At 40.2% G+C, this 144,179-nt stretch overlaps 1 protein-coding gene across 1 annotated transcript; it reads left to right on the top strand.

Annotated features, from left to right (window-relative positions):
- Nucleotides 1-9,406: 9,406 nt before the first annotated feature.
- LOC109029690 (T-box transcription factor TBX20) lies at nt 9,407-112,515 on the top strand. Its single transcript, XM_019040271.2, has 6 exons — nt 9,407-10,653; nt 16,732-17,176; nt 65,688-65,961; nt 82,489-82,647; nt 82,981-83,057; nt 108,552-112,515. Exons 1-6 carry the CDS (start codon nt 10,500-10,502, stop codon nt 109,081-109,083), a joined length of 1,641 nt encoding a protein of 546 aa, XP_018895816.1. The 5' UTR covers nt 9,407-10,499; the 3' UTR covers nt 109,084-112,515.
- Nucleotides 112,516-144,179: the final 31,664 nt, after the last annotated feature.

Raw genomic sequence — 144,179 nt, forward strand, 5'->3', positions numbered from 1 at the left:
TTTTGGCTGATATTAGTAGGAAAAGGCGGAATCTGATCGTCGTTTTCCGCGCAAAAGAACGTTACTCTATTTTAAGGCTGCCAATTTAATCAAATAATTTGATTTTGTACAAGAACACTATCCCCCAATTTATGTACAAAATTTTGCCAGTAATTCGAAAGAAAATCAATGCAATTTCCAGGTATAAATGCCTAAGTTCTGCCCAGTAAAAGTATAATTTGTGAGTGAAAATTTTGCAGCGTCGAAATGTGGTAACGTTTTTTCGACTAAGTAGCGACGTAATGTATAACACGATCACTGTGCTCTTTTTTTGTTCTGCCACAAAGAAATAGGTACTATAAGAGCCAATATGGGTCCTGTTCTATAAAATCCATGAGAGTGGATTGCAAAGGCAAGTTACTTGACTAAAACTAATCCGTCACTTAATTTTAATTACGGTTTGACTTGTCAAAACTGATTGTCGTGACTCAGTATTGTGAAAGGTATGTTCGAATGTGTAAACCTTAGTTCAAAATTGTTTGAAAATACTTTGACTTGTTTTACCCATACATTCTGAGTCTGAGCAAAAACCGTTCGGAAACCGTTGTCTTCAAGTCACACGATAGTCATTGATGTTTTCTTTTTCCAAAACAGAAATACGCATACTTAGGTGGGCAAAACTCAGGTCAAATTTATTTACTGTAAAATTTACCAGTGAATTGCGTTTGCAGTTATCATCGAGATTGGTCGAGACTAATGCTGTTCCGAACATTGTAACACTCTGTCTTATTAATAAGTTAAGAACATTTTGCTCTGAATGAGATTTTTTCGGTGGCGAGGCATAAACGATGGATTTTCTAAATCTCTTCATTTGAATCTGTGGTAAAAAATCGATTATTAAGGTGTTCGTCACGAACACCCTGTTTATCGATCATTCTCTATAATGGCAGATCAATCTATATATCGGCAAAGCAAACCACGCCTTTGGTATTTCTCCTCTGTAATAAGTATCTCTGTTCCACAAACATAGCATGTATATTGCTATGGCGTTTCGTCAATATCACCGTTTCTTCTCTGGAAGGTGCTTTATATCCACTCTCGTCCATCATAAAAACCGTTTACTTCCTCTCGCCCGTTCTTACGATGTTATCTTTACGAAACCTTGGTAGAGATTCCTTTTAAACAATCAAAAACGCAAAACAGCATAATGGTCCGTAAAAATGAGAGTCAAAGAAAGATGACACCTCGTGTCAAGTCGTCCTCCAACCTAAGGGTGTATCTCAATTTTCACTTGAACCGTGGGCTCCGTATAACTCTGTGCTTTCCGGGGCCCATCCGGAAATCAAGATACACCCTTATGTCAAAGTGAATGACAATGGGCGTCAGCATCTGCTCGACCGTAAGTGATACGTCAGAGGCAGGGAGATGCTCCGTCAAAAATCGGTTAATAGTTACCTTGGTTCGCTAAGCCGGGACGAGACCAGTGGCGTGGCGTGCTTTGCGATATATCAATTGATCTGTCATTTAAACTCATGGAGAAGGATCGATAGACGGGGTGTTCGCAACGAACACCTTAATAATCGATTCTTTACCATTGATTCAAATGGGGAAATGTCGAGAATCGATCATTCGCGCCTCGCCGCGGGACGAGACCTCTAGAGGAGCCAGAAGGAGCTCATCTTTGACCGATGATTAATCACTTTCCAGGTTGCTGAAAGGTGCTATCACTGGACCACCGGCCAGCCAAACCGACGCAACGACTGGCCGCACCGAATTGTGCTGGAGAAGAAAGCCGGCCGTCGTGACGGTACGTAATGACAACAGCGGAGGCAAAAATACCACGCCACGGATCTCAAATGCGGTTTTAAAAATCTTCACTAGTTTTCCTTTTTTTTCAAACGAAAAACTGCTCGACTTATTTACTCGAATTTTTGCAAAATATTTTATAAAAAATGAAGCAAACTCTTGAACTATGTTGCTTTGTGAAATAAAACACCCTTACAATTAGTTTAACTCGCATATTTTTCCTATTTCGTAGAATACACTTTTCCCGATGAACGTGCACCATAATAAAAAAACAATACACAATTTGAGAGCCGTTTTCTTAAAAGATGATACTTGAACTGAAGATCCTCTTAAGTACCTCCTCAATTTGAACAATTTTGAACCTACATAAAGGCCTTCTTCGGTTGACAATCAAAAATAGTGGCTCAGTGTCTCAGTCTCTATCACAGTTTTTCATCTGGAGCGGGTAGCGATCCATCTAAAATTCCGACTCGTGATGGGTGGTTAGAGGTAGCGATACCCGATACGCGACTGGATGATCCGGGTGGAAGGGGGAGGTTAATGAGCCGAGGAGGCTTCGCAGGGGGTTGGAGGGTGTGAAGAAAAATAATAAGAAGATCGAGATGCAAGCCCGGGAGTAACACGGTAGAAAAAAATGGTCTCCATGGTGGCGCACCTGGTTCTGGTGGGCCTTGATTTATGGTGCGAATGCGAGACCTGAATACACGCAACTCGCGGTGTCAACCAGTGGCGTGGCGTGATTGCGATACATCGATTATTATGCCATTTAAACCTATGGTAAAGACTCGATTATTAAGGTGTTCGCTGCGAACACCCTATCTATCGATTCTTTTCCGTAGGTTTAAATGGCATAACAATCGATAGATCGTAATTCACGCCACGCCACTGGTGTCAACATGAGGCCAACGCTATCCACCCGGGCCTTTACCTTTACCTTAAGGTCTCGTTTTTTCCCCCTCATACGTGCGACACGTTAGTTTTAAGGTTTACACTGTGCGCGTCGCTTTGTTTTCCTCGTAAACTCCCGCAAACAACCAAAGATACGACCAGTGGCGTGGCGTGGTTTGCGATATATCGATTGATCTGCCATTCATCCCTATGGGAAAGGATCGATAAACAGGGTGTTCTTAATAATCGATTCTTTGCCACAGCTTCGAATGGGGAAATATCGATGCGATCATTCACGACTCGCCATCGGAGATACCGAATATGAATTGCCAATTTAGTCTCCAACCCTTCCGTGCCCTGGAAGTCCTCAGACTTGCTTTTATCCTTTTATATCCATTCACTTACTTTTCACCCATCTCCTCGCCGAGTGTCAATAAATTCCCGTGTTTATTTTGAGAGACCCTGCGGCGATTATTGTCACTCACGCATCGCTACGACGGGACGTTGCCTCGATCTGAATTCATTTCCTTACTCGAACGGGTCGAGAGGATTCGATCTATTTCATCACGCCCTGATGGTGCATTTTTAAATCAGTGTGCTCAAAATTTTAATTTTATTTTAAAATTTTAGTTTCGTTGCATTCGCCTTGTTTTTGTGTCCTCTTAAAAGTTTTTCTTCTTTATTTGGGCTATAAAATAAGACATCTTGTCGAGTCCTAGACAAAGGAACATAACTTATTTTCAAAGTTGCAAGCCTTCCATCAATTGTTTTTTTACGTTGAAGCTGTTGGGTATTTTTAACTGCAAATTTTAATGCTTTTTCTTCTGAAATCAAAGCAAAAATCAGCGAAATTACAACGGAAATTGCGTAATTATATATTGGGAAAAGAATGCATTTTTTAATGAATGGTGTGACCTCGGAATGGAATTATGTTCCTTTGTTTGGAAAACAACGATGTGTCTCAGCCATTTATTGAATTCGTCAAAACCTTAAATAATGCTACGTTGGTTCCTGAAGTAATGTACTTATTCACTTCTGGTTGATCTTAGATTCAATCCCCAACAGCAGAAGTTGATCACAGAGTAGGCATAACTGTAAAGTAAGTATGAGTGCATGTTTTAGCCACAAAATTTAACCCAAAATTCTCATGCATGTATGAGAAAACCTAGAAAATGTAATTTATACGTGCCTCAATCCTTCATACCTGCGGGCAATTCTTCTTATGTGCGCAGACACATGAAGTTACAATGTGGAATGCAAAATGCAATTGAAAAATGTCTCTTATATACTGAACGAAATTTTTAAAGTCAGTATCAACGAGAACACTATTTTTTAAAGAGGAGTAGGGTTAAAAGTGTACTGAAACATCTTTAAATTGACAAAGCTCCGCTTTTTTGACGCAAAAAGGCTAAAAGAAATTGCCAGTAAAAATAAATACCTACTCAAATACTAGTTCGCGCATTGAGTCCATCAGCTTCAGAGGCATTTTCGGGCTATTAATCAACCTTTTCACTGGTTCCTGTTTCTTTCAGCAGTCCTAGGATTAATGACAAAAACTTGAGGCACGCAGCGGATCCCATTGTAGCAGGGGCCAACTGGGTCGCGCCCGATTTCCATTGAACCCTTTTTCATCCCTCTCAACTTCCACCCCTCGTATTTCCTAGGTACCTTCATCCCTGTATTTCTATTGCAGTTTATCGTATTTACATTGGGCTTTAATGTTCTCAAATCTCCTTTTGCCCAATTACGGATATGAAAAGAGGGCTTTGAGGTTAAACACTCATATACTTCCGTTCAATTTGGCTTACTGGTCCGCTACATGTACTTCTACAAAATGGACGGCAGTTAGAATTAGAGCGGTGATAATGATTACGGTCATTCGAGGTCACCCTCTCACACGATGCAAAGTCAACCGTGTTGAAATCTACGTTATTACGTGAGAAGGTAGTGGATTTTAAGTCACCTTCCCTTGAAACTCACAATGAAAATTGGATTTTGACACCACTAATTTGACTTCCGGGTGGACAGATTACCGATCCGTCCAAATGAAGAGCACTGAGGTTTACTTGAATTTATAAGAGAGTCTGACGATGCGCACATCTTCACTCTCACGAATGCGTTTAGCAAGGGGCGGTCATATACAACTATTCCAGCTTCTGCACATGCGTTTCGCATACCCATAAATTTGAAGGCGAAAAAAGTCGACTATAATGGATAGGTTTTAAGAAATGAAGATTTGGCAAACGGAAACTCATGTATCGGATGGTGAAATATCAGTCTCCCGTGGTTGATTCAGTAAGTATCTTGGCTTTGACGCACATTCATTAATATGAGACAGAATGAACATTTTCAATGTAAGAGTAGTAGGAGTTTTTAAGACACCTTTTTTATGATAGGAAATTTGAAAGGTCGTAAACGATGGTACGTGGTTTTGCACTTCGGCCATTTACATACCTCCTAGGAAATTCAGTGGCCAGTACCAGAAGTCCGGTACAAATCACTAGATTTCTTGAAAATTTGCCATAAGTATGGTGAACACAACCCGAAGTTCACTATTGGCCACTAGATTTCCTGTAGTACATCCGTCTACTAACCACTAGGTACTCAGTTTTCTCATTCGTGTGGTAGCGCTAGTAAAGCTTCACAGGCTCACTGCCCGGATGGTATGCAAAAAGTTATCCTCATAAAATTTGGAAGCCCGACAGTCTTCAATTTCAACATGTATATTGAGCGAACTCTAAAATTTCTATAGAACGAGAAACGGAAGGGAAAGATGAGTGGAGACGAAAGGGGTAGAGGGGAATAATTTACAAACATCCGGCGACACCATGAAAGAGACATTGAAAAGTGGGCATAAATAAGTGGCTAAAAAGTTGCGGTGGGCTCGTATTACCGCGGGCCAACTCACACCGATATGAAAATGTCCGCTCACCTGGGAAAACGAGGCACGAGCACTGTTGCCGGACCGCAGGACAAAAGAGCGGGAAAGAGTGTATTCCGACGTGAGAATCCGAACGAATTCCGACGGATCTGGTAACCGCGGGACTTGAGGAGGTGCCAGTTTAAGTTATGGATTCCATGGTGTGGACATGTCCAATTCGGCTCGCCCGGTTGACAAGACTGCCGTGCTGAGGAAGAACGCCGTACGAGCCATTCGGCGTTGACAAATTTCCCTCGACAAAGCTCGAATTTCCTGGAAAATTTATGAATATTTCTCCTCCGATTTTTCCACGAAACTTGTTCATAATTCGATCTAAAAAGTCTGAAAATGTCAAGACTAAAAATTCACGATTTTTTTTTAAAAAATTAACATTTTCTGAGAGGAAATTTGGCAACACTGGAATGCTTTTACGACGTTTATACGCAGCACGGCAGAAGATGTGGGCTCGCCAGCCGCGAGACCCGGAGTCCCACCTCGCGTGTAGGTTTCGACTCCCATAAATTCATCGAATTATGAGGGTCTCTTTATTATATCCATTCTCAGGTGTTAAACAGCGTAAAATATTTCCAACGCCAGATTATTATATTAAAAAGGTTAGCACGCGATTGCCGAAGAGAAGCAGATTCGTCGTGGAGACTCGGAAAAGGGGGAAGAGGAAGCCATCAAAAGAGCAAATTGCCATCTCGTGCACACTCTTAACTGCACCTAAGCATGTGCGACCCCTAATCTGACGTATTTAAACTATATCCGTTCTGACATGGGCCTTGAAATCCGTAAGAATACGTGCGAGACAGGACTCATGTCATAATGGGCATGGTCCCTTTTGATTTAAACATGTCCAATTCTTGGCTTGGTTTGTCGTTTCCTGGACGAAAGAACGTAACTATATCTCGACATGAAAAATTTCCTCTCATAAACTGTATTTTTGTGAGGGAACTATCAGGCATTTTAAGTTGAAAATTCATCTGATTTTTCTTCTGATCGCACGCTCATATCAGCAAAATTTTGAACAGAAATTTCTTAATAATACTCTCGCAAAAAAATTGGATTTTTAAAGTTGATTTTGCAACCGTGGAATGCGGTTGCGTTGTTTTCTCTCGGAAACGACGAGTTTTGACTACCTAAACAGAGTTAAATGCCAGAACTCCATAAATTTTGATGCGGAGCTCTTGAAGGAGCGGAGGTAATGGCTACGGATCTCGTGAAGGTGTATGTACCTTTTGTCTTTGTGCTTCCTTTGTTTTTCAGCGTTGGAAGGTGCAATGTCAAATCATTTGCATGAACCCCCGTTAACTCGTTAAAATTAACCCGCAAGGTGTGCTTTCCGAATTGAAAAAATCGTCTTTTGATAGCACACCTGATACCACAAAAAATGAGCTTTTTTGTGGTTTTTCCATACACGCAAGGCACAGCCCATAAAATAGGAAGAACCGTTTGACTTATACATGTAAAATAACACGAATAAGAACATGTTAATTCTCGAGCTGTCACTCAAACCCACTTCCAGAAAAAAATAATAATGTGAAATATGAAATAAGCGAATGAAATTCTGTTTTTTTTTTTGAATAAACATCTCTACTTATGTAAAGCAATGTTTAGGCCAAGCAAAGATTGGACCGAAATAATAATGAACAAAGAAAGATGAACGTGAGGAGGATCTCTTAGTCGCGGTATTTTATGTTCATCGAAAGGACATCCACGAAACATCTGAATCATTCAACTAAAACTACTTTAACCCAATGACCCTACATGTATACTTTAGACCCTTACTCATTATCATACCCTCGCTGTGCTTTTACTGAAAGAATGGCGTAGCTACAAGACAAACATTTGAAAAGAGGGGAGAAAGTTTCAAAATCTGCGTGAAGTTCTTTGAAATTTTAAAAAAAGGAGGAATAATAAATACGCATACAGATAGAAGATTTCTCAATTTATTATTACCATGAAATTATAGCTACTCTTAATGGTCGAATTTTCTTAACATACCAACATGCGGCTTCCTCCGGCAAATGAATTGATAATGTTGTGTCACACTCCCAAACAACTTACGTGAGATTCTAATAGACTTTTCCGCGCAAGCAAACTTCAATATACTACACTAAAAAAAAAAAAAAAAACACATTGGATCTAGAGTCCAGACTCTTAAAAACATCGACAAGAAAAAATACTCTTGATTCAATCAGATTTAAGCTTAAATCAAGGACCAAGCCTCTTAATTTGAGCGGATTTCCTTTTGATTTAAGCTTAAATCTGCTTGAATCAAGAAAGCTTTTTCTTGTCAATGTTTTCAAGAGTCTAGACTCTAGATCCAATGTATTTCTTTTTCCAGTGTATGCAATGACGTAAAGTGTGCTTGTTTAAATTTTTCCCCAAAGAAGCCCTCAATAATTGGCTCTGAGGAGGAAAATAAAAGTATTAGTTAATTTATTTTAAATTGTATAACGTCAAAACTTATTTGAATAATCTTAGAATTTTCAAACTATGATGCAGCACCTTTCATGCATCAGGTGCTAATGGAGACGTGATGAAATGAAAGTCTCCATTCTGCAGAGCGAGCTCGTGAGTGCAGCCCAAAATCATTCAGGTATGTGAGTGATCGACTAGGCAACTATTCGTGTTCTGGAGTAGCATGTGAGTATCACGGAAAATTGAAGGCGAATTATCGTCCTTTGCGTGGGCCACGGAAAATCAGCATTGGCGATTTGGTGCTCTGTCTGCGCATCTGATAACTCATTTTGGCAAGATTGCTCTGTATTCTAGGATCGTTTTCTTTTCCGGATCCAGAAAATTATTAACCTGAGGGGTCCGCCTCCGCCCCCTTGCCGCTACGCGGTTCGACCCTTAAAGGCTTCAAGTATGTCACAAACAAATTTGTCTAAAAAAAAAAAAAGGCTCATTAAGAGTGGTTTTAATCTGCCTAAGGCTGCAAAAATAATGGGAATTACTAATAAGGAAATCTCTAGAAGAAACTTAGAAGAAAAAAAATTGAGAGGGATGGGGGGGTTAAAAACCTGTAAGATGATGAGACGAGGGCTGTCAGGTCTCATCTCAGTTATGTTATTCTTAGCACTGTGCTGGGCAATTGGAGAGGGAAAAAATAGATAATCCAACTATTACAAAAGGTTTTCTGCCGTGTGGTTAGTGACAATAAGGGAGGCATTCATGACTTTTAAGCTTTTACTTGCCTTTTTTATGCTTAAAATTGCCGCACTATGAAATGCTTTTCATTTTTTTTTAAGCGAGCCTTTTTCTCCGCTCTTAAAAACTGAGTTTGACTTCCATGCTTCTTTGTGGTAAAATAAGGTTCCTTATAATAATTTGTGCTTATCAATATGAGCCTTTTTGCAAATGAGTCCAGTCTACCGCCGATTATTAGTTCTCTTCAGCCAAAACATTCCGTCGTTTTCAAGAGTCATTAACTTTCTTCCTCTGGACCTCTCTAAACGCGGGTATTACGTTGAAAGATATTTATCAATACATTTACTCGAAAGATTTTAGTATAGTTTATCTTCAAAATAAATGTCAGTAAATCATTTGTGTTTAAAATGACGTATAAACTGATCTCATTTAAATTTTTTCATCGTTTTGGAAGAATATTGGTTGTGCTGCTGCACCAAGAACACATCATAATTTTCGTTTTTCTCACCTAGATTTATCCGGCGTAGGTACTTGTTAGCATACATACCAGATATTCTCCAAAACTGTTGCATCATAATCAATTGTTAGTAACTTTCAATGGAAACTTAAAAATACAGTGAAAAAAAATAAAAAGACAAAAACTCAATAAAAATCTTTATCGTGGAAATTGTTTTATTTTGTTACATTATATGAAGATGTAAAATATAATCTAAAATAAAATGAAATGGATACATATTCCTGAGAGTAATTAACGCATCAAAACACTCCAGCTTTTCACCCAAAGAAAGAGAGCTCTTCCTTAATTTTACCCCCATAAAATCGTCCGGGAGACCTTGATGAAAAATTAAAACTCATTCATTTCGGCGAGGGAACCCGGAGGAGAAGAAGATCAAATTTACACGCCGAGGAGCGAAGGGCAAGGCACATGCCACGGCTCGAGTGGGCTCGGAAAACGAACAAGATAAAAGTTGAGGTTAGGTCGTAAAAGCCGGTATGATAGAGAAAATCCTAACAGTTTCACGGTAGTTAAAAGTAATAAGAAAAGTAATTAGATTAATACAAAGACGCGCCGTTAAAGGTAAACCCGTAAAGGGATTAATAGTGTTGCAAAGGAGGTTAAAGAAAGATGGGGATAATACGCGGAAAGGGGCGGCAGGGAGGCGGGCGGGCGGGGGGGCTTGTCACCGCCTGTTTTATAAAGTTCACAATACATTCTCCGCCTTGTTTGAAATAATTACAAGGGGGAGAGCCGAGAAAAATAAGACGAGGAACGGAGAAAAAAGTAAGGAGGGACAAGAAGGAGTAACAGTATTTTTTCCCTTCACGAATGTGGAGACAGGGCTCCGGCCCCCTCTTCGCGGCGGCACTGGCCCCGCCCCGCGGGGGGCGGGGCTTATTTTCGATGCACTGCGCTCTCCCCGTCGATCCAGGCAGTGTGAAAACTGTTTAGTTTGTCGTTGGGTACTATTCCTACGTGTTTCGCACCTCCAGGAATGCGACTGATTTCAATCGATTTTTGAGTGCAGTTTTATTCCCGATTATGTTCCGCCGATCGCGTATGTCGTCCTTTCGGTTATTCGGTTCGCGTTGTTGTTGCCAGAATTGAATCGGGTATGGCTCTCGTGTGTTGCGCGACCCATGTCTCGCGATAGGATCGCCTGCCGTGGCCTACTTGCGACTTGAGTTTCGGTTTTTGGATTGTTTTGTTTTGTTTTTGACTCCGAATTCCCGTTAGTGATTCGAGGTTATGTTACTGGGGACGATGCACGAAGATGGCCTGCAGCTCACCGCCAAATCCCGCGCCACTGATTTCTCGATCGCTGCCATCATGGCGCGATCGGATCAGGAGAAACAGCTGACCAAAGGCGCCGTCAATGTGATCAAACAGCAAGCGTTAATAGGTAAGTTTTGGATTCTTAATATTTCATGCACACCAATTTGAAAACATGATCTCATATTGGCCATGAAGCTGATGTATTCTTATGCTATGACCCTCAACTTTACTTTCTAAGACGTATCTCTATCCAACCAAGCTTTTCCAGAAGGCATACGATAACCAAGATCATAGTTTCCTCACACTACTCTGGGGAACAATTGTATTATAGTGTTTTTTCTATGTGCGCTTCTATTTCGAGTTTTCTTCTGGATTGTTTTGCATATATCTTATATCTTATATTTCATGCTCGTCACGCAAACCAATTTGAAAACATGATATCATACTGGCCATGAAGCTTTTGTATTCTTATGATAAGACCCTTTAGCTATACTTTCTAAGACGATTCTAAGATTCTCTTTCCAACCAAGCTTTTCCAGAAGGCATACGACAACCAAGATCATAGTTTCCTCTGGGGAACATATTTATTTTAGAAATATTTCGTGTTTTCTTCTCGAATGTTTTTCATGTATCTTATATCTTCTGAGGCGTGATTGCAAGACGGACTTGTAGACGTGAACGTTTTCCCTTTACTCCCCTTTTGAGGGTGAAAATCGCATTTTTCCTTTTCGTGTTTTTGGAAATTGCAAAACTTTCTTGAAACCTATGTGCGCTCCCCCTTTGGAGTCGCGAAGAACTTGTGAACCTATACTGATCGAGTACGTCCCACACTGAGAACCAGATGAGGTTCGTTAAAATGACAATATTTTAATTAATACATGAATAAATATCATACCCACCGCGAATTGGTAGCCCTTATCGCTGCTTGAAAGAAAGGAAATAAGAAACCAAACCTTGGAATCTAACCAATTTAATATAGATTTGACTTGGGTTTCCGAATTTACGCTTACAAGTGTCCCTACAATTCCAATTGACTCCAAATTGATAGCCTTTGTCACTAATTGAAGGAGAGAAAAACTGAAATAAACTTAATTGCTCCATTAAAGGCTCTTCAAAATAATTTAATACAGATTTGGCCTGAGTTTCTAGCTTTGCGCTTACAAGTTTCCCTCCCATTCTCAAATAAATAGCAATGACTCAATTTGGAGTTTGTATCCTTTGAAAAAGACATATTTCAAATCTCATTCTGAAGACCACCTTGAAATGAAATTTGGTGGCGAAACTTACGGTTTACGTGGATTTTCACGTTTTCTACTTTCCAATCCATGCAGATGTTCCATCAATTGAATCAAATCAATTATTTTACTGCTTGGTTTTCCCTCACTGTTTCGTTACACAATATTGAATCATAAAACTACTTGAATATCGACTCATTAACTTAAAAGGTACACGACAATTACATATCTCTTTAACTCTTGCGGTCATTCAGATGTCTGTCAAATATTTATTTATATTAGTAGGAGTAATATTTGTATGCAACATTTCAAGCATTTAAAGCGTGTAATGCCTTCATTACATTCGTAGTTACAAATGAAAATATTTAATGTAATTTGTTGTGACTAAACAATTGATTTCATTCTTTCAATCAATTTTTTTGCTTATATTTGGCACTGGGTGCATTTTTACAAAGTAATTCTACTGCGTATGGATTTCCCGCCCAGTAAAACAAAAATATGTTGACTGATGCTTTTAGTCTCACTCATTTTTCTAAAATAATGTCGTCTGTGTGAAGAAAAAGCACAAAGCATACGCCTACATATTCTTAATTTCTTGTTTTTGAGAATGACCTTTCAAAATTCGTTGTATTAAACAAATTCAAAGGGTTATGCCGTTGCAAAAAGAAGAATAATGAAACTGGTTCGAAGGAAACCATTTCATTCGTGGCCGCTTTAATACTTATTGTAAAATTGAAGTAGAGAAATATGCACGGATCGTAAACTAAAATAATTGGAGTTTCTGTTACAATGCATGTTTCTCTATATAAAACAAAAACTTCACGGATACATGAATAGAAACTGCAAAGATTATGCTTCATCTAGAAAGTGAACTTCTGCTGCTCTTAAGATAATACTTAATTATCTTTGTTGCGCATTTGAAATTTAACAATATTATTTTGAATATGAAAAGATTTTGAAACGAGACTCTTTACACACAAAAATCGTCATGTGGATCCGACCAGTTGAAGAAGCATGACTTGGGTCGTTGAGGATTCAAGTTTTAACATTGAAATAGATTTTGTTGCATTTTCCGGCCACTTATTACATTTCAGTGACATGAAAATGTTGGAGGAGGGGGTTGGTCCCAAAGATGAACATTTTAGATCATTGCAGTTAAAAATTGTAAGAAAAAAGAATTACCTGCGTATCGACGAATTTTCATGAAACTTATAGTACATCGCGGCACCCCGTTTGTCTTACCTAGGGAAATGTATTCGATGTAAATTTTAGCCTAAATTATAATTTAAGTGTCTTGATTGATGATTTCTTCTGATCGGTCCAAAATTTTTCAAGCAATTGTTCTAATTAGATAATTGGAGATATCAGAACTTCCAATTGTTACTTTTCAATTCAAAAGATGTTTCCTTATTTCCATGAAAGTGTGAGCATAAAGTCACATGAACTTGTGTTACACAAGTACAAGTATCCTCCCTTGACACATCCGTACATGCATTTTTACCTCCGTTATCACTTTACACTAGCGTTGGCCGCCAAAAATTCTTGAAATGAAAGGCAATAATTATGAACTGTGGTGAAAGTTTCGGCAACCGCATGCTATTAATTATGAGTGTTTTTTCTTTCTAAGAGAGTCTGAATCTAGAGGGCGGAATAGCTAAAAAATGTATGTGAGCTGAAGTTCAAAATTTATGTCAGAGTGCAGAGAAAAAATTATGCCGTCGACACGAAGGTTTTTCAATTATTGATCACTGATGTATTCTTGAGATTGAAAAGTAAAGAAGTAAAGAATCACAAAGAGTTTGGATAAATGCACTATATGAATTGCTGGAGTAACTTAAGAAACGCTAACTTATCGGACGTTTCTTGGAGTCGCTGGTGAGAGAGATGGTAAAAAGACTTTGATTTTAGGCTTGAACCTTCTTTTATAGGCATGATTATGCACGAGATCATTCGATTGATATTAGGCTTTTTATTAGTGGAGGTTGTGTAACCAGTGTTTGTATTAAATTTTCCAGCCAATTCATGCTTTCTTGGTTAAGCGCAGCTTTATTTTCGAGAATCTCTGTTAAGGAGAAGGAAATCGTTCAACCGTCTCTTATCTTTCCGATCAAGTAATAAACATTATTCTGATTAACAGGAGGATAAGGAGTAACTGAGACGCAAAGAGTTGAAAAAAGGCTGACTCTATTACTGAAAGATTTAAGTATGATCTGGGTGGAACATGATTGTTTTAGAATTTGTTTAAAAATGGGGATTGAATTCAATGGAAGAGTCCTGACTAGCGTTAATCGTTCTTAAATTTAATGAAAACTGTAAAATCGTTGTAACCTACGTAGCAGAACTAAAAATAAATGAATTCACCGCACTGAGGTTGATTTTAAAGTAACTTTGAATCTCATGTCGACAAATTTTCCTGTTCTGTTTTTTCCTTCTTTTAAAAACATGAAAATTAAAGTTTCGACGGGGAGTTAGTATTCTAAGGTGTCGATACTGTCATGAAATTTTAAGGACCCTCCTTTTTAAGGAAAAAATTTCTTGTATGATAGAAAAATACCGTGCGTCTTTTCGAAGCTTCGTCATTTACATCCAATTAAATCATACTTTAAAATTTAATTAGCAAATCGGAATTTCCTTCACATATTTTTGATTTTTAGAACGGCACTAACGAATGCTTGAACGTCCTATATTAACTCTCAAAGACTTTTTATTTGCATTTTTTACACATTTTCAGCATGGCTAATTTGGTTAATTTTCTAAAGATTACACAAAATAGTGATATTGGTCACAGGTTTAATTTAAAACCAAAGAAAAACTTACAATAAGACTCTAAAATAAGATATGTGATACGTAAGCCCTCGAAAGTTTGTTATTTTTATGACAATTCCTTTCTCTTTTTTTGCATATATTTTTTTCTTGCGACTGATTTGGACTTACTAGAAATTTTAAACTTATCGTTCATTGGATTATTAAAGAGAAAAATTGAGTGAGATTGACCAGTTGTATGTTTTTAAAAAGTCGCGCGAGTGGTTATTAAGAAATAAAACTTAGACTTGGAAATTATCTTAATAGTCTTCGCAGTGCGGTTTCGCTGTCATTTATGAAACTTGGCGGGATGGGCAATGGAGGATTTTACACGACAAGTCACACTCCGATGCACAGCGAAATAACAAGAGCTTATACCTTGGATGGTAACTTAAGCGAACCCGCATGAAATAAAATATATAATCTTAAACGGTGTACTTAGTTCTGTAACCGAGGATACATTTTTCTAAGACATTATTTAATTAAAAGAAATTCACAATCTTAAGACACCAGCTAAAAGAAGTCTCTTCGTACATCAATCATCGAGAAAAGAGAGAGATATTGTTTAAGAAAATTCAAGCAAGGGGGAAAAAATCTACTGAGCTCTATTCAAGCATGCTCAACTTTTACCCGTATCGATGACCATTAAATTCTTCATGAGAAAGTGTGGAGGTTGATCCACAGCTTAAATTTACTCAAATTTTGTCTTGGGGCTACCTCTAATGACTAACCGTAGAGTTTGCAATGAAACCGTTCATTTCTCGTTAATTTCCTGAGGAACGTTATGATGTTGTATACTTTTGGCCAAACAACGCTATCCGTAATACTCAAGTGTAGGCGCTTTGAAAAAAAAAAAGAAAAAAAAAATTTGTATCGCCTATAAGCGCTCGACGGTTGCCGATCGAATTTTTCACATTTTAGACATAGATGTGGCATTCAGATGACAATGAGTCTGTAAAACTCCACATCTAAAAAATGAAGCTATTTTATCATTTGGATCCAATTAATTACGTCAAAATAAAGTGATTTTGTGACTGTGTAATACTTGCGTTATGCAACGTATTGATGTACCTTCATTTGATGGTTCAAGCAGTGAATCCATCGTTCGGTTATACCAACCGAAAGTTCAGTTTGACAAACCGAATAGGTGAGATGATATGGAGCACCGAACGTTCGGTTCACGTGACCGAACTTTCTTTTTCAGCGTGTGTACTAAACACTAAAATATTTTGGTTCAGATAACCAAAATACTTTGTCATGGGACCCAAATGACGGTCAGCTGAGCCATAATTCGGTTTCTGAGACTGAAAACGTCGGTTACCTGCTTCAAAAAACAGTGGCGTCAAGTACAAACCGAACTTTTTTCCTCCGCATACATAGCACTCTAAACATTGTCTATTCTACTGTGCCAATAAGGAAAAACGCCGTATGAGCGTTCTAATGTTGCCAAATTTCCTCACTAAAAATATATTTATTTCGGAAAAAAGTTACCAATATTTTTCATTGAAATTTTCAGAAAGTTTCGAACAAATGAACTGCAATTTGTAGTTAGGAACTACAATTTCTGGCTCATGTTAAAAACAGCGTGTTTACCATTAGGTTACACATGCAAGCAGGTGCTTTATTAGACGAGCCTGAAATTGTAGTTCCTAATTGCAAAATGTTGTCCAAATAACTATCAAAAACTATGTAAATGATTAAAAAACCACGCTACAAGCTAAAATAAATAAGGAATTGCAAAATGTTGTCCAAATAACTATCAAAAACTAAGTAATTGATTAAAAACCCGCGCTACAAGCTAAAATAAATAAGTAATATTTCAAACTACATGTAGATGAGAAATAATATGAAACTTACAAAAACTAACGTATTTACTTTGGCTTGTAGCTCGATTTTTAATCGATTTCTATGTTCTACACAGTTTAACCAGCCAAATTTGGCGTTAAAATGTAAGTAGCAAAATTTTCCGAAAAATTGGAAGGAAATGATTCATAAATTTTCCCGAAAATTCGTAAATTTCCAAAGGAGATTTGGCAACGCCCGCAGGCTCATGCGACGTTTTATCACGGCAGTATTCGTGTGCGGGCCGGGGTAACGGAACCACACCGAGGATTATCCCGTCCCGGAATGCGTTTTTATTTACGTTGCGTCTTTGGTTCTGATTCCAGATCGGCTGTCGCTGCACCAACCGACGTCGGGGCCCGGAGTGCGCGGGCGGGGCGCGGGTGGGCGGAGCGGGAGCGAGGAGAAGAGCCTGTCGTCGGGCGGCGAGGACGAGGACGAGGAGAATTTGGAGGTGGACGTGGAGGAGTGCTCCGACTCGGAGTCCGGGGCGCCGGGGCCGCGGGGGAGTGGGCGGGCGGGGGCGGGGGCCCAGCGGAAGAGCCGCGACTCGGACGACGCCGATGCGGACGCCGACGCCGACGCTGACGTGGACGCCGAGGCGGAGGCGGAGGGCACCGACGAGGAGAAGGACGCCCCGACCAAAGTCAAGATGAAGACCCGCTGCAACTGCCAGGAGCTCCTCGTCGCCGAGTGCCACCTCGAGAGCAAGGAGCTCTGGGACAAGTTCCACGACCTCGGCACCGAGATGATCATCACCAAAACTGGAAGGTAAGCACCTAACCTATTGCTACGGGAGAGGGAATCTACGAGCTCACTTTTATAGACAAAGCGAAGAAGATGCTTGATTGGGTTCCTCCTGGGAGGGGATGAAGGCATCGCCCGGTAAAAGAGGGGCGACAGGGGGTTTCAGAAGAAATGAGGGTGTGCCAACTCCTTCAAAGGCTTTGGGAGGATACGGGACTTTGGCGGCTAGGTGTTGCAGAGCGCCAGAGAGCGCTATAAAAGCGGCTTTATATGCAATTATAGATAAAGCTATGGACATAAGAGACAGAGGGAAAATGAAGCAATTCTACTGGTTGAAATGTGTGGTTGGACTGGACAAAGGATTTTATTTTTATTTTTATTTTCATTTTAATACATGAGAACCGCAAGACTATGGTATACGTCAAGCTACAGAAAGGATGAAAAGGAAAATTTCACGTTTCAGCTAAGCACTAAATATAGGAGTTGAATGATCTGTTTCTGATTGGCTCACATCTAAAGTTATGAAAACATACGGAACGGCAGTCATGAAAGTTTGATGCAAAAAATAGTATTCACCCCTTTTTCCACAAAGGCACCTGTGGTTTTGCCCTTGAAATTCCAACCGAAACGAGAAAGGATTGAAAAAAGGAATGCCCCGACGACGCAACGAAAACCTGAATAATTGCGGTGACGGCGTGACTTCACCTCTTCGGATCCGCGACCATCAAACGTGGGCCACGGATTACAGAATCAGGATCCACACGCGGTATTATCCACAAACAACGCATGACGACTCTAGATTTCACTCCCAAAGTGACCGTTGAAATTATAATTTCATGGTTACACCTATTGTGTAATGGGCCTTTTGTTGGCCCGTATTTGTTTTAACCCCGCATCCCTCGAGGTCCCACCCTGTTGCCAAATTTCCCGCGGGCTCTCTCCCGGTTCAACCCGTCGAAATCCCTCGGATATTCGGCACGATTCGACAACGGAGCGCGGGCACACGAAAGGGAGGAGAAACTTTTCTCTTTCTTCCCGCGCGGTGTGTGCCAGACCTCATGACTTTTGACGTGTCGTCTCACAACAAAGGAGGGTTTTCTCTTTCTCCCCCGTTCTCGACGAATTAGGAGAAAGAAGAAAAAAATTGACACAAGTCTGCAATACCTGGGCTCGGCCGGGCGGAGGGCAGCATGTGGTCTTAAAAAGGCCCCTTTACAAAAGATTAAGTGGTTTTTGTCGATTGTAACACGATCCGTGTCAAAGAGAAGACCTTTCGAAGGAAGGACCACCGTCAAAGAAACCAGGGCTCCTAGCCGGTGCGCGGAACTGCGGGCTCTCGCCTTGAAGGCCTCGCTGATTGCATTGTCAATTACATCAACAGTGACTTTGACGCCGGCAGTGCGTCAATCACTTGCGCTGTATGTTACAGTTCCGAGTATAACTCTTTCTCAAGATCGATTTTACCCTTTACACTTGGTTAGTATTCATATTTATTCAAATTAAGAGGATTGAAAGTTGGAAAAAACTCGAGCATACTACGTCGCTTCCCGGACGAAGAAACGTAACTCCATTCCAATGTTACAAAATTGACTAATAAAATAAAATTATTTACATTATTGAGTATGTGCGCAATATTTTCTCAAAATTTCTATGATTTTGACACGAGATCAGAAGAAAAATCAGGGAAATTTTAGTTCTTTTGCGATGAAATCGACAAATTATTTACCCTAATTTTTAATAAGTAAATCATTCTTAACGTTTACATAGATGGTAAATGGTTTGAAAGTACTTCATTACTCTTCATTTTAATGCTACAAATATGCTATCGTAGTGTAGGGTAAATAAATGTTACACCCTAAGGAGAAGTGATTTCAAGGGCTAAAATAAAACATGCATAAACCTTTTGAGCTCTAATTGAAGAATAAAGGAAAAAGAGAAATGTGGATTTTTAAATGGCGTTCATAAGCAAAAATTACCGCAGTTAAATTATAATATTAACTATCAAAAATACTTCAAGACAGCATCATATGTTGAAGCTTCGTCACAAGTTCTACTAGTAAGGTATTAATTTTAAAGATTATACGTTTTCCGCTTAGTAAGATTGAAAATTCAAAGTTTTCAGTAACATAACGAGGAATTTTCTTTTCTATCAAATTATTTTTTACTTTAGCAGGGGCAAAAAAAATGTCCTAACGTATCACCTGAACTGTGGTCATGGTCTGCGGTATGGGACAAAACCAACTCACGGAATCGCGTTTTTTCTCCCAATTTAGAACCCGTTATTTTCGGGTCAAACGCCGGAAAAAAAGAACAAGACGACCACGAGAGAACAACAGTGAATAGCAACCTAACGGATACACCTCAGCTCATTATGAGGTGTCCAAGGGGTGAGCGAAAAAAGTCTTGACCTCGTCATTTTCCGCGTTGGAGGATTTTCGAGGATCCCGTAATTCCCGATTCCTCCACTCGGGCGAGCCCTTTATCCCGGCCGAGTGAGATCTCAGCCTCATCGCGCGGAGGGCGACGATCCACTATCTTTCGTCGAAATCGGAGTCGCCGCTTAACGCGTGTTGCGTCTATTGTTGGGGGATTCGGTGTTTTTATTCGATTATCGTTATTTTATAACCCTTTCGGGTCGTAAATGGCCGCTGTCGCAAGCGCTGCGCCGAATCTTGAGAAATCCGCACGGCGCGATCTCGGAACGGGCTGCAGTTCCCTGGAAGGCTAATCATCGCCCGCTATCGCTTTCATAATTCCACCGTCTCAAAGCCAACCCGATGTCATCGAGTGAAGGCTGAAGGTGCATCCAACCGTCTTGCCGTCTTCGCCCTCTGCGGATTAAGTGGACGTATTTGTGCTAAAAGGAACTATGTTGCGCGTTAAGCCTATGCACGTAGGTTCTTTTAGCATAAATACGCCCGAGTCGTGTCCTTCGGCCTTTCACAATCAGGACCTGCACTGCCGTGTATTCATAGAGCGTTCCGAATAGGTTTAAGGAGCGAAAAAATAAACAAATAGTAATATACAAGGACTCAGGTGAAGTTTGAGTTCTACTCAGTCTCCCAGTAAATTCTCGAGTGGGTCTATTAGAAACTGTCTATTTAGAACTTTTTTTTTTATTCTCACATGATTGCACATCACAGTCCATTTGCAGTTTTCTTCCTCACTAGAAAAAAAAAAAAAACACATTGGATCTAGAGTCCAGACTCTTAAAAACATCGACAAGAAGAAATACTCTTGATTCAACCGGATTTTTGCTTAAATCAAGTACCAAGCCTCTTCATTTAAGCGGATTTCGTTTTGATTCAAGCAAAAATCCGATTGAATCAAGAGTATTTTTTCTTGTCAATGTTTTCAAGAGTCTGGACTATGGATCCAATGTGTTTTTTTCCAGTGCTCTGCATCAATGTAGCCTACCTAGCATTTAAATTAAATTAAATAGAGCGGTAGCAATTAAAAAGAGGGCGTAGCAGTATTTGAAAAGCGTCAATATCAAGAATTTTCCTCTTCATTCGATATTATTAGCATCCTTCAATGTAAATAAAGTCCATTCGTCGTCAGACAACAGTTGCAACGGCAATATTTCTTCCACTTCTATTAACCCACCTCTCTATAGAAGTTTGCTGTCTGTGCGTATATATATTTTATCATGAAAAAAATAAATAAATAAACAAATCTTTTTCCACTCGCAGACGAATTGTGAAGGGAGGTATTGGTATTTTTTAATCAGCCCATGCGGCAAATCCATCGGAATGGCATTCGAAATTACTGCCAAATGTTGCTCGGTGACAGTGTTCACAGCGGCGCAATAATACTAAGTCGGTGAACATTGTTGCTCGAGGGCATTTTCGCAAAAATTCACCACTAATCCGTGAACTAACTTAACGATCGGGCAATCCTTTGGTATTCCGATTGTTTCGCTGTCGCCTCTCTGCCCTTAATTCATGTTGTCTTTCATTACTCTCGCCTAAGAGCTAGATCGTTGAATCAATCACTCCATGTACAATGTTGTTGTTTTTTTTCGGTCCATCGATCTTTAAGTTGGAGCCTATTCTATCCACACTCAATACACAGTGGAAAAAGAGTTGACTTGATTTAAGCACCAATATTCTTGAATTTGCCGACAAGAAGAAGCAATGCTTGAATCAAAAATAAAGTCGCTCATAGTAAACAGAGGCTTTCTTTAGGTGGATCCCCAGCTTTTGCACAATGCATTCTGGGTACGATCGATATATTCCCAATTGTAATCTTTAGGTGAGTTATTTTGGAGAACTCTAAATTTCAGCCTGCAGCTAATAATCATTGATGAATGTTCGCACCGAAAATCACCCTCCAAAATCTTAAAACAAAATCAAAAGTATACCGTTTCCAATTAACCAGCGATACTGATACATTGAAATTGGTTGCAAAGTTGAAACAGTGCTTGTGACTTTATGCAAGATTTTGGAGGATGATTTTCGGCAGGAACATTATTCATTGATTTATCTACAGGCTTAAATTTAGATTTTCTCAAAATAATTCACCTATTGTTTTAAATTTGAGATAACTCAATCTTACCCGAAGTGCATTGCGCAAAAGCTGAAGATCCACCCTAATTTGGTCCTTGGCGTAGGAGAAAATCTTTTTTCTAGTACAGGCCAACATCACTCACACGATCGTGTGACCCAAAATTTTCGGCTTCCCTTTTAAGTGTTATGACGTTTTCGGATGGGGTCATCGGTATCATCGACGTGTGAGTATGAGTTCAACTCTTCAATTTGTATCGAAGCCGAATTCAATCTCACCGCGCCATGATCGAACTCCGAGCAGGGCGCACCCACGAAAATTGCAGGGTCTATAAATTCTGGTCCACAGCTCTGATGATTTCTAATTCGTCTGTTTATCGATTCCAGTTTTTCCGCTCCTTTCCCTTTGTACCGCTTCCCGTCGGCGATAATTTGACGTAATAAGCGGTTGGAAAGAGCTAGCGATCGGGTCAAACAGAACCGCTACGAGCCGCGCGCTGTACTACGATTCATGAAACTGAGACTAGTGTGAAGACGCCTTGCATCACGCCAGAAAAGCTGCCCGCATTGCCGGTTCTATGACAGCTCCTATCAGATGGATAAAAGTTGAAAGAGGGCACTTCATTACGGGTTTCAAGTGGCGCAAGTTGAAGATCGCGTTCTCCATCGTAACGCTAAAAAAATTGCTCGTTATGTTTAATTTGCTTGAAAGGAAACAAAACTTTAATATATTCTTGTTGTTCTCTGTGAATATTTTTTAAAAAAGTAGACAAAATTTACAGAAAATTACAATACAAACTGTCGGCTAATTTTCTTCAAAAAAGAGAAAAAAATTTGCCTCGAGTTGGCGCATAAGCAGATCCATACGCTCAAAACAGGGGGGCAAAAGGGGAGTCCAGGGGGCCTACTCCAGAAAATTGTAGTATTTTTAAAGTATCCAATATGCAGTTTTAGTCAGTTTCTTTATGAGTAATCACCAAATATAAGCTTCCTTCCTTCTTTCTTTCCTGCATCCCTTCCTTCCTTCTTTCTTTCTTACCTTTTTCTTCTTCCTTTTTTCGGGCGAACGGGTAGGAGCATACGCCCCTAAGTCACCCACCCTCTGCCTATGAGTTGGCGCTTTTTTACCTAAAGCGTTAGGGCTCAGCTCTACGTTGTTTTTCCGCATCCCTCCACCACTTCTTGGATGAATGGATCTGGATGCCCTTTCGACACCTTCCTCCAGTAAATAAGTCCTTGTCCCTGGTGATATTCTCTTACAATTCTTATGATTTTTCTCATGATATCAATTCTTCTTCGCAAAACTGACAACGACGGACGCACCCGATAGGATTCCTGAAACAATAACGGCGTCGGCCGGGGAAGAATTTTGATGCAGGTTAATGGGAGCTCTTGATGACGCATGATTACAGAGCCAGAGCGCGGGAATAATTATGAACGCTTCGCACCAAGCTCGAGATCGCTCGTGCAAAGAAGACCCGAGTCGCTAGAGTTCGAAGCGATTGGTTGGAGGCTGCGGCTCGCCACTTGGCTTCCAAGATCGCCTCTCTATTACTCTGTCAACACCTCCGACCCGTCGTTGGCGATCCGCTGCAAGTGCGCTCTCCGAATTCTTGGCACCCCGTGTCAACTAGGCCGTGAAAAAATACCCAGGAGAGAGCGCCAATTGGACGTATTTCTGCCGAACGGAACTATGTGCACTAAGAAATGAGCCCTACACCCTTAAAAATATGCACTGGAAAAACAAAACACATCAATCAAGAGTCCTTTTTCTCGTCAATGATTTCAAAAGTCTGGATTCTAGATCCAATGTGTTTTTTTTTTTCCAGTGTGTGCATAACAGAGCTCATGTCATAAGCACATAGTTCCGTTTGATAGAAATACGTCCAATTGAGAGAGGGCCCCTTCAGTGATGCAGTTAAATCTCGCCAACACTGAAAAGGAGACGCTTGATTCAAGCATAATGATTCTTGAATTTGCCGCTAAGAATTTTTTTTTATCTTGATTTAAGCTGGATTTTCTTTGATTCAAGAAAAATAATGGTTGGGTAAGCGAGAAAGTAGTTTATACGAAGCAGCACAATTCTTAATTTAAGAAAAAATATTTCTTGGCGGCAAATTTAAGATTCTTTTTTCAGTGAAATTGAATAGTCTGGGAATTCGAGATAATTGACAAAATGGACATTTCGGGTCAACTGTTTTGACTTTTATCACGAAACTTGAAAAATTCTGTGTTAATTATCTGTGCAAGATGACATTTTAAGACATGATTTGCTCTCACAAAATAGTATAACTGATAATATTAAAATTGATTAAAATCTAGCAATAAACGCATGAGAATCGAACGTTAAGTTTGCATATGAAATTCCGATAGGCCACTAAACTAACTGCCCGGACAGGCGGAGCGTATTACCGGGAGCTGAAGGCGTTTCAAGCTGCGGTCGTGCTCTATCAGTAAAACCTTCACTTTGTCGATGTGAATTTATGAAATTTGACGAATTAACGCGCATAAAGCTATAGCGTATCATGAAGAGACTAACAGACAGTGGTAAGAAGAACTCCCTGCTTTCAAAGATGAGAGACAATTTTTCTCCAATGTCCACGATGCGTATATGTCACCACGGAAGATCATGCGATTTTAACCTCAATCCCTCCGGCTTAAAAAGTACTTATAACCGCGAAGTTTGATTTCTCACAGGTCAGCGATTGAGCCTTTACGAGGGGCTTGTTTTACGACGAATTTTGCGTCATTTACAATGGAATTTCGTAAAAAATATGATGGCTTTCCAGGTTTAACACCTTAATCCACACCCAAGTTCCCTGAGATTTCAATATTGAGACCGTAGCAGCGCTCAAGCGCTGACCCATGCAAAATGACCTCGCTGGCTGGCGAGTCGTTAATTCTATGACAGTGGCGGGTGTGTGAAAGAGCCATCCAGAGTTGTTGCGACATCGCAGTCGGCAGCTGCAGAAAACCCGTAAAAGATTTACTGAGACATATGCGTTTTGCTAATGTCATATCATTAAATGGTGGCTTTCATTGGTTTTACTCTATGATACTTTCATAAGTTACAGAGTCAATTTTCTTTTCTCTCTCTCTTCATCAGCAATTTACGCCTAACTTAACAATCAGTGTCAACAGTCATCGCACATTTCTGAGCTTCTTTCCCTTGAAAAAAAAGTGTCATCAACAAGATCTTTCTGTTCTATTACATTTTTTTAATGCACCTATTTCAAACTTTCCCTGAGCGACTGTATACTTTTTGAAGACACGAAAAAAGAGTTGGGAGCTAAATCCCATCTTGGACATTTCCAATCAATTGTGGTAGTACCTCAGTAAATTAGGATACTAACTCAAATGTTGACATACTGTACCCCAACTTAAGTTGCGTTACTACTGAAGTTAATTGGAAATGTCATTATCATCCTACAAATTGAAGTAGTGCCACAATTTTAAGGGAAAAACTTTTACACTTTTTTTTCACGGGAGGGAAGCTCAGAAGGATAGCGGATAACTGTTAAGGCTCAGTTTAGGTAGGCGTAAATTTTGCACCTTTACCAAATGCTATCGGTGATTTCTGGTTCATTTCTACAGGGAAAAACGTTTTTTAGCTCCAAATTAAGTTGTCAATGGCCATTTGGACTACCTTGTGCGAAAAGGAACCACTATTTCTGACTTACTTTAGAAACAAAAAATGTGCTGGTTTATTTCCCCACGAAGATAAGCGCCTTTATGGATAAGTAACAAGGTTTTTTCTTCATTTCAATTTCTTCAATTTTTTTTCTTCATTTTTTATGGATAAGCTAGAAATATTGGTTCCCTATTGTAAAATGAAGTCCAATTACACCATGCTAACGAAAAATAAGTAATTTAAATTACACAAATGCGCGACGCAAAATGATCTGAGGGCAGCTTGAGCAATGTGACCGGGACACAGAGAAGGAAACCAATTGCAAAGGTTACTCTCATACGAAGTTGCGATACGGAGCCGAAAGTATTTTAGGAGGGGCGCTCGGTTTGATTGACAGAGGCTGACCTGGACGTCCCGCGGTGACTTGCGCGACTGCGCGTATCAATATAATAAGTCAAAAATTGGGGATGATAAGAATAAAGGCCCGGCAGTCATCGGGCACGGCCTTTAGAGGACTTTGTAGGCGTGAGGAGGGGTGTTTTCCGAGGTGGGGCCCGCGATCGGTGTCCGAAACATGACACCCAGTCTGTTAACGAGGGCCTTGTTGTCACTCGACCGAGCGGAACTATTATCAACATATGACACTGTTTTCGCCCGTTTTTGCGCAACCCCGGTTAGTCGTGACGCCACGCTACGATGATAGCTCTAGTTTTGATTCCGATTCAGACCTTGTTGCCACCTATGGTTAGTTCTTGAATTTGGATCCAGTTTGATACTAAAGTTATACACTTTAACATAGAAATAATAAGGGATTTGGCCTCCGTGAGAGAAAAAATAGGCGATTGCAAGAGAACTTCAGCGACCGATTTCACATATTTTGTCACAGACCACAACTTCAATTTCAACCATCTGAATACTTAGAAACAAACTATTTATAACCTAAAAGCAAAAACTTCCTTAAGTTACTTAAGTTATGTCAAGTTAAGTCCCGTAAGACAATCAGAATTGGACCCTCGAATTATCGTATTCTCACGGGAAAAATTTGCTCTCGCACGAAGGATTCAAGTCAGTCTTCAAGAAAAAACGGTTTTGAGTGATTTTAAGCGCACCAACATGTTGTATTTTCTAACCAAAAACTTAAAGCCCACGATTTATTTGTCTTATTCTCTGACTGGGTGGCAGGGGTTTTCAATTTCGTCTTTCCTCTCTTCAGGTCATATTTTAAAAAGTAGAGGTCGACTAAACATTATTGCAAACTCGAACACTCATAATCACCATATTTGACAACAACGTCAAAGACCGCACCAGGGAGTTTGTTTGTACATGACAACTGGTTCACACCTCTGCTATTCTACTGCAGCAAACAATGCGATTCTCCATCGTGTTTGTCACAAACAACGACACATTCAAATTGGCGTACCGTCGCGGTTTGGTTTTGGTCGAGGCTCATCTCTGATTGTTAGTACTACCATCACCTGAGCGTCTTTCTTTGGTGTCCTTTCTCTCTGCAGCATCGTATTCACCTTCGATCTTTTTGATGCATTTTTCGTCAGGTCATAAAATTGGTTCCATTAGTTTTAAATTATGTTTCTATATTTTTGTTATAGCAAGTAAAATTATGGAGAGTAATGCGCTGGTAAAAATGAAAAAGTACCTAATCATGCACTGGAAAAAAACACTAGATCTAAAGTCCAGACTCTTGAAAACATTGCCAAGGAAAAGGACTCTTGATTCAATCAGATTTAAGCTTAAATCAAAAGGAAATCCGCTCAAATTAAGAAGCTTGGTTCTTGATTTAAGCTTAAATCTGATTGAATCAAGAGTATTTTTTTTGTCGATGTTTTTAAGAGTCTGGACTCTAGATCCAATGTGTTTTTTTTTTCCAGTGTGGCTGGACTTTTATCGGACCTAGCATGATCTGATCGATTCTTTTGTTTTGGAATCAATCACGACCCGATCAATGTCCAAGGAACCCTAAACCCATTTTAACCAAGGTATTATTCAAATTAGTTGGTTTAGCTTCTGAAAAGAGCATTTAAATTTTTAACAAACGTGCTTGCATCAATCCAAGCACTTGCAGTTTTAGAGGACATACCTGGGTAAAAACTAGGGGTTCCCCGCTAAGACACCTAGCGCGAGGGGGGACTGGAGCCAATTTGTATGCAGGAGTCAAAAGACTATAACTCACATAAAATTTAATAGGGACACGTGTTTAGTTCATTCTGTGTACCCGAACTCGTGCGCCAACTCTTCGAAAAACTCGATGGTTTTCCTTGCGATGATACGGAAATCCTGGAGACTTTTTCAACCGGTTGGCTGACTTTGGCAACCGGTCCCGAAGCTTTGACACCGTTGGTGGTTGCAAGTGGCAAGTAGCCTTCATCAGCAATAATGCATGTCCCTCCAGAGTCCAAGATGCTGCGCTGAGCACACTGCACTCGCCCGACTTCATTTCTAATTCATTTTTCAACAACCTAACTGCTCCTACCATCCTACCTCACAATATCATTAACCCTGGTCCGACTAACTGGGGTCTCTTAGGCTTAGAGAAGAAGAGGGAAGAGAAGGAGAAGAAGAAGGAGAAGATTATGAAGAAGAAGAAAAAGAGGAAAGAGGAGGAAAAGAAAAAGGTTAAGAGGACGAAGGAAGGAAAAAAGAGGAAGAGGGCGAATAAAAAGAAAGTATTTTTCGTCTATCTCTCTCTTTTTCTTCCTCACTAGAAAGAAAAATTACTTGTTTTAGCAGATGTGTTCTTGAATTTGCCATCAAGAGAGGTCCTACTAAATAAAGAAGGAAAATGTGTACATCGAGAAGAATATACACTAACATACTGGCTAAACAGACGCTAACATCAATTGAAGGCCTGCTTGACTCAAGGGATGGTATTCTTGATTCAAGAGGAAATCTTCTTGATGGCCAATGCAAAAATATTTCTGCTTGAATCGAGTCTCTTTTCATTTTGGTGATTTTTCATTTACTGCTTTTTCCTCTTCCTCTTTTTTCTCTTTTTCCCTCTTTTTCCCTCTTTTTCCCTCTTTTCCCCTCTCTTCCCCATCGTTTCTCTTCTCATTCTTCTTCCTCTACCTCCTATTGGTACTTTTTTATGGTTCCAGGGACTATACGCTTAGGGCTTGCACGCAACGTAGTCCCTGTAAGCGTATAAACGCACATTTGTCTTCCTACATCTCTTTCCTCTTCTAGTTCCTCTCTTTCCTTTTCCTCCTTTCTTCCTGCTTTTATCTCTCTTCGTCTACTCATTTCCTTTCTTCCACTTCTTAATGCGTTTTTACCTGAAATATCTTAAAATTCGTAAGCTCCCGTCTTCTCTCCTCTCTTTTCGCCCTTTCTCTCTCTTTCGCACGTGCGCGCGCAATGTTTCAATTTTACCTCCACTGGATTTCCACCTTCCTCGCTCCCTCGAATTTATGACCGGTGAGTGGCCTTCCTCCGCGGTGCGAAGAGTTTTCGAGGTGAGAACTGTGGGGCTTCCTAAATCACTGCTTTTACGGTGAATTTTAATTTGCTGTATTTATTATGTTGTTTGCGTTACCTGTCCAGTCAACTGGGTGTTTATGTTCGCGCTGTAAGGATGAAATGAATGGTCTTCCCTCCTAGACTCGGCTGGGTGCAAAAAAATTTAATTATCCGTGCCTTCAACCGTCGCAGGTGTCCCCGAAAATATTTTTCCAGCGGACTGAATGATAAATCAGTAGATGAAACTAAAATCATAAAAAAATAGGTTCGTCTTCGAATGTATTTTTGCATGGAAATGTTTCGTAAAACTGTTTCAGTTTGAGTGTCCCGAGTTCTTAACTTATGCTAATCGTGATCCTGCGTGCTTAAACTGCATTCTTAGACCCTGAAAAATGTAAAAAAAAAAAAAAATGTATGTAAAGGCAAAACTTTTGCACTCTCACCTGTTGTATTTTTCACTTTCGCATTTCATCAATTTCAGAGAATAATGTCATAATTTTAGTGCTATTTTATACGACAAAGTTAGGCATACGATTCAACAATTTATATAAAGAAAAGATTGAAAACACGCTTTACCATTTTATTAATTGTACGTGCGAAAAAATCTAGAGCAGTGTACGTTACTTGGATTTACTGATGTTTAATCGAGATCAACAGTTAAATTCCCGCGCCAAGGGCAATTTGCAATCATTTTCAAGGAGAATTGGATCGGACATGGCTTAAGAATGCTTCACAAGACGTATTCATCCTGTTCAAATTTCGCGTTCAATTAAATTCTAATTTATATTGAAGCGCGCGACGATTCCCATCTCAATTAGATAATTAATCGAGGTAAGTATTTAAATTCATCGCGGATGTCCATCCATGCTAAACATTCCGAATGCTTCATCATAAACCGGCAGGTGCTACGAAAAAATTGAACTAAACACGGAGCGTTCTCCTCTCTTCCTCTTGTACAGGGTGATCCTAAAGTCCTACACCACCTTTACAGCCCCCAGGGCTCTTGCCCCTTTTTAGGGGCATCCTATCCAAATTTTTGAGGCCCCAAAGTAGTTTCCTTTTCTCCAGGAGCGCATACAAAATGTTAAGTCTCTATCTTAATTCAATCAAAAGTTACAGGGGTGCTCTGTCGTGCTAAGGAAGAACGCCGTATGAACATTCGAGAGTTGCCAAATTTCCTCCGATAAAATGTTTATTTTGGAGAAAAGTCATGAAAATTTTTCCATGAAATTTTCAGATAATGCAGATTATAGTGCAAAAACATTATCTGAAAAATCGGAAGACAAATATTCAAAGTTTACCAGGAAATTCGCGTGTTTTATCTAAGAAAATTTGCCAATTACTGAAGGTTCATACGGCGTTCTTCCTTATAGCACGGCAGAGTAGCTGCGTGGTGCTGGTGGTGCGGGAATACTAGATCACCCCGTATATATTCATTCTATTCTCGTAGAAATACATACGTATCTACAACAAGGGGACTCGACGATAAAAACTCAACGTCACCGTATTAGGGCGTGGTAGAGGGGAGGGAGCTTACTTTTTCAGAGCGGAAAACGACGAAACAACGCCGGAATCGTAGAGAAAATCATTAAGCATGTAAATTTCCATAACAAGCCCTCAAACGAGCACACCCTTCGCGTCAAATTGTTAATGGAGGCCCCTTCTCGTTTTCCCCCGCGGAAAGGGCACCCTCTTTAAGATCAGTTTCGCACTGATAACAAGATAAAACGGCCGGTGACCCATTATCGCGGGCTTATTTCGTCACCCACGAATAAAAAGACGTAAGTATACCCTATGATCGCCCGGTTACTCAACGCTTTTCAGGGCTCAAGGGGAAATTGAGAAGCGTCGTTTTGTGGGCAAAGTGACGGTTTGGCCCAATCATCTGTATAATTCGAACATTCTGTAAACAACGAGGCTTATTAGCGCGGTCTGCGGCGGGGGCCTCGGTAAATAACGCTGCGCCTTGATGACCGATTCGCGTGTGTGCGTCTTTTTCTGTGCCGGTGAAAAATGAGCCTAGCTACGTGTACATTTTCAATATAACTCAAATATTAATTTTCTCTTTCTGTGTGCGCGCCGGCGATGAGAATGGTAATTGCCCGCGTCGCGTTGCGAAAAGTTAGCATCTAGATTTCGCTTCCGGCTGTCCGCCGGTGTGCGGAGCGGATGCACCTATGAAATGAGCGGAAGCGCTCTGGATGCGTAGAATAGATGGTGGTTCCAAGACAGGGTAGGTTTTCTTGAGGCATGTATCTTAATCGTAAAAAAATTAGACCAAAACACTGTACGAAACAGTACAGAAATGTAAACATTTCAATGGGGAAGCATTCAACATACAAGTAAATACATGTAACAATGTCACGGAAAGATTGGTCACTGGAAAAAAAAGTCGCTTAGATTCTAGAGTGCAAACTCTTAATAACGTTGGCAAGAAAAATACTCTTGATTTAATCCGATTTTTCCTTGAGCCTCTTGATTTAGGCGGATTTCTCTTTGATTCAAGCAAAAAGTCCGATTGAATCAAGAGTATATTTCCTTGGAAATGTTTTTAAGAATCTGGACTCTACATCCAAGAGACTTTTTTTCCAGTGTGGTACCCTAACAAGTCGTCACATGAAAGTTCCCATCCAACTTTTCATTCACATCCAACTTTCTAGTTTGATGCGTATGTTGAAATTAACGGTAGCATCAATCGACCACCCTCGGTGTTTACTTAATTTATGTCATCTCTGACAGAAAAATAATCCGTCTTAGTCTGGCATCGGCATTTAAGCCTCCTCCAAACTTTCGTGTAAATTTCGCACGATCAATCAGTGCCGGACGATCGGTCCACTCGGGGCCATTTTAAAACGACGAGTAGCGGACCTTTTGAGGAGTTGATTTTGATTGGCACAAAAGCCACCGAGGATTCTGTGTCAATCAAAACAGACCGAAATTTTTGTAACCGCGGGAGCAGCGAGGCTTCAACAGCCGAGGATTGCAGATCACCCAGGCGCTGTTAGTTCTTGAAACGTTCATTAGCAAGGCCCAGAATCCAGCATGCTCTGAGGAGTGAAGTGGCGAGGCGTGAATGATCGATTATCGATATTACTCCATTTGAAGCTACGGAAAAGAATCGATTATTAAGGTATGGTATACCCTGTCAATCGATCCTTTTCCATAGGTTTAAATGGCACATCAATCGATATATTGCAAAGCATGCCACGCCACTGAAAGAGTGGATACCCGAGAAGTGGAGGCAAACATTAATTTGAGTATGTTTATTGAATTAGACAAATGACAAGGGCTGGCTGGTTGGTTGGCTGGCTGGAGTGTTCTGCAGCATAGGTCAGAAAGAACGTATCTCCGTAAGATTTCGATCGGTTTTACGAGGTTCTTGCAAAGCGTGGTGGTGTTGTGGATCGGATCTCCAACAGAGGCAACCAGGCGGGCCTAACAGGAAACACGTCGAGGATATTAAGAAGAGCTTCTGTCTAAATTTGATGGATCACCTTTAGCCACCATTATGAGTCCGCGCCTGCCACGCCGGCCGCGATCTCCATCCGTTCCTTCGATACTTTTCCACGGCCGCTAATGAAAGCTTGCGACTTATCGAATTTCGATGTATCGTTTGTATCACCGGGGAAATCAACGTAGGATATCGATTTCGCCCTCATCGATTGTATCGAAGGCGGCTCACTGTCCGTCCGTTTCAACCGTCTCGTTTCGCTGTTGATGCTACTTAATATTCCGACCGTTCTCTTTAATTTTCGATTCGAGTGGTCTTTGAATTCGCGAAGTCCCGACGGATAGATGAGTCGGTGTCATTTAAGAAAATTGACATCCCCGCTCTTTTTTTCTTCGTGTGCCTCGAGTGCGAATCATGGAATGATGACCCGTATGTTTAGAGACGCTTACCTGAGAAGGTAGTCTTTACTGTTCGGAAATTAATTGAAGTTTGACTTTGTACACGGAGAAAAAAACTTCATGCGTGGGACCCGAAGTTGAGGTCATATGGATCTCTGAAGTTTTCGGATCACGTATCTAAAAATTTAAGGTCCAGCTGCCGAAGTTCGGGTCAGACATCTGAGGTATACTTCGATATATACCGAAGGGTTCGGGTCACACATCTGAATTACTCCGGTACATACCGAAGTGCCCAGATGTCTGACCCGAACTTTGGCAGCTCGACCGCAAGTTTTCGGATGCGTTATCAGAAGTCTTCAGTGATCCATATGACCTCAACTTCGGGTCCCACGCACGAAGTTTTTTTCTCCGTGTATTCATGAGTAATCGTCTCGTCCAAACAAAACCTGTATTTTTCATTTTTTTTTCTTTCGAATTTTCATTTTATTTTATTTTTTTCAATGTAAAATGATCAAGACTTCAATTTGAGTTTTCTACTGCGCTTATACATATTTGGTCTTGGAGATAATTGATTTAATGAATGACCAACACGAAAGTTATATTGTACCACTTTATAAATTGAGTGTCAACGCGTTATTTTATTCCATATCAAACAGAATATTAGAGCCTGTTTCTAGGGTGTTTCATCATTTTAAACAGAAAAAAAACTAATGAGAAATGAGGAGTTTGGCGAAGCAGAATAGAAGGAATGACATAAATTACGACGGCAGGAGTGTCGAAGAAATTTTCCCTGCTCTTCTCAATGGAGGTTTGAAGGGCGGGCGAGAGAGGATACCCAATCGTCAGGTGTCGTATTTTTTAACAGTAATGCGTGGTGCGGCGATAATTTATTCAGACAACCTTGAAATGGCTTAGTGACTTTTGGTCTGAGATGAATGAAAAATACAAGAAGGAAGGAGAAGGAAAAAGGGAAAGATGAGAGAGAATCACGAGCGCGCGGAATCTTGGAAAGGAATACCTATGTGCTTTTCCCGGTAGCTTCGTTGCCATACCCGTTGCTCTTAGTGAATCAAGTAGTTATTTATGTTGAGGGCGTTAATAAAATGCACCGATGGCTAAAGAATAAACAAGAAATGGCCCAGTCAATAAAGTTGCTGGTACTTAAATGAATAGAATACACGGCTCTTAAAACTGGGATGATGTGCGAAAAGCTGAAAAAATGCAAAAAAAGTGCTGCAAAATGCCTTTTAAATGCTGAAGGCAAAATCGTAAAAATCTGCCAAAAGGCCCGTGATACCGCATTGGGCTCTGCAAATACGTTCTGTAAGTCCTCTGAAAATCTCTGAAACATATTTTACATAATTTATTCATAAATCACGGTGATTTTTACAATGGACCACCAGTCCAAAAACTAAAAAAAATCTTTAGGTAACAAAATGTTTCGCGTTTTAAATAAGTTTTTCACGTACAAAATTTGAGTTCAAAGCCTAATGCCGGGATACCAAGAGATCAACTCGTTGAGCGCCATGCGGCCGAAATCCTTATCTGCTTTTTTTCGGCGCAGTGCTACGAGAATTGAGAATTTGAGGAGGAAATCTAGAGAGTTTACAATGATGATCATGCACTGGAAAAAAGAGTCTCTTGGATCCAAAGTCCAGAATCTTAAAAAAATTGACAAGAAAAAATACTCTTGATTCAAGCGAATTCTTGCTTGAATCAGAAAGAAAACCGACTTAAATTAAGAAATTTGGCTCTCGACTCAAGTGAAAATCTGATTGTGCCGAGAGTATTTTTTCTTGTCAAATTTTTCCAAGAGTCTGGCCTCTGGATCCAAGATACTTTTTTTCCGAGTGCATCTATCGGAGAATCATCTCACGCATACTTTTTTGTTGCGCAAAAATCGTTTTTTCTTGAGGTTGGCAACGCGGCCAAGTGTCTGGCGCGTTGACGTCCGTAAATTTGAAATTTCAAAATTCCGAGGCGATCCTGAGGTCGCACCTCATGGTGCGCGCGCTAATGAATATCGTCACCGGGCGATGAAACCAGCAGCTAAGGCCCACCGCACTCCAACCAGCAGCTAGGCCCACCGCATACCGCAGGCCACTCGCTGCCACGCTGGGCCCTATCCGCATCCTCAGTGGCGATTATTATGATTCTTATTTCTCTTTCATTTAAACGCATTAAAACTAATCGATTCTTGGCGAGACAGCTTGTCTGGTTGGAAATCGATGTTTATATATACTTTCAAACGGGCGGAACACAGTGCTGAAGAGTTGTGAGAATTGCAACTGGGTATCCATTTGCACCCTCAATTCGACAGCGAAACTGCAAAAACGTGATACCTTTTTGATACTCCGCAATTTTCCGCGGTTTAAACCAAAAAATGAATATATCGATCGCTGAAGTGCAAAACCACGAATTTTAATTGTGGTGCCTCAAAATTTCCGCTCCAATTTTATCATTTCGAAGTAAAACAACCCAATTTTATAGCTTGCTGTTCTTGTATAGAATATTATGCTGAAAAAAAAATACAATCGAGAAAGCTCTCGAGAATCACGTTGGCTGGTGTTTCAAAGAAAAAATTTAGTAACACAGGAAGTCTGCAACGTTTTAAACGGACATATGTGGTTTTCCACTTTGGTAATCGATACGGTGAATAGTTGCTGAATTTTTTCGTTTTCGCTTCCAGAGCTCTCAATGCTACCGTATTTTTGTGAGGGAAAAGACACTGGAGTGGAAAACATCCCTGCCCAAGACTTTTACTTTCGACGTCGATTAAATTTCATTTCCGGTTGCATGTTTAAGTTTCAATTAAACCAAAGGAGCAGGCAAAACTCGAACATTAAACAACCATTGAGTGCTCAATTAATGCATTTCGGTTGCTTAAGATAAACCATCGGAGTGTCGGAAAACGGGGGAAGGGGGGAGAGGGGGCATTCTACGAGCGGTGCCGAAAGTAATCGGCGAGCAAACGCGGTTCGCCCGAAACCGAATAAAAAAAAGGGTCAAACAAAATGGGTTACTGCATGTTTTACGAGAAAAGCACCGTCGCACTTACGCGTGTTTCAGCTAGGTGGCCGGACGGGCGGGCGTTTCACGGCGCTCAAGATAGCCCAATTATTTTCTCGTTATCCGACAGGTGTTTTGATGACCACCGCCACGTTTTATTCCCTTTTTTTTATTCCATTACAATTTACAAACACTTGTTCCATGATTGTTGGTGGTCTTTCGCTTGCCCACGGTTTTTTAGTGTAACGCCCTCCCCCCTCGCTTAAGTTTCCTCCTCGCGGTAGGTTTTGCTATTTCGATCGGTCGATGCTAAAACCGATCAAGTCCCTTTTCTGATAAACCTTTAATCGCGAGTGCTCTTACGGGATTCCGGACTCGCGAGGCAGTGGACTTGGTGTTTTTTTAATGTCGTCGTGCTCGGTATTAATCTGTGTTTAAGTTTGCACTAAGTCGTGTTCCTCCCTGGCGGTAACCACCAATTTCGTGTCGGTAATTATCGGGCCTGGTAATTTTAGGTTGGTACCTGACCAACGCGTACTTCCGATTACCATAAATTAGGACCGCTCTCTCGAACCCTATCGATCAGCTCGCGATATGCGGAACTGCGGCCTCTCCCGTTGGTCCTCAGGAGAGAATTCACCCCCTTCGTGATGGTGCATCGATTCGTCCTCATTTAGAATTTTTAGCCGCTGATGATTATTTTTAAAATTTTAATTTTAGTTTTGAAATAATCATTTTTGAAAGTGACAACAAATCGGAAAATATTCATTAATCCCAAGCTGCCTATTCAATGTTTGTTTATTAATGTGATTGTTGCGTTGATTGCTGAGTTGAGATTGACTATAATATCATGTGAATTGCGTCCAGCCGAAAGGAACTAATTGTAAGCCACGTCAGCTATTGTCAAATTTGATTTCTTATACAAGAACGCTTGCCAATTTTAAGGAATTTGCTTCGTGTTAGGCAAAAAAGTCACTGAAATTTGCATCTAAATACTCACAACCATTTTCATGTACAAAAAATAAATTGCCCATTTATATTTGGCAATAGCTGATGTGGCTTAGTTCCTTTCTCCTTAACGCGGGCCATGTTAATGCCTAAAGGCTTAAATACACACGGCGATTAATCGCCGCGAGTGAAAGACGGAAGCCAATGGAGAGCCTAGATTTCGATCCATTGACGTCGATATATCGAAATCAAGGCTCTCCATTGGCTTTCGTCTTTCAATCGCGGCGATTAATCGCCGTGTGTATCTAGGCCTTAAGATTCTGAGGAACGTGGAACAAAGACAGAGGGACGTGGAGAGAAATTGTTATGGAGGCCAAAGCCCACCCAGGGCTGTAGCGCCGTTAGTAAGTAAGTAAGTAAGATGTGGCTTAGTTCCTTTCTCCTTAACGCGGGCCATGTTAATGCCTAAAGGCTTAAATACACACGGCGCGGCGATTAATCGCCGCGAGTGAAAGACGGAAGCCAATGGAGAGCCTAGATTTCGATCCATTGACGTCGATATATCGAAATCAAGGCTCTCCATTGGCTTTCGTCTTTCAATCGCGGCGATTAATCGCCGTGTGTATCTAGGCCTTAAGATTCTGAGGAAACGTTTAGCTGTTGAGAACGCTCTTACGCAAAGTACGCACGAAACTACCCTGTTGTTTTTCAGCATAGAGTCCATTTTAAAGTAACATTCTTCTTAGTGTAGCACCTTATCCCAAAGTTACTTCCCCTGAAAAGCGAAGGGACAGCAGGTACCGACGAAGCTCGGAAGGGGCGCGAGCCATCGAAGCCGGAACAGGGAGAGCGAGAGCAAGAGCAGGGCCGGAAGGGATGAGTCCGGAGCAGCCATTTCCCCAGGTGAGGGGCGCCCCGAAGCCCGAAGCTCCGCGCGAGGAGATCGCGGGGGGGCGGGGCACCGCTCGAAGGGGGTGAGCGGGCATTGATTAACCGGGTGGGTGGTTTCTTTCGCCATTCCCTTCGCGCATGACTTGCATCGTTGTCTCGCTACCGATCCCGGCTGCGCCTCCCCCCACCTCCACCCCCATCGCCCCCACTCCCCACCCCATGCCCCCCGCCCCCCGCCGGGGCCCGCGGATGTCCCACCGAGGTGAACCCGCGAATTTAGCCGCCCGACTTGTTGACGTTTCTTTTATCGGCTTATCGCACCGTGGCGAGGGTTCTCTCCTCTCCCCCCGGCCCCCCGGCCACGCTCCGCGGCTCAGCTTTGGAAGTAATTCCCCATTACTTCCCCGGGGGTCTGAGCAGCTGAAAACGGGGTTTCAGCAGACTGTTTCCCCGTTCGCCGCCGACCTGGGCCCTGATTAATTCGCCATCTCGCGACGGTTATTTGTCACCTACCTTGCTCTTGTGTTTTGCATCCCTTGAATTGATGGCGGACGACGACGAGCACGTATTTCGATGGTGACGTATCGAAATGTCTTTTTGGGGGTTGTTTTTCCGAAGGACAACCGGAGGGATCGAATGTGAATCAGGTTGCGTGCGTTTCATGTTGCCTCATTTTCTCTTGTGTTTTATTTCGTTTCTTGATTTTTCTTGAACAGAGAAACGAATAATTCACCACCTTCGACATTTTTATGAATTTACTCAAGATTACGAAGGATATACCTAGTCAAAATTTTCAAATATTTGTGTTTCTTTGTTTTCTGTTTAAAAATAAACCATCGGAGAAAATTCGGTACCGCCTTGTGTACTTCAGCATTCTGGTTAAGCTCTTCCAACTATCCTGTCATCTAATGCAAGAAGCCAACATTCTATTTTATATTTTTTCAAGTTTTTTATGAAAAAAAAAATCAATGAAATTCCAAGAAATATTGTTCATTACTTTCCCAATCGGTCGAATCGAATCCTTTGCTCTTAAATTGGGGCCTTGTTGACTTTTCTGGTTTCTGAAAACACGGAAACCTACATATATTGATTGCGAGGAAGTAAATTCCCTCCAGTAGGTGAATTCCTCGTACTGGATGACAAGGATATATCTACTCGTGTGAAGAAGCAGAGCAACCTCCACCCGAGGTCGCTGACACCCGATGAATAATGGCGCGAATGTGACACGCAGCGGAAACTATTTTGTCCTCCTATGATTTCAGCGGTTACCGAAAATCGGGATGCTGCTACAGGGGTAGTATCTCACGTACCTGAATGAATGATTTACAGAGTCGGAACTACTCGAGATTGGCGAGGGCATTTGCGGATGAGATGCTGGGTGGTGCGGTCCAATATGTTGCTGTTAATTAGGCCCGGAGGATAATTATCAAGTTAACACACGGGGACACCGTGCGGTAGGTAGGGATGCGCACCCCCGCCTCTGCGAGCCACACACGACGTGACTTCCCTGGTGACAATACTGTCTTAGGATAATTTATTGTCCCTAGCGCACCCACCCTTGCGCTTTCAATTGACTCTTTGATTTATCTCCCGCCCTCTGCATTCTTCCCGGAGACTGAAAGTCTAAATAAATACTCAGCTATGCCTTAAATACCGAAACACCTCACGCTCGGCCTTTTCACTTGAAATCAGGTTACTGTGTTGCTTAACAAGCTTCCCGTCTTTAACAGCGGGTAGTTTATCCCTTCAACTTCCTAGGTAGCTAGTTCCAAGGTCTCGCCTGCATTTAAAACAACTTCTCTGCCCCCTCGCGGCGGTGCCTGACTCCGAGTATAGCCTCTGAACTCCTGTGGTGAGTCTGCCCCGTGTTCCTCTCCATACAGCAGGTGTATGTAACTCGACGTACACAGAAATTCCTAAATGTTTTACATCGAAAAATTAAACTCGCGAATAGGTTTTTCCCTCGTTTGATATTGGATTATATCAACATAAAATGCGTACCTGGATTTCCGGCCAATTTCTATTTCTTAAAGAAAAAACGACCAAAATAACTGCTTGGAATTCTCTTAGAATTTGTCGGAATAAGTGAAGGAACTTCGCAGGACATTTAAAGAGAAACTGTCGATTGAGCAGAAATTTACAATGTCGCAATTCAAAATACGGATTTTCCGACTTTAATATTCGATTGCAAAATGAAGTGACTGAATTATTTGACCACATTATTTTGTTAGATATCTTTTGTTCGCCGTCATAATTAATTCATAGTACAGCCATATTGGTAGTGACACTTACAATTAAATCATTGAGAATTAATTTTATCATCTTATCGGAAAAATTATACTTTAATGGTTAAAATGCTTCTATTTTTGGGTATGGCTACAATTAATCAATAATTCTCACAAAACATCACTAATGTGGTCATTTTAACCGTAGATTTCTCTCAGTATGCGAAAGCATAGAGCGGATATGGAGAGGATGGGACCAGAGACAAATTATTACTCCACAAGTTAGCAAATTACTAGTCAATCCTCATCAGAAAAGAACGGTTCCCTACTCATCAACCGGAACTCTCTCCAATGGCGTGACGTGCTTTGCGATATATCGATCGATCTGCCATATAAACCTTCTAAAAGGATCGATAAACAGGGCGCTCACAGCAAACACCGGAATAATCGATTCTTCACCATAGCTTCAAACGGGAAAATATCGATAATCGATGGCAGTAGTTGCAGATTTTCTGGAGCAAAGGAGCAGTCGCACATCCCTGAGGATGACGCATGTGCGAGCACTCCAGCAGCAGTCCCGATTTCACGCTGATCCAACCGTAGCGCGACAACCACGAACGTTGACAAATCGTGCGTCAAAAGTCACAGTTTATATCGTAATCTGGTTCGATCCGGCAACGTTGGGCGGGAAATCAAACGGCGCGAAACGAGGCGGCTTCGGAGAAATTCAAATCGAGCCCGCGGCGCGGCGGCGCACGACAAAAGCTCGACGTCGACGCCTGCCGACGCCGACGCGACGGACGTCATGAAAATAATTGTAATTGCGATCGGGAATTTATGTCCGAATGATCCGGCTGAAGCCCTTTTATACGGAGAGTTAAGACTTAAAGAATCGGTTTCTGATTGGCTACTGTATTTTAGGCCTCCGCAGTGTCACAAGCCGCGAAAAAAATATTATATTTTTACCGATCACTGGAAAAAAAACACATTGGATCTAGAGTCCAGACTCTTGTAAACATTGATAAGAAAAAATACTCTTGATTCAATCGGATTTTTGCTTGAATCAAAACGAAATTCGCTTAAATTAAGAGGCTTGGTTCTTGATTTAAGCTAGATTCTGATTGAATCAAGAGTACTTTTTCTTGTCGATGTTTATAAGAGTCTGGATTCTAGATCCAACGTGTTTTTTTCCAGTGATGACCAGGATTATAATCTGAAACGGACCGGGAAATTGAGGGTACAGCCAGGAACAAACGGAATGAGAGAGGAATTGAAGCGCTGGGTGCAAAAAGGGCATTTCTTGGTTGCGGATGGCTTAGAACCTTTGCTAACGTTTCATTCATTGTAAGGAAAGCAAATGGATGGAATTCATTTGAACATTTACTGAATTTTCTTTAGGATCCTACAGTGTTGTAAACGAAAAGGAGAAGCCCTCGGCGCGGCGGTCGGCATGTAACACATATTAGCGCCCACATTCCTACAAGACTGCACGAATACTTCATACATTGCATCAAACACAGTGCGGTCACTGTGGTCAGCGTGAAACGGATAGCGCCGACAAGAATGCATGAATACCTCACGCATTGCGCCAAACACAGTGCGTTCAGCAGCGGTCGTCGGCGTGAAACTCATAGCGCCTACAAAACTGTCGGAATACTTCTCGCATTGCTCCAAACACGATGCGGTCTGCGCGGCGGCGAGGAGGCGGAAGTTAAAATCATTAAACCACATTTATGTTTGTTCTTTCATAATTTTTTCGTTCATTTCTTATGAATGGAAGGCCTTGTCCACGCAGAGATAGGTTTACGAAACTGAACGCTCGCGCAAAAATCGGTGAAATTAAACGGAGTTATAAGCTTTCAAAGTTTCAAAATGTTGTCCGTTCTCTCCTATTAACTCGATCCACGGATTTTATGATCCCTTATGAATACATTTTATAGTAATAGTTGGCAACAGTGTGAAAACTGCAAACGCAGTTCATACTCGGTTCTCGCGTCAGTTCGCACCATGCGAACGATTACAGGGAGCGATGCAGTTCCTAACAGTAGCCAGACGGCCGGGCAGCTTTCCTGCGCTTCAAAGTGCAACCGTTGCATGCGCATCACGCTTCTTCCCTCAATAAAATCTTCGGACTTCGCGCGATGGGTGAATCCTAGTTGCCGTATGCAACTATATTCACGCCGCGCCGAGTGCACTCTCACAATCGTCTTAATTTCACATGTGCACACGATTTTATGCATTTTTATGACGTTTTATTTGCCACGTCCAGCGCAGCGGTAGAAACTTTTCAATGTATAACATGATGCTCAGCTAACAATTTTTGAATCATCATAAAAGGTGACAACGTTTCCCACAAGTAAAGAAGTGCTACATACACACCAGTGTAGTCTTAAAAATTGCACTTACGGCTGTCTTGCCTAACAATAACCTAGCATGGAAATGAAAAATACCCTTCTTATGTAATTGAAATAAAATCAATCAAGTTATAATAATCCAAACGATTTCTAGGAGTCTTTCGGACGACTAGTGATAATTTGAGAAAGAACGGAGGCTTTCAATAAAATTTTCCGGTCAGCTGCTTCTGAGCCCGTTTTCTCCAAACTTCATTTTTGCACTTAGTTAGTTAGTTAGTATATTTTAAGACATTCAGCGTCACAGGCTATTAACGTCTCCACAGAGAATGTTGAAAATGGGAGTATATACAAAAATTTAGTTTTTTAATTTAGAGAGGTGAAGAGTTTCTGCTCTCTTCGTCATTACGGCAGTATGTATATGAATATGAAATAATTTTGATTTTCTATGGAGTCGGAGCGGTTCGACAACGGAGGAGCAACTCGGTAGTCACGAGACAGGCGAATGGTGCGTTTAATGGTGTCCTGCATCGATGCTCGCATGAAGCCCACTCACCGGGCCGATTACCCATCACAGATCACTACACAGCTATTCGCTTATCTGTCAATGCAATAAACCGTGTGCACTCCTATCACGCCGTCAAGCGGTCGCCCAGACTGATTATTATGAGATGATCTTTCGCACCGCACCGGGCAGCCACCTCCGGGTCCCACAACCGAACGGTAGTCCTCGCTGTGCTCTATGAAGCGAGCAAATCGTCCACGGTGGAAATGACATGCCTTGCGGATTGACGTTCGCTTAGATTTCCATACGGTGGTCTTTCTTCTGATTCGTTTTTACACTTGCGTGGCCATGACAACTATACCTCTGCAAGTAGCGAGTATAGCAGCATACCAGTGGCGTGGCTATGTTATAAGTCGATTGATCTTCTATTCATACTTATGTATAAGGATCGATGAACAGGATGTTTGCAACGGACCTCTAAATAATCGATTCTTTACCATGGCTTCAAAGTAGGAAAAATCGATAACTGATCATTCGCACCTCGCCACTTCAGCATACCACTCCTCCACTTATTCCATTAGACTGTTTGTCACTTTAACATTACATGGGTGATGTATCATCGTTGTAGATGGATTGTGGATATGCATCTCATTTCGGAAGGACAATTTCTTTAGTTAGATGTGGATCAGTTGGACGAATTTATGCTAAAAGGAACTATATGCTGAAGGTCTACGGGCAATATAGTTCTTTTTAGCATAAATACGTGCAATGATTCGATTGGTCTGCTTCTTCCACACAACGATTAGAATCAACAAAAACGTCCTATCTTTGGACTAAATTCAATGTCCCAGGTCGATCCTTTTGGTTTTCTTACGCAAAATAACTTGATGAAAAATTGATATGTTCAATATGTCAATACTATTTTATTTCCTCGGTTGACTCTAGCGTGTTTTGAGGTTGCTCTCTGCGAGAAGGGTTCGAAAAAACGTCCACTCGAAAACTTGATCTTTAAAAAATGGAGAATTATGTACCTATGCACGGAAAAAAAGTAGAGATGAATAAGGTGGACGCACATCTTCAGCGCCTCGTTTGCTTCCTGGCCACAAGATTTTTTGTTGAGATCGTTAGATCATCATTTCGCCTGACAGTCTACCTATCACAACTCTCTTTATCAGTGTACTCAATGAAAGTAACGTAATGATTTTTTTTCGATGAATAATAAATAACGCGCGCATATATTTTGAGACGACCGACCTCAACCACTTTCATTTCCAACGGCTAGAAATGTCCCTGTGGCCGCAACTATGCGACTGAAGATCCATACAATTTGAAATCCCATAGTTCCGCTGCGCGCGACTCGAGTGTCTATGCTGATCGATGACAGGGGCAGATGGATGGATAGTCGTAGACTTTATGGGAACGTGTGACACGCTGAAAACGAGGGTGGTTTCATCACGTGTTCCCCGGACGCGACCGCACGCTGGAGGTTGTCTGGCCGTAGCCGATAGGAATTGTCCATTAGTTTTTACACCGCTACCGCCAAAGCCCCGGCGGAAAGGCGGGGCCCCAGCGACCGCTTATTACCCCGAGTCCCAGCCTCCCTGGCCGAAACATTGTTTCAAACCTGTAATAACACAATTTTATATGGTTCTAGGCATTCTAATTTGATCGGTGCGAGCGGCCCCTTTGCACGCCGCATATTAACCGTGCTATTCGAATTATAGACCCGATGTATTTGCCTCCGCCTGAACTTGTCGCTTCAATAAAGATCTAGATTTTATAGTCTGAACTTAACACATTTTAATAAAGAAATATAGGTGTAAAAAAGAGGGTTGCGGGGAGCGGGCATGGCCGACGGCGGCCCTCGTCCGAATGGGTGTCGACTCGCTCGATGGTCTCCACCTGATTATTATCGCTGTGTCCGACTATGAAGTGGACTTGTTTATGTTAAAAGGAACTATGTGCATAGGGTTTGCGTGGAACATAGTTCCTTTTAGCATAAACACGCCCAAGTATGAATGCGCTCCTCGTATAATATACCCGGCTTTGAGTAATGCGCTCACTATTTATGGAACGCCCGCGATTGAACCTACTCATTGGCTCTCCTTCATCGATCCCAAATGAGGGGCTTGGAGGACAAGGCGCATAAGTGCAGTTTTTGAAAAAAACTGAGGAATTAATAATCTCAAGTAAAAGTAGTCTTAACGTATATTCTGTGAAAAAATCGCGCCGAAATTCCAATTTTTAAGCATCAAAAAGTCAATTTGAACTTTCTTTTCACCATAAAAATCAATGAAATTTTGAAACTTTTTCTCGAAATTGCAAAAACTGCACTTATGCGTAGCCTTGACCTCCAAGCTTCTCATTTGAGGATGTAACCTTTTGGTTCAGGTGTGTTTGTTGGGAACGTTTACTAGAGCGAATAGAAGAGTTGCTTCCAGTGAAAAGTGGCTTAAAAACCACGATGAGCTCATTAGAAAACTTAGAAATTAGCTAACTTCTCGATTTTCGTGAAAAATGTGGGAATTTTTGAGCTTCTCGCTTCGAACAGCGGGAAGACTTGAAGAAAAGAGAGAGAAAAATAAGAAAAAAAAATTGATGAAATGCGGAAAAATAGAAGGTCAGAGAAAGGTGTGGTAAGAAAGAGAGAGAAGAAATGAGAAAGAAGTGGAATAGGAGTATCATCGTGAAATTGTACGTTTGCTCAAAAGAAACTAAACAAACATCTCTTTACCAAATGGGTAAAGATTGTATCAACTGCATGTCAGTTCCCCTTCAATTTCGGTGTAGGCAACCCGAGCTTCCACGTGGTCGAATAGTGGTATTGTCGCGAAATGGCACGCACACTTGAAACATACTCAAGAAACAGCTTTCCACCTAACCGAAAGAGCTTACATTAACGCCGTACCAGTTCGCCTTCTATTTCTAGGGTAGGCAACACAAGCTCCCACGTGGTCGAATAGTGGTATCATCCCCCGTATAATTGTCATGCGGTCTCTTTGAGTGACTATTTTGTTTTAGATCGATACAATCTCGGTTAGTTCCAGTAAACCACTCGATTAATGGAAATTATAATTTATGACGATGAGACGCGTGATTTCAGTCACAGGTTTTCCTACAGTGATTTAATTTAGCATCGAAAAATTTAAAAAAATAGGATATGTGTGTGGCCAAATTCCTCTAACCATGGTAGAGTTTCGTCGATAAGTTTTATAAATGTTTCGCAACAAACAATTTAGCGCAGCTATTCAAACGCCCCGCTTGGCGGGCTGACATGAACTCACGATGGTCCGTCGATTAGCGCTCTTTGTTCGCCTCCTGAATTCTCAAGCCGTCTTGTCTCAACGGCAATACATCATATTAATCCACAGATTTTTATCAACGCGGACTGGAAAACAACGAGAAATCGGCCGCAAGAACCGTTCCTCAGTGAACTTGATTCCGGGCGCATAATAGTCCTCCCGTTTTAAGTTTTCCGCAAATGTTAACACGCTTCGGCGTAAAAGCGTACACCGGGCGGTGTTGCCACATCTATCCGAGTGCCCGCGAGGCCAGCCTCGCGTTTCCAGACTTCCAGACAACGGTGTAGATAAATAAAAGCGGGTAGTCGCACTAACACCAGTCTTTGGCGCATTCTGAGACAGAGGAAAGTGAATTATGAACTTTACTCATGAAGCACTCATAATTAGCCGGCTCGGAGTGCACTCGAAACTAGGTATCTGGTAATTAATTACGCCGTGGCATGAAAATTAAAAATTCAACTGTTCTCGTTCACCGTGAAGCTTTGTGATTAATCGCTTTTAGTGTGTTTAGCTCACTCAGTGAGGATTTTCCCCCGGTGCTTTCTTATTTTTAGACGGTGAAAAACACTTAGTGACTGCAGTTTTTCTCGCTCTTGATTCCGTACGGCGATTTTGACAAATGAAGCTTACTAACTTGTCGCGCCGTAGAAAATCATCTTACAGATATTTTTAAATACTCTCTGAATGAAATTTCGACTATCGATGAACGTGACATTCCAAATTCTTCGGAATGATTTTCGCACCCATAGGAAATAAAAATGAAACAATTGGACGTATTTATGCTAAAAGGAACTATGTTGCATAAAAGGAAGCATGTGCATTGGTTTTGCATGCAACATAGTTCCTTTCAGCATAAATACGTCCAATTGCCCTCCGTTCTCGACATTTTTGGTTCAAAAAGCTAGGTTTAGTGTTCCTCGACCAATGTTTCAGAAAAATAAGGGGAAAAAAAGATAGTGTTACATAAAGACTATGTAAGGCGAAGAGATGAAGGAAGAAAAGAAGAAAAAAATCTTTAAAAAACTAGCATTCGCCGTTTTAGTGTATTTCATGAGACGAATAATCTTAGTGGACAGAGTAGAAAGTAATAGAAGTAAAATGGGTGGGAAATAGATTCAAAGAAAGAATTTGTAAAGGAGGAGGTGGAGGAGAAATGATCAGAAAAGAAGTAACAGAATAGAAAGAAAAGAAGGGGCCAAAAGAGAAGAGAAGAGCTTTGAATTTAAAAAAAGAGAATGAGAGTCAGAAATAAGAAAAGAAGTAGAAATAGAAGAAATAAAAGTGAAAGAAAGAAGTATAATAAAACGGGGAAAAGGGAGACACAGAAAAGTAGAATGAAGGGACTGCGAGAGGAAGAAGGAGAAGGGGGAGAAATATTAAGAGACAGAGAAAGAGAGAAGTAGAAAAATGGTGAATTTTCCAATTTTACTCCCTCCTCCTGTCCTTACTTGTTTACCCCACAAGAGAAATAGAGATAATAAAAGCGAAAAGAAGGAGAAAGAAAACAGAGGAGAGGGAGATATAGAGAAGTAGAAGGAAGACACCAAGAGGAGGAAGGAGAAATATAGACGGAGAAAATGAAGGAAACGGGTGAATTTTCCAATTTTACCCCCTTCCCCGTCCTCACAGGTTGACCACACGCGCCAGGAAGGGTTCACACGCAAATCCAAGGAGCGGAAGGAATAAGATAGAAGGCAAGTCTGAAAATTCCCGGAGCTTTATGTTGGCGAACACAATCCCCGTGGCTGCGCACCGGGTGAAGACATCACACCGCGCCTGCGCCGTGCATGCGGGGCATTTAACATAATAATAAAAAACTAAAGGCGAGAGGCGCGGGGGAATCTCTTCATTCAACTTTTTTTTTTCTTATTCCTTAATAAAAGATTAAGTTACTATTGATAACTCGAGGCCGGGGCTGGGACCATTAACCGGGCGGAGGAAGACCTCCTGGTCGGAGGTGTTTTATCAAACACCTACCAGCTCCGAGGATGTGGCTGCGCGCGAGGTAAAATATTTGGAAAGCTTGAAAAAGGATGCGGGGAATAAAGAGGAAAGCAACTCTTCTCCGGGCCCTGCCCGTGGAACGAGGTGTCATAAAGGGGATTTACCTGTGTGGCATCCACCGTCCTGCTACCTACCGCAATGTTGCGAAACTTATTCATTTTTTATCGCTCCACGACCCGCCGTCCGTCGAGATTAGAAATGACGTACCTCTAGATTATAGCAACGGATTTATTTACGCGTATTCGTGCTAAAAATAACAGTGCAAGTCAATTACATCAAACAGAACTATGAATTCAGCAAGCAAATCCTATGTAACAAGTTCTTTTTTATATAGTTCCTTTCGTACTTAATCCCTACCAGCATAAATGCGTCACATGGTCTCGCACAAAAATATGGTCTTATAGGGTTCCGAGTGATGCGGATAGTTATGGGCACAAGTTTCGCATAGGCTGAAACTGAATTTTTAGAATTTATTGGGTGAAAGTTCCCCATGAAGAAGAAAATCAAAACCAAACTGAAACGCAATCTCATAAAAAAAATGTATATATTGTTACTTAAATACTTTTCGTACTTTAAAACAACCAAGAGCTAGTTGCAGTCAATGAGGATGAAAGTGCCTGTTGTGGGTGACGTATCCCTATCATGGATATCTCGAATATTCTAGGTGAGAGAAAAAAATCTAACAAAAAATGTATCTTCCAAGTATTAAACACGAAATTCTCGATCTAATTCAATGGAACACTCCCGTTTCAACGTATTTGATTCTAATAAAGAGTTAAAATTAAATCTACTTAAGGATCGTCCAACATGACAACGTTGCTGCTACCTACTGAGCAGTGTATCAACTCCTCGCCTTAACACTGGCTGGATATCAACCTGAGCAACAACGCAAGTTTCTGTCTATTACGGAGCTCCTCTAATGATTTATAATTTATTATTCTTGCTGTGTGTGCGAGAATCGCGCCATGTGTGAGTGCGTGGAGGAATCTTTCATCGCGGGTGTGTGCGCTATCCACTCCTGAGTCGATCGTCTCCGTGTGAGTAGCACAATTTAACTCCTCGTTCCGAATTATCGTCGCTCCTCCGACGGAAAGACGTATCTCCTTTTCCACATGAGCCCTGGAAGTCGTAGAGTCTTATAGACAACAGGGTTCACGTGGAAATTGAGGTGCGACCTTATGGAGGGACGACGTTATGAAGCGACCTCCGTGTGTGTGCTCGAGCCCGGTGGAAAAAGGGAAAAGTCACATAAATAATCGTTAAGTGTATCTTGTTATCTTCTTAGTTCGCTGTTTGGATTAGATTAATTATCGCACGATAAACCGTTTTTTAATCCGCTTCTCACCTTCAGCGTTCGAGCCTATCACAGGTTAGGAGATGAGTCATCTCATTTGAAGAATCACCTATGCGTGCCTCATCGTAGAGCTATTTCACCCCTTTAAGACGACAACGAGTGAAGATGATTGTGTTCTGGATGAGCATGACCAATGAGCCAGTTACGTTGGTTACAGAATCGTGTTTTCATGCTTGATTCTTGTAGATTAGTTGAAAATAATAAGATCCGTCCGAACAGCAACTCTCTGCGTTCACTATTAACCGAGATATCGCGCTTCGAAGAGTTCCAAAGTCTTTTGGCTCTTAAAAAATTTGACAAGAAAAATGATTTTGATTCAATCGGATTTTTACTTGAATGAAAAGGAAATTCTCTTGAACTAGGACGCTTGGTTCTGGTTTAAGCAAAAATCCGGTCGAAGCAAGAGTATGATTTCTTGGCAAATATTTCAAGAATCTGGACTTTTTTCAGTGCATGTTCCCCAAATTCGCCGACCTTAGGTGGTTTTTACTCTCAGAAGGGGCATGAATTTAAACATTATGTTAGTCTACTACACGCAAAAAAAAAAAATAGTCAGTGCTGATGACAGCACCTTCTGTTCACGGGGCTCCTGCACTATATTTGTTATACTTACAGAGCTTTTCTGTTGTGAGAACAGAACTTCGGTCATGAGCACAGAGTACTCAGTCCTCGTAACGTAACCTTCTGTAGCCGCAACGAAGAAAGTGCAGGAGCCCTATATGAACAGAACTATTTTTTTCAGTGTACATAATCATATTCACACTAAAAATGACACAATAGAGCTTATTTTCCTCGTATGAAAATACTCTCCTGCCGGATACAGGTATTCCGAGGACCATTTCACCTCACAAACTTTGTAGGGGTTTCCTTCAAATTTTCCGCGAGCTCCTGCGTCGAAGATCGTAAATTACCGAGCTGCGCCCTCACGAGTCGTAAACGACAAGGAGGATCGTTAAGGAAATGAACGACGTTAACAATACTTTATCAGAAAAAGGATGGACCGGGGAGTATGAATTTTATAAAGTAGACGCGAATATGATCATCAAATTATAACGCTGTGCGGACGAGTCGTAAACCGGAGGGGAGGGGGAGAGGAAGAGGCGAAAAAGGAACATGGAAACAAGAATTGATTTATGGGGCTGGTGACAGTACGGGAGTCCGGGAGTCCAAGTGAACCAGTTCCTAGTTGGAATGAACTTTATCCCGGTGCGAGTGGAGGAGGCCCATTAAGCGACAGGGGAGCTCCCAAGAGCGATCGCTGCTTTAAAAATCCATAAGTCCTCGCCATTCCTATGCTAATCCGCCGAGCTAAGGAAAAACGCCGTATGAACACGCGAGAGTTGCCAAATTTCCCTGGATAAAACATGAATTTATGCCGGCAATTATGGAGTTTTTCCCTTGAAATTTTCAGGTATTTTAGATTTAATCGCGAACAAAATCGTCTGAAAAATTGGAAGGAAAATATTTAAAAATTTCCGAGTAAATCCGTGTTTTAATGACGGGGATTTGGCAACGTCTGAGGGTTTTTATGGCGTTTTTCCTCTGGCAGTGATGCTCCGAGGCAGAGCAAACACGCGGATAAAAACACAGCTCGGAGGATCGGATCCGATTCTTAAGCATGCAATCCTCCTGCTAATGAAGGTGGAAGCCGCATGGGCCGGAGCTGCAGTTTCGTTTCCGAATCAAATTATCATTCCGCTGGGTGTTCAATCCCACTTTCACAGTGTATCAAGTTCCTGCGAGGCGCAAATTGCAATTTGAATATGATTTACAGTTAGCTAATGATCCGGGATGGTTCCACTTGGTCAGCGGGAAAAAATTGCTCCGGTCGGTGTTGATTGTGTCTGGCTCGGGACCAGAATTTGAAGTCGTTCCGACTAGAATCGGACGATCCGAGTGTGGATCAGGTAGCCAACTTCTACTCAATGAAATACCATTTTTTCCGTCTGAAAGGAAAACACCCCTGACGATTTGCATAGACCTGTGTGAAATTCATGTATTTGTTTATTTTTATACTTGTCGAGGGATTATGCACGGTTTTTATGTTCCAGCACTGCCAAAAGAATCAATCAATGGAGATTTTGCAGGTTTCGGGAATATGATCTATTTCGTGATCAAATAGAGATCACTGAGTGAACTGAATGCGAGGATACTCTGGGTTCATAAATTTAACTAATATTGGTGGGAACATAACAAAATGATCTAATGTTCTAAAGTACACCCCAGATAAGACAGGAATATTTAGCCAATATTTAAACAATATTGTTTTGGTATTTATGCAAACATTGGGCCAATATTGGTTAAATATTGAGCCAATGTTAAAATCGTACACCATCTTTCCTTTTGGCATAAATACTGTGCCAATACTTTGGCTGAGAATACTGTGCCAGTACTTCAAAGGGAAAGTATTTGGATATCAATATTGAGACAATACACACCAATATTGAATCAATTTAGGGGTTCGCAGCTAGGGGATGGTGGAAAAGGGTTAATTGTGGAAATAATTTTAGAAACCATGAAAAATAAAAATAAAGAAACCACTGGGATGTTATTGAATCGATTTTGCAGATTAGAAATTTTTCATCCACCTTGGGGATTGAACCCGGGACCTACCTAACACTAACACCACGACCCTACCGATTGAGCTTCACTAGACGATGTATTTTAGCGACTTAAAACCGGTATTTAACGTCGAGTTGGACGGGCAACTAGGATATTTTCCATCTGCCTGGATTTGTCCGTGTATTTATTTTACTTTTTACTTTACTATATTTTTTAAATTTATTTTATCGTTTTACTTTGTTTTATTTCCTTGCTGACTCTATTTTTTTCTTCACTCTATTTTTTTTTTTTTTTCAAGCACTTCATTTTTTTTCTTTAATTATTTACTTCTTATTCCTTTACTTTGTTTTGTTTTACTGTAATTTATTTTAATACTTCATCATAATTTTTTTGACTTCAGTTATTCTTTAAATTCATTCTATTCTTTAACCTCATTTAGTTTTTTTTCCCTTATACTTTATTTTTTTCTTCATCTCAGTTTTTTTACTTCATCTCCTTGCTCCCTCTAATGTTTTACTTCAGTTTAGTCTTTGACTTCATTTTATCATTAATTTGATTTACTTCATTTTATTTCTCTTCTTTTGTCTCTGTTATTCTATTATTTCCACCATTCTATTATTTTATTTATTTTTTTCTCTTTAAATTTTTCATCGACATTCTGAGATGCATTTTGCATTTGATTGCAGTTTGATGTCTTCCTCATAAAGACTATGCAGGTGCGATTGCCATAATCTCACAGCTGCACAGCTACTAAGTGCATGTTCTACAGGAGACCAATAAGCACACGAGATCAAGAATTTCTTCTTCAGTTGAATTTAAATGTTTCATTTGAAATTTGAAAAATAAAAAATAAACAACCAGATGTGAATGAATGATAACATTCTCATTCAATGATAATATTCACAACAGTACATGAACTACAAACGAAACAAAAAAAGAAATAAACTGAGATCACGCGCAAATACATTGAAAATGACCTCAAGGAGGTGGAAATTCAACAATTTCTTGGGAGGCAAAAAAATATATATAATATTATATTATATTAAATTTGACAACAACTGCAATAACCTTTATGAATAATAAGGTTGAAAATAATGGATAATTGTTCAGAAAGAACACATTTGAGCTACGTCTTAAATCTAAGCCTTATTATGTTTAATACTTTTCGTTATGGGCAGGCATTTAGTATGATGACTTATACCGATTAGGATATTGAAAATATTTTAAAAATATTTTGAATAGCAGTATTATTGTTTAAAATATTTTCAAAATATTTTGAAAATACTTACCAATGCATTACTGTCTTTTAAAATGTTTTTAAAATATATAATACATATTTTGAATATAAATATTATATGTACTGATATTTTAAAAATACTCTCACGATATAAATTTTTACAGTATTGAAATACAAATATTTTGAAAATATTTTTATGATGTTTTGGGTAAACATATTATTTTTAAAAATACTAAATGATGATTCTTTAAATATTTTCTAAAAAAATAATTTTGATTATAATATTATCAAAATATTGTCAGTATTGTGTAAATATTGCGACAGTACTGACAATATTTGCCCAATATTGTAAAAATATTATGTCTTATCTGGGACTTGTCTATTTTAGCGCAATTTAATGTCATACAGGAACGAGATTCTCATTTTTTTGAAAATCAACTCTAGCAAGTTAGTAAAACTTGTCTCCCTCCACATAAATCCATTATGAACAGTCAATTCTAGGTAAAGGACTCCCAGAATCGATACTTTCACATGCATTCTATAAGGGCCTTCTAAAACAGCGTTGCCAGTCGCAAGAATCGCCTCTATTTTTGTTCTATCCCAGAGCCCAGAGTGTGTTTTTCACTAGCGAAGTCTAATTTTCGGAATCGGTGCCTCCTCCGGATGTTCGAAATATGTGCGCAAGGGCAACAGATGATCCGCTAAAAATATTGAGTCTTGCGTTTGTTCCCGGCACGAAAGTGACGAAATGAAAAGACGATGATGCTATCGAGGGTATGATTTTGTTATCACCTTACCTGGACCCGTGAGGCCATCCGCCCACAAGAGCGAGGCCCCATGGCACCGATCATTTATCGACGGACCCAGGAGTAGCAGGAGGTGACAACCAATAAATTACAGGTCGTTAAACAAACGTTTTGAAAAATGAAATGGAAAGTCAACAATCTTGTATCAATGAACGAATTCATAGAAGAGCCACCGTAGGGCGTCCCCGGGCTGCGAGCGTCGATGACAATGAAAAAAAAAAACGATATTTACGGACATGGTAAACCAACAGATCGATGGTTATTTCTCGCCTATTTTGGTGGAAACGTAGTTAATATAGGTATTCTCCAGAGGCCTCCTTTCATCCCGGTCGTGTTTTGTGCGTGTGTGAGGGTGTGTGTGTTGGGTCAGTGACGAAATTCCTGAACCAAGCTCGTGATGGTTTAGCGAATAAATGCCACATTTGGGCTGAGTGTGAATTAATTGCCCGTGGTTCACGATCTCCGAAACCGAAAAGGTACTGCGTCCATTTTCCGATGACCCCCAACTTGTGTGTACCCTGATACTTCCCAGGGCTCATTCGAACTCGAACGTTGTTATTTTTTTGTAAATGACCTTTTCACCGGGATGGAGCCTCGAAAGGTGCATTCTTGAGCGATGCAGCAGTGGTCAGCCGCCGGGGTGACGCTCTCTGGGGGTTTTCGAAAGTCCCATTGTCCTGCGGTTTTTATCCACCAGGGTGGTTCCGTTTGGATTTTTGTGAGGTCTTTTTAAGGTGTTTGTGTTTATACGGGCATTTGCGTGTTGTCATAATACTTTCATTGTGCGACCGCTTCCCTCCTGCACGCACGGCTTTGAACCGGCGTGATATATACCCGCCGGAGCGCGGGTTGAAGGCCTTGTAAATTGGATGTTCATAATATTTGGACGTATTTCTGTCGAACGGAGGTACGTGCATCACGACGTGAGCCATGCTTTGCATATATCCTTATGGGTCTCAGGGCTCGTGTCTAAAAGCACATAGTTTCGTTTGGCAGGATTACGGTCATTCGAGGCGCACGGTATGACCGTGGCTAATTTTCCACACTGAACAGCGCGCCGCTGCCGTCGCCTAGCCACCCCTATCAGCAGTCGCATCATCCAGTTCTTTATAACCCCCTTCCTGAATTCGAGCCATTCAGACTTAATCGTATTATCTGCATCTTTTTATCCGCGTCTTTATTTAAATCTCCTTCCTCGGTTCTGTGTCTCTCGTGACCAGCGGCGGTATGTCTCGCTCCCTCTGATCAGCGCTTATTAGCGGATTCCTCACCCTATCTCTCTCCTTCTTTTTTTAGTTTTAAATTTATTTGTCTTTAACGGCGAATCGAATCGAGGCTGCTGCCGGTTTGCGGGGTAAATTAGGTTGCATCCCTATCTACCCCTTTTTGTTCTCTACTCTGACCGTCCGTCGATTTTATGCCCAATTTATCATCGGGAAATGATCCTATCAGTCGTGCTTAACGCTTGGCCGCCGGAGTCAAAACATTTTTAAACAATTTAAAGAGATTAGTTTTTATTACTGGACTTATTTTTTTTAAAAATAGAGGGAGGTTAATACATTTCGAATTTGGCTTTAGGTTCAATGTTTTTTTTTTTTTTTTTTAAACTTGATTACCTAAAGGCTGCCTACGAGAAAGAGCGTAGAAAACTAACTCCAGACTGGGAAGTTGGAAAATCAACTCCTGAACTAAATATTGTAAGAATTATTCCTAACACAGATCCAATCGAGATTAGATTGTACAAACGACGTCATTTGTATTTTTGTCATTTAACTGTTCCTAATTTTAAGCATTTTCATCTTGTTTAGGAGTTGGTTTTCAAACTTTCCGTCAGAAAATTTGTTAAAAATGCTACTTAATGCTTTATTCAAACGTTCTCTGAACGTCTATTCTAGGGGCGATTTGAATGCATGAAGCGATTTTCATGTTTATCTGAACAATTTTCGTGTTTATGGTTAATTTGAATCACTTTGAGTTATTTATTGTTTCGGTCCGATCAATCAAACGGACTTAGTTGATTGACCAAAGTTATGGGTAAATCGACCAGCACCGAAAGATATCTAAAGTATCCTGCTGAAATAACGCACTCTTGTTTCTTTCAATGTCACTCAGGGGTTGTGATTTGCGGATTGCTAGCGCATTGAACTTGCACCAATGCGATACCCGTTCGATCTTTGCGAGGTTGCGCATTTTCATCCCAGAGATTTGGTCAATATAACCCTAAGAGAAACAAATCCGGATATCAATCGTACGCCTAGGTTACTCAGTATTCAGCCTCCCATACTAACACAACATTTCGGTTACTTTCCCTCACTGTGTAGACTCAGGACTGGTGCACCTGAACGCCTCGCAGAGGAGCACTAAAAACAATGAACAAGGCAGAGAACCTTTCTGTGGGTTAACATCTTGGGCTCGTCTTAATTAACGAGTCGACGCTGCATTGGTAGAGAAGAGGTCGACAATTTATCAGAAAGAAACAAATCATTTATTTTCGGGCGAGGGTGAGTTTGGAGGCGCGTGGCCCGTGGGAATCGATTTCGCTGTTTACAAACTGGAAACCTCTGCGCCTAATTAGGCCCCTCGCGCGGTGGGGCGGGGGCGCGACACGGATTTGGGGGTCCTTTCGCGCTGCTCGCGCTCCAACCATAGCGAACGCGCCTTTGCCGAAGGATTCGCCACGGGTTTTGTTGGGGCCCGGTGTCTCACGCGCTTCGGCGAAGCGCGCATAGGTGTTCCGCGCCAAGACAAAGCAAGTGTTGGCAAACACATCTTATTCTGAATTTATGGGCTTATTATTTTCGAGAGCGTTTCAATCGGGCCTTTGTGCGATATTGTGTTGTTGTGACAAGTGAAATCTCACCTCGCGCGCTTAACCCTCGGGTCGTTGCCGGCGTTTGATCGGGATCAGCGCTCCACGGATAAACATCGTATGGCCCTTCAAACGTTGCCAAATTTCCCTTAATACAGCACGAAGTCTCCGGGGCACTCGCGAATAATTTTCTTCCAATTTTTCAGTGAAAATTATTGACGGTTTGATCTGAGGCACCTGAAATTTTCACGGAAGAAGATTCATGCTTATACACAAAATACATATTTTTTAGAGGGAAGATTTGGCAGCGTTGAAGTGTCCATACGGCGTTTCCTCTTAAAATGATAGGATAGTAGGATTAAGTCGCATTTTGTTTATGTTTGGGACCACTGGCAACGTTGGATCGCGTTCTCGTGCCAAGAACCATGCAGTCGAAACTCTTTCAACTGTTTCATTTGAGGACGAGGAAGTGATGGAAGTAGGGTACAACCTAACCTTAGTAAGCTGATTTTATATAGTCTCCTTTAAAATGGATAAAGTTGAAAATTACTGATTTCGAACTTCAAATTCGTTTTGAGTGATGAAAATCAACTGAGCATGGTGTGCCGTTCCTCTAAAACACTATTTTAGTTACGCCTACTATTTTAGATATGCCTACTTTAACTTACATGCAGCGTTTTAGCCTAAATGCTCAAATGAAGAGAAATTCCACCAGATGCCGCAAAGCAAAACTCCAAATCAGAGGCAGGACGTGATGCGCCTTCATTTGAACGAGTAGGCAAAAATATATCCCTGAAGCTGGAATAGTCGCATTCTGCGCCTGTGAGATATCATCTTGCAGGAAAATCATGGAGACAGCTTGATTTCGGAACAAAATTAACCGGTGACTTTTTTGCAAAAGTATTTTCGAGAGACCGAAGAGGAAATTTGGGAAATTCTTTTGCGATGTCGTTGATCAGTCGTTAAAAAAAGAATTTTTGATGGAAGTATATTGCTACCACGATATCGTTGATCAATCATTAAAAAAAGAATTTTCGATGGAAGTATTGAAACAAATATGCTCATTTGTACCAAATAAAGTGTTTGCCATAATATTATCATTGAGGTGGGGAGATCAAAAATTCCCCAATTCCTGAAGATTCCGAGATGAAGAGTGAATTTCTGACATCCTAGACGCAAACCTCGTGATTTCTGATCCATCGGTGAGAAGCACTTCCTTTTTGTGCTCTCGCAAAAGTTTGTAACAGACCCTTGCAAGTTACGAATAAATATGAGAGACAAGTACACTGGTACGTTTCGGGAGGTGTGAAGGTTGCATTGCACGACTCGGCAGATGTGTCTCTCGGCTGAAAGTGGGCGATAAATTGTGGTTGAGCTCCCTGTCGTAAATTCGCGCAAGGCTCCCTTTGAAAAAGTTGGAGGTGGGAGGCGGCCGCGGAGAGAGAAGCGTATTAAGAAACAAATCAGCGCTAATGAAATAAGCCGAGTGTGAAAAAGTGTATGAAAAGCGCGCGGGCAGAGTAACTGACCCAACAGTAGATTTGCTCCGACGTTGTCCTTTCTTGAGCCTTGAGCTCGCGTTTTGCTCCCAACCCTTTGCAGGCGATCATCCTTTTAAACGCTGCTTACCATTACTACTTCCCAGAAAAGCAGTTTATACCGATTTATTCTCATTTATTCTCTCTGAAAAAGGTGATGTCATCAATTTCGTCCGATTTTTAAAAGAAAAATGCAGCCTCTGGTAATGATATCGAGAATTTGCACGCGAACATTTTATTGTTTCATCTGGGAGTGCTTAAAAAGTTGATCTCATGGTAATTTTTTCTAAAATTGATATTTCTAATTTTTTTCTGATATGGGAAATATAAAAATAGATTTATAAGTGAAAAAAGCACCGCCTAATAACGTCATCGCTAGTTTCCACGTAAACTCAAAATTCACCGTTTGCAAATTCAGTGGAATACACTATTTACGCATGTACAGCAGTTAAAGACACGTAGTAATCAAGAAGACACATTGTGCTTACATTTGAAATACTATTTGGGTACACGGGGAAAAAAGAGATAGGGGCTAAGGTCCAACTTGGTCATTTCCAATTAATTGTGGTAGCATCTAAAAAAATTAGGTTACTACAGCCCAAATGATGCGGTACTACCACATTTAATTGGAATTGCCCATATTATCCAAAAAAATGGGGTAGTGCCACCATTTTAGGGATCGCCTTTTGCACTTTTTTTCTATGTATATTTTATCGCATAATTTATTAAAAACATCACGAAAAACTTACTTGAATGTCAGCACCTCAAACGCAATGGATTTATTCAATTTAAATCATGAGTCGAGGTCCAAAATAAGTATCATAACGAAGCGTCTGTCATCACCGGTCAAGTCCATAAATAAAATGTTGACACGATGAAAGGGGCAAAAATTAAAACAGCAAAATCGGCAATCTTGTGATATTTGCAGGGTTGCTATTACTTAGCATTCTCTCCGCTACCAAATAGTTGTACTCTGCACTGCCACAACGCATCAAAACACGTAAAATACCGTGAGTTATCCTCGCAATATCGCGCGATTCTCACCCCAACTTGGCGACGAGGCTTTCAGCTTCTTAAGCCCGCGCCGCACCAGCTCCCAACTGCCGACCACTTCTCCGCCACCTCCTCCTTCTTCTTCCTTCTTCTTTTTTATGACACTTCTAATCTACTTGCGCGGAGGTAAGAGGTCACGGGTGGCTCTATAATTCACAGTATTCAAATTTCCCTATCATTCCCAAGCCCCTCAACCCCTCCCGCCACCGGCAGCCGTCAGGATGTCTTCTCCCACATATTTCTGTCTTCGCAGGTTTGCGGCTGGAATTGCCACGGCCTCAGCGTTGAGGAATTCGAACGTGCTTCATTGTGACTCTTTCGCTGACGATTGGTATATAGCTACCAGTTGGAAACCACCTCTTCGAGATCTGTAACTCACAGGATGTCACATACTCACAGCCTTGCTAGCTAAGCTTTATTTGGTGATGCACCGGTTAACTTGATAGCAGATAACCGAATTCTCTCCATTTAAACCTATGTTAAACAATCGATTCTTAATGGAGCACCTGGCCCCTCCAAGAATCGATACATTTCCATAGGTTTAAATGGAGAACAGCAATGTTGCCAATTTGCTGGATCCGCCGATGCTTGATAGAAGCCTGTGTCTATTGACTGCTGATTTGTGGTCGCTATCAATCGTGTTTCCCCGTTTTTCGCTTGTTAAAACTGATTGACAAGCCTCAAATCGATTGAGAAAAGGACCTATTTCTCTTGTTTTCAGCCAAAATCAGAATAAAATCGCGTCGGCGCACAGTGGATCGAGTCAACTAACGAGATCGGACAAGAAATTTTTGGCTGAAACTGAAAATTTTGATGTTTATTGCAACGCATTTTAGACTCTAAGGGGTGTTTCTGGAAGACATTTTCACGAGGAAACCAATGAAATCACTTTTAAACATCAAAGTTTTGTGTAAACGGAGTTGTATGCGTTAAAGTTTCCAAATTTTGTCCGACCACTCCTATTGACTCGATCCCATGTGCGGCGGCGTAGTTCTACCGTACTTCTTCGCCATCAGGTAAATCGTTGACGATAACTATTAGAGGCCTACTACTGAGACCGTAAACAGATCATATTAAGCATCGGCCTTAACTTGAACATATCGAGTAATAAAATTCCACGATATAAAATCCGTTGATTAAAGAACCATTCACACCAAGAACCCAATTAAACCACTCGACAAAATCGCGATAAAAGTGATAAGCAATTAATATTTGAATCATAAATTTTACTTTCACCCGATTCTTCGACTTAAACGCACTTAAAAATGAAACCTTGGTTAATTTCCTTGCAGAATCGATGAACGTAAAGCGGTTGATACGTATACATACCCAGGACCACTAAAAACTCATGGAAGGAAATTCAAAACATCGTAAGCGCCATAAAAAGCTGCTGATATTGAGAAACTGTTTCGTACTCTTAATGGGAGTCTGGTAGCCTACTAATATCAAATCCCCAGTCTAAAAATGAGACGAATTTTTCGTGGAAATTTTCCGATAAAGTCTATCGTATGAAAGAGTGTACTAGTTTTCTTACAATGAGTAATAATGCGTCCGATCCTAGCAACATCTAATGGCGCTTAGGCCGTTATAAATACCCACTCTTCAGCTAAAGGCACAATCTGTCGTTTTCCAGAATAAATACCATGACTACATTTTGTTTTTTCAAAAGTTTTTCTCGTAATTTTTATGTCTTGTAGTATATGTCGTGTTTTTGTATGCAATTTTGTCTCGTGTCTGGGTGTTTTTATAAAAAAAAAAAAAAAAAAAAAAAAAAAAAAAAAAAAACTTTGATGAAATCCCCTTTTAACAATAACATCAAATTTTCCTTCTGACCGCACCCAAAAATCAGCAAAATTTTAGAAGGGAATAATATAGTTATATCTTCATCCAAAAAGGAATTGTTGGAGTCTATTTTTCAACCTTGAGATTGAAGAATACGTTTCCTTGTCGAGGGAACAACGGGCCGAGAGTACTGTCACACTAAAAAAAAAACGCTGTATGAGCCTTCAGGCATTGCAAACTTTCCTTCCGTAAATCACGAATTTTCGGGAAAACTTGTCGCTTCCAAATTTTCAGATAATTTCGTTCGCAATAGCACTAATAAAAGTTCTTGAAAATTTCAAGGAAAAATGTTCATAGGTTTCCTCAAAAATAAACATTTTGTCGAGAGAGATTTGGTAACTCTCTATGTTCATACGACGTTTTTCCTAAGCGGGGTAGGTCTCGAAGGCAAGCTGGCGGACGTAATAAAACGAGAGTGTAAAATCGGGAAAAGGACTGTTTTACTATAAAAACCACTCGATTCGGGAGCGAAGCGGGATGAAAAAAAGGCTCGAATTTGAATAAATTAATAACGCCGGGAATGGTTAGAATCCGAGATGCGAGTTACAGATAATGATGTTCGGCGGCTCAGCGTTATTAGTCTAAACGAAAAATTAGACAAATTAGTGGATGTCCAATCCAGGCGGTAATTGAAAAAACGTTCCGAGGGTGAACGGTTGAACACCTGTAAAAAAAACCCGGGCTAGGGGGGGAGGGGGTTGTCTGACAAACGGTGGCCGAGCCGATGAACACGAGTCGGTCATAAATTCCTTGTCACTAATTCGATATTATCTGCGTTTGGGGGGAGAAAAAAAAAACGGAACGAACGAGCGGGCGAATGAATCGGTCGAACGGTCGCAACACCTCGTTCGACCGCGCGGGTTTGTGTTCGGGCCGACGCCGGATTACGACACCTCGAAAACAGTAAACAAGCAATTAGTCTTGTCTCAATTTATCGATTAATTGCCCGCGTGCCCGGCTACCGGTTTCCGCGAAAGGGGAAAAAATCCGGCACCGCACAGTAGATCCAGTCAAACATAGAGGTCGGAACTGCAAATTTTGATGTTTATTGCGTCGAATTTTCATTTGTAAGGGGTGCTTTTAGAAGGAAATTTTACGCGCAAATCAATGGAACCACTTTCAAAACTTATAATTTTGTAAAAACGGAGTTACAAGCTTTTAAAATATCCATATTTTGTCCGATATCTCCAATTGGCTCGATCCAATGTGCGCCAAGCGCCACCGCGCTGCTGATGTCTCATTTCGGTCGAGCACGGTTTCCGGACGTTTTAGAAACAGCTTAAATGCAAATGAAGCCTTGTAAGAACAGCGGATGTCACGTTTTTAAGTTTTGTGAAATTGGCTTCAAAGTTTCCAAAGCTATGTGTTTCGTTGTCCGTGCAGCAAATAAGCTTCGTTAAAAAATTTCTCTGTAAAAAAATAAAATGGCGGCGGAAATTGTTAAACGTCGCATATGGCGCTTATGATGCTTTGGCTGGAAGGTGACGATATACTACCAGGACTTACCCATTTTTTTTTTTTTTTTTTTTTTTGGGGGGGGGAGAGGAGGAAGTCCTGACATATACATAGAAAGATAAAAAAAACCCACTTCAATTCATTCTTTATTTGGAGGGTTACTTATTTCAAGAGGTCAAATATTGCCACACGGAAGTTCCGTAAGGGACACCGTCATCGCTATTGCTCCTGTGCAAGATAAGCTTTAGCGTTTCCCCACGCCCTACTCCTGGAAATGAGAATGCCCCTCCACCAACCACCAGCCCCGCGGAGGCCGAGGGAAGTGTCGCCATGGCAACCGTCACCACTTATCGTCGCCTCTCCCGCTTAAGGGCGTATCTCAATTCCCCCTTGAACCCTTTTCTTCGTATAACTTCATGCTCTTTGGGGCTCATGTGGAAGTAGAGATACGCTCTTACGGCTGAGGAGGGACGTTATCGGAAACTGCGGAAAGCTGCTTCATCGTGCTCGATCGTAGCAGACGCCATTTTTTCCCCTGCGAGACGCGACCTGAGCAAGGTGGATACTGTATGCGTATTTTGAGAGGACAATAGGAAAACTGTATGCGGTATTCTGGAAAATTGAGCGCCGTTTTATTGTCGTTCTTTTCAAGTTTGAGGCCCCTTTAGTCTGAAACAATTATTGTCTCATGTGCTTGCAACTGCCCTTAAAATTTTTAGTTATTCGCGTAAAATGTCTAATAAATGTCAACAAAATTTATGAATTTTATGAAAAACAAGTTTATAATCATTATTTTTCATGAAATTTTCCGTCTCAGGCTAAGAGGCAAAAACTTGCTTTTTATTTATCACCGGTATGGGTAAAACGCCCTAGACAACGATTTTAAAAATTGAGACGTCGGTATCACAGCCTAGAGGAGTATTCTGCAAGCAGTTTAAGGCGAATAACTCCGTAACTGCGAAATTAAGGCAGCTTGCAGCTTGTAGTCTAAAAAAATAATTTCTAAAAGAAAAAAGGTTTAAGATTCCAAACTGTCATGTTCAACTTGATGCTGCTACACAAATTCAGTTCAATTTCACTCCCTCTATTGGCTTAAAAGTGATATACAACCCACAGAATCACTGTTCAGGTTATCAGAAAGAGTTTCCCGTGGAATTCAAAAAATCTGATTTTTCGCACCGAACATAATTTTGCATTTTTAGGCTGGAGGTCCCTTTCCTGTGAATATTCACATCTTACTGTTCGTTAATTTCTCATTGTGAGTCACAGTTCTCAGTTATTTATTCGCCAAGTCTCTATACTTGAGTCATGCAGAGAATTTATACACTTATACTCGGTTTAATTTTCAACCGGGCGAATGGGAATGTCATGATGATTGATACTCATCTTCATGCTGGCCATCGCGCTTATCGATGAATCGATGAATCTGCCATTTATTCATATAGAAAAGGATCGATTATCAGGGTGTTTGCAAAGAACACCTTGATAATCGATTCTTAGCCATGGCCTCTGATGGGATCATATCGATTGTCGATTATTCACACTTGGACGCATTTACACCAAAAGAAACTATATCCTTCGTGTCAAGAGCCCTGTCTTGCATTTATTCTTTCGGATCGCATGGCTTATGTTAGAGTGGATGTAGTTCCTTTTGATTTGAATGCGTCCACTGATGTTTGGATCGCAGTTACAAGTGCCGTCATCGCTTCGAACGCGCATAACCGATACGATGAAATGCCTGCAATTAGGCACGCTAATTCTTTAGGCAGAATTTAACAACGTCATTATCATTTAAACGCATCAGCAAACAGTAAAACATTTTACGATCAGCTGGGGCCATCGATGAGTGATGGAGGAAACAGCGACAATGCCCGGTGTGTTTGTGGATGATTCGCAAAACTGCCAAGGATGGAGATGATCGGAGAGCGGGGGACTTGTAGCTAAACAGGTGAAGGAAGCTGAAGTAATTACGCAGGCTGATTGCCGTTAATTATTAAATAAACATTTGAAATATTACCTCGTTGTCATTCACCGGCTGAATTTAGCCTCGCAACAAATGTAACTTCGTTTGGTTCCACGCGCACAAATTGCTTGAGCAACTAGCACTTGCAAATCAAGCTGTGTTCTTTCCCTTAAACACCTTTGCAATTCTGGAATCCTGGCGATTACGGGCAGGCAGTCAAGTCGTTTCTGCGTTTCTTTGGCGGCAATGCGGGAATTTGCCAATGCGCACGTTTCAAACCGAAGAGCACAACATTCACCAACTTCCCTCGCAATAAAACTCCGTTTAATGTTTTAATTTTAGAGGCCTTTCCGATAAACTCTTTCGCAGGTTTCACCGGGGCCTGTCTCCCAACGCTCATAAACTTGAACCGGTAATTAACTTAGCAAGCTTTCCTTTCGCACCAAGAGTTTAAACCTTTCGCCAGTAATGTACATACTACCCGAGAGGAACGATTCTCAAAGTAATTATGAGTAGATTAGGCATAGTAAAGTGAATTGAAATAATTAGACTGATTAAGCGTTTATCTGCGGAGGGGTATATCTCAACTATAATGTGTCACTCAGTTTAAGATAATTAGTTTATTTTCCTTCAAAATTCTAACGACTAATGTACCACCTAAGAGTAATAATTGGTGCTGTTAGGTGCCTATTATCCACACAATGTTGCTGTATTCTAAAAGGATAAAAAACCTAAACAAACCTAAGAAAAAGTTCTAACCATGCTGATTCTAGATTATCAAGCGGTACAAAAAATTGTACTCCGAATTTATCATTTAGTGTATTTTTAAAAGCATTTTCTTGAATATAATGTGAAAATACTACCCATTCAAGTCTGATCATTGTATTGTATTATATTATAAATGTATAATACTTAATAATAATAATAATAAAAAAAATTCTCATTGATTTACAAGGTCGACGTTGGTATCATAGAAACAATTTGAAGGTCTGCATCGAAAATGTTACAGGGGAAAAAAGTAGGTATAAAACTAACCAGCGAAGTATATGGAATGTAATAAAAAGAGTTAAAAATACCAAAAAAAAGGTACAAATAAATACACGAAAGCGTATGAATATGAGGCCAATGATGAGCATGCGAATCTATTTAACACTCAATTTTATGACGGCATCGGTGCGATTTTTCTCTCTGTTATAATTTTATGATTTTATTTCTGTTTCAGACGAATGTTCCCCACTGTGAGAGTATCTTTCGAAGGTCTCCGACCGGACCAGAGGTACGCCATCCTCATGGATATAGTGCCAGTGGACAATAAAAGATACAGGTACGCTTACCATAGATCCTCGTGGCTGGTCGCCGGAAAAGCAGACCCGCCCGCCCCACCTCGGCTGTACCAGCACCCTGATTCACCATTCACCGGTGAGCAGCTTCGAAGACAAGTCATCACATTCGAAAAAGTCAAACTAACCAATAACGAAATGGATAAAAATGGGCAGGTGAGTGAATAATTTAATTGTATTTTAAAATATTGCATATGCATTCGCGATGGAGACCTGGAAATTGAAAAAAAAAACTTAAGACATATTGGAGTGAGAGTCTGAGTGCTGTTTACTACAGAGCCTATTTTACCCCCAGATAATTGAGTGTATATGAAAGTGGCAATTGCCAACTTGAGGCGCGCCTTCAATTTCGCCGCTTAGGCAAAACAACACACTGGAGAGCGCGAATAGTTATCTCAGTATTCGAGAAATAAACTATCATCTCGCTCTGTAAACGTTTTTCTCCCCAATTCTCGCCTTGAAAATGTATTACGAATGAAAATCGGAATCTACTCTTTTCGCGGTATGAACGTCGCTCTGTAAGAGATAAATACACTTTTTACCTCTCCACGACCTTTTCTTCTTCCTAAATTTTTGGATCGATCCAATTTTAGAGCTATTTTGGTCGATTTCGTGATCGATCACAGGACATTTTTATTATCAAATTTTACCTCCTCCTAATAACTTCTGAGATTTGCCTTGAACGATGCTTCGAGTTTTTTCTCAGTTTTTTGAGTTTTACTCTCGGATAGGACCGGTTAGGCCCGCGCGATGCCCAGAATGAGCCGATTAATTTTAAGCTGGTCAGATCGAGTTCTTTTGGTGGATAAACAACACCGGTTTCAACAGCTTTGACGACCATTCTATCTTCCCAAGCAAGAACCACATATCCATGCATGGTTGATATTAGTATTAGGTGGTTTCTTACTTAGATCGACGACCATTCCTCACTCAATTCCGGCTTCTGTCTCTAATCGCAGAGCGGTGACGACTTGTCTCCTCAGAACCCGCCCGAATCTCCACGATTCGTCTTTTATCGCCCCCTCTCCACCTCCGTCGAATTTCTAATCCTCACTAGAAGCTGGCTCAAATTTCGGATACGCATCAATATATTTTAAAACAAAGAGCGCATTTTCGGGGCAGGGCCTCTGGATTCTGTCGAATTCGAACCTCTCGTTTTTACGTGGAACTTGATGGAGGTATGATACCTTTATCTGGGATTAAACCAGTGCTGGAAAGTGCCCAGCCTTAATACTCACCACATTGAGGTCGATATCAATCAAACATCTACTATACTTCCCTTTCAATGCATTATTGTTTTACATAATCGTCATTCCAATCATGAGTGTAATCGATAGAAGTTCAGATGAAACCACTTTTTAGACCACCTAACGGTCTACTGTGCATGTTACTGAATTCAATTTACTCACACAAAATACTTACAATTAATTGACGTCTACCTTAATTTAGCGATATTATACCTTACTCTCCTTCGTGAATAAATCGATCATGAAACCTATTAGTACCAATTTTTAAGACTCGCGCTTCTAGGGCGCATTGCTTTTGAGGCAATTTTCTTAAGCTTTTAACATCGAAAACAAAAACCCAAAATTCCCTCTCTGAAAAATAGTCGACGCCATTTCTACAATCGTAGGTCCAGACTTTAAAATTAACGGATAATTTTAATTTTTTGTTCAGTCCTATAGAGCAAAACAGTTATTGACGGCAAATGCAAGAATAATCATGCTTGCACTAAAAAATAATATGGTAGATTTTTCGATACTCTCACACAGTGATCCAAGTATGGTAATTAATACCAAATTCTATGGCAGCATTTACCATATTATGGTAAGTATCACTAGAGTTCTGGTAAATACTACTATGATACTGGTTATTTTCACTAAATGGTATGCCTGTGTAAAAAATCAAGTAGACATACAGTAGATTTTACCATCCTCTGTTCTAGTGTGAGTCAACTACTTTTCTCTCAGCGCACGTTCCTGATCCACCCCGTTGATTGCTTTTTATACTTTCTACTAATTGAAGTCGCGGTGAAATTTATATACGTTCATCAGAGTAGCTTTGATACTGCCGAGGATACACCTGTAAAAATTCATGGCTAATAAAATAAGGAAACTGCAGGGCACGCGACAAATGATAATCGAAGTACTTTGGGCAGTCGGAACGGATCAAGGACCAGCGCTTGGGCAGATGCGTCATTGCCCCAGCCGGATATCACTAAACGGCCTGCATCAATTCGCTGTTGTCAGTTTGTTTGAGGAATGAACGCGGTTGATGGAAGGGTTGGACTTGAAAGTATTTCGATGAACACCACAGAATAATATTCTGGCTCTGCTCTGGTTGCGATACATTTCTTCATGGACAGTTACAAGTTTCATATGTTGCGCTGGATCACGAACTTTGCATTACTTCTATAATCACGGGCAGCGACTCGCCTTCATTTTTTCGTATAGGCCAAAACTCCTCGTGGAAAGAGAAACGGTCGCGTGTTCTTTGGCTGCTCTGCCGTGGTAAGGTGTAAAGCCGTATGAACATTTGGACGTTGCCAAGTCTGAACTGATAAAAGCCGACTTTTGTACATGATGGATGCATATTTTTCGCTGATTTTTTTTTCCTGAAGGATATCAGTTGCAATTTAAGCTGATGCGTCCAAAACTTTTGGAGAAAAATATTCGTCATTTTTCTCACAAATTAATATTTTTTACGAAAAAATTTGGCGCATTTTAAATGTGCCTACGGCGTTTCTCCTTTCCACGGCAGTATCGGTGACAAATACGTGGTCTTAAAGGCTAATTCTAGATTAAGATGACTGAAAAATGTGTCAAGAAATTTGACCATATTCTTGCGCGGCCTCCAAGGGCGGATTATTTTTCGTTTTTTATTCGTTAATTAAAATGACTCCAAATTAACGATTTCAGATCATTTTAAATTTTGCAAAATCCAGCTCAGTTTTATTCGCATAACATTTTAACCGAGTGCTAGGTCGTATTGAAACATGACAACTTAGGAAATCATTTCGACAGGTTATGGACGCATCGCGTATTAGATCTTCAAGTGGTGACCTTGGGCGGACAAGACCTTGCGAGACCCTCCTCTGGATGGTGTGCTCTTCGGCTTACCCCCTGTGGATCGTAACCTTCATGATCCATGGATAAGATCTCCCACCTGATTCAGCTAATCGGGTTATTTCCGGTTGGAATCATTGAAATTATAATTGAGTAACTCAACATTTTCATGCTCACTCACTCCTGACTCAATTGTAAAAAAAATCGATACACATTCATGCATTTTTGTGATGGTTGCAGCTGGAATGCATCGATCATATGCTGATTGTCTATGGAATGAGAAAAGTGAGGGTCATATTACATTCTTCTTAGCTACTTGCTCAGGGGTTACAGCTGATCTTTGGGAAGTTCGCGGGTGTAGTGGATTACGAAGGGTTTATTGACGTTTCATTATTAATTATCATTTAAGAATTTGGGAAAAGAAGCCTTAGTCCATGGAATTAATCTTCTCAGTATTGCAAAATAGGTCGATCTGGGTTGAGACATCGGCTTTTGAGATGACCGTGCAATTTCTCTCCAAAATTGTGCCAATTTTTTCGTTCAATCTGAAAAAAGTGGTCATCCGATAAAACAGTCATATGCAGTATGGTTTTCTTAGTAAAAAGGTGGTAAAATAGTGCTGGATCCACACCATTTTGCGGAGAAAACAAGAACAAAAATTTCAATCAGAATCAAATATTTTGAGCAATTGAAATGTTTGAACCTTTTTGGCCTTGTTTCCCCTGCAAAATAAAGTGGACCCAGCACTATTTTACCACTTTGTTACGTAGAGTTCGGGCCACATTTCCAAGTGTTTTTTTTCTTGTTTCTTGGTAATATAGCATTTCTTGCTGGTGGAAATTGTGCAACTTTGGAATATAGTTACTTTTTTTCGGTCGGGAAGGAAGGATTGGCACCATTCTTGGTAGTGCGCCCTTATACCTTTTGACGTGACACCTCTACCTTCACGGTTGTATGGTTATCATCTCGAGTAACGCCATACTGCCAGCCTGTAATCCTTACTTAACAAGGAAAAGAAAACTTTGATTAAAACTTAATACCTTTATACCGCGACGATTACTGCTACCAGAAGTTGATATATTGAAAGCAGCTTATCAAAGCAGTGTTCATAAAATCCTGAAAATATTTTCTTTTTCTCTTTCTCCTCTTTCCTCCCGATAGTTTCACGCGGAGGCAAACGAAGAGAGTATACCCAGATGTTTTTAACGCCATGTCAGAACTAATAGATTTTAGTCGCCAGGTATCCAGACACACCAACCATGTTGCCCAGTTGGACAAACATCATATATTCGTTCGAATCTATACGGAGCGGTAAAATGTTTGATTTCATATCGATTGACAACATCTTGAAGCTTGTCAATGAGGTGCGTGGAATTATTTCATTCAAAAGCCCACCGCGCGATTTAAATCCGGTTGGTTACTCAGCGAGAGATTTTGAAATCATTTTAGTCTAACACGACCACGAGCAAACTTAGTTCTGTACTACAGGGTGTTCCCCAAGTTGAAAATCTGACGAATCTTCGCAATTTATTGTATTTTTTTTTTTTTTTTTTTTGGCACGGCATTTACATCAACATTTTCAATCAGTTGTAGACAACTGTGAAAGGGAACTACTGGGTGAATATGTTTTAAACGTTCTTGATCGACTTAACCGAATGAGAATAGAATGGAGAATATAAGTACCTAGTCATTGACTATATCTTCAACATAGCTAAGTGCCCACATTATCGCAAATGCTTAATTCATTCAGATATTCTCTCACTGACAATCCCGGCGTTACACATTTACATGAATAAAATATGTTAACCTCGGGCTTCGTTGGTTTGGAGGTTTTCGCAAATGTTTTTATTTTGCTTCCCTCCTTCCCTCTCCCTACCTTTTTAAGTGTACCTAAATGCTCATCGGACAGTAGCAGTAACTTAAAAAATACTCTTTGTTCCGTTCCTTGAAATTTAATTAGCTCTTCCTAGAAATGAAAGATAAGCTGATATTTTGAAAGTTTCGAGACTTGAAAATTCAACGTGAAAATGAAAAAAAAATGAAATCAGTGATGAAGGATGAAAAAAACGAGAGAAAGAAAAAGATACTCTAAATTCCTAAAAAAGTTGTATTTTTCAATCTTGGTTGTGAATTAATTTCTGAAACACCCGGTGCAGTATTCGCAGCCCATGAATTTGTATGTATGTATACACATTAGCCACCTCACATCAAAACAGGCCTAAGTGATATTCCTTTTGTTATGTTAATCCTGCGAGACATGCTGATTTAATATTGTTGATGTGTTTTATTGAGGATTCTGTGAAAAGTAAAGTGTGAAACCTTTTCTCTCTCTTTCTTCCTCTTTTTCCTTCTCTCTCCGTCCTACTCTTTCTCGTCTACCTGTGATGATTTGAGCCGTGAAACAATCGCCCCCCTGCAAGCTTTCATAATGACTCATATCCTTCGCCAAGACCGCCCAGGTTAGGTATGCACATTTCAGAGTCAAAAATAAACGAGGCAAACGATATATGGAAGAATATTAGCAAATAAACGAATACAAGATTTCAACGGAACATTTCATTATAGTACGAAAGTACCAAGGAGTCACCCTTTATATTTCATTTTTTAACTGAGTACTAAACACCTTATCACCTTAAAACACCTCGTAGATTTCCCTTAGATTATAGGGAATTATTCACGATATTTTGAGTTAGGATGTTGCTCCGTTTATGTCGAATAAATAAAACATGAGAGAAAATTGGACTGCATGTAGCAGAAAGGGACCAAGCCACAACAGCTATTGCTAAATTTAACCTAGCACTTTGGTTTTTTACGAAAGAACATTTGTTCGGACTTTTTTTTTAAAATTTTAAAGCAGCCTACAAACGGTTTCGCCCCTCTTCTTTTCATCCTCTCAAAACTTAACCTCAACGATCAAATCACAATATTCATTCGAACTTCAATAATAGCGCATAATTTTCCCTCGCGAATTAATAACTCTTTCCTGTCTCATAAATACAATTTCCTAACTCGGAATTAAAGGAGGAGGGGTAGGGGGGCGGTGAGCGGCGTAGCACGCGAGCTGACAGCTATATTTTTCAGACAACACTGTAACATTACAAATACTCCCTCACCACTCGGTGTTTATGCTTCCTTAAAACTGGAGGCGAAGAGCTTGGAAGTAAGAAAACGAGTCTATTTTCCTCCGTTTCCTGTCCGTCGCGTTTACGAGTATTTATTTCGCACCGCTCATAATGCTCTCTTCCCTTTTTTTCAACCGTAAAATATTACACTCGTATACCGAGTATTATTCATGAGCACTAATTTCTCTCCCCCCCCCCCCCCCGCGCCCCTCCCCCAATAACCGAATACGAAACCGGAATTCAACTTAAAGAGGGTAACGAGAGAAGCTCATTACCCACTTGCATGTGAACGTATTAATGCTAAAAGGAACTATGCACATAGGAACTGCGTGCGACATAGTTCCTTTCAGCATAAAAAAGTCCATGTGCCAAACCCGAATAGCATGATTGCCCTTGAAATGAATCAATATCTAAAGCCAAAAAAGCGCATTATAAATCGGGACGTTGCAAATCTCCGCTCATGTCTCTTTTTTCAAAAAAAAAAAAAAAATAAATAATAATAATAATAAATTTTACCCATAGTTAATCTTGAAGTATATTGTGGATATTCTTCTCTCCTTCAGATTTATTCCTAATAATTTCAAGGAGATATTGTCGCCGACAATTTTTTGAAAAATTAAACATAACAACATGCCAAACGTTATCCACTCGTAGGGAATTATTGTAAGTTTTGCCTCTCAAAGGAAAGTTTACCACAGAAATATACCCATGATTAACCCTCTATTGTATAGCGTTACGAGTTCGTAGCGACGTATTTTTGTGGTTTTTTAAACATGCTTTTCTCTGTAGCATAATTTTGCAATTTTTTCTGTTTGAATATCTGATTCCCTGAAATTTGAAATTCTGAAGACAAAAACTTGGGGCTCTATTTTTTTTAATGCGAGCTACACTAAGTAGACAGTGTCCCCCGGAATCTGAAATCTAAAATCAATCTATGCCATAGAGGATTAAAGCTAATCAAAAATATGCGATCACGCCATGACTCGGTCGTATTCCGCGGTGCATATTCGCAACATTGGCGATAATGATCGCGCCAATGTGGCACACGCGACAATGTGGTGATGCGCTGTGCGGCGTTAAGCGCGAATCGCGCTAAGCGTTTAATCTCCAGCTTGTCCAGGTGCGAACAAGTTTAGGAGCCCACACGGCGACGGGCTACGGGCGACGACGACGGCCCGCGCTCGGATTTCAGTCCCAACAGACCTACCACCGCGGTGCCGGCCCTGCGCAAACCTCCCTATATTGACTCTATTACTGATGACGTCACCTCCGGGATTCTCCGTTATCGAATCGGGCCCAAACAATAATAGTAACGAAACTGCCCCCGATGTCATCAATAAGAATATGTCGGCTATTGTCGGCCTCCTATGGTGTAGTGGTTGTAGCGCTTGCTCTATGATCGGGAGGTCCCGGGTTCGATTCCCGGCCAGGCGACCCGAGTTTGATGGTCTCAAACAATTGTTGCCTGGGGCTGGTTCAGTAGGGACGGAGGGGGATGGGACTTAAAGCGTAGGATTAGCCCTTGAGGGCTATTTGAAGTAGTAAAAAAAAAAAAAAAAAAAGAATAAATCGATATTGAATGATTTCATGTTACCTAGCAATTAAGGCTTCCTCCTTTTCGATCCGTCTGAATATTCCTCGTATCTTATCCGTTTAAACAATTCCAATCAAAGCTTCAATAAAATCCAGTGAAAAAATATTGGTCATCATTTCAAGGTTCGGAAATGTGGCGAAATGTGGTTTCGCGTTGATCAAAGCAGTGGACAGCATGATAAAGCACATTCATGGAATACAACTTAATCAACTCCTGCGTCGCCGAAATTGCATACCTTACTCGTTGAAGGTGAAAAGACAGAGACGCGTAAGAGACCTGCTACCGGTGAAATCGGGTCGAGTTAAATGGACATTTATATTGTTAACATAAGGAGTGAAGGTCATGGCGTCATTTTCCTCACGAAAGAACACGACCGCATTTCTATGTTGGCAGATTTCCCCTCGCAAAATGCATTTTTATGGAAAGAATCTTGGGCATTTTTAACTGAACTTCACTGATTTTTCTTCCGATCTCATGCAAAGAGAGGAAAATGTTTGACAAACATTGCTCAGGTATACTCTTGTATTAAAGCGACTTGTTTTAGTCAATTTTGCAACATTGGAATGGAGTTAAGTCCCTTTGTCCGGCAAACAACGACAGAGGAAAGGGGGGCACACTGCATGCCCTTCATTCATTTAAACAATCGCTCAACTTAAATAATTTCTACTCTCTTCGTTGCTTCCATTATCGGAACAAAACTTCATGTTCAAAAGTACGAATCGGCGCGAAGCACCCTTCAGGGTTGGGCCGCAGGGTGACTGAGGGGCATGCCCTTATGCGTTACCACCATTAGTTAACTTAGACCTTTCAATTTTCAAGTTAACTCAACCTGATGTCACTTGTAAAAGACCCGTCTCTGAGAGCCAAGTCATTTCGCCTTCAATTGGAGAGGTATGCAATTTGGGCTACGCAGGAGTTGATATAGTTGTATTCCCTGGATGTGTTCGAATTTTCCCGTTCTCCGCTTTGATCGTCGCGGAATCGCCTCTCTCACGGAACTAATGAGCAGTAACGCTCAATGAAAATTTTAAGTACTTAGCTGCTTTATCTTAAATAATTCTAAAAATATTTAAGAGTGTCCGTTTTACTTGAAAAAAAATCGCCCACAAACCTCTATATCACAAGAATTTAGAACCTCGTAATATTTTAAAATTCTATCTATTGCCTAAGCATTCCACACAAAACCTGACTTTAATATTCCCTCTTGCTATAGAACAACAGTGTATAAACGTTGCCAATTTTCGCGAAAAAAAATTACTTTTCAGAAAAGTTATGGATATCTTTTCCTTTTTGTTTCCTTGATTTCTTTTTGCTAAATGCCATCCAAATGCAACTTAGCAAAGTCCGAAGGCTCAAAAGTCGTTCTTCCTTATCACAGTAGTATACTGCCGTGCTAAGGAAAAACGCCGTATGAACATTCGAGAGTTGCCAAATTTCTCCGTATAAAACATGTATTTTTAGGAAAGTTATGCATATTTTTCCGTGAAATTTTCGGATATGTGTATTTAAGTTGCGAACAAAATTATATTAAAAGTGGAAAAATAAATACTCAAAAATTTTTCAGTAAATTCCGTTTTTAGTAAAGGAAATCTGGCAACATCTAAATGCTCATACGGCATTTTTCCTTAGCACGGCAGCACTAACCCGTTGCCATAACCAAGAATGCGGGTGAGATATGACAACGAAGGCCGTTCCCGAGACTTGGACATGAGGTCGCATCGGGTCTGAAGTCGGAGTTGGAGTCAGACTCGGTGTTGGGCATCAGGTTGGCTGTTGTCGGCGAGATAGCTTTCTCACCTCGTGGATCTTCCGCTCGGTGCCCTTTATAATCCCTTTACCCGGGACCCGGGCACCCGACCCCGCGACAGGAATTCACGCCCGACGAAAATCCCTCTTGTCTTTGACGCAGTTTGACGTCATTCCGGCTCAGTGCCTCGCCCGCGCCTTGTCTCAGGTATCGAGTCCCGAAAAAACACACAGCTATTTCCATCCGAGTTTTGGACGGATATCACCTGAACTGCACTCGTCGGGAGACCGCTTCCGGTGACGGCCTACGGTGGGGTGATTCTTGACATTTATAGACAAAGCTCTAGACAATGAAGACTAAAACTATATAGAGGGATCTTATTTGTGGAAGCAGGCGGTTGCAATGGACGAAGGAGGTAGGCAACTGACTAACTAACGGCAACCCACGCGAGAACCTAAAGTTAGTCTGTCATTTTCTCCCTTAGTTAATAGAAACCACCTATTTCAACCGATAGGATCCCTCCTTACTCCTTTTATCTTCTTTGTCTCATTTGTCTATCGCTTTGTCTATAGCTTTGTCTATCAATTTCAACAATCAGCCAGCGTCCTCTGGATTTCTCACTTGGACGGTAGAGTAACGCTCTTGGCGATAGATAGCTCGGTGTCTGAACTTCAAAGCCTCTCACCTCAATGGCAGAATTTGCCTATAGAGGGGCGTTCTTAAAAAATATCGGCTTTGAGCAAAATGCTTTTGATATTTTAAGGAGGACAATCACCGGATTCACTCTATAGTTCGATATTTCGATTTTCTCACAGACTCAAATGAAAGAGGCTGAATTCCTCAGATAAGGTCTGCGAGGTTTTCGATTACCACAAAAATTTACGGCTTCATCGAGCCACTGAACTTCAGCTCGTATCATTATTTTCTATCGAGGAAATTAATAAGGCTGAATCGTCAGACGGTGCCGGCCAAAAATTGATCCGAAACGAGGGTTTAACCAGACGATGGGAGCGAGCTCTATACTTTATGACTATAAAATGTGATTATGACTCTATCGATCCTCCGGTAAATTGAGGACAGTGTTGCCACTCGTTTAATAACATCCGGTAAGCAACGTTGAATTGAGGGAGACATTGACTTTTTCCGGGATGGAAGCGGCAATCTTGATCGGAGGCCACGAGCTCAAGAAGCCAAGGAAATACCTGCCGTTCAACGCACAAAGCGCGATTGCCACAATTATATCATAATGTTCATATCTCCAAATATTTTTGGAGTTCGTGCTTGTAAAGTTTACGTTTTTTTAGTGGGATAGAGGATGCGTTATCTTCATTTTCGGCTTAAAAGTAACTGACAAAAATATATAATGTGTACTCTTTTCTCCATCCATATCTCAAATATTGCAATAAAAATGCATGCTCAGGGGTATAGACCGGCGCGAAGCACCTCAATGGGTTGGGCTGCGTAGCGACTGAGGGGCGTGCCCCGTCACATTGTCTCCACTAATTTTGTTCAACGATGTAACTTTGAATTTACCACGGCCATTTTTTTACTGGTAACAGGTCTCTTTCGGAAAGCGTTGTCATTTCGCCTTCTCTCAGTGAGGCATGCAATTTATGCGACGTAGGAGTTGATTAAGTTGTATTCCGTGAATGTACTGAATTGTGCAGTTTTGGTCATCACGAATTCGTCTCGAACGGAACACTTGAACCCTTAAATGGTCGACATTTCTTTGGTGGAAATGTTAATTACATGACTAAAATAGATGTGAGCTTTGTTGATATGGATTCATCTATTTGTTACGTATTCAATCTACAATATCGTTTCTTCATAGAAAGAAAGGAAATCGCTTTAAGGTTCAGGTTTAAGAAAAAAATATGAATGAATAAATAATGCCTGTAATCCCTATCGGTGTATTGTGGCACTTTGACATCAACATTACCTTTTTTCAAAACTCCCAATTTTCATTAATACCTTAACAAAACTCTGCCCTCTTTGTTTGTTTGTTTTTTTTTTTTAAATCAAAAATTGAAACATCCGATTTAAGTGATTATTAACTTGTTGAACACGGCATTTTGCTTAAAAATACTAAAATGGCGCATGAAAGGTCGTGAGGTTATCGATAAGGATCGTAGATCAACTTTTAAATATCGGTATGCTTCTAAATCTGAAGTCAATAAATGGAGGACCATTTACTTTATTTTCTTTTGTTCTGGAGTATATATATTTTCTGATAATTCGATGTGCTTTTGGACAGTAACAAAACGATGAGAATGCTTGAGCATTTTCACTGCCTAGAAGTGCATTCAAAGACAATCTGGCGACTCGTGCGCTGTACGGAGAGGTGATTATGAAAGCCAGACGACAACACGTCTCCCAAATGTCGCGAGGCGCATCGCCCAAAAGATTAGCCGGGCTTTGAGCCCCCCCCCCCCCCCCCCTCGTGAGGATCCTACCGCCACTGCCACCCTCACAGCCCCCCGCCCCCTCTCACGGCCTCACCCACCCTCGGCCGGCCGTTCGTCCTTAGATTCTATCTGTGTAATGACAACACTCCCTTCTCGCCTCGAACCGTTATCGCGTATCCTCATCTGCGCCACCTTTTCGAAGGTACCCGCATGTACGCCGCTTAATCGCCCCCTCGAATTTTCACACACTCCGACCGGTAAAACAAAATTCGGGGGATTATGAATTAAGGACGGAGGTGAGAAGAAATTATACGAGTTCGATCGGGCGAGGACCCTGTCACCACCAGAGCCACGGTTCCACCGGCAGCCCATGACGCGAAGTTGGTCGTGCGACCAAAAGTAATCATTTCAAAATTGAGCGTTAACATTACTGATATAGCGAGGACCGAGAAAAGAACCCACATCGATAGGCGATAAATAGTAAGGTTTGTGGTAAAGGAAATGTTTAAAATGATCGAATATGGATGTTCGCGCGGGTAACTTTGCGTCGCGCGCTGTCTGTGGAACCGGGGCTTCACGGATTAACCGGAGCCGCGGCCCAAATGAACGCTGCAGGAAAGAGAGCGGATCGTGTTTCAACTAAGGCGGTCACGTATGAGGTGGTTTTTTGGCTCCCCTAAAATTTTGACCGTGCTCGAAGTCGAAGAATGGTTTTACGAATGTATCGTTTGAATGGCAAGTCTACCGTGCTTCAACCATCTACTTTGAGTCCCGAAAGTTGATTGCCTCTTCCGTTTTGAGGCGTTAATTTTCCCGAGCAAAATTAATCACGAAACAGAAAATCTGAAAAGTTCCGCAGTTCAAAATTTATTTTTTCTCTTTTTTGATACTTACTGCTGGTTTTAACGTCACCTGCTTTTTTTTCTACATTGTAATCCTCTGATAAAAACAAAGCCCTTCACATCGCGGCACCTTGATTGAACCCTCACCTCGGTTTCCAGTTCAACTTAAATCATAAAAACAATTAACATTGCGGTACCTGGCTCGAATCAACTCCACCAACCTTTAGAATACAAACCACGAGTTTCTCCTAAGAGCGCATCCAGCGAAAGTACCCAAAAGAGGGCGGCATTTCTATCGGAGAGAAAAGATCTTCGGCTCAAATTCAGAGGCGTAATGGAACTTGCCAATACCTTGAAACGACCAGTCTCGCATGGCAAAAAATCCGGAGTTCAACAGAAATTGGGCAACCTCGCGACTCTTTAGTCTTAAACTCACTATCAGCCGGTCGGAATTAAAATTCGCTGACGCTTTTAATTAAAAGCAAAGAGGGGGAGGGGAGGGGGGGTCGAAGGGGGAAGGACAGCCAACCGAAAGATTAATGAAGTCCCTCAGCCAGGATGGGATGCCGCAGTGGTGAGGCGTGAACGACTGATCATATCGATACTTCCCCATTTGAAGCTATGGTAAAGAATCGATTTTTAAGGTGCTCCTTGCGGACACCCAGATCATCGATCCTTTTCCACAGGTTTAAATGGCAGATCAATCGATACATCGCAAAGCGCGCCACGCCACTGGGATGCCGGCGCATGGAGAGTAAAAGCGCAAAGGCGGGGCTCAAAACAGAGGTGTTAATTAATGGCAATAATAGCAGCTCGAGGAACGCCGACGAAGGCAGGCGATAAACGAACCGTTTTTTGAAAAAAACCTCGTAAGTTACACACGCATCCCCTTGGCGTTTACGCTGTTTTTTAAAAAGTCGTTCGAATGCACACCGAAGTAAAATGGGACAGCGACGCGAGGTGGACGGAGGGGGAGGGGAGCGTCATAATGCAAAAATTAGAGGTTTGTGCCGAGTTATGATGTTTCCGATTATTAAAATACCCGTGAATTTTGATCGGTTCGAGGCACCTTTGCCCATCCGACTCACGCAATCTCCAAACAACGGAAGGCAAAGGTTGATGCAGGTGTCCAAGAGGTAGGCTTCAAAATTGAGGTGGGTTCGAATCGTCGACGAGTTCATTTTTTTTTTTTCGGGGCCCGATCGGACAAGATTTCGCCACTGATAATTTCGTTGGTGTGTTTATTATAGTCTCGTTTGACAGCTGAATCTTCGTGTAAATTCGTGTGATCACCTATTCTTGTAGATCGTTTACTTACTGTGTTTATTTAGCCGAAGAAACTTATTCCCTGAGTTAGCGACTGTGGATCAGTGTGAATGATCGAGTATCGACATTTCTCCATTCGAAGCTATGGTGAAGAATCGATTATTAAGACGTTCTTTGCGAACACCCTGTTTATCGACTCCTTTTCATACATATAAAGGGCAGATCAATCGATAGAGCCAACGACGAACTGGCTCCAAATTTTCAAAAGGGCCAGCACCAAGATTTAGAAGAGGCCCTGAAGGGCTTTACGATTTATTAAAAATGGCTGATTAAGGCCTTCCAATTCGGCCAAAATGTAGGAGGCTATCACCTTTCTACCCTTCCTAGGATGGGTCATTAGGAGCATCAAATTCTAGGTGATATTTGAAATGATACATAACCCACCGCAGTGTAAATAAAGTAATATACATAATATCCTTGCATCATGCTGCATGGCTTATAATTGACTTTGATTGCTGAAATACGGGTTAGTTTACTCCTGACTAAAAAAGGCACACCACTTGAAAACGGGCAGCAGGCCTTTCCCATTCTTGGCGTCACAGGGTCACAATATGTTACCATCTCGCCTGAATCTCAAGCCGCGAAATCAGCCCGGTGGCTACTCTCAGTGGCGAGGTGTGAACGATCGATTATCGATTTCCCCATTTAAAGCTATGGAAAAGAATCGATTATTAAGGCGTTCGTTGCGATCATCCCATTTATCGATCCTTTTCCAAAGATTTAAATGGCAGATCAATCGATATATCGCAAAGCACGCCACACCACTGGCTACTCCAGGTGCCAAACACGCCATTCGTCTTTATGGAAGCTATACATCGGGTCATTATCTCCACTAAACTCGTGTCGAACACGAAATTGTAATATTATAGAGCGAGGTAATGATCAATTCAGGGCAACATCAAAACCATACGAGAATGTTCCGCCGATTCCTCTCCTTTCGTTCCCTAAGGGTGATTTTTTTATCGCAATCCATGAGAGTGAAGTACACGATATTTTTGATCGGAAGTTGTGCGATGTCGCAAAGAGTCCGCCCTCGCCAGAGAGAAAAAGACGATCCTTAAATTAGGTAGAAAGAAACTAAGTCACACGTGTCCTTGCCAAATCTCATCGAACAATACTAGGAGAATGCTGCTGCACTAAGGAAAAACGCCGTATGAACCCTCAGATGCTGCAAAATTTCTTTGGTAAATCACAAAATTGTCTGGTAAATTTTTAAATCTTTCCTTCCAATTTTTCAGAGTATTTTAGTCGTAATTTGATCTAAGGTGTCTGAAAATATCAAGGAAAATTATTCATAACGTATTTTAAAAAATAAATCTTTTCTGAGAGGAAATTTGGCAACGTTCGAATACTTATAAGGCATTAGTCCTTAGTACGGCAGAGCGGTTCTGCGGATTCTTTTGATAACTTTACAGAATTTGCTTCACATCGTGCAAAAAATTCCCTAAAATTTTCAAAATAATCCACACTACCCTTCTCTCGTAAAGAATTAAATCACCGGCTGAAATTTGGCAACGGCGGATGTGACCTGGGTCCTTTCTGCTCAGCGCGGTCCAAATCGGAGTGCCTAATTGCGGAAACGTGTGCGAGCACTCCCCCGCATTCGGAAATATTGCCATCTTTATTTCTTAATTTATTTGAAGAAAAAATAGCCGATCCAACATCGCCGGCGCGAATTCTGATTGGCATCGGATAATTTATGAGCTCTTATCTGATCCATGTCTCACGTTCGGCGCCTTTAATCCACCCCCCTCCCACCGTTTTCCTTTATTATGCAAGAAGACCTGCTTGCGCTCTTTGCGTATTTGTCGAGCCATCTGATCATTGCCGACATTTAATCATCGATTGAGAAAGCTCTCGGTCTTGTAAAAGACAACTAGGGCAGTTCAGCGAAAGGGAATCTAAGTGTTTCGGCAATAAACGGATCCACTCGTTCGGTGATCAGCAAAGTTTGTATGGGGCGCCTTGTAAATGGATTACATTTTGCAATAAGGAACCACTATCTCTGGCTCCTCTGTAAAATCACCTGTCTGCATAGGGAAACTGATGGGATATAAGTTGTTTCGATAATGAGCCAGAAATAGGGGTTCCTTATTGCAAAATGTGGTCCAAACATCCTTTTCCGTTGTTTTCATGGATTATCCTCTTTGAAACAATCACTCAGGAGGCAACTGATCCAGTGGTTCCATCTTGTGATTTAATTCAGTTGTTTCAACAATAAGCAGAAACTAACCACCTTGCGGAGTGCATCAAAGCAAAGGCAATTGTGTTGGATTAAATTCACCTTTTTTCCTACTAAATAAAAAGGAGAATATTCTTTAAGTCTTTCAAATTAATATTTCAACGCTAAAATTATTTTTTATGAGAATAAACAATGAATTTTGCAGAATTTATGAATAAATCTCCTTTTACCCAAAGAAGATGATTTTCTCCCGCTACATATTGCCCAATCGAAGGGTCGCCTGCGTTTTTCGTATTCTATGGCTCTGATACGCATTATTTTTTTACTTCACATTTACTGTCCGCTTTTCTAGTGCCACTTTTACTCATTTAACACGTTTTTTTTTCTTATTTTGTTTCAGATTGTTTTAAATTCAATGCACAGATATCAACCTAGAATACATTTAGTCAAATGGAGGGACCATGGTGGTCCAATTGTCGACCTAGAGGCTGAACAGTTTAGGACGTATATTTTCCCCGAATGTGTTTTCACGGCTGTCACAGCATATCAAAATCAATTAGTAAGTATCAAGTGCAAATAATACTAATATTTCAGGTCCTCTCGACTAACAAAATCGCTAGTGTTTTGAATTTTACTGTTTTTTCATTCACGGTGCATAAGTGCATTTGCGCTGACAATGATTGTAATTGGTATTTTTTTCATGGTTTTGGACGCACCATTACCGATTGAAGCTGCATACTTTTCCTCTTTTTAGATTTATCAAACTCGACATTGAAAAAAAAATCTGTTTTCATCATTTTAATTTTCCCTCCTATGCTTTCACCAAAGACAATTTTGGTTGAGGTAAAGGAATTTTATTCATGTCTTGTGATAACTAATTTTTTTTTTTCAGATAACCAAATTGAAAATTGACAGTAATCCTTTTGCAAAAGGCTTCCGTGATTCTTCAAGGCTGACAGATTTTGACAGGTAAATAATTTCCTCCTCTTCCTTTTTTTCATCTCGAAACGAGAGAAAAAAAACTTGTTTGAGTCAAACACATTCCCTTTCTATTTTTTTAACACGAAGTTTGCATAGTTATTGCATACTTGCATACTTATTGATTTCTTTACGCCACTTTCGTGGTTGCATCCAAGTTCGAAAAGTATTGTTAACTCAAAACAACCGAACACTAGAAAAATGGACATCAGCAGTTTTCGCGCATTCAATTATAAGCGCGCCAAACTTACGAGGCGGCGATACTAAGGGTTCGCAATGCTGCCGTGCTAAGGAAGAACGCCTTATGAGCCTTTAGGCGTCGCCAATTTTTTTTTTTTTTTTTTTTTCAAAATACGGATTTACCGGGAAAATTGTGAATATTTTTCTGCCAATTTTTTAGATAAAATTGTTTGCTTTTTATCTTAACTATCTGAAAATTTCAAGGAAAATTATGCATAATTTTCCTCAAGAGAAAACATTTCATCTTAAGAAATTTGGCAACTCTCGACACAGAAAAAAATAGATGGTGCTAACGACGGAACCTTTTGTTCACAGGGCTCCTGCAGTTTCTTTGTTCCACTTTACAGAATTTTTCTGTTGTGAGAACAGAACTTCGGCCGTGGGAACAGAGTACTCTGTCCTCATAACGGAAGCTTCTGTGACTGTTGCAAAAGAAGTGCAGGAGCCGTGTGAGCAGAACTATTTTTTTCAGTGGAATGTTCATACGGCGTTTTTCCGTAGCATGGCAGAATGCTCCTGACTACTAAGCGTCCAAATCATCTACGAAAAGTTCAGTGTCCACTGAGTACCTGGACTTCTCACGTAAAATAATTACGACGAAGCTCATAAATCAAATCAGGCCGCAGCTCCGTGCTGCTAGTTGTTAACGGCTATCAATTTTAATACACACTAGCAGGTGTTAGGGTGTTGAGAATGGTTCTTGTACGGCGCGATGTTGTCAATTATCGAGTTAAGTCCGGATTCCCGCCGGTAAAATGGAGAACCGAACATTAATAGCTCGGTGAAATTTCTGATCAATTCTTGTGTAATTCATTCTCTCAGCTCCTCCTCTGACTCTCTCATTTAGAATGATTCGAAAATTAAAGGTCGTAAGAAATTATTCGACTGCATCTGTAAATTACCATCAAGTCTATCAATTTTCAACATTTTTCTTTCACCACTAGAGTGATCTCAGTTAGTAGTCCGGAATTAAATTCTCTTTTTTTAAAAATTCCATAAAATTTTAAAAACATCATTCCTCCAAATATATTCAATTTGTGTGAGAAAATATAAACTAAAATTCTTGACAAAATTAGGAAAAAATAGCAAGATGTCCAGACTCTGTCTAAATCGTGCATTAGCTAACAATAAGAAATAGTGCGGAATAATCATGAGTTATAATTTCAATAATATTCCGCACGCGAATAATATATGAATGGTTGAGAACATTCTATAGAACATCAAAACTTTTTGAGTAAATTATAGCATCCTTATTGCTTATTAATTTTTGCTTTTTACGACTGATTTAAAACTGGGATGTTTTTGATACACGATCCATTCACCCTCACGTCAATGAAGACCATACATTTTATGATAGCTATCGGTATATTTTAATGGGTGTAACATAGAACGATATTATGTTAGTGCTTCGGGTTAAGTTCAACAAAATCGACAATTTTTTCAAACGAGACGTCACCTCTAATACAATCTATACAGATTTTGACTTTTTTTAACTCGTCTTTTGAGGATATTTTGATTTGGAGGCTCGGCAACGTGGTTTGGGTTGGGAAACCCGAGGAGCTTCGCGGAGCGGCGAAGGAACTGAGGTTGGTAAGCCTGAAGCCTGGGGGTGTTCGGCCAAGGTGTCGGTAAGAATTATTGCCGCTTTTTCATTAGAGCAAGTGTTGTTTTCATGCAGCAGCTAGTCGTCGCCCATCTGAGTCTAATATCTCTACATCTTAATAATATTGAGTGAGGCCGACCCCCACCCTGGCCCCCCTATTAACAATATTTTGCAGGGTATCCCCTTTGAACCCACCTCGAGTACCGCCGCGCCACTGATTCTCCGCCCTATTGCCAATTCGGCTCCCTCGAAAGCCCGCCGAATTTTTCGAGAATATGTCGCGCCTAAATAATAATATAGTGATTTACAGAGTGACATAAAAGTCTCGCACTACCCCAACCCCAAGGGCTCTAACACCTGAAAAAGGAGTAAAAAGTCGTTTTCATTGACCGAGAAGCACACACGAAATTTCAAGTCCCTATCTCAATTTGTTCACAAGTTACTTGGATGATGGCGGGTGCCAGCAGCGTGGGACTTTTGTATCACCCTGTATATTGAATGATATCTTTACGATTCAAGTGGGATATTTCGAACACTGCTCTTGGTTCATAATCTTGCCTTTGAAAGTTGTCATGATTACATGAGAGTCCGATCGGTGCGAAAAATGTTTAAAATGAAAACATATGAGTTGAAAACCTCCGTGTAGCTTTGTGTGACGTTATAAAGATAATTTTGATTCGAAATTCATATATTTAAATTTACCAGAACTTAATTTTCTGAAAGTGCGAAAAATCTCCTTTCAAGTGACTTTCGATCCGATCTGTTCAAGGTTTATATTGATTTTAAAGTTCAGATGGAATATTGAAGAGTATTGCCTAATTTTCTACAATTTTGCCAAATGAGTGTCTAAGTAAACAGGTATGGAAGGTGCGGACAATTTTGAGAAAATAATTTTCCAAAATCCTATTTCAATTATACATTCAAGAAAAAACTCATCAAGTTCAATATCTTACTCGGTGACCTCTCAAACCAAAGTTACTCAAAAGACAAACTTAGAAAGAAGTTTGAAACCTCGATCTCAAATCTTGCGAAATTACAAAAATAATTGCATCTCTTGGTAATAGTTGATTTGCTTGAAGGTAACAGCAATTAAAGAGGGGAAATATTACAATTAATATGAATATTATCTCAAATTGGCAACACTGATTCCGACGTCATGGACGACCTTCGGCTACAATCGGTGAAAATTAATGGCTACAAAGCCTCACGCGCTTCATAAAATTTACTAGTTTCAATATGGTTTGATAACCATGAATAAAATTCCAATGGTTTCGATAGACTTTACGCGCCCCTTTTCCTGGAGATTTTTAAATTTCCTCAAATGTTTAAAAAGCAGCCATGTGCATGAAATGAAAAGTATAAAGTTCCACCAAATTAAACTGAATAGTTTTCATCGCAATCGGTTATATGTATATTTACGCTAAAGGAGCAACTTCGAGGGTTGCGCTAAAATACACGCAAAAAGAAAGAAAAAATACCCATGATTGAGTCTGTCAGATTTCGTCCAAAAGTTTCGCAGAGAAAGTATTAGTTGCTTTGAGAGTGAGTTGAAAAACAATATTTGCAGAGGGCTCTCAATTTATCTGTAGTTGGCTCTTAAAAAAATATCTACTTTAAGGTAAAGAATCGATTACAAAGGTGTTCGCTGCGAACACTTTGATAATCGATCTTTTTTCATAGGTTTGAGTGGCGTATCAATCGATCTATCGCAAAGTACGCCACGCCATTGGACGTTGTAGTTGGATGGTGCGATGAAAGTACGAGTGATTCATTCATGATTTTTCCACTTGCTTGAGTCTCCGCCTCCGCACTGCTCCGCAGAGGCCTCGGAGGGAAAGTTGGGATTGGGGCGAAACTTTTCGTACTCACAAATTGGGAGCTAAGCTGTTGTTAATGTGATGCTCATTTGGAGATTTTAATGAGAGCGAGAATAACACTGTTTAGCAAATTAGCTCGTTTTCTTAAGTTTAAATAAATGAGTTCATCGTACAGAAGTTCATTTGCTTCGCTCGTCTGTCTGTGACTTGAAGAAACTTTATGTGTGCCCCATTGTCTAATTTAGAATGACTTCAAACGATTGTGGTTTTGCTCGGCATAGTCCTGAAAATGAAATAGAAAGCTTACTTTCATCAAGAAAATCAAATTAAAGGGGGAAAAGGAAAATAAGCATATGTGTGACAAGCAAATTAGGTCTCACCGACAAAAGTTTTTCGTTAAAAATTATGATTTCTATTAGTTATTATTAGCTTTCTCATGGTGCTTGTGGTTATGTGGTCATTTTCACTGAATTTGAAATTTGCCTAGTTTTTCCGAAAATGTTACGTATTCTCTAAAGACGAATCTTTCTATTTATTCGAACCTTAAAAGTTGTTGTAGGTACATTAAAACTACAAAAACCCTCAAAAACATTTTCGGGCAAAAAATCCGGTCGAGGAAATTGACGTGTTACATCTTATTAACCAAAAACATTCCCTTTCACCCCTCCAAGAAGGTTGATAAAACTAAGTAGGTAAGTAACTATGAGATGACAAAAACCTCTCTTAAATTCTCAGGGTCCACCAAGGCCACATATGTCCAAAAACTTACTCTATATGGTTTAAAAAAAAGGAACAAAAAATAATCCCTCAACAATAAGAAAATTTAAAAAAAAAACCGATTTTGTGGTTCACAGATATGTACATAAATCCTTCGAATGAACTTGAAATCAAAAAATCGGTCGAGAAAATTTAAATGAATTTTCTCCTTCAATTATGAGTTCCGCAACAAGCACGACTCGCTTGAAGCTTTCCATACACGAGCCGCAAGAAACTAATTTCTTCTTTCTTACCTACTGAATGTGAGGAGAGCGGGAACATTTACTTTTTCCTTCATTTATACAGGATGCAACAAGCATGACTCTTGCGTTTGCAGAAACCCTATTTCATTAAGGAGATCGCGAGAGCCTTTACCGCGTTCATTTCCAAAAGGGATTACTCCAGAATTTCACATTTTAATAATTTAAACGATTCATCTGTTCTTCTCTTCTCTCCTTCTGTCCATTGACAGAAATACAAAATTTTTCCGACTCACTGACGCGACCGGCTCGATGCTCTCAGTGAAACGGTGCCTTTTTATCCCTGACGCCAGCTTCAGTTTTACCAGTGGACCCATTTTACCACATAGGTACATTTCAGACTCTTTTGATTAACTTCGCTGAATCTAAATCATGGTTGCTTTTACTGTAAGCTTACCATATGATTTGGATGGTGAGGAGGCTAAAAGTTTTCGTTTACTTTCCCTCTTTTTCATTTTCACGAAATGGGTCCCATTTGACAAGAGGAGTTATTTAAAAAAATTGAATTAAGTTTCGATATAAGAAAACTCACACCCATGCTGTGATTTAAGTGTTATTCTGATTTTTTTTTTTTTTTTTTTTTTTTTTTTTTTTTTTTTTTTTTTTTTTTTTTTTATATATATACTTTAGAGGTAATCCACACTTGTTTACGCATCGAGCCGGTCGCGTCAGTGAGTCGGAAAAATTTTGTATTTCTGTCAATGGACAGAAGGAGAGAAGAGAAGAACAGATGAATCGTTTAAATTATTAAAATGTGAAATTCTGGAGTAATCCCTTTTGGAAATGAACGCGGTAAAGGCTCTCGCGATCTCCTTAATGAAATAGGGTTTCTGCAAACGCAAGAGTCATGCTTGTTGCATCCTGTATAAATGAAGGAAAAAGTAAATGTTCCCGCTCTCCTCACATTCAGTAGGTAAGAAAGAAGAAATTAGTTTCTTGCGGCTCGTGTATGGAAAGCTTCAAGCGAGTCGTGCTTGTTGCGGAACTCATAATTGAAGGAGAAAATTCATTTAAATTTTCTCGACCGATTTTTTGATTTCAAGTTCATTCGAAGGATTTATGTACATATCTGTGAACCACAAAATCGGTTTTTTTTTTTAAATTTTCTTATTGTTGAGGGATTATTTTTTGTTCCTTTTTTTTAAACCATATAGAGTAAGTTTTTGGACATATGTGGCCTTGGTGGACCCTGAGAATTTAAGAGAGGTTTTTGTCATCTCATAGTTACTTACCTACTTAGTTTTATCAACCTTCTTGGAGGGGTGAAAGGGAATGTTTTTGGTTAATAAGATGTAACACGTCAATTTCCTCGACCGGATTTTTTGCCCGAAAATGTTTTTGAGGGTTTTTGTAGTTTATATCAGCTCGTTTTTGAATGGAGAAAGGTGTGGCCATAAAATATTAAGTAGGTACTATTGGCTATTTGAAAATCCTGAATGAATGGAAAGTAAACAACATCTGCTAAAGCACTAACACATTCAGCGGAAATTTTAATAGCACCCACTGACTTGTGATCAGTCTGGAAATAGGTAGTTGAAAGTAGTGGGGCTACCTAAGGTAGTCAAATGTATCTGTACCTATTGGAAAGGCTCACAGGAAAAGGGTGACAGGGGAGGGGGAGGGGTTAAATAGCTATAGAGTTGTCATTTACCTGCGTGAGAAAATTAATGGAAAAAGAGTATAACTTATTGTCATAGGCATTACACCGTAAGCTTATTCCAAGTTATAAAATAATTTTGCTCATTTGTTTCAACTACGCACATCATCCCTCTTAAGCGCACCTATGTTAGTATTAATGCTAGCGGCAAGTTTTTCGATACTGAATTTCATCACTCAGCAACCTATCAGATGATTATGGAAATTCATGAGAGCGTTGCCTTATAAATCATAGGTACTCCGTATGGAATGATGAATTATTCATGAAACAACCAGTGAATGAAGTAGTAGAGCACAAATGTTACCAAAATGAGGCTATTTGGTGTGGCATGACTTTAAACTAGCTAGGTATTTTCATGACTTTTGGGATTATTATTCTTTAGAGCATCCAAACATCCAAACTTTGTTCCTACAGACTCTAGGTGCACCATACTCTAAGGAGCATTGTAAAAGAAAAATTGTCGATGATTGCAATGAAATGAGAAATATTTTCATCTCCCCCGAATACTTAATTTCTCTTTGAAAATTTGGCAACAGGCATACTTATCGCATAAGATGATCTTCCTAACTTGAGGGTGCCAGCAGCCTGATTGTTGAAAATTTGTGTTTGAAAGGTAGACACAGATGACATTGGTTAAAAGGTGGAGCGTTATTGATCAACTATGTCTTATCGCAGCTTTATTGTGCCTTTGTCTGGTGGAATGGACAACATACTGTCAGAAACTTAAGAGATGCCATTAGCTTGTCTAGGGTTCCACCCATCAGAGGCACGACAAAACAGCGACAAGACATAGCGCCGACCAATCACGTACTGCCTTTTGACCTATGTCATCTATGTCTACCCGAGAAACACACAATTTCGACAATCAGGCTGCAGGTTCTGACAATGAATACCTATTAAGAGAATTTCTCACTGACCTTATTAAGTATCGGCCATTGCAAAAAAATACCTGCGCATGCAATGAAATAGCTTACCTTTCTCTTGGATTAATTTCGAATAATATCGCTTCACCATAAAATTTGTCAAATCATATACTTGCCCACATAGGTAGTGCCTTAAGTTATTTTAAAAAATGCAAAAGCCACGGAGAAAGTATTTGGTCGTAATACAGGCATTTTAAGGATAAAATATTGAAAAATTTACCTCTTAGTTTCCTTGAGTTTTCAAGGTTCACTGACAGACATCAACCGAAACGGCAATCTCTTGATAAGAGCATTTAGTTAATATATGGAAGGTGATATGCGAGCTTTCCATTTCTTCTTATAAATGATACCAATAATTGATCTAATCACATTCAGCCTTGGACGATTAGCGGTGCAGAAACTAGGTAGGTCAATACTGAACTCCGCACACCTGATATTTTACGTGCACTGTTTCACTGGAGTAATTACATGCTGGGAGCTGAGCTTAGAAAGCACTCGCTAGGTCAAAATGGAATAATACTTCAGTAACACATCTAACAATAAGTATAAATAGCAATAAGTGGGTGCAAACATAACCTTATGACTCGATGTAAACAAACACTCAATATGTGAATGACACAGAGCGTGCACAGAGGCTCCCTCTAGCAAACTGGTCCTCATTTAAAACAGAGAACTGAGATTAAATATCCATTAAAAGGGTGGAGATTATCCCCTTACATAAGCAGCAAGAAAGAGGGGCGGCGATTTAAACAAAGCTTTCCATTCCGATTTAGGTGGGTATATCCTCTCACTTACTGGGGCTGATGCGATCAGGCAAGGCTCATAGACAAAGTAAGGATCATGAAGACATACTTCTGGCTGGATAAAAAGATAATTGTTAATATAATTGTATTCAGCCTTGATTGACACAATCGCACTTATTCCAATGGAACTGGGTAGGAACTGGCACCTACGTATATTACTACTGTAGTCCTCTTAACAGATAAGCAATTTATTCTGTTACGCTTTTGTATGGAGGAAGAATGGACGCACCCATTTCACACGGTAATCGATGCAAGAAAATGAAGCCTTCATTGTGTTTTCATCATCAACTTATGAAATTATGAGAATTATACGAGTACATACCTTTCATTAAAGACCTTGTTACTATTGTTGGGCAAAATGATGTTTCTAACAACTCCTGACGCAAAATCAAAGAGACTCAGAAGAAACCAATTTGAGCAAATGCTCACAGTCTAAGATCTTTGATTGTGTGACATTAAGTTGATCTATGATTGCACTGTTCCATAAAGGGATGAAATTGTGCCTCACATACTAAGGTACGCAAGCCCTGCGTAACAAGAACGGTAGAAGAGATAGGAGGATTCCAAGATAAATAAGGAAACATGTTCTTAATGTCAATAACATACACTTCAGAGAAGCATAATCACTCCAGAGCACATAGGTTGATGGCAAGATATAGAGCGAATAAATTTTGGTCGAAGTTCAGTGACAGTCGCATGTGAAGGCCGAGGCTCATATTCCAGTAATTTTTAGACTTTAGTCACGAGCATGCATTCTGTGATGTAAATGCTGCTTCCTCTTTAGAGTTTGGCACAATTTCGGTGTAATTTCGTTAACGTAATTTACCTGAATTACATCTATCGCTTAGGTCAGGTACTGACATAAACATGACGACATAACCTCACTTAAAAATTTGTCACATATTCGTTCAATAAAATAAAGATACCACTTGAACATTTCAAGAGAAACTAAGGTAATAGTATATCGGGCTCCAGTAGAACACGTGAGACGTAATAATATGAATATGTAAATATAGTAGTTGGCATCTACAAAGAATTAAACTCTTATCCAAATTAGGTATAAATCTATTCACAACTAGTTAGAGGCTGGTTACGACCGACCAGGGGAATTTCGTTCCCGAAGCTGAACTGGCAGAACTGAACGGAATCAACCAATAGCATTGAACCACTAGTGAACCACTACCGGTTTTTCTCTAAATTCAAAAGATACAGCTAAAATTGTGAAAGATATTAGCCGATGCTGAATTATCCGTGCGATGAAGCCCTATTAAATGTGGTAGAAATGAAATCCTCATATCCTCAACCTTGATCCTTTGTAGGTTTCACTGGAATCGGCCAACGTGTAAGCGAGAAATCTGCTGTGAAAGGTGGTCTTGACGGGGAGGTCGGCAGTCAGTTTAGTCGTTTTTACGTAATTTCTCTTCTAAAACATTTGGAATGTTAAAATAAAGTCAAAAGCGGCACACACGGTAACATGGCGATTCTTTAGGTACCCACTTTTATGGGTCTAAGGTTTACCGTTATCGCGGAGTTTGAGTGACTTTCTCAGGACCCTGGATTCTTGAAATTCAAATTTCCCGGCAAAGTAAAAAGTAAAATTTTCCTCGTTTTGGGTCATTAAGTGCTTATAACTTTTTGAAAACTCAATGGATCTTAATGAAACTCTTCCACTTTGTAGTCCTAATTAAGATGCGTCCGTAGACACCAAGATCGTAGGAATCCGTGCCGTCGTTTGGGCTGCAGTCGAATGGCAACCGAATCAATTTTCAAGTTAAGGGAGTTGCCTGTGACTAAGAGTGTCGGCCACCCGTTTGTTATCGGGACTTTAGTAGGACGTCATTTTCCTCGACCGGGGGTGGCTACCGCCACTCTTGACTATACTCCCACGGCTCCTATGGGTAATCTGGAAAGTATACGCGGAAACACCCGAAAATATCCAAAAATACGCTTATGGTTGTGACGTCACATTAAGTTGAGGGATGGGGAATGACAATTGTAGGTAATAATAAATATGCTAGAACTAAAATTTCTTCATAATTAATGTCTTTCTGCGAATGATGTCTCGCTGTTCAAGTGAGACCCGTGTGTTATTTTTGAAAAACTGATACGTTCGCCGTTTACCACAATTTACCTTCAAAATTACCCCAAAATGCGCGTGAAACGCATTCAAATTCAAAATATTTTCTCTTGATACTGCAAACCCCTTTCGGCAACTAAATTTCCAATAGCTCCGAAACCGAAAAAAACAATTACAGAATTTAGACGGCTATCGACACATTATTTCACTGCGTGTAGTGAATATATACGAGAATCATCGTGTAATAAATACAAATTATTGGGTCCGGCCGATTCGGACTAAACTTATTCGCCCTGCCACTCTTCCACCTCGAGTTGCTTGGCGTGTTTTGCGATAAATCGATTACTCTGCCATCTAAATTTATACAGAAGGATCGATAAACAGGGTGTTTGCGACGAACACCTTAATAGTCGATTCTTCACCTGGCTTCTAATGGGGAATTATCGAAAATCGACGATGCCCGCCTTTTCGTTCCATCCTCACGCCTCTTTTTCACCACCCTTCAAAATAGTATCCGCGCGGAGGCCCACACTAGTAATTTGTTTTCAAGAGGCGTGAGTATTGATGCTAATTTGAGCTCGAGAGGTGTAAATTGGACGCTATAAAAAAATGAAGAAGGAGTGTGAGCGTAGGAAACTGACCTCCGGGTGTAAACTTGCATGATATGAAGGACAGCTGGCCGGCACATCAAAACTACAACTTATAATTTTAACAGCTGTATGATCCATAACTGACGCTTTTCACAACAGCACCTCGTGCTGAGCGCTATGTAGCGTGTTATCTGTCTGCGCTTGCGCTTTGGTCGCGCCCTTTGTCTTCACCGATATTTAGGTGGAATCTTTCACATCGGATCGCGATCAATTCGTCGCTTGACTGACAAAAGGGCGTAACTACACATTGAGATGAGCCTCGAAAATCATTGAATTTTATGGAGAACAGGGCTCATTGCAGAATGTAGTTACGCCCTTTTGTCAAGCAGGCGACAGATTTATTGATTTTGGATTCGTTTTATTGTTCACATAAAAACGTAAATCGGAGGTGAAAATCGGAAAATCACTCACCTGGTTTTTGAGCGTTGATTTCTTGTCACGTGTTCTTAAATTGAAGATATACAAATTACGTAGTTTTAATTTTTGGACACCGTCACCAATTTGCTTTTTTTGGAATATAAGAAACATTTTTTTTTTTTTTTTTTTTTTTTTTTTTTTTTTTTTAAATATTTCCATTATGGCATCTCCTTCCTGACCATTTGAGGTTTCGCCTTAAAATTATTTACGTCCAAGATCTTTCCCTCGGGCTCAAATATATAATTACAGCTGCTGCAAGGAGATTACTAAGAACTAGACGCTGCACATAGATCCCCTTCTTTCCATACCTGAAATTGTACAGCAAATAAATCCCCAACAATATATGACCGCTACTCAACATGCGCGCGGTTCTTAATCCATATTCAAATTCTGTCAGCACAAGTATCGCCTTAGCACGGAGACAAGAGGCATTGGGTGTCCTGTCTGAGCTGTGGACGTTTACATTATTTTGATTTTAAGAATTAGATTCTAATGAGCTTGTGCCATAATCATCCATATGAAAATCGATCGGAAAAGACCACCCAGAACTCGGCGTGATGCGCTTGGGATTCACAAGGTCTGACAATTTTGCCGTACTAAGGAAGAACGCCGTATGAACATTCGAGAGTTGCCAAATTTCCTCGAATAAAATGTTTATTTTGGAGGAAACTTGAGAATATTTTTTCTTGAAATACTCAGAAACTTTAGATCAAATTACAAAAAAAATTATCCGAGAAATCGGCAGAAAAATATTCAAAAATTTTCCTATAAATTAGTGATTTTCCCGAGGAAATTTGGCAACGCCTGAAGGCTCATAAGGCGTTTTTCCTTAGCAAGGTAGAATTGCAGTGACGCATTCGCGTTGCTTTTTCTTTTCGTCTCTTTTCCCGTCGTGATTTGTCCCTCCGCCTCACCGCAGGGTCCGCGGTCATATTTTATTCGCGACTGAACGGTCGCGTTCGAAGATGATTGGGCCATGGAATAAGTGTGGCGAGAGAGCGATATTTTGGCTCAAAATCAAGCGCGCGTCCAAGTCACCAGGCAAAGCTTGAATGATCGATCAATCGATATTTATCCATTTGAAGCTATAGTACAGAATCGATCCTCGAGGTGCACCCTGTTCATCGATCCTTCTCCATAGATTTAAATGGCTGATCAATCGTATACCGCAAAGCACGCCGCGCTGGTGGAAGTCACGCTGCTTTAAAAATACGGAGCGCGGCCGGGCCCTCGGTTGTTTCGCAATAATCCGCTTCCCACAGAGTTGTAAAAAATGATGACCGGTCCTCAAGCTTCCATTGCGGTCGCGAGCTCCGAATCGCGCGGGACACGACTGCCGTGATAAGGAAGAATGCCGTATGAGCCTTCAGAAGTTGCCGAATTTCCTTCGATAAAAACCGAATTTACCGGGAAAATTGTAAATATTTTTTTTCCAAAAATTCTCAGACAATTTTGTACGCGATGTAATCTAAAATATCTGAAAATTTCGAGCGGAAATGTGTTTAAATTGCGGGAAAAATACATGTTTTATCAAGGGAAATTTGGCAACTCTCGAATGTTCATACGGCGTTCTTCCCTAATCGGCAGACGAAGTTACTGCACTTATTGATTGCAATGATAAATCTGCTACCACGTTATCATTTGTTTTGACACTTTAGTGACATTTTTTGTGACCGCGCGTGACCGTTTGATCACCCTGTCGTCAGTTAATGGCACGAACTAGCTGGGTCATCATAACCAGCCGGAGACATCTGTCCTTCGAGCTCTCATGACGTAACGCGAGTCAGAGTCAGGGTGATTCTGAGGATGCGACTATTTTAACGCCTAGGAGACGATTTTGCCTACACGTTAAAATGAAGGATAATCGAACTCCATGCCGTGCATCATAAATTAAGAGCAGAGTTACTGACATTTTTTTAAGCTCTCGCGCTATGTAACAATTTCAGCAAAGTAATCACGTGAGGCAAGATTTTGGAGATGAACGCAATCTGTCACCCAATGATAATTGATGAGCATAACCTCTTGACAATTTGGCATATTTCTGCCAAACCGAACTATGTGCATTACGACGTGAGCCCTATTATGCATATATTCTTAAGGGTCCTAGGGCTCATTTCCTCGTGCACCTAGGTTCGTTTGACAAAAATACGTCCAATTTAACACGCCCGTTGATGACTCGTATACATGTTTAGGCGAGTTTTCCTTCTGGCACTTGTCCTCACCGACGGACTTTCCGATAAGTTCATTTTACATTCCGATGTAATCATCAACGGATTTTTTCGATGGCATATACCTTTCCGATTACGTCATTTTTGGACGTCTCCGCTAATGACCAGAAATTTGGTGCATTTAATGACATTTAAAAAAAAAAAATAAACACTGAATCTATTTTTTAAACGTCTATCACTAGTAACGATGATATACGCATTTGAAGTTACCCTACCATATCCGACTTGCTCCTGTGTGCGTTGCACATGGGGTCGAGTCAAGTAGAGAGGCCGGACATGAAATTTTTTACTCAAACTGCAAATTTTGATGTTTATTTCGTCACATTTTAAATTTCAAGGGGTGATTCTCGAAAAACATTTTACGAGGAAACAAATGGAATCACTTTTAGAACCTCAAAGTTCTGTTTAAACGGAGTTATATAAGCTCTTAAAGTTTTCAAATTTTGTCCGACCTCTCCTTTTGACTCCATCCACTGTGCGTCGCTGCAGTGAAATCTGGGAGCCCCATTGAAAGCCGAATAATTTGGCCGCGAAGCCAGGGAGCCCACGCTTTCTCAGAGTGGGGCCGGCCAACGACGTGCGAACGATGCTCTGACGTCAGCGGTGCGGTCGGAGAGAATAGAAGAAAAGCGAGCTGGCGTTGAGTGCCGCGCGTCCGACACCCCGACCGACGACGGCGACGGACGTCCGTTCTCATCGCGACGTCGACGTCGACGTGACGCCCCGAGCCCCGACCCAACCCCCACTTGACGTCAAATCGTGACGGATCTGCTCCGCGTTCCTTGCACGCAACGACAAAATACTTTCAAGACCCGCTGAGCAACGAAAGGCAGTGAGAACTCTGCTGTGCAGAGCAAAAACATCTTTTGAGTATTCGGAGGTTGCCGAATTTCCTTTCATTAAAATCAATTTTTTCGGGAAACCTGTGAATATTTGTTTCAAATTTTAGAAAGTTTCTACCCAATTTAATCCAAAGTAATTGATCGTTTCATAAAAAATATTCATACATACTTTCCCTTAAAAATAAACTTTATGTTGGGAGAACTTTCTTATTATGCAAGTGCTCATTCTTTTTCATGAAATGCATATTTTCTGAGAAACCTAAGCCTTTTTTTTCAGTTTTTGAGATCATTTCTGCGCAATTCAGAAATATCTGACACTTTTCAAGAAAATATGCATAACTTACTCGAAAAATAAACATTTTATCTGCGCGTGGGAATTTCGCACTATGCAAATTTTTATACGACGGTCTTCCTTAACGCGGCACCATGGCATAACTGCTTCGTTATCAAAAAAAGCAGTGAGTATTCCTTTCTTCCTATCTTCCTTTCTTCCTATCTTCCTTTTTTCCTTTCTTTCCTGTCTCCTTTTCTTCCTTTCTTCCTTCAACCCTTTTGTATTTTCACTGATGTAACCTTGATTTCCATGTAAACACACAGAAGTGTAAATTTCCTTGGATGCTAAAGCACCGGTTTTAAATAAACTTATCTAACTACTACTGCTTTCTTTCTTTCTTCTTTTTCTCTTTTTTTCTTTCATTCAGAGGTGTAAATGGCCTTAGATGCTAAAGCACCGCTTTAAAATAAACTTATCTTACTACTACTACTTTCTTTCTTCCTTCCTTCCTTCCTATTCCTTCCTTCCTTCCTTCCTTCTTCCATGTAAATTTTTTACTGTTACTGCCTTCTTTAGAGGAGTAAATGGCCTTAGATGCTAAAGCACCGCTTTAAAATAAAATTATTTTACTACTACTACTACTTCCTTCTTTCTTCCCTCTTTTCAAATGGGATTTAGCACGTTTGCCGGCAGCACTGCGTTGATGACATCACTCATCGGAGAACGATCCCGGGCGATCGGAAGCGAGCGGTCTCGGAGTTGAGTGGAAGACGCGTCGCGGCGTCGGAGGTGCGGGCGGGCGTCGGGACGCGAGGCGTCGGAGATGTCATCGCTCATCGCGGCGTCGCGCGGTTGACGGTAACCGGAGCCGGTCTCGTCCAATCCGGGCGGATGGGCGGAGTTGCCCCTGTCGGGTCGGCGAGTGAGGGCCCGCCATCGGACCGCGCGGAGCCGGCCCCGACTCCATTGCATTGCATCGCGACGAGTCGAGGCCCTCTAACGGTTCGTCTAGCTAATTCACGCGTCCATCTCCTCCATTTACGCAATACATTCTTGTTCTACAATGTCTTGTCACAGGAAAGGAAGTAGGTAACAATGTGCCTTTGCGTTTTTCAAAATCAAATCTTTGCTCTGTGGCAAGATTTTTCAACTTGTAATTGGACAGAGTTCATCAAAACGGAACCAACCCACATTTCTGAAAAAATTGAGTTAGGAATCTGTTTGAGTTCCACCATTCGTATATATTCCCCTGCCAAAAACTCTAAGTCGCGAAAAAAAAGAATTCATTTGTGTGAAGAGGCGTTCAATTTCATTTTCTAAATTGAGCCTTATGGAGAAACAAGACTTCAAACCTCTTTCTATCAGTTTGAACTTTATTATGTAAGTTGGTTCCTTTCTGTTGAACTCGGTCCACTTAGTCTTTTCTATGACTAAATGACGACTGATTTAAAACAATTTTAAATTTTGAAAAATAAGAATCTAAGATCCGAAACTACTTTATGCCATAGAGGGTTAATGCCAGGATATTGAGTAGATATTTTTTTTCATTTTCTTTACAAGAACGTGTGTCCTTATAGGATTTATAAGACTTAATATTCGGACCGCGATTAGTAGAGAGGAACCAAGCCACATCAGCTTTTACCGAAAATGGACAATTTAATTTTTTACAAGAGATGATTTGCGCGGATTTCTTTGAAATTTTGAGAAATTTGCTTTGTACTATGCAGAAAATTCCCTGAAATTTGCACAAAAATCCGCAATTAAAAGTATGATCATTTCAATGCCAAGCCCGAAAAAATCAATTCTATGTATTAACAACGATCTTTTAGTTCACGCTTGAAAGTAAGATAATTCGCGAAAATGTGTACGAACGACCTGAGAATTATAATTTACAAACATTACGTATGCTTGGTAAGAAAAGATCGGCAAGAGATGGTTCTAAAGCCTATCCGAGGTACACAAATATAACTTAAATATTAGCTTTGTCTGAAAACTGATGGAAACAAATTATTCAAGGATTACGTTTGGCAGCGTCGAAAATGATGTTGGCTTGAAATATTTAAAGAATTTTGGCAACGATGGATGTTGGCGCGGCGCCGGCCACGAACCGTGGTCCTAGGTCGCGCTTAAACACCTCCCGATGATAATAGTTTTAAATGCACCGAGCGCCAAAGCAAAATACTTAGCAGTTCTTAGCAGTCGACATTATTTTGAAGAGGCGAGGGAAGTGTTTTATGCCGCGACCAGCTCCCCGAGCAAAGCAGTTGAGCCGTTGTGCCCATAAGAATTATGGACTTATTTATAGCAAAAGGAGCTGTACTCATTGTTATATGAGCCCTATTGAGCATGAAATCTTACGGATCTTAGGGCTCATGTCAAAATGAGTATATAGCTCCTTTTGATTTAAACACGCTCTTATGATCTATTAAAAATAATAGCCGCACCACCTGATTCATTTTCGTGAGAAAAAGGAGTTCTGCCGAACCGTGGCAAAACGCCTTATGAGCATCTGAATGTTGTCAACTTCTTCCTTGGTAAAGATTTATTTTCCAGAAGAGTTATAAATATTTTTCCTTGAACTTTTCAAGCACTTTAGATTAAACTATGGACAAAATCCTCTGAAAAATCTGAAAAGAAATATTGACAGATGTTCCCGTAGATCCGAGATTTGTCACAGGGAATTTGGCGACGTCTGAAGGCGCTTATACGGTGTTCTCCCTTAGCATGGCAGAGTTGCTGTCCGAACACCTTCCATGCGCGCAACCATGTACCCACTCGGTATCTGTGTATATAGGTTGGGACTTAACGTCAAAAGAACATAACTCCGCTGTGCGGTAAGCTATGTAGTCCGTATAGCTCCACGCTTTCCACGACGAACGTCACGATTGAGTTACGCCTTTTTGCCGGCAGAGCGGCGATAATGACATGCCGGGAGGGTCGAATGTGGGATCGCGTTGATACTTCGTTTTCGCGGTTGCCACGTTCGGGCGCCGGATTCCGCGATCGCCCCGCAAGGCACGGATTTAAATCGGCGATTTGGCAACGCGGATTGTCGGCGTCGGCATCCCGCGCTTTAATTAAATTAAAATTACACCTATTAGCGAATCACTTGCTTAACACGGCTCCTCTGAACTTGATACGAAGCGATGATCACTCCGAAACGGTCTACGTACTATCCGCCGCTTGAGCTTTGAACTGATCGCTTGTAATCACCCGCATTAAAAATATCAGGGCTTGATTTTCGAGCGTCCCGGATTCCGTCCATGAAGTGTGAGACGTAGACTCCGAGACGGGAGGCGATGAATACGTTGTTTACTGGTAAATACCATGTACAATATCGATGGCCAAAGTGCTAAACCACGTACCTCTATCGCGGGGTTTCAATATTTCGACTCCTATTTTATTTTTATTGAGAGGAACAAGTCAATTTTTGAGCTTTAGGTGCTGTTCAAGTATTATGTAACGCGCTTGGGGGGGGGGGGTGAGCCAGCGTTACGGTTCGTTACAAGGGGGAGGAGGGAGGGGTCAAGCCTGGCGTTACGTAACAAATCAGAGCCGGGGGAAAAAATACAAAAATCTGCAAAAAATTGAAAATCCCGCCCTTCCATTGTCTTCTTTTTTCATTTCAATATTATGTTTGCAATGAATGACTTATCCAATACTGTCCAAATGCACTTTCCCGGTAAAATTATGCAGCGAAATTCTCGGATTTCAACCCGTCATCAACCCCATCGGATGGTCCGGACCAACCCGAGAAACGTACAGCACAAATCTGCGTCTAAATTTGCATCCTCGGGTCTCGATGTCCTAGCCGCACCGCACCGCACTACCCTCGATGCCCCTTCATTTGAGCCTTCTCGGCCACCCGCTGTACACGCCGGCTCATAGCGATCGCGACTCCGTCCCTGGATGCCCCTTCAAAAGATCCCTCTTGGCCACCGGCCGTACACGCCGGCTCAGAACGAAGAATAATCTCGAGAACATCCCCTTCATTCGAGCGCTCTCGGCCACCCGTCGTACACGCCAGCTCATGGCGACCACGGCTCCGTCTCCGCATGGATGCCCCTTCATTCGAGCCCTCTCGGCCACCCGCCGCACACGCCGGCTCAGGGCGAAGAATTATCTCGAAAATATAAAAAGGCTTAATGGGTCGCCGTGAGAGAGCGGAGCATACAGATAGCAAATTAGCAATTCACCACTACGTCCCGCTCTCGGGTCGCGCGGGGCTCAAGGAGCCCCACCACGGTGATCCCTCGAATTAATGTGTCAGCCTCAATCTGAACTTTACGTTTTCTGGATGAGGGAACTCCGCCCCCCCCCCCCCCCGCGCTCCGGGCTCGCAGTTGAGCTTTTAATTTAAGTTTTATCCTCTCGCTCCTCCGTAATTATTTACAGGGCCCGGCGCGGTTCAGTTCGGCGAGGAAGCACGAGAAAAATAATTTCCGCGTCCTTTCGGAGTCGGGGTCGTCTTTCAGAAGTCGCTTTCGCGGGTCCCGGTCTCGGCGCTTCCGCTTTCCTACGAGTTTTCATTGCTGTTCTGCCGCGCTAAGGAAAATTCGCCGTATGGGCGTTGGAATGTTGCCAAATTTCCTCTAAGGAAATATCTATTTTTGACGAAAGTTAACGACACTTTTCCTTGAAATTTTCAGACTCCTCAGATAAAATTTCGAACAAAATGATCCTAAGAATCGGAGGAGAAATATTCACAAATCCTGATAATTCGTTGCTATTCGAAGGAAATTTGGCAATGCCTGATGGCTCATACGTTGTTCCTACTTAACACGGTAGTATTGTGCTCCTTCTGCACTGATTTCAGAGGAACGCTTCAGTTTTGAACCGTTACGGGCTCCTCGACTGGACTACATTTTGCAATTCGGTAATGAGGATAGGTGTTTTGGGTATATTTCGGAGTAGTCATTATTGGAATATGAATTACATATTTTATTGAAAGAAAACAGAGAACGTGGTCCGACGAGGAGATGTATTGGCGAACTAGCTAATAAGGGGAAGGGGCTGCTATACGCAGGTGCTTATCAACATTGAAATAGGACTCGCAGTATGAGTCGCCATAATGCGACGTTGTCAAGATTATGATTAATTCCAGGGTTCAACACTCCCCCTTAATCTTGACATTTCTCTAATAAAAACGCTTATTATAGTATGGGGAATACATCAAAACCTATGTGTCCTTCTTACGGAAGAACTCTACTCCTCATCGTTACAAAAAGAAACTTAATATTATTACAAGCAAATAAATTTTTAATAGTGTTATGTAAACATAGCAAAGAAAACATAGAATTATGTTGAGATTTCAGAGAGTGTTTGAAAAATACACTGAAAAAAAGAAATAATGAAAAGCATAGTAAATAGAATTATTTCAGAAATTATTTCACAACCCTATCTCTGAGTGATGTGAATTTTAGTTTCGGGAGGGGTTTTGTGAGCATATCGGCAAGTTGTTCGCTCGATGGACAGTATTGAATTTTGAAAAAACCCTCCGAAAATTTCTCATGCACGTAATGGTAACGCACATCTATGTGCTTGGATCGTCTATTGAATTGACCCTTTTTTACAACTCTTATAGTCCCTTGGTTATCTTCTTTCAAGATGCATCGAACTTGTTTGTCCGTTAATTCTTCTATGAAGGATTTTAAAAACAATAGATTTTTCAAAGTATCCGCCAACGCAATATACTCACTCTCTGTGGTTGACGTGGCAACTATTGGTTGCCTTCGGGATGCCCAGCTGACTGGGTTGTCGTTCAAAAGTACCATATATCCCGAGGTGCTTCGCCGGGTGATTAAATCGTCAGCGTAGCTGGCGTCGCAGAATGCTGATAAAGTTAACTCAGATTCGGTTGACCGTTCAAACATGACACCATCCCAGTGGTGCCCCTTAAGTATCTCAGTATTCGTTTTATGATATCAATATCATTTTTCTCAGGCTTCTCCATGTGACGACTTGCGTAGCTGACAGCAAAAGAAATGTCAGGACGCGTCTTATTACTGAGATAAAGCAAACTTCCAACGGCTTGCCTGTATGGGAAATCGTCGGCGGAGTTTCCGGTTCTCTCTATCATCTGACCGGGCTCCATCGGCGTTGAAACAGGTTTACAGTCACTCATGTTAAAGGAATTTATGATTGAGTTCGCATACGCTTCCTGTGACAATTTTAATGTATCGCCCTTGGCCTCGATTTTTATGTTTAAGTAACACGTAGGGTTCTCCTCCAATGTAAGCTTAAATTCTCTCTGCATGGCTTTTACTAAATGATTTTTTTTTTCATCAACATTTTTATACACAACCAGACCATCGTCAACATGAATGGCGAGCCAAAGTGTGCCCTTAGTATTTCTGAAAACGCACCTATCAGATTTCAGCTGTTTTAATCCACATTTCGCAAGAAAGTCAGTCAATCTTTTAAACCATTGTAAAGGCGACTGTTTGAGACCATAAAGTGCTTTCAGAAGTTTGAAAATTTTATTCTTATACTTAGTATAACCTTCGGGTATTTTCATGAAAACATTCTCCTCTAAATTTCCATACAAGAAAGCACATTTTACATCAAATTTCAGTATTTTATAATTGTATTGGAGAGCTAAAGCAAACATGATTTTTATTGAACTTTCGTTCGTTACGGGACTAAAAATTTCTTCATAGTCGAAGTCGTCTTCTTTTTGCTCATTTCCCCGAACGCATAAACGAGCTTTGTATTGACCATTATCTTTAATTCTAAATACCCATCTATTAGACAGTACTTTTGCTCCTTTTGCTTCTTTTTCGTCCACTAATTTGTAGACTTCGTTTTCTGCTAACGAATTTATTTCGTCTTCGATAGCAGTTTTCCATTTGTGACCATCTGGTCCAGTTACTGCGTCGGAAAATGTCAAAAGGATACAACTACTCGGTACTGGATCTCCATAGAATTGAGTTTGTTTTGTAACACGTCCAGCACGCGTTGCGACTTCGTTTTGTTCTTTTTGAAGATTTTCTTCCTCTGTCTCATTTTGAATGTTTTGAAGAGGCTCTCCCTCCGTCTCGTTTGCATTATTTTGATGAATCTCTTCCTCTGTCTCATCTTGATGCATTTCCACCTCATTCTCACTGAGATTCTCGTCTGATTTTTCTGATTCACTCTCCTCTCTTTTAAACAGATCCTCAAATGGATCACACACATTTTCTGCATCCAAAAGTTTATTGTTACTTGGTTTTATAAATGCAACGTCTCTTGATACTATTATTTTTTCGTCTTTTGCGTCCCAAAGTCTATATGCATTACTTGCGTAACCAACTAGAGTATACTTTTGACACCTTTCGTCGAGCTTTTTCAAATGTTTTAAATTTTTGGCGTAAGCCATAGAACCAAATATTTGCAGATACTTAAGATTTGGAGTTTTATCATACCATTTTTCATATGGTGTACAATTTAACCAAGACTTAGGGCTACGGTTTAGAAGGTGTGTTGCAGTGTAAACTGCCTCACCCCATAATTTCTTATCAACATTCCCTTCAAAAATGAGTGCTCTAGCACGTTCCAGGAGCACTCTGTTGGTTCTCTCTGCTGTCGAGTTCAATTGGGGAGTTGCCGGGGGACTATAGTCCAAAATTATTCCCTTTTCTCGGCACCAGTCTTTTAAATCTGCACTCATATATTCTCCACCACGGTCACATCTTATTTTACTTACTTTTAGATTAAATTTTGTCTCAGCTTGTGTTACGTAGTCTCTTAAGTTCTCAAAAAGTTCACTCTTGTACGTCAGCAGAGAGACCATCAGAAATCCTGAAAATCCATCAGTAAAAGTTGCAATATAACGTTTATTGTCCCATGTATCAGGCTCAATAGGGCCACACAAGTCTGTATGTATTATTTCTAATTTCCGTTTTGCTCTTTCTCTTTCCTTTCCGAATCGGGTTCGAGTTAGTTTTGCTCGCAAACAAACATCACAATTATCTTCTTTGTCACACATGCTCAAAATGTCCTTTTCAGTTAAATTAATGCCTTCGGCCATTTTTACCAGTTTTAACATATTGTTTTTACCCAAATGCCCCATTTTTGCGTGCCAATCTAATGCAGGGCTAGTGAGGAAAGCGTTACCTTTCATATCCTCATCTTTAATCTCACTTGGTTCACAAACCTCTGCATTTGCAATAAAGAGACCTGATTCATCCTGAGTACCTTTAAATACAAACTTACCATCTTTTTTAATTGTTACTTCATTTTTATCAAAGAATACCTGACCATCCTGCTGGGTTATTACACTTATGGAAATTAGATTTCTAGACGCTTCAGGGATATAATACACATCACGTAAAATAAATCGATCAAAATGAATCACTCCTATTCCTCTGGCGATCAAAAATTCGCCCTCTTTGGCAACACCAATTTTGTGATTACACTTAACGAATTCTGTGAAATATTCTCTAGAACGACAGATATGTGACGTAGCACCGGAGTCAATGACCCATGTTTTGACGTCACCGTCGTACATATTGTTTGCCATAAGCACAGGTTTACCATTCTTATTTCTCTTATTTTTCTCATCACTTTCATTCTTATCTCTAAAAAAACATTGTGCCTCTAGATGATTAGTCTTCTTACAAATTCCACAAGGAGGATAAGACCCTTTATTTTTGTTATCAGTTTTATCACGCGCACTGCCATTTTTATTTCTACAAAATTTGGCAACATGATTCGGTTTGTTACATAGATTACAGACAATTTTATCCCTACATTCTTTCAAACGGTGCCCTATTCGATTACAATTGTAACATTTCAGCACTTGTGCTCTGAAAGCTAAGCCTTCAGGTTCAGCCTTTTGGCTTTTGTGACGATTTTCCTCAGCCATAAGTCGTGATTTTAAAGTTACCAAAGTTTTACTCTCAGTAGCTGTGGCTTCCCAAGCTGCAGAAAAATAGCTGTAATGACTAGGTAGGGTTGTTATAATTTTAGTTATTAACATTTGCTCAGACACGTTTCCCTTAATAGCATTCAGTCTTGTGTAGAGATTTTCCAGAGTACTCACATGGCTCATGATGGAAGTACCTTTCTGATATTTAGCGTTGAAAAATTCCTCCAGAAGTTGGCATCTTTGTTCGGTGTCATCTCGTTCGTAGAGTTTCAAAAGTACATCCCACATTGCTTTTGCGCTGTCACAGTTCATGAGATGAATCATCACACTTCTCTCCACCGTTTGGACGATCACTTTTTGTGCAAGAGCGTCTCCTTTCTGCCATTCCTTGAGTTGTTTTTGGTCCTTCTTTCCATCTTCTCCATCCGCTGCAGGTTTCACACTTTGTCCCGTCAGTATCTCGTACGCATTCCCAGCTTTCAAAACAATTGTAACTTGGAATTTCCAAAATTGAAAATTGCTGGTATCTTTCAGTTTTTCAATGTCTCTAAGTTCATCGCGCTTGATGTTATCCATTTTTAATTTTTACTTTATTCTTTCAGATTTCACAAAGTTCAGAATGATTTTAATTTTTCTTATCTTTCAAAAGTTCAAAAAGTTCCGAATTGTATAAAATTCAAAGTTATTTTAATTTTCCTGAACTTCTAGTTTCACAAAGTTCAGAATTAACTACTGTCACTTTAGTTATCTTCACAAAATTTTTAAATGTTTTAATTTTAATTTTATTTTTCACACGTTGGGTTTTAATTTTTAATTTTTATTTCATCCCTTCACAAGATGGTTTTAATTTTTTTAAATTTTAGACACAAAGAACGGGGTTTTAGTTTATATTATTCGGTGCACAACATGATGAAAGTAGTTTTTAGTTTCTGCCCTTATCCGAGCATCGAGTCACATTATTCCACAGGAACCACAAAACACATTAATCCATAGGACGACAATACCGCGTCGCGTTCCGCGTAATCCTGGGCCCATAACCTAATGAGGATAGGTGTTTTGGGTATATTTCGGAGTAGTCATTATTGGAATATGAATTACATATTTTATTGAAAGAAAACAGAGAACGTGGTCCGACGAGGAGATGTATTGGCGAACTAGCTAATAAGGGGAAGGGGCTGCTATACGCAGGTGCTTATCAACATTGAAATAGGACTCGCAGTATGAGTCGCCATAATGCGACGTTGTCAAGATTATGATTAATTCCAGGGTTCAACATTCGGAACTACCATCTCTGGCTCAGTTTAGAAACAAAACCGAAGAAAAAGTGAAGTTGCGATTTAACATTCGGGATGTAAAAAAAGTGTGCGAGAACTTACAGTGGCTACCTTAGCAATGCCAAGATATAAAACTAACTGCTGTGGCTGGCTAATCCAGCATTCTATGTTCTCGCACACTTTTTTTACATCCAGAATGTTAAATATCAACTTCACTTTGTTGTGAGTGTATATGTACCATTACCTCCACTATGCACACATAAGTTCCTGATCACAAAATGGAGTTCAACTAAAGTTAGAATGTGGTAATGTACATAACTTGCCTTAGCTGTAAAGAAATGGAATATTTAGGTGTTTCTCTCTTAGGTTTTCGTCATGAGGAGGCACCCTGCACTTCAGTCTCTCTCATTTTTCCTATTTCTAGTGCTTCCTAATCTGATAGAGGTCCTATGACCGAGTCAGCGGGCTGATTATTGAAATTGATAGACAAGGCGATAGACAAAGAAGACATAGAGAGTAGGGAGCTATCGTATTGGTTGAACGAAAGTCTACTATAGACTAAGAGAGAAAATGATGGACAAACTATCAGGTCCCTCGTGGGTTGCCGTTTCTTAGTCTATTATACCTCCTATCTCCTTTGTCCATTGCAACCACCCGCTTATACCAATGGAATCCCTCCATATATCTTTTGTCTTCTTTGTCTATATAGCTTTGTCTATCAATTGCGATAATCGGCGCGGAGGTCGACCTATAGAGATGGTTTGTCGTGTCTTTGCCAACTCCATGTCTAATGATGTTCGTTGCGTTATGTTTCAGGGACCCGATCGACTTGATGCTGATGGAGCAGCACTTCCTTCGATCCCCTCTGCGGCTGTACACGGAGATGGACACGGAGAACAACAACGGGAACATCTTCGGGGGCGCCGGTCTGATGGAGAAGGCCCGCGCCCACCTCCAGCTCTGGGGCCGCGCCGCGCCGCCCTGCTCCCCGGCGGACCTCCACGCCATGCTCCTCCCCTCCGGCCCGGGCGGCGTGCCCACGAGGATACCCCTGCCGGCCCACCTCTGGGCCAGTAGCCCCCCCAGCCCATGGACGCCCACCTCCAACGCCGCCACCTCGCCGCACAGTGGGCTACCTCCGGGACTTCTCGGACCGCCCCTCCCACCCTCCAACCAGCTCACCCCGCCGCCACCCACTACCCCCTCTAGTTCCTCCGGCTCCCCCTCACCCTCCTCCGACCTCAGGCTACCTAGGCCCATGTTCCTCGCCCAGCATAGATATAGTCCTTACCAGATAATGCCCAAGAGGAGTCCGGAGCAGGTCATCGCTGCCGGAACCAGGAATTGAGTTCCCGAGCATTCTTTTCCCCCGCCGACAGCTCAATTCCGCAATTCACATGAAGATGGATTTTCTCGATGGTCCAATTGATCATTCTGTCACGTATAATGACAGATTATAGAATTTCGAAGACCTGTAATTAGTTTAGCACGTGTTTGATGAATATCCTAGCATTATCGAAGAAGAAATTGACGGAAGTACCAATTTTTCACAACTGTACATTTTTCACATAATTTTTTACCGTCAACTTTTATACAATCTCTATTATTTCAGAGCTAAAAACTTTGAAAATAGTCATGACCTGATCAAAAATTTACCGAAAAAAGTTTACATATTTGAAATTTTTCACTCGTCAAACATCAGCTCAACTTTTGAGACCCATTATATTCCCATTCACACACCGTTAGATTTCACATATACTGGGAATTGGGTGTTATTTTTGGCCCTGGATTGAGAAATTGAAGTTTGAGATTCGAGAATTGACGGGAAGTGTGCTATCGCTTTCATCTTGTTACGCGGAAGAAACTTCGTGTTTCGTTTGTCAATTTTAAAACCTCCTCCCCCTCCATAAAAAAAGCTGCTCGGAAAAAACATTACAACCAAAGATAATTATTCCCAAGAATCGCATGTATAATTATTGTTCTTGTTGTAAATAGTCACCACTCTGTCGTGTAGTCTTAAAAACGGATTTGTGTTTCCTGAAATACACAAAACGATGTACATAATACTACGAGACTCGCAGTTTTTGACGTTGTAATTCTAACTTTCAAATCGATGAATTGAATGACTTGCCCTTGTATATACATTAAATGGCTTTTTATGCAGTTACGTTACCTGCCAATCTATGATTTTTCAACTAAACTTTTTGAGATCGTTTGACGTATCAACTCTTTAGAAAGTCTATTTTAAGAGCTCTTTACTTAAGGCTCAACTTATTCGTGTACTTTGACGGGAATTTGAAGTTTTCAGTCAAAAATGAAATTGAAAACCGCATGACTCTCTTTCAAAGATCTTACAGTTAGGATTAAGACCTCTTTTCCCTCATGTAATATAGACTTTAGTATGAAATATAATGTGTAAATATGTACAGAGGATACTTTTTTTTAAACAATCAATTCGAAACTTAAATACCCGTGTAGATGGAAACCAAAGAAGTATAGGCGAATATAATGTTTTAGCTGAATTGAAATGGACATTTGTAAATTCCGTTGGAAGAAGAGTGTGATTTCTAAAATTACTTACAAAAATTGATTAGATCTACTTATAACACTTGAAGTTTAGAAATTGAAATTTGTCACGATTCATCTCAAAATGCACCAAAAGAGAACTTGCCTCAGTATCTCAACATTTTAATAATTCTATAAGTACATCCAAAACTGAAGATTTGCACGGAGGGCAAACTTAAAGTACCAATAAAGGTAGTTAGTTGCTAGTGGTACTTTCTACCCCGCGTGTTTTTTCCAACGTATGAAAATGTTGATTCAGATATTGTCATGCATAGATCTCTTCGAGTGATTATGCTACGTAAGTAACTCGTATAATATTGGTGTCAAGTTTAGTTCAAAAACTCTCGTACTCGATCCAAATTTTTTACTTTGGAGATCGTTTCAACCTAAACTCAAACTTGTCAGGCCACGTCGAACTCGTTGACCTTTTTCTTGCAAGGTTTGGAAATGCAATTGTTCAGTAGAAAATAAAAAAAAAATCAAAGAAAAACAAAAAAAAAAACCAAATATTATTTAAACACCTAATACCAAAATGACTAAAAACGACCAAATTATTGGATACAATCCGTCGGTGAATACTTTATAAAAATGTAAAGTGGAAAACTGAATTTTTCTCCAACAGTTTCTCCTGAGTTTTGCATCAAGCTTTACAAATAACCGAAACATTGAAAAAAATAATGGTAACATCCACTATAGTGTCTACTTGATTTTTCAAAACAGTGATACTATTTAGTGAAAATAACCAAAATAATAGTACCACCAGAACTCTGGTGATACTCACCATAATATGGTAAACGCTATCATAGAGTCTGGTGTTTATTACCATACTCATATCACTGTGTCTGAGTATGGTAAAATCAAATTTTTTACAGTGAAATTATGGCTGCCATTCTTTGAATTGGTTTTTTGGCGTATAACCGTCTACCATAGTTCTGCAAGAAAAGGAAAAAGAGACTTCTACGTGGCCTCATGTGTACAGGCATCAACACCTTGTTAAAATTATTTTATTTCTATTATTATCATTATTGTTGTTGTTGTTGTTTTGTTGTTAACTGCTATTTCTATGTAAAAAGTATGTCTTATAATTTTATTTCAGTAGAGTTATTTGGATCCAGTCAACTCAAATATGTGAAAAAGAAGAAAAAAAATACACAGAGCTAACAAACGGCCAACGAAGGTCAAAAATTATTTCGCGTAGTCCGATTCTTTCCAAAGCCAGTGCGCTTGAAATTGTTTTTCTTACGTTTAAAAAAAGATGAGAGTTTAAGTATTTTTTGGCACATCCAGTTTATTAAATGTCCCAATACAAGAATCTTAAAATTCCTCCGAGAAATCCAGGATCCAAGAAATCCTTTATCTTAATTTAAACATCTGGAATTTTCAATTCTTCAAGATGTGATAAATTCCGGTTAAAATGGAAGTTCATGTAATCTGATACACAATAAAATGAAAATATGCCACAAGTCTTTTTATGATAAGTTAACTAAAAATGTCAGATTCCTGTACTACTTATTAGGAATTTTAATATTTGTTCATATTTTTTTCCGTGTACCCTCTTTTTTCTCAAACAAAGATTTTGTCACTGACTCCAACAACTTACTGGTTCTTAACTGGAAGTTAATCTTAATCATCCAGTGAAAGGTCCAATTCCAAGTTCAAAGATCTTTTCATTGGTGAGAAAATAAATCATAGTTTGCTGGTAATTGTTAAAAACATTTGCTAAACAAGATAGAGGGAAAGTAAAGATCTCATAATATTTGTATCTTTGTTTTTACTATAATCTTAGTGCAATCCTCTTAATGCATTACCGTCGTTGTTTTAAATCATAACAACAACGATGGCATGCATTTTAGTTCGTAAGGTTAATTTTTTTTAAAATTATGTGTGATGTAATTAGAGATTTACATCTTATATCGTTTCCCTCTGGAAGTTACTTTTGAGTTGATTGAAGCTTAATAACAGTAAGAAATGTATTTTTTTATTGTGATTTAGTATAATAATGTCTATGTTATTTTATGTTTTGTTAGTGTTCTTGGAAATTCACGTTGTTAAAATTAGAGGAAAAAGTTATCCTTTTTAAACTTGTGCGAGAACTTAACAATTTTCTTAAGCCTTACTCTGTAAGATTACAAACTTTATATTTTGTTCCTCAATTCAAGAATTTGAAAATGAAAAAGAAGAAGAAAAATAATAATAAAAGTATTGATAAAATTAATTTCAGTTTGTTCATTTTTTCCATCTTTTAATTTCTGACAGAAAAATTCCTTATAATTTGATTATTTAAGCAAAGAAGCAGGAAAAAATTTAAAGTTAGCTGCATTGACATATACTGAACCATATAATTACTCCTGTGTCCCTACATGAATATCACAAAAATTAAATTAAAAAACACAAAATTAAATTTCAGCATGTACCGTTTTCAGACTGTCAAATGGAAGTTCAAAAAAGACCTACTCAGCAATTGAGTTTGTATTGTTGGTCAAAGGAGGGGCTGTGAAGGGCACCAATAACCCTTTTCAAATCATGAAAACGGCAGTAGAATTTCAGTGTTTCAAAATAATTTTGGACTAAATAGAGCTATCTAACGTAGATGGCTCAGCAGCAGATACAAACAGCGACAGAAGTTGGAGTACTTTAATAACTACCGACTTGAGCGAGTATGGTTACATATTTGAGATCCCTGGCATTACCATAAATTCATCGAAATACTCCAATTTTTGTTATATTCTTGATATTTTGATGGGCAGAGTGCAAAACTACGTATCTCCATCGCTTCAAAATTTCCGGTCCTATATTTTATTCTCTCGAGGCAAAACAAGCCTTTAAATTTGTACAGAGTATTCTGCTGATACAGAATATATCAAGGAAGTTTTCAAGAAATTGAAATTGTATCCACTAGCTTTCTATAGGAAAAATGAATTATGACGAGAAATCTGCAACGTTGCAAAAGAAGTTACGTGGCTTCGCACCTTGGCATTGATGTACCTTTAAAATTTCTCTGTAGAACACTCATTCAGAAGCAAACGGAACAATTTTTTGCATTCCTTAAAGTTAAAGTAATTTACTGTATCGCTAAAGAATTGGACCGCATTTAACATGAAGAAGCCAAGTCACATAAGCTAATGCCAAATTTACTTGGGCATTTTAATTTTTTACATGAAAACAGTTGTGCGGATTTGTGTGAAAATTTGTGAAAATAGTGAATTTTTTGCATAGAGTGAAGAAAATTCCTTAAAATTTTCAAAAGAATCCGCACAAATATTCAATTATATAAAATTAAAGTGCCCAGTTAAAGGCAATTGCTAATGTGGCTTGGTTCCTTTCTACTAAGCGCGGTCCAATCGGCGGTAAAATTATTCACTCTCCTCAAGAAGAAACAAAAGCCCTATCAAAGTAAGCTTCTACCCCTTCACTGCTTACTGCCTAGCGGCCTAGCTGTTGCCATCTAGGGGTTCCATTCGTTTCCAAACAGGATCACTCCGAAATGAGATGAAGCACAAGTGCACAACTTAAGCATGTTATTGCACCGCTCATTTAAGTCGAATTAAGCCTACGCTGGACTAGGGTAACTATAGTGATTTACGAGCCAGAGTCAATTCTGATGCATCGCCCGGGAAAGCAACGGGATTTTAATGGGGCGAGCTAATCATCACAGGAAAGACCCTTGGGGGTGCACCGGCACCCGGAACCGGAAACACTTGAGCGGAAAATTGAGACGTGCTCACAAAGGAGCGTAGTGACAACGCGTAAAAGTCACTGCGCCGGCCACATATTACGCGCATTAACAGTGCCGAGGCGTGAATGATCGATTATCGATATTATTCCATTCGACGCTATGGTAAAGAATCGATTATTGCGAACACCATGTTCATCGATTCTTCCCCATAGGTTTGAATATTACGTCGATCGATATATCGCATAACACGGCGCATTGAGACGTCGCGACGGAAGCGATGGGTGGGAAAATGAATGCAATTTTGATTTCGAGCCCTTCGACGGCGCCGCCGCCGCCCTGGGGTGGGATAGCGTCCCGACGCAGGGGAGCGAGCCAAGAGGGACCGGCGCTCGACGCAATTTCACGGCAATCAGTGACGATGTTTATCGCTGTAATCATTTAGACCCTCCTATGATTTCACTTGTCCCTGACCCCCCCCCCCCTCCCGGTCGCGACCCGCTCAAAAGCTCACCCCTAATAAGGCTATCAACTTTGCAGCCTCGCCCCTGTCTTCGTAAATTATCGATGTTTAGCGCGGCTTGATAAAATAACTCAGAAGTGTCTTCAGCGCCTCGCTAAGAGCGGACGATGCTCCGGCTGCAAATTGGACCGCGTTAAGTAGAAAAGAACCAAGCCACATCAGCTATTGCCAAATATAACGGAGCAATATAATTTTTCACAAGAGAGCGTTTGAGGGATTCTTTTGAGCATGTTGAAGAATTTACTTCGTACTTTGCAAAAGAATCACTGAAATTTGCACGAAAATCCGCACAGCCATTATCCTGTACCGCGGACTGCGTTAAGTAGAAAAGAACCAAGCCACATCATTGCCTAATTTAACCGAGCAATATAATTTTCTACAAGAGAGCGTTTGAGGGGATTCCTTTGAGAATTTTGAAGAATTTCTTTCGTACTTTGCAAAAGAATCACTGAAATGTGCACGGAAATTTCTTTGTTAAAATTGGTGAGTGCTTTAGTCTCCTGACAACAGAATTGCGATCTCAAAATTGGAGAAAAATGACAAGCAGCTGAAAAAATGGAACCAATTGATGCGATATATCGCATGCCGTTCTGACACAAAATATGGCGTCCATCGAATCACCTTAAACGCAAAACTTGGAAGAAAGGAAGGTGGAAGAAAGCATGAGTACCGCGGAAGATGACGTCAAAAACCCGAAATTTCAAAGGGCGATATCTCGGTTAATATTGAACGTAGGAAGTTGCTGTTTGGACACATCTTATTATTTTTAGCTAAGCTGAAAGAATTAAGCATTGAAACACAATCCTGTGTCCAGCGCAACTGACCCATTTTCCATTAAGTCGATCGTTGCCGTGTGATGAGTCGTCGTACGCCGTATGGGTTACATGCAAACGGCACCAGATTTACCTTCCCTCAAACTCAAAAAATAACCCCATGACCCTTGGTCCTTGCCTTTATCCTAATCCAGATTTCACGCAGGCTAAGACTAAAACACTCGTGCGGGTCAAGCAGATTAGCTTAATAGAAAAGGTCGCATTAAGCGTGGCCACGTTGTTTGTAAACAATCGGCTTTGTTAGAACAACGAATGCACTAGCAAACAAAAGCATTTTCCTTGCTCTTATTCGTTCTCTCATTCTCACCCACGGCCTCAAAGACTTCAACAGTTTCATGGCCTTTTAAGATAAGCCCGTTGAACAGAAATCTTGATCTGTCTTTTTCTTTCACCCGACCAGCTTTTGTTTTAAACACTGCGTGTTTGATTGTGGTCAGTTTGTGACGATCAATTCTCACCGATTTTCTTACTTATAGGTTGCCAATTCGAGTTTATTATAAGGTTGAATCTAATGCACCTGCTCGATGCACTTCTGGTAGACCTTAAAGAGGGACTGTAAACTTAGATTCAATATGTTCTTGTTTCATTTGACCTATTCTTTAAGAAGAAATGGTTTGCATTTGTATTATCTCTCTCAAAACTGTCTAAAGTGAACCAAAATCATACAAAATTATAGGAATTAAACCCTTTAATGAGGAATCGTTTAAGGAAGGAGGCTTAACAATTTGCAGGCTGAGATCCAAAATTTCTAGGTACGCCATTAGTATTCAAAAGTATCAATGCCAAAACAGGGGCAAGTTAATATTTTAGGTCGAGAAAGTGGCAACACTGCGTTTTTCCTGTCGTCAAGTATTTCTTGTGTTTGATGCTCCGAAGAAAGAAATTCCGCGGCAATTGGTTCTGCAGTTGAGTTACAATGCGTTCTTTCATGAGGCTATTCTCTAAGCGAGTGCGGACATATGTAACCATGAGATAACATCGTGGGAAAAAAGCCCTCGAAAGATTTTTGGCCAATATCTTTGCCGACGTTTTGAGCGACGATCCAAGTAATCACAAAAGTAATGGAAGAAATAGAGAGGAAATATATATCCCCGAAGTAATATTATTGTCAGGATTAAAGCAAATTTATTGTGCATGTGTAAAACATCGCCAAACATCGACATATCAAAAAAAATGGTAAAAACTGTTTTCTATTGAAATTTTTGTCCAAAAACGGACCTAACATGCCAAATAGCACATTATTTTGCAATAAGGAACCACTATCTCTGGCTCTCCCACAAAAGCACATATCTGCATCAGGAAACCAATGGGACGTATGTTGTTTCTAAAATGTGCCAGAAATAGTGGTTCCTTATTGCAAAATGTAATCCATTCAAGCTGGTTCTTCCAATTTTCACCATCAAAATTCCAGTGATCTTGCAGCGTTTTTGGCGGGTAGTTTTACACGACTAAGGAATAGACGGAAAGCGGCGAAACCTTTTTGTATTTTACGAATCCACAGTTTTGCGGTGTCAGCAGGGGAGACCTTGGGGGTACGTTCCCGAGGAAGAATAACACTGCTGCACCAAATTTCCTCCATTAGAACCTTAAAGGAGCCATTCATCAGGACATGTTTATCAATCTCCATCTGGGTGGCCCTCTCTTGAATACGATGGTCCATGGGGGTGCGATCTCAGCTAAAACAGAAGGTTAAACCGAGTTCGCTCATCGCCAATTCTGCCGCGCTGAGACAAAACATCGCATGAGCCTTCGAACGTTGCTGAATTTCTCTAGATCAAAAACCGATTCTACGATAAACTTAAGGATGTTTTTCTGTCAATTTTTCGAAGGATATCGCTCCTAATTTAATCTAAAACATCTGAAAACTACGAAGAAAAATAGTGGAAACCCTCCACAAAAATATACCTTTTATCGAGGGAAATTTGGCAACATTCTGAAGTTCATGTGTCGTTTTTCCTTAGCACGGTGCATTCATCGGGGCTCAGCAGATTGAGTTTGTAGTCCTGAGAGGTCTCTTAGATATCCCGGCTAGATGTTAGATCGTTAAGTTAAAAACCGAACATGTTCATCCTATGATGAGACTAAAAATGTAGGTATTCTTACGGAGTTCATGGCTCATTCAGAAATGGACTTGCGAGGTTTTAGGATGGACTGATTCAGTTGAAATGAAGAATAAAGAGAGGAGTTACCTCCGACTGGACCGCGCCGAGCCTAGAGGTGTAACAGCGACGTAGAGGTGGGATGGGGCCACCCAAATAGGAAACTTTAAACCGTAATTGCTTTCAACACTGACAATTAAGATTAGGTACCTACGATTTTTTCTTCAACATCCGCGCCTTGGATCTGACTATCATCCGGTAACATCATATTATGCTTTTTATCTGAGCTTCCTTTCTCACTTTCCCTTCCTCCCGTCTTTCGTTGCTACCCCTCCTCGTAGGTCGAGTCTTCTCCTGCCGTGGTAAGGAAGAACGCCGTATGAACATTTGAGAGTTGCCGAATTTCCCCGAGTGAAACATGTATTTTTGACGAAGTTCGTGTCTATTTTTCCTCAAAATTTTCAGATATTTTAGATTGAATTGCGAACAGAATAGTCTCAAAAATTTGAAGGAAAATATGTACAACTTTCCCAATAAATTCGCATTTTATCAGAGGAAATCTGGCAACGGCTGGAGGGTCATACGGCGTTTTTCCTTACCATGACAGTCTTTACTCCAGATCTCGATGAGCTTCATTCATCTTTGATAAATTTTCCTGGCGAGAATTTTAAATTGTGCATCCCTTCTCTTTATTCATATTTCGTCACTTTCTGGCCAAAGTATCACAAGTTCCATGCGACGTTCAAAAATTTCCACTGCCATTTTCTTTATTTACAGAGGGATTGTTCAACAAAAATGTCCGGAAAATTGTACTAAATTTTCTTCGCGCTGCCGATAATATTCAGTGGAATTTTCAAACAGATTCATACAGACAATTGTTCGGCGAAAAAATAAAATAGCGGCAGAAATTTTGAAACGTCGTGTGGAGCTTTGTAATACTTTCGCCTAAAGGTGAAGATTTCGCGATCAAGCAAGTTGCACATAGATTTTAGATAACCTAACCCAATGGCTCACCTTTGTAGGTTATTGGATGAAAGTGAGCAGAATGGAACTATAGTTTTTCTGGAAAGAAAGGGGTCTATTTTCTTTAAGTCGAGTTTCTCCTTTATTTCTTATAGAGTAATCATATTTTATGTCAAAATTTTGATGTAAATGAACTGCTGAATAATACGTTATTCACCAAACAAAAGAACGTGACTAATTTTGAAAGTTATTCAAAATTTCACAGTTATTTCTCAATAATAAACTGAAAAAACTGCTAAATAATGTCTGGTAACGAATCTCTTAGATTAGATGCTTTTTACACTCAAATCAATATGTGTTAGCTTATTTTAAAAATCAATCAAATTTATAATGTAATGTTCCTTTTACCATTAGTAACTTAAAATCTTTTGGAACTCTTAAAGTGTCTTAGCTTCCAATTTGACTCTGAATAGTCTCACGACTAACTCAAGGCGTCTCAAAAAGTATTTTGTTTTCAAACAACAGGCGCTATTTTTGTGAAAACGTTTCATCATTTATTCTACGACGGTGTCGATGTATTTTCTACTCATCAGAGAAGAACCTCCTTCCTCCCCCCCCCCCAAAAAAAAAAAATAAAATAAAATAATACCGAGAGTTGTGACGAATCTCATCAGACTTGCGCGAGGCAAGGGCAAGAGAGCAAGAAGCAAACAAATTCCCAGTGTTCATACGAACCAGTAAATATGCATGAGCTGAACACTCCTCAATACGGAATTACCCAGCATGGCGGAAATAATGGCCACTTTACAATGTATCATGACCGTAAATTCACACCAAAAATTTCAGGAGGGAATATAAAACACCTGGCTGAGTTTTCGTCGTGAGACACGCGGTTGGCGAGAACTAAATCAAAGAAATCAAGAAGAGAAGAGGAAGAAGAAGGGGGAAGAAGGGAGGGAACGAGGAGCAAAGAAAAGAACAGAAACGCACGCCCAATCTGCCGCGCTGAGGAAAAACAACATATCAACACTCAAATGTTGCCAAATTTCCTTGCGTAAAAGATTTATTTTTGCGGAAAGTCATAGATACTTATTCTTGAAATTTTCAGATACTTCGTATCAAAATAAGAGTACAATTCTGTGAAAAATTGGAACACAAATATCTACTTGTTTTTCAAAAAATTTGTGTTTTATTGCAGGGAATTTGGCAACATGGGAAGGTTCATACGGCGTTCTTTCTTAGTGCGGCAGCAATGGCGACTCGCGGCGATTATCGCGCGCATTATAAAAACGCAATGACAGAGACCTAAAATCAACAGATCCACGGTTGAAAATCATAATTAGTCGAATAACAATTAACCAGGTCTCGAAACGCGAGGGGAGGGAGGGGCGGGGTCTTTTATTGCAGGAAAACGTAATAAAAATTACATTACACTTGCTTCGCATGCGTACCCGTTCCTTGTTTCGGGCCCCGATGCTCAACTTTTTTAATTACCTGTTCGGTCCTCTCCTAATTTAATCGCGCCACCACCGGTAGCCGGCCGGCCCGCGGCTGCCGAAAATTCGGCCGGGAAAGAGGATGGGAGTCGAAATAAATTATCACTCACGCACATGCTAAATGAGAGAGACACAGGAGTAAAGCGAACGTTGATTAGAGGTTGTTGTTACGAATAAAATCTAACAAGCGGCGAATAATTAGGAGCGCCCGGTTTCTTGAGAACTTGGCCCCCCACAGGCCAGAGGATAGATAAAAAACCGCGAGAGCTCTCTTCGAGGTTTTCAAGATCACCTATCTTTAACGACTTTTTTCCTCTGCCTCAAAAGCTGAAAGTTTTATACACTGAAAAAACGTGAAGTTGATTTAACATTCTGGATGTAATGATGTAAAAAAAAGTGTGCGAAAACTTACAAAATGCTGAATCAACTTCTACAACAGTAATTTTAGCAATGCCAAGATGCAAAACTAACTGTCGTAGCGGGTAATTTGGCATTTTGTGAGTTGTCGCACCCTTTTATACATCCAGAATGTTAAATCAACTTCACTTTTTTTTCGGTGTAGGACACATTTTGCATCTTTTTCGAGTCCAACACTACAATTTTTAATTTAACAAGGATCTCAATTGAAAATTTGAATTATCGTTCGCCTCATTTTTCAGTGGCGTTGTACCTGAACCCAAAAGACTAGAAATACAAGTGATAAGCTTGAATGTGTGAGTATTAAAGAGGAACTTTGTGGTCAACGGGGGTTTTCGTCATAATTTTTAATTTTTTTGGTAGTCAAGCGCGCACGACTTTCAAAATTTCCTGGTGAATCATTTAGAGGAGGGCGAATTTTGCAAGCTCCAAATAAAATGGAAAATGTTGAAAGTGTTTGGCTACACCGTTCATAATTCTGAAGTATAAATGAAATCTTCACTACTTTTAGCAACAAAACTGGTGTTCGTGTGTTGATTATCGCAATATTATTGTTCTGGGTTCTTCACATGTGCTGGTGGTGACTTGCTGATTTTTATGCTTTCATGGACACAATCTATCACTCAAGTATGTGGTAATCTCTTCATCAAGAGTTCCGACTCAAGAACGATAATAAATCGTTGCTGATTGGTTTTCTTTTTTAACTTTTTTCCAACCTTTTCTACGCAAAGAAATGAAACGTTCCTTTGGCTGAACAACGATGATTGATTATTGAACGTAAAAGTCCGCAACGATCTTGATTTTTGTCGATTTTGAGTTCGCAGCAGAAATGGAGTGCCAGAAATGTCATTTACCTGCTTTCAAAATAGTTTAATAAATAAATAAAAAAAAAAAAAATCTGGAAGTCATCTTACACCCTAGAAATTAAAACACATACCTCGTGCCGAGGCGCAACATTAACACAACACGGAAATAGAACAAAGAAAAGGACTTGCGTTGATGACGGCGCAGAGATACAACTATTCGTGCTTGATGGATGTCCGTGTTGCGTCTGTAAAATTGAAGGCGCGATGGCACGAGACGTTAATTATTTGCAGCACGGATTCAGCAGGAAGATTAGAAAACGAAGTCCGATCACGTCCCTCCTTTCTTCGGTTGTGTTCTTCACGTAGCCTTTGAAGCACCACTACAAATTAAACAAACAGAAACGATCACAATATGAAAGCAGAGCAATAGAGAAGGACTGGCGTTGATCACGGCGCAGCGATACAACTATTCGTGCTTGATGGATGTCCGTGTTGCGTCTGCAAAACTAAAGGCGCAATGGCGCGAGGTTTGACCCTGAAAAGCTCCAAAATTGAAGATGTGAGTGGTGAGGTTCTAAGAAAAATAAATTTATATTTTAGAGAAATGTGGTTTCAGCTCTTGCAAAGAGAAGAGGAAATTTTTGACTCGGAAGATAAGGTCCTTTTTCATAAATCTGGTCACATGTTATGTACCCATGAATTGTAAAATATACTCTCCCTTCAGATCTGATATCTTCCAATCCCATCCAAATTTGACTGCTGATTTCATGTATCCAATAGGTGGCATTACAGTGAACTAAAATGCCTCGACCCATCTAATTTCATGCATGCAAGTGGACACCAGAGGCGTGGCATGCTTTGCGATATATCGATTGATCCTGCCATTTAAACCGATTAAAAAGGGTCAATAAACACGGTGCTTGCAACGAACACCTTAATAATCGATTCTTTAGTAAAGCTTCAAGTAGGAAATATCGATAATCGATCATTCACGCCTCGCTACTGGTGGACATCGGCTTTTTGGTTCTCAAAATTAAAAGCTCACCAGCCGATATTTCCTTTAGTTAAACATTTTTTTTTCTGGTTTGGAACAGAACCTTTAAGTTTTCCACATTTTTGATCATCTATATGTTTGAAAAAGAAAATATAAAACCCTACAGAAAAAGCAGCAGAGTAAGCTGTCAGAAGACCATGTATTATTAATATAATACACAATGAAGGAAGGGTTAGTCATTGAAAATGCTATTTAAAAGTCGATTTGTCGATAGCTCAGCAGAGAGGAGAAGAAAAGGAGTTATTTTTAATGCTTGCAGAGTGTGCATTGAACAGAAACTCGAACTTCGATGCACAAAAAACTCGGTGCTCCGCGGAACGCATTGGGCGGCTCTAAATGTCACCGGATATAAAATAATTACCGTATTTTTTACCCGAAAACTATGAAGGTGTTACCTCCATTTAAACGAACGCGCGTCCGAAGCAAAGGAGTTTGATTGTTTTTTAATGATGATTTGAAGTGCGCAGGTCATACAAAAAGAGGTAGATCTGATGATTGGTGGCTGAGATAAACCGTGCCGCTTCCTCCGAGTATATTTTTTTATTAAACCGCAATAAAAACCGACAAAAAGAACAAAAAAAAAGTATGACCTGCTCAGAAATGAAATTTATCTCTTCTTTTTTCTCTCTCAAAAATGCCCTCGCACAGTGTTTCCATTCGGTAAATGCTAACAGGAATTTGATCCTTTACTTTCCTTCCCTAAAACCTAACGTGAATGATGTAGGGTTGGGTGAGAATAATATGGTCACTATAATATACCACCAATAGATCCATTCAACGGTATCTTTAACTGTACAAAAATGCTTCAAACATGTACCTAACCTATTTTACTATCAAGAAAAAAAACAATAAAAATTTGGCCCGAACTGCATTTAACGTGATAAAATAGTCAATTTTACTACTGGGGGAGATTAAGAATGGTAATTTTGTACATGGTGATTTGATTACTTTCACCCAAAACTTGATCCTCGTCGAAAAATTAATTTTGAACATAGCACGCTAAATCAGCTATCAGGATTCATCGAGTATGCTTTTAAAATGTTGCTTCAGCAAAATATTTTTTCGTTGTTCCCTATGAAAATTAATTTGAAAACTCTGCCGACAGATATAAATCAGTATAAATTTCAGCTCTCCGTCCCTGAGACTATGCGTTCTTAGGCCCTGGATTTCATCCATAACCGTCGCACTAATATGCTGCTGTGCTAAGGAGAAACTTCGTATGTACATTCGAGAGTTGCCAAATTTCCTCTAATAAAATGTTTATTTTTCAGGAGAATTATGAACATTTTCTCTTGAAATTTTCAGATGTAACTGATTGCAGATCAAATTCTTTGAAAAAATGGAGGAAAAATATACTCAGATTTCCTTGAAAATTTGTAATTATCAAAGGAAATTTCGCAACATCTGATGAAGGCTCATACGGCGTTCTTTCTCAGCACGGCAGTATGGACCACAGGCCTCGCGAGGAAATGAAGATACGCTCTTACGCTAAGGGAGCGACGAACTATCTTCTTCGACATGATGGTTTTCGGCCATCGTGCGTTGTATTTGTATTGAACCTCCGTACGATTAAAGGTTTTGAAAGATCAATTGGATATAAAACGTACTCGCATCTATAGTCCTGATTTTTGTACCTAATGCTAATCCAAACAGAAATCAGAATCATGCATCAGAATGCATCTCTTTGAGAACATTTTGTCTCGTAATATGTTTTTTAACTTGATTACGGCAATGTTCGGTTTCACACTAAATTGAACCCCGTTTAACACTAAAGTGCTGTCTATGAAAAAACTAGAAATCTATACGTCCTTGTTTGAACCAATCGTGAGGCGGCGAGACGTGAATCACGAAAATGACAAGTTAACTCTTTTCAGATCGCGTTCCAGCTTTCGTGAAAAAGCAAGTGAAATCTCGAACAGTTACGATAAATAAACGCTCGCTGAAGTTCCGAATTTATGAGTCAGGTGGGGCTGTAATTCACTCCGCTTCACGGAGTCACAATTTCGGCCAAACGGAGGCAATGTTGCCGAAACGCGGGCCAAAAATCACAACACACCTCAGAAAAAACATGGTGATAATACGCAAAACGGCAACGTTGGGAGTGGGAGTCGGGCGCTGATTGAGCTCGCACGCCACGCGGGTTGTCGACCGTCAAGGCGCGGCTAGAAACGCACCGAAGATGAAAGGAATTAATTAGCAACGCTAAACTCGGTGAGTTTAACTCACTGCCCTCGAAAGTGGAGGAGGAGGAGGAGTAAAAAAACCCGCGCCGCGATAGAATCGGAATGAAAACGCACGCTAATTATTAAACACATCAACATAACTGAGACAAATTATTCAAGTGCGGCCACTCAACGGCAAGGAACCGGCAGAAACAACGAAAATAATTCTGAATAAATTACAATGAAATTATTCGTCCATTTTATGTTCATTTTTTCGGGGCCCCGACAAATACGACGTTAATACAGCGCTAGAATCGCGTGATGGCTCTGGAAAATGTAGGTGTAATCTGATAATCACTCGGCTCTGCTTGTAAAACAGCGTATCTCCACCGCCGGAGAACGTGGTATTGCGTGGATGACAGGGATCACGCCGGGGTGCAGTTCTGCGGTTTTGTCTGTGGAGCGACGTAATATGTGCATGTAGTCGCGCTTCTCAGTCACCACGGTAAACGCTCGCGTTCAGAACCAACCAACCAGCTCACCGCTCAGCATTTTTTTTTATTTTTATCGTTTTTTTTTTTTTATTCACCTCAGAATATGCTCCATTTTAGTTTCTGGCGGTAAAAATTAACACCCTGAAAACCTCCAAAATCGCCTGAAGAATGGAAATTCAGCACAACTATTAGTTGTCAATGAAAAAAATCTTTAACCTTTGCGGAGGAAAAATTTCCAGCGTAGTGAACTCAAAAATCGAGGATACATTTTAAATGTATTTTACTCCGATAAATAATCAGTAAAATTAACTCAAGCTTTACTCAAAATAATTAGTAACTCAACTTCCTTCGAAAATGTTGTGAAGAAAATTAATGTCCTAGAGGAATAAAATTTAAAATAAACGTAATGATAAATTTCGGGATTTTGAATCCCTTTCACCTCATTACGCTTTTGTGATGTAGATCCCCATTTTTTAACACGTAAAAACAAAATGACATTACGCTCAGCTCAATCTCTCACAGTAGAAAAAAATACAATTTCTAAGCTCTGAAAGCACGTATCCCCATTATGATGGGTGAAAATTTTGGAAAAGGAAAGCAAATCAACACAATAATAAAGAATTTTTGAAGGAAGATAATCGAATATTCAGGAAAAACAGTAAACAATTTTAAGGCACGGTATTAGTTTACTTTTAAAAAACATCGAGTTTAATATTTAACTTATCACCGGGAAAAAGATTGGTAGAATTTACCATTCCTTCACGCTGTATTTCACACAGCGTCAATCCAGAGTCAATTTTGTTAGAAGAAAGGTATAAACGTTACTATATACTGGTATGGGTAATCAATTCAGGGCCGGATTAAGGAGGTGGCCACATGGGCCGCGGCCCATGGCGGCAAATCTAAGGGGCGGCAAAAATTTGCAATTTTTTAAAGTGTAGGTATAAAAAAAATCGGATTTGTAAAAACAAAATTACAAACTAGAAAAGGCGACAAAATCTCTCATTTCCTGAAAGTATAGTAATTTCTAATTTTGTTGTCTCTTAGTGATACAAGAGACAGCACCCTCAATAAGTCGAGTTACGAGAGAAACCAAACACGCAATTTGGCCTAGAACGGCGCGACTTGAGATGAGAAGGAGAGGCCCTCGGCGCGGCGATCGGCATGTAACACATATTAGCGCCTACAAGACTGCACGAATACTTCACGCATTGCATCAAACACAGTGCGGTCATTGCGGTCAGCGTGAAACGGATAGCGCCTACAAGAATGCATGAATACTTCACTCATCGCGCCAAACACAGTGCGGTCAGCGTGAAACGCATAGCGCCTACAAGACTGCGTGAATACTTCACGCGTTGCGTCCAACACGGTACGGTCTGCGCGGCACGGCGGCGGAGGTTAAAATCATTGAACCACATTTATGTTTGTTCTTTCATAATGTTTTCGTTCATTTCTTATGAATGGAAGGCCTTGTCCACACAGAGATAGGTTTACGGAACTTCACTTTCGCGCAAAATTCCGTGAACTTTTGCTAGTAGTGTTGACAGGGCTTTCCCAAAAATGTGTTCAACACGAGTAAACGCGTCTTATGCACCCCTCCCCCGCTGATTCGTTCATTTGATGGTTTTTATCGAGTTTCAAAACGAATGAGAGGGGGCGGCAAAATACAGGCGGCCCATGGGCGGCAAGCAGGTGAATCCGGCCATACTAACCGTTCCTCTGGAAGAATCGACTTTAAATTCACGCTGTATGAAATACAGCGGGAAGGAATGATAAAGTCTACCGATCTTTTTTTCGATGATAAATCAAAAAGAAATTAAAGATCAAGATCATGAGTGCCAATTCACCCAACAAAGTTGATGCTCTTCTTCGATATCTACCTATACCATGTCCCGAACAGAAATTCCGACAAATTTTGTCATATTTCGCAAAATTTCCTAAACAGAAGTGGCGGCTACCTCCCATTATTTCTCCAGTAACTTCATCAGAATACATGTAAAATGGCCTGCACTCTTTATCTTGTGTGTATGTTTGTTTTCTTTTACTTGAGTTCATGGGGTTTTTTTTGCCAGCTTTTCTTCAGAGACCTCTCACTGTGAAATTGTTTATTATGAAACAAAACAGTGTATGACCAACGTTGTTTTCTCAAATGTCTGATGCAATCCGGAACTATTACCTTTTAATTATTCCGCTAATGTATTCTCAATTCGCGAGGTGCATTCCTATACTCTTAGTAGAAATACTTAATAGCAGAATACTTCTGAGGAGGAGAATAATTTATTGCTGAATGTGTCTCGTGTCAGTGAGGGAAGTGAGAGTTGCCCTTTTAATAATTTGACAAAATAATTAGCCGATCTCATCGAGCCATTCTCTTCCATGGGCGAACAGGAAATGACACGCGTAAATATCATCAGTCTTGTGACAGTTATAAGTTTTTTCCTGGGCAGCTGTTCTGCTCATCATAACGGCGCGGAGCGCGCACCTTCCATGAAGTTTCAGTGCTTTAGACTCGTACAAAATTAACTAACAATTAAACTGTTGCACCAACTTATTACATCCAAAAATTAATGTTTTGTCCTCGGTGTTCAACTCATAAGAATATCTAAAGAAGAACAAAATACGAACTAAATTGACTTAGAAAAAACATTGTGGTGAATGGAAAATTAGTTTAGTGCACGTAATTTAGTTCCCTAAAAAATCCCTTTAGTCAAAAAATGCGACTTTCCGGTTGTTTGTTTTGATGGTGCAATAGGAGCGTTCTTTAACCGCATATAGAGTTGAGCACTTTTTGGAACGAAGACATGGACGTGCGAAGGGGGAAGGGTCTAGAGGGGCCGCCCCCCTCCCCCCAGAAATTATGGATGATGGAAGAAAACTTTCGTCAAGGATAAGATAATGAAGAGACAAATTCAAATTCAGCCCCCAAACTTTAAAGTAATGAGTTAAAAACATACTAAACCTAGGAGAGGATTGAATGTTTAAAAAAAAAATAAAAAATGAGTCTAGTGTGAACTTTGCTATATTTGTAAATTTCTCACGTGTATAAGCCTTCAGCTCCCGTAATGAGATCGAGGCGCAAAACTGCGGGAGATTTTTTCATCACCTCAAGCATCAAAAATGGCCTCTTACGCGGAGGAATTTATAATATCAAGATGATTGGGTCATTACACCTTTTTAAGGCCCATTAACTTTTTTCTCGCATTCGCCTCTCGCTATCAAAATAGAAGTGTCCAACACTTTGATCACAAAAGCGAGGTGAGAATAATTGATTGAAAGCAGTTCCTATAATTAAAAAGCCAGTTTACGGCACAGCTTTAGACGGAAAGTACATCGTTAATTTTGGATGTTGCCATAATTCAGTAAATTTATCCTCTTTTCATTGTTTAAAATCTTTGTGACGTGTCATTTCTATTTCTCGGTTAAAAAAAATGTAACTGAAAAAATCAGAGAAGAAAGAGTTAGGAGAGTTATTTCATAGTTTTCCGATTAGGTTTGCTATCTTTGATTATCACCATCTATCCTAGTAAGTATTCCTCATGTTTGATCTTAGGGACTTTCAAAAGAGATTTGATAAATGATTAGTCAATCGATAAAGGTTATAATTTAGAACATTTTTTAAAAAGTCCCAGAACATAACATCACCACGGTGGTGCCAAGGTGAGTGAGGTATTTGCGCACAAGATATAACTATTGAAATGACTTAAAATCTACGTTCCGCGTGAATATCGCAAATTGCGCAATCTCAAATCGACTATCCCTCGTAACGAACTTTCTAAGTTATTTCAAAGTAATTTCCGGTCAAATTATGTCCAAATACCTGACAAACTTCGGGAGGATGAGTCGCTTCGTTAGTAATTTTTGAAAAAAGTGCCCTAACTATTGATATCATCAATTAATTAATAAGGAGGGAATTAAAACATGGGTAAACGAGGCTGCAGCATCTAACTAATTTTTTTAGCCGCGTTCACCCATGTTTTAATTCCCTCCTTATTTTTTCGTATATTCGGGCTATGCTTTTGTGCTTTATCAATTAATTAATCTACTATAAAATATGTTTCCAAAGTGCTTTAAAGCTAGGTATCATTGGCGAAACCAGAAATTTTCTATGGGGTCGCACTACGGTTATTCTCATAGAGGCAGTGTTCGATACTCGACTTTGAGTTTCAGGAGCCATGTGGCGCATCAAGCTCAATTCTTAGGCGCCATTGAAGATTTTTTAGGGGCCTGATTGACTTTTTGCCTATATATCACGGCGCATTTAGTGAAAAGCTAGAGGCAATATGTTTCAGATACAGAATTAGTAACTGTAACTTGAAGGACATTTCGAAAAATCATTAAACAGAAAACTAAGGATTTGTTTGAGGGGGGGGGGCAATTTTTAGGGGTCACGTTGGCGCAGAGCCTTCATTTTTTAGGCGCCATGACCGATTTCTTAGGCGCGTTTGGAGCGTTGGCGCCTGTAGACTGCATAGAGGGTTTCTCAAGTAAAAAATTTCGAAAAATCATTAAGAGGACGTTTTTTAGAGAAAATTTTCGGTCATGAAGGGAGATTCAGAGTTCTCACCCGCGGCTACGCTGGTGAAAAACGTTTGAAAAATGGCGAGTGATAAAAGGGGAATATTTGAAAAATCGGCGTCGCAACGTAGGTCCGTTCGAAGGTGGAGAAGTACTATGATCTCGGGGGGAAATTATCGACTAACATCCGAAGTCTCTTATTTTCACCCTTGCCAAGCGACGACAATCGGTGTAATTTGAATAAGTTGCTGCTGCTGCCGGCTTAATGACGGCCACTTAATTTCGCTGTTTACATCTTGATGATGCCGCCGCCGCCTTTAAAAGCGCCGCCGCGTCGGAGTCACGTAAAGCGTAAATGGCCACGCAGTGCATCGGCGCATCACACGAGTGTGAATCGGCCTCAGACCATATTTTCTCCCCGCTCCTAGAGGATTTTAGCGGGAGTGCATCTGATAAATACGCGTCGATCAGCCGAGGAGAAATTGATGTGCTAGATATCGTCGTTTTAGTCACGAAAGAACGCAACTACATTTCAGTGTTGCCAACAGTGTTCGAAACTGACCTTTGAGTTTTAGGAGTCATGTGGCGCATAAAGCCCGATGTTTAGGCTCCATTGAAGATTTTTTGGGGCAAAATTGACTTTTTGCCTATATATTACGGCGCATGTAGTGAAAAGTTAGACGCAAGATGTTTTCGTAACAGAACTAGTAAGTCGCTGTAACTTGGGGAAGATAAAAGCACTAAGAATGGAATCGTGAAGAATTGAGAAAGAAAGCTTTCACTTGTAGTGTTGAAAATTCTGAGTTTTCTTAATTCAAATAGATTTGCTTTTCTTTCTTTATGTGACTTCCTGTGAAAATCCAGATTTTTAGGGGGCAATTTTTAGGGGCCACGTTGGCCCAGAGCTTTCATTTTTTAGGCGCCACGGCCGATTTTTTAGACGCATTCGGCGCGTTGGCGCCTGTGAGTTTCGGACACTGCTTGCCAAATTAACCTGCACAGATTGCATTTTACCGGGAGGATCTTTGGCGTTTCTAACTGAGAATTTTACCGATTTTTCTTCTGATCTCATACAAAAATCAGGAAAAATTAAGGAGGAAAATTATATGGATATATTATCGTGAAAATTTAAATTGTTTGATTCAATTCTGCAACCTCGGAATGGAGTTAAGTTCCTGCGAGCGGAAAACGACGATATGAAAAGAGGCCGACGAAACCTTCGGAAGGTGTGCGAGAGTAATTCTGTGTAAGACCCGTTGAAAGGGGTATAAAATGTAAGCACGTCTGAGGGGCGTCAAAATTTCTCTCGTTTCTCTCATTGTTAATTTTGGAAAAATGGAAAAATTCACATTCTTCCTTTATTTCTTCTCTTTCTCTTATTTTTTAACCATGCCGTGTTTTTTAGCCCTGAACGGAGCACGTTATATTGATTTTTAAAACATCTCAAAATTGACCTACAAAAAATGTCATGTTTCCACAGGTTGGTCTTAAGAACTTATCAGAACATATACCCCCTGTGCCTTTCAAACCACCCTCTGCTCATTGACCGAAAATCAGGGGTTGGGGGGAGTGCTAAATTAGACATATACGCCAATTTCAACACTCGCAACGGCCTTCACACTGTTCTGTAAGCTCCCTAAGTCTTACAAGGGTCCCTGGTAAAAATTGGCAGTAGAATCTGGGTTCCAAAATACCATAGACCTACAGCCGGCTGTAAGATTTCCAATAGCTTCTATAGCTGGTTGCACAATTTCCTATAGCATTTTATAGCCGATGGCGATTAAGCAACAGCCAGGCGATAAAGTGTATGCTAAACGTTACTAATTACGGATGCTAGGACTTAGTGAGTTTCTGGACTACTGCTCTCTTTTTGGGCCGTAGTATCTTGATTTTTTTTGCGAGAAAAGCTCCGTACTTTTGATGGATGCCTGCCATTCCTAAGATATTAGAGCGCCTTCAGTTTCGTATGATACTGGTGCAATACCTCTGGTGTGAAATAGTTGCTTCAAGCAACGTGGCACACTGCGGCGCGGCAGGCGGGCAGCCAGCGTGAAACGCGAATTGGCGCCTACAAACCTAACAGGGATACTTCACGCGTTGCGCAATGCGTGAAGTATCCCTGTTAGGTTTGCAGGCGCCAGTGCGTCGCCGCTCCGTTTTGTGTTAGGCTCTAATATTTAATCTGTCCGAGTCAGCGTTATTCAACTCATGATTTTGAAATGTTTGCACATCCTGTATGGATTATTCTCATTTTAATTGACGGAAAAAACTATGTATTAAAGGAAAATATAATGTGTGTTTGTAAATATTGAGGTGGTTCCGTATCAAACTTACTGATTTCCAAAGCACACGAATTTCTACACAATTTCTTATAGCCGTTTATAATCGAAGGCGAAAAAGCAACAGCCAGGCGATGAAGTGTAAAGCCCGGCGATAGAAACTATATCCCGGCTGCATAATTTTTTATCGCTTCGTATAGCCCAGCCGTATGATTTTCTCCGCATTCTACAGCCAGCTATATGATTTTCTGTAATCTACTTTAGCCGGCTATAAGAATTCCTATGGTATTTTGAAACGCAGCTCTTGTCGCCAATTTTTACCAGGGGTCTTTTCAAGAGGGGTCCCTTTTAATCCTCATTTGTGAACCTGGAAATTCAATTGACAAGTTAAGGGCTGAAACTTTATAACGATACAAACATCAGGTAAAAGTTTCAGCCTAAGCTCATTAATATGTGTCGCTGACTTTGGTCGGTTGTACTGTCTACTGTAAGTGCTCCCTCTTCCGATGATGGAAAAACAAAACAAACCAAAAAAGAAGAAAAGATAGCAAATAAATAATAAAAACAATTTCCGGTTTTGATGATCTATTCACTGGTAAAAAAAACCTCTTGGTTCAAGAGTGCAGTTTCTTGTCGCCGGATTTAAGAGTCTGGACTCTTGTTTCAATGCAAAATCCGCTTAAAACAAATGTTCAAGACTCTTAAATCCGGCAACACGAAACTGCACTCTTAAGTCAATGCATCGTGGCATTGGTTTAAGAGGTTTTTTTTTCCAGTGTTGGCTCAGGGTCCTTTTGAAACGCCTTCAAACTCTCACGATGACGACAAGAGATCGCGAAGCAAGTCGACGGGAAATCCAGGATTTTTAAAACCACACCGATGAAACGATTCGAACGTGGTAAACGGTCAATTCACTCCATGACAAACATGGGGAGGGGGGGGGGGGTACGAGGGTGGGTTGCGGCAGGGGCCATGCGACTGTGGTCACACCAGTTTTTTATGAGGCGGAACAGTCGCGGCATTCGAAGTGCGCACAGTCGCAGGTGACACACCAACGCCAATCCCGGATAGCCCCAGCATCCACGTTCCCCACCAGTGGCGTGGCGTGAATTGCGATATATCGATTGATATGCCATTTAAACCTATGGAAAATGATCGATAAATAGGGTGTTTGCAGCGAACACCTTGATAATCGATTCTTTGCCATAGGTTTAAATAGCAGAACAATCGATATATCGCAAAGCACCCCACGCCACTGTTCCCCATTTTTTTTATACCTTTTTACGGAATCGCCCTCGTTAAAGGCGCCAGCGGAGAGGCGTGCCTTGCGATATATCGATTGATACGTCATTTAAACCTATGGGAAATGATCGATATACAGGGTAGCCCTTAGTAATCGATTCATTACCATAGCTTCGAATGGGGAAATGTCGATAATCGAACGTTCACGCCTCGCCACTGAAAGGCGCCTAAGGTAACGCCCGCGTGAACTGGTCACACTCTTGATAAAGCTAATTAGAGGCCGCTCTCAAAGCAAATTCCTTATTTTTTTCAGTTTTTTCTTCAGCTCCGACATCCCGGTCGGTACGATTCACTTGCAGTAATGCGTTGAGCGATTTTAACGACCAACCTCAAACGACCTTACGGAGGTCTCAAACCTCACTGGTATCCCATTCATCACGTATTGGTTTCTCTCTTCCTCCTCCTCCATAAAAATGAATGCACTTCAACTGTCGCCAGATCTTTGAGCTCGTTTTTTGTGCCCTGTCTAATATTTACGTTACCGAGCCCTGGTGAAAATTAGCTATAAAGTCTATGTTCTAAAAGACCATAGCCCTACACTGCCGTGCTAAGGATGAACGCCGTATGAACATTCGAGAGTTGAAAAATTTCCTTTGATAAAATGTCTATTAATTTAAGGAAAGTTATGAATATTTTCCATTGTAATTTTCAGGGACTCTAGGTGAAATTGCGAACACAATTATCTGAAAAATTGGAAGGAAAATATTCATGAGTTTACCAGGAACTTCGTGTTTTTTCAAAGGGAATTTGGCAACGCCTGAAGGTTCATACGTCGTTTTTCCTTACCTCTGCAGTACAGCCGGCTATAAGATTTCTTATATTATTCTATAGCTGACAATGCAATTTCTCACTGCCTTCTATGGCCTATGGCAATGAGGATATAGCCAACAGCTGTAAGAGCTATAGCCAAGCGATAAACTATATAGCCCAGTGATAGAAACTATAGTCCGGCTACATAATTTATTATCGCTGCATATATCCCGATCGTATGATTTTCTATTGCTCTCCATCGCTCTCTGTAGCGTGTAGCCACCTTTAAGAATTAACATTGTATTTTGGAACGCAGCTCTTATGGCCAATTTTTACCAAGGAGGCGAAATTTATTGCATAGCTGCTAGACGGTTTTTACCAAACTGCCGTGTTCAGTAAAAATGCCGTATGAGCATCTGAATGTTGCCGAATTTCTTCTCAGAAAATATTTATTTTTGAAGAAAATAATGAATATTTTTCCTTGACGTTTTCAGATTTTTTAGATAAAATTTCAAATAAAATCCTCCGAAAAATTGGAATGGAAATATTCAAAATATTTCTGAAATTTCATTGTTTTTGAAGGACATTTTTCGATATGTTCAATATACGACCAAAAACTTGGTTGGACGCAAACCTCAGGTAAAACACACCAAACACTTTGGTTGACTAAATGTCAAATTTCCCATGCAAAATTTCTCATTAGAAGTAGCTTCTTGCTTCCCAAACGAGCATTGATCCACAATCTATTCTGTCTATTCAACACACTCTATTCAGTCCTTCGGGCTCGGACTCGCTAGTAAGGCCACACGGCTAACCACATCACATCAGCCGCATCTACTAAACGTGAGGCAGAGACTCCATTTGTATGGCTTTTAGTCGCACCGTGTATTTGAAGGCGCAATGTATGAAGCGGCAGTTACCTTTCGTAATTAGACAAATATTACTCTGATCACAAAGTAAGTGTCCCGAAGCACGGTCAATTTTTATGCTTTTGTAAATTCAATCAGAGGACTTTTTCCGGATGATCGCATATTTGATAGATAAAGTTTACCTTCAACAGATTCACGTACTTTAAAAGGGAAATTTTTAAAGAATGATCTTGGTAAATTTCAAGAATATAAAATTGAATTGAAGTACAAAGACAAGATTGCGGAAATGTTAGAAATGATGATGATTTTCTTATCTTCAATTTCTGGATTACGTTCTACACCAACTTTGATTGATATTTGTGGCATACATTACACTTTTTTGGTGAAAATCATTCCTTTTAATACAAATTCCTTTTGATCAGATTTGCTGACATTGATCCTTAAGTGCCTCATGGAAAGCCTTTATCAAATGAAACCATCAGAAATGAAGAATTTGCAGTTGTCTAAAATTTGGTGAATTTCGTATTTGAGTGGAAACTATGGAGTGAACTGGGTACAAGAATATATGATTTCTAAATTGAATAATTATTGGAAACATATTACAAAATGATCTTATCTGCTGAAATACATGTGTTCAAATTGGAATTACCACCACATGACGTCATTAGGCGGTACATTTTTTCACTTTAAAAACTTTTTTATACTATCTCCTACGTCAGAAAAAATCACGAAAAATAATCCGAAATCAGATCTTTTAGCACTGTGAGGTGAAGCGATAAAAGATTCACGAGCATATTCGCCATTGGCACAGACATGGCAATACACTAAGTTGGAATTTTTTTAGCCAACGTGCGCTAAAAATCAGCATAAAGCTGAAAATCTCAATAGAGAGGGCAAAAATCTCATATGGACACAATTTTCCCTCAAAGAGATACGCTGTCTGGCGCTGTTGAGATACATACATGGCAAGACTCTACATATGTGTATAGTCACTCTAGTTGCACATGCAACAGAATTAAAGCCCTTTTCACTCCCATGAGCAGCATGACATTCACAGCTGGAGCACCAAATTTTTTGCTCATTCTCACTGAGATAATCAAAGAACACTTGTTTCCGGTAAACTGGATACCAGTGAGAACGGCGGATATCGACTGGGCAAGTGTCTGAGCGTGCGTCGACGCAAATTGGAGTCAAGCACACCCGCGCGGCGCCCGGCCTCCGGGCACGTGGACAGAGGCCGCCCTTGCCCGGGGAAACTCCGATAATGCGATTAGCGGCGAGTCGGGATTCCACAAAAGTGGCAAACTACAAGTTTACAACTTAATCGGGGCAAATTGAGGCGTCGGCCGCGCCGCGACCACCGCGGATGCTAATGCATTTACGAGAGGGGAGCCGCATCGGCACCCCTCGTCGGGTCCCCAGGGACGCTATGTATCTAATTTGATGCTGGTGCACTCCGAGTCAAGTAGTCAACCGCCTTGCGCACATACATCACTTTGTTGTGCGAATCGCTCTTCGGACTCGGTTCGGTTTCTTCCGTTCTCGAAAGTTTCAAAACAACAACGGTGGTAACTTACTAGCCTTTAGTATTTTCGTAGGGTGCTCTGCAGTTGACCCTAGTCTCATATAACGGAATCTCAAGATTCCTGACAAATTGCGAGTTTGGACGCGTTATTAATCGTGAGGATAAGAAGCAGGAGATGGGAGAAAGGAAGAAGAAAAAGAGGAAGAAAGAGAATGAGAAGGAGGATAGGAAGGAGGATGAGCAGAACAAGAAGAAGGAGAACAACAAAACAACAACAACAAAGGAAATATGAGAGGAAGAGGTAAGAGGAGGAGAATGAGAAGAGGAACAAAAGGGAAATGTAGGAGGAATAAGAAGGAGGAGGAGGAAGGAGGAGGAGGAATGAGGAGGAGGAATGAGGAGGAGGAATGAGGAGAAGGAAGGGGGAGGAGGAAGGAGGAGGAGGAAGAAGGAGGATGAAAGAGGAGGAAAAAGAGGGAGAAAGAGGTTGAGAAGGAGAAGAAGAAGATGAAAATGAAAATAAGGATGAAGTTTAGGAAGAAAAAGTAAGTAGGAAGAGCAGGAAAAGGAAAAGGAAGAGAAGAGGGAGAGGAAGAAGAGGAGGAAGATGAGACATCAAAGGGGATGGTGAGGAATAGATGGAAGAAAAAATAGGAAGATAAGGTTATAAAAGGGAGAAAGAATGGAAAGAGAATTGGAATAAGAAGAGGAAGGGAAGGAAAGAGCACGATAAGTATGAAAACTTCAGATCAACGGCTGCTTATAGGGTTTTTGTTGATTCGAAACCAGTAAAAAAAAGGAACAACGCAATACCCATTTCTTCGAGTGCGTGGATATGCAATCTACCTCAGTGCGCATAACACGCTATGGGTCTACCTCGAAAAATGAAGGCGAAATAGAAAAGAAGATTTTGAACTTGACACTTCCGAATATCTCCTTCCATCTCGAATTTTAGAGGAATCAGTAAATTTTGAAAAGTTTTGATTTGTAACAGTTTTGAGACAGTTTTTCTTGTAAGCGAGGGTCATATGGAAACGTAGGTATACCCTTGCAATCTTTAACAAGTGTTCATTCATCATCTTTTTCAATTAATTCATTTGTAAATAGTTCCTCTTTGCATAAATAATTCCAAATTGCTCCATTTCAAGATACTTATATATTTTCTAATCTGTACGAAATATGAATTCCATAAAATATATTCATTAACTTTTTTACCACGAAAGAATCTTCGGATACATATTAAGCGAGACAGCGGAGAACTGAACTCGCTTCACCTCTGAAACCCAGCTCGGAAGCTCACACTGGCGTAGGGAGAGGAACCGTGGAATATTACCCAGTCGAGTAAAGATGGCGGAATTGGGGCAACGCTGGAGTTTCCTCACCTGGGGAGAAGGGAAATAATCGAATACGTTAACCGAGCTCGATCAAGCTGTCTCCAGACAAACCCGAAACTTTCATCGGAAACGGGAGACGCGAGGCGGGTGAGGGGAGGAGCGAGAAAAAGCGACACGGGAGGAGGAGGGGGCGCGGGGCCGGGAGATTAAATCGGGAGAGAAGTGAGAAATTGAGACAAGATGGGGGACGGCAGGCGGGGGCGGGTGCGGTGGGAGTCGGGGGTGGGCTCCGTGAAATAGCTCGGAAAACAGCACAGACGCATGATAGCTATTAGTATGTAAATAAGTGGAGGAAAATACAGAGTATTACAGTGCTCAACATCTGGGAGCGTCACGGTAGGTTAACAAGGCACCCCCTGAAAGTTGAAAGCTGGAGGCAATCTGAATCCTCCCCGCCCCTCCCCCGCACCCCGCCCCTCGCCGCGGCCGACGCCCTGCGCGCAGGGCGCCGATTCTGCCACCCTCGCAAGTGGAAATCCTTGACACTCACCCCTTACAAGAGATAACTAGGCACGGGTCGGGCGAGACGCGTCGCGACGCGCTGTTGCCAAGGGGTTGTTACCCTCTCTCGAACACCCCCTGAACAAATGACATGTCGATGGCCACAGTGCCAAACCGCGTATGCCCGTTGCGGTGTTTCAAAATTTCCGCTCCTATTTTATTTCTTCGAGGAGGAAGGGGCAAGCTTTATATTTGGCTACATTTTACATTAGGGAGTCACTATCTCTGGCCCATTTTAGGAACAACATACACGGAGAAAAAAACTTCGTGCGTGGGACCCGAAGTTTAGGTCATATAGATCTCTGAAGTTTTCGGATTGAGCATCTGAACACTTTAGGTCCAGCTGCTGAGGTTTGGATCACACATCTGAAACTTCAGTTCTTACATCTGAAGTACTTCGGTTTTCACATCCGAAAAACATCGGTTCTCACATCTACAGTCCTTCGGGTGTAAGAACTGAAGTTTCAGATGTGTGATCCGAACCTCGACAGCTAGACCTAAAGTGCTCAGATGCTCAATCCGAAAACTTCAGAGATCCATATGACCTAAACTTCGGGTCCCACGCACGAGGTTTTTTTCTCCGTGTACATGCCATTGGTTTCCCTATGCAGATATTTGTTATCATGGGAGAGCCAGAGATAGTGGTTCCTTACTGCAAGATGTAATCCATTTTGGAATGTATTAAGAATATATTGCTAACCGCAGCGTGAGGAAAAATCAAGGAAGTTTTCGAGAAATATGTTGACTGGTTTTTCGTAGATTGAGATACGCGGCTTCGCACTTAGGCCGTCAATGCGCTTAGAGTAAGCTATAACAGACGTGAGTGCTCTCGCAGCTAAAAATACACTATCTTGCACTACCCTTGCATGTTCACAATGAAGTTCCCCCAAAATTTGGCCAGTTCTTGAGGTTATATTGATGGTATTTCCATTTTAGTGCTTATTTTCGAAGTTTCAACGGTATTAAATTGGTAGGTTTTTGCGGATTTCACCTCGGAATCTGATCTAACGCTTTGCTTGTGGACGTTGCACTGCAAATTACGTTACGACTATTAGAAAGTGGATCATCCAGCTCTTGAGGCTCCGGATGTAGCGATTCCAAAATGCATTGAGTAGAATTTAGGCTTGTGGCCGCAATCGCAGTAGCAGGTAATAATCACTGTGATTCTTGAGAGATTTAAATGATGTTTGCGGTGTTCAGTTTTATGAGAGGTTTAAGCACATAGTCTTATAAAGGAAGTGATTGGTTTCATGAGAGTTTCTTGTCGCTTTTGGCATATGAGTTTGCCTTTAATTTCTAAGTTTCGAGAATTTGCATGCGATTTTTTTATTGCTTCATCTGAATGCGCTTGAAGAGCTAATTTCTTAGTATTTTTTATACTTTTTTTTGGTTTGGAAGATAGTATAAAAATATATTTAAAAGTCAGAAAATGCAGCGCCTAGTGACGTCATCTGGCGGCATTTCCCATTTAAACACACGTATTTTGGCAGATAACATCATTTTGTCATATCTTCTCCAATTATTGTTCAGTTCATGAACCACGTATTCAGTTCACTCAGTAGTTTCCACTGAAATAAGGAATTCATCAAATTTCAGACATCTGCAAATGCTCTACTATCGTCCGATTGCGTGACGAAAAAACTTAAAACTAAACCTAAACTTTCCGAATTTTCCACTCGCTAATTGGACTTAGTTTTTCAAAAAAGAATTCCTGTTTTTGGCTCACCCATAACATAATACCCACCCGGTGTTAACTAATGGCACATACGTTGCTCATGAAATTAGCTAGATCCAAAATTGTGAAATATTTCAAAATTATTGTGACTTAATACAAAAAACGAAACTGAAGTTTTAACTAAACATTTCAGTTACTAGTTTTTTCCTTTCATTACACGCAAAAATTAGAAAAATTTCGGACGAAATCACGCTTCATACTACTTAAAAAAGGAATTGTGTGACTCAATTTTGCAACCTTGCGACGGAGTTACGGCCTTTTGTTTTGGAAATGACGAATAAGACGGCAACTTCGAACTTAGGACTCAGAACATAGAAGTTCAATTGCAGACTAATTTGTCTCGTCGAATTTCCAGATCATCGATTAAGGCTAGAAATTGAGTCCACATATCGCGGCACTAAGGCGGAAATGCTTGCGCCTCACTTCGGTCGATGAAATGGCCCCTTCTGTGACGTTTGAACGCATCTCAGTTTCCACGTGAGCCCTGTTTTACCTATAAATCTATACTTTCTGAGGTTCATCCGGACATCGACGTACGCCCTTACACCAAAGGAGCGATGGAATGGGAGGGAACTCCGCGACACTGCGACGATTCAAAGCGAGTAAACGCTGACAGTCCACAGTCCTCTTGATTGCCGCAGCAGATTACGCCAACTAAAGGCGCGGCGCGGAAATTCCGTATGACCAATGCTCTTTGGATCATTTTCATTGAATGTTTGCATTTTAGGTATTATCATTTTGGTCAGCAGAAAGGAACCAAGTTTTCGGCAAACAATAGGTACACGGCAAAAATGGATTACCAATTTAACAATTAGATTGATAAAAAAATGTGTCCGACATGTTTCAAATGGACATTTGACAATATTGAAAAGCTAATTTAACCACGGGAGATATTACTTTTTACTTGAAGCGTCGTATCTTGTCGATAGAATTTGTTTTTCTGAGTTGAATCCAGTTTGTTTGTTTATTTTTTTTGGGGGATGGGGGGGTGTCAAAAAAGCGTCGTTTTGTTATCATTAAGTTTCAGTTAAAAAAACGATGAGAAACCAACGTCAATTTAACTAAAAAGAATTACTTTTATAGCGTCAAATCCGCACGGATTTAACGTTAAAGTCAAATTTTGTCGACAAGGAACGACACTTCAAGTCAAAATAATATCACACGAAAAATATTTTTCGGTGTCTCAGTATAAAATTATAAGAGTGGCGCGTAACGCATAATGCCTCAGGCGCAAGGCACTGGAAAAAAAACGCATTGTATCTAGAGTTCAGACCCTAGTAGCATGATTCACTTTCCCCTTCCTAACAAACGTATAAGGAATTAATACCGGTTATATAATCACCATTTTAACTAAAGTTTATATATCGTGTATATAAGTTTTATATAAAATGCCCATGAAAATAATTATTCATATTTTCAGAAGATAACGTTTATATAAAATTTATATAATTGAGGAAGGGTTTTTATAAATTTTCTTTATACGTATAGTATCCTTTTGCTTAATTTGCTTATTATAACTGTTATATAAATGACCTGAATGACTTTAACGTAAACCTATCTCATTTTCATGAATGATGATGATGATCTCATTTCAATGAACACCCTCGACTCTCGGACTGCGTGGGATAGGTATTATTAGAGGTACTAATGGCTCCGAGACGAGTTAAAAGGGGATATCTCGGCACACAATCCGAGGAGCCCTGTTACCTCAGTTGGTAGCGTGTCTGGCTCATAACCCTGCCCAGTTAGACAGCAATATTTTAAAAATATTGAAATTTAATATATTTTTAAAATGTTTTTCATGTATTTTTAAAATATTTTCAAAAGTACTTTTGAAATACAATCAATGAATATTTTTAAAACATTTTAAAAATATATTAAAAATATAAAAAATTAAAATTTTTAAAATAATATTTTATAATATTTTTAAAGTATATCATAATTATTTTTGTTAATATTTTAAAAATATTATTAAATATTATTTTAAAAATTTTGATTTTTTTTAAAATGTTTAAATTAATATTATAAAAATTTAAAAAAAGGAAATGATAATAATAATAAATAAATAAATAACATAAATACATCGACATAAATTCAAACTAGAAAAAGGCCCAAATAATTAAAACTGGAAAAAGACGCAATTATAAAGTTAAAAAATAGAGAGAGAGAGAGAGTTAAAAAAATGAGAGTTAAAAAAAAATAGAGAGAGTTAGAAAAAATGATAGTTAAAAATCATGATAGTTAAGAAAAAGAGAGAGCTAAAAAAATGAGAGAGAGTTAAAAAAAATGAAAATGAAAAAATTACATCATGAAATAAAAAACAATAAATAAATAAATAATAAATAATAAAGTCTGGTAAAATATCATAAGAATCCGTCAATAAACAAAATATTACGGACTCAGAGGCCTGCGATAGTTAAGAGATTGAATTTAGGGGCCCATTCATATCAAGCCTGGCTGGTCTGGTGGTAAAGTACTGGACTTCGGATTGCAACTCCATCCCGAAGCGTGGGTTCTAATCCCGACTAGGACGGCGCGGATTTAAGGTAAGTCACAACTCTACGATGATCCACCACCTGGTAGTAACGCAAATGAAAACTTGCACACTTCATAACTAGAGTGCGCTACCAGCCAGGAAGAATAATGAAAATTCATTTTATACACTCTTTGAATTTGGTTATATAACTTTTATACTAAGGGTTACATAATAAAATAAGTTTTTTAGTAAACTTTTAACTAAAAAACTTTACATCCATTACATAAACAATGAATATTCTTTAGCTTGTGGTTATTTACGGTTTATACTTTTAAAAACAAATTTTTTATATAACTCTGCTACTAGGGGACCCTTAAAAACATCGACAAGAAAAAATTATCTTGATTCAATCGGATTTTTGCTTAAATCAAGAACCAAGTCTCTTAATTTGAGCGGGATTCCTTTTGATTTAAGCAACAATCTGATTGAATCGAGAGTATGTTTTCTTGTCAATGTTTTCAAGAGTCTGGACTCTAGATCCAATGTGTTTTTTTTTCCAGTGGGCGCTTCGGGGGGCTTGGACCGCGAAGCCGGTCAACCCCCCTCCCCCCCCTGAAGCGGTCAGGGAGCGCATCCCCTAGTTTGATAAACCTTTATCACTCGAGTTCTTCTCTATGCGCATCAAACTAGCAGCTTCTTCTCTCATTAAAGCAAAATTGAAAGGTATGATGACACAACTCGGCAACAGGACTCGGAGAAAACACGATCGACTCCGTTAGTGCCTTCTCGATTGTAATTAATTTAGCTAATTCGCGCAACCCCTTTCTCCTTTTCAGTTTCTCCCTCGCCTCTCTGCCCTCTCCGCCCCCGCACCCGCTCGTTTGTCGGCGGTGGCGGCGGCGCAGCGGCCGGGAACAAGTGTTTAATTGAGACGATACAATATTATAACGCCATCGATCATCTCGATTAAATGTGAGGTTGCGCCGACGTCAATAAATGTGATATAATAAACCGCGACTTTGACGTCCATTAACCCGAGCTATAGCCGCTCCCCTTTCACTGAGCCATGAGCTTTTGAAGTACATTTTATTTCTTCTGCAAGGTTAAATTTTCGAAATTTCATTCTTTCTGCCCATTTCTACAAAGAGTAGACTTTTCGACGGTGTAAGTCGTCAATTACATAACTCGGTTTGCGACGTCGCAAACTTCTTGTTATACTTTATTTTTTAAACGGAAAAATACTCAACGGCATTTCTTAAAACGGCCGTGTTTTTTTCTGCTCTGTGCGAAGAAAATTGTGCATAAACTTCAAGGAATGATGTCTGTTTGTTCTCCTTTAATAAAATAACATAGAGGCGAAGATTTTTAGACACCGCAAATGAGTCATATAAATGCCGACATACACCGTCGTTTTACTCTTTGAGCATCACCATAAAATTTACGGGTTTATTTCTGGAAATATATTAAGTTACTTCAAAACTCAAAGGGTAGACAAAAATTATCCTATTTAAACAATGTAAAAGTTAATTTTATTTATAGCTTGCCCTACAAAATTTCTCGGATATGATTTTTAACGCTATCGATCGGAAATTGTCTTTTGTGTTTTTTCTCATTTACGTTTTAATGTACGTTGAAAATCCTGCACTTCAGGGCAGGATTCACCTACTTGCCGCCCATGGGCCGCCTATGTTTTGCCGCCCCCTTCTCGTTCGTTTTGAAACTCGATTAAAACCATCAAATGAACGTGCCAGCAGGGGAGGGTTGCATAAGACGCATTTACTCGTGTTGAACACTTTTTTTTTGGGAAAACCCTGTCAACACTACTAGCAAAAGTTCACGAAACTTTGCGCAAAAGTTAGGTTCCGCAAACCTATCTCGGTGGGGACAAGTCCTTCCGTTCATAAAAAATGAACGAAAAAATTATGAAAAAACAAACATAAATGTGGTTCAATGATTTTAACTTCCGTCGCCGCGCTGCGCAGACCGCACCGTGTTGGACGCAATGCGTGA

The sequence above is a fragment of the Bemisia tabaci genome, chromosome 7, assembly GCF_918797505.1.
Source record: "Bemisia tabaci chromosome 7, PGI_BMITA_v3".
In the NCBI taxonomy this organism is placed as follows: domain Eukaryota; kingdom Metazoa; phylum Arthropoda; class Insecta; order Hemiptera; family Aleyrodidae; genus Bemisia; species Bemisia tabaci.

Coding starts and splice junctions, on each gene's coding strand:
- LOC109029690 (XM_019040271.2), top strand. CDS start 10,500: ATGTTACTGGGGACGATGCACGAAGATGGCCTGCAGCTCACCGCCAAA. Junction 10,654..16,731: donor CAAACAGCAAGCGTTAATAG/GTAAGTTTTGGA, acceptor TTCTGATTCCAG/ATCGGCTGTCGCTGCACCAA. Junction 17,177..65,687: donor ATCATCACCAAAACTGGAAG/GTAAGCACCTAA, acceptor TTTCTGTTTCAG/ACGAATGTTCCCCACTGTGA.